Consider the following 109,378-nt stretch of genomic DNA (forward strand, 5'->3'; position numbering starts at 1 on the left):
GAAAAAAAAAATAATGAGAACTTTTTTTTTCCTCTTTATGGGATTTAGGCTACCTCACTCCGCACAAAATTCTATAACTTCTATAAATATAAGCTTGACCCAGCCTGTTCTTATAAATCCGATTGGATTGCATAGGATTATCTAAACAAACCCTAACTAGATTGAGTTAGAACATAATCTATGCTGTAAAATTGTTAATTAACTTTTTTTTTCTTCATATATATATATATTACTCAATCACATAAAAAAACATATATCATATCTATAATATCATAGACCTTTAACAAGGCCTGACTTCATACGCAAGAAGTAAATGGCCTATAGCTGGGACGAAATCTTTAAATCGGTTTAAAGACAAACCGGTTTGAAGGCAGGAAATATTTACAGAGTCAGAAAGGAGGAGCAGAAATATATGAGATTGTACATCGAAAGAATGAAGATGAAGAGGAGTTAAAAAGGAAGGATTATGGATGTTAAGAGACTATAACCGCAGACTCCATCCACACAGAAAGATCTTTTTTAAGCAATCTTAGCGTCAATGTAGCTAATAGAGGTGTGGCCAGGAAGCAGTCATTATCTCGAACAACTGATCTTCTTTAAACTGAAGAAGTCTCACAGCCTTGAGCAGTGAAACAAAAAACCGAAGAAGAAACAGGTTGATCTTAGGAGCTTTAGGAAAAGAGTAGAGCTAGCCTAGCAAGGGTTGAACTAGTCTTGAGGAAAACCTGCGGTGTTTTGTGGTGATCCCAGATACCATAAGATCCAGCAAGGTGAAGGGAAACATCACTTAACTGATTTCAAATGACGATGGAAAGCTGAAGAGCAAGGGAGGTTCATAGCAAATAAGGTACATTATACCAGCCCGAACCGAGTGGTATGGGGGTATTGTACCGTATCGGTTCGACGTCAGTATTCGGTATGAATGGCGTACCGATACTTAGTTAGTGTGGCACTAGTACGGGGTCCAGTATCGAAGCGGCGAGCCTTAATAACATTCATTTTTTCTTAGCTAGATGAAGAAAAGGATACCCTCTATCCACCCTTCAGCAATATCAATAATAAACTCTGTGCAACTAACAAACATGATACCATAGATAGCTAAAGGTCCCTTTGATTCTATGCCAAACCTTTGGAAAAGCGAGTAGATCCTTGTGGTGGCAAAGAATTGACTGCTCATCGAGGAGATCAAGAGCATTTGGTGCGACAATTGAGACTGACGCAATTTTCTGAAGAAAAATTTATTTCTATGCTAAAAGAGCTAGAGAGAATCTGTTTATCTTTGCCATAGGCTAGAGCATCGATCATTTCTTTTTGCTTTCCAACATGCTGATAATTTAACTCATCTATGATACATCCACCATCCTTGCCTCTTCCATAAGGCAGGATCTTTTTTGAGATAGCTCCGAAACCCTTTTGCCAATAGAGATTAATTGATGAGGCTTAGATTTTTTGCTACCTAACCTTCTCCTTCGTTCTCCATACAGAGTGTCTTCCAATTGACTTTGCTAGAAAAGCTATTTGAAAGTGTCGAACTTTTTCTAAGGAAAGTCCTTCTAAATTTGTTAATCTTCTTAATGACCCGGGTTGGAAGCTTGAAAACTAACATGAAATATTAAAGCAAAGTAATGAAGACCAACTTGAGCAAAATGAATCTGCCTCCAAAATGAAGGAATTTGCTCTTCCAAGTATCCATGTGGACAATTGAGCCATCTGGCCTAATCTCTCACTACATGAGATGGAACTCTTCTGATAGTTAATTGCGAGCCCTGAAATCAGTTCAAAACTGCAAAGTATGATCTTGGGAACAGTAATGTATTTCCTTCTTGGCACCGACCAACGCAATGGTATTGGTATCATCCTATAATCAAATCGATATCATATGCTATTTACAAGATATCAATAATATAAATTGTAAGCTTAATAGCTAATAATACTTAATAGTTTTTCATTGTTTTCTTTGCACAACAATTGTAAGTAATTTGTGAGTGTGCTTATTTTGTATGTGAGAAGGAAGAAAAACCACATAGCTCAAAGAAACTGCACAACAAAATGTCAGGATGAAGCCCACAATCCAACAAAAAAATGGGAGGTAGTTCCCAATTACAGTTTGTGATTTCAAATCTTCCACCTTGTATGATGAAGCCCAAGTCTAGGGCATCATTGTTTTCACTTATGGCCACATGGATGTCTTGGCATTTTTTGCTAAAGAAAATGAGTCCTGCCAACTTGTACAAGTTCCAGACATGCAAGAGAACACTCGGCAAGAAAGGTTGGATCCCTTCTTCCTACAATTAAGAATGGCAATATGCATACCTCGAGCCAAGGATAGCTCGCACCCAACCTAGAATATGGTCTATGGTCGGTCCATGACCCCTGGATGCTAAAGGTGTCCTTAGGGTGATCTTGTAGTTCCTACAAGATGGAGACGATGTCGGTCTATAGATTTTTTTTTCTTTTACCGTATTTCGCTCAAAGGGTCGAAGGGAGAGAATGTTAAACCCCAAAACTTAAGCTCAAGCCCAACCCACGACTCCAAATATATGTTCGAGAAGAATGTCCACTAGAAGGCAGTTACTAGGCTTTTTCCAGCCCATTAATAGCCCAGCTTATAAAAAAAAAGGTGTCAATTGGCCATCTATCTTGTCATCTTCTTGTAAATTGCGTGTACTAGTTTGCCACAGACTTTGTTGCTGGAAATTGGACCCGGGGGCTGCCGCGAAGCCAGGGAAGGAGGAGCTCCGCTGCTACAGGGGGCGGACGGCGGTGCGCCGGCCGGCTGCGTCCTCCACTGGACTGTGGGTGCCGGACCTCCAAGTGGAAAAGAGCAGCACGGACACAGTCGAGGAAGGAGGGGGTCCCGCTACAGGGATGGCGGATGGCTGCACGCTGGCTGCTGACGTCCTCTGGTGGGGGTGCGCCGGTCCTGCAGGAAAAACCGGTGGCCGGGCTTCCCGGCGCCGGCCCTCCAATGCTTAAGTTAGAGGGGGCCAGTATGTGGAGAGAGCGGGGAAGAGAGAGTGTATGCACAGAATATTTTAGTTAAGATGAAGCAAAGATGAAAGCTTTGATGTCATCAATTGTGTCTGTCCCCCCCCCCCTTTTTCCCCCAGGCTCCCCTTTTATAGTGGGGTTTTGCGTTACCTGGGAGGTGACAGGGGAGCTTGTCCCTTTTGTAATAATTGGGCGTGATTTGGCCCATTAATGGCGTAGTGGATGATAAAGCCGAATCGGACCGGAGTCAGGGAGCTGTCACGGTCGATCGGACTTGTTGGAGTGGTTGAACCGCCGGCCGTGGTGGGGCCTGTGGTTCGTGGATGGTGAGTGCATTAATTGCTGAATGAACCGGTGGTCAGGGAGAGCCATACGCCCTGACGGTTCATTGATCCGGAGATCGTCTTGAGCCGTGTTCATTTAATGACTGAGTGCATCGGAGACTTGAGGGAGTCTCATGCATTAATGGCGGGTCGTGCCGAATACCTGCGGAGATCTTATGCCTTGATGGCTAGAGATAATGGCAGGCGGCAAGTTGTAGTTGAGTTGTCAAATCCCCTAGAGGATTGAGTGCTTGTTAAGGCATCGGCTCGGCAGAAGTGCCGAGCCGAGCTGATCACCCGATGGGGCATCCTGTGGCGGGGTGAAGTATTCCTGCTCGGCGCCCTTTGAGCGAGCATCTTCTAACCGAGCGCCTTTACTTGGCGACATCTGATCGGCACCTTTTAGCCGAGCGCTTCTCTGGTCGGTATTGCCTGGTCGGCTCTTAATGGCCGAGCAGCTTTACTTGGCTATTACAATCGGGCGCCCCTTGGCGCCCTCTCTGGTCGGCGCTCTTTAGTCGTGCACCTCACTGGTCGGCACTCTTTGGCCGAGTGTCTTTCCGGTCGGCGTTCTTTGGCCGAGCGCCTCCGTAACAGTATGACTTGGGATTTTTCCCCTAACAGACTTCATTTTATAGTTAAATACAAACAGTCAAAACAAGACCTCAGTTACGTATATTTGGACCATCAAAGATCTACTAATAAGGTTTTCTTAAAATCTCGAACAACACATTGTGAAGGATGAGGTTCTTGTTTGAAACCATCTTCGAGCCTGCTAAACCTATCCGAAATACTCGTGCCTTTGAGGGATTACACCGCCTCCACTGGATACTTGAAATGTAGCGAACCAAGAGTGATTAAAGCATACATATACATTTGCTTCAGAATCAAGCCACCAATTAGTAAAAATAATTGGGTGTTTATGTTTACAGAACTAAGAGAGGACTGACTACCAATTTCTGCTAACTTCATTAGATTGATATTAATTTGAATCAGACAGAAGTATTTTTGATAAGAAGAAAAATATTCTAAGGCAACTACAAGACCTAGTGTGGCTAGTCAATGTACTATTTGGCTTTGCCACCACTTTTTAAAAAAAAAAGGAAAAAAAAATACAGTTGCTTTTGGATATGATGGAATTTTGATCATCAAAGTTAGTTATATCTAAGGGGAAAATCAGATATTTGATTTTCTCAGTAGAGATGCTATGCCACAAAAAGTATTCAAAAGTTAATTTTCTTGAGCAATGGTTGTATTTGTCATATCTTGTTTCATTGTTTTCAACAGGCCAAACAGGGAATGGCAAATGGCTGTGTGCAGGGTTTATTACGTCTTCCTCTTTGAGTGATGCATTACATGGAAATATTGCTGTGGTGCTTTGGACGTCATTCCTTCCATTGGAAGCAAGAATATAGGATATTGAGCCTTGACAGTGTAGTTTTGTCAAAATCACCGTTTATTTCGATGGGAAAGATTCTGTGAAACAGAAAATATTCTGCTTGTCCCACCAGAGTACGAACAGGAAATAGATATCAAAGTAGATTCGGATGCTTTTAGATAACAAACCAAGTCTAAGTTTAAGAAAAAAAATAAACCATATCAAAATGGAGGTTATTGCCTCTGATCTTCCCATAATTTAAACCAAAATTCAGGTTTTGGAGAAAAGAACATCATCTGATAGATAGCTGGCTGAGATCCCATCAATCATAACTACTTGGGATAGAATTAGAAGTATAATCTCTGATTTAGTCTTCGTGCTTTGGTTATGTACTATCTTTTTTTTAATTTAAAAATAATTACTTGAGAGTGGGAACTAGAGAATTTTACACCCACCTGCAAGTCTAACAAGAGAAGGTAGCTAGAAAAAACTTGCAGATGTTACGGATGATAACGGTGTAAAAAAAAAAAAAATCTGTCTTTTTTTCTGCTTAGAAAAAAAATCTGTCTTTAATCACAGCTGCATGCAATTGTCCTTGTCATTTCAAATTCATGCCAACCTCCTCCGCAGATTGCTCGTAATAAGAGAATCAGCTCTTGCATGAAAAAAAAGCGCAACTAATGCAGTCAAATTGATAGCATGGACAGCTCCTCTTAGCTTATTCTCCAGCTGATGATGTCAAAGCCATCCTTCTCTGTTTATGCTGTGGAAATGGTGGAAGTTGCTTCACTTGGCTTCTTCCAGGCTTTGGACAGATGCAGCCCCTCACCTACCAACCATTAGAAAAAGCACAGCATGTGAGAAGGACCTCCACAAGAAAGTGTATGTCTCAAGCATTAGGCGCCATTGTTAGGTGGGGTAATTAGGTTTGATTTTACGGGTGCAGTTCAGCTTTCTCATCACAAGCTTCTTTTTTTTTTCCTTTTTTTTTTTTTTTTTTTTTTTTTTTTTTTTTGGAGGCAAAGCCGCTTAGCCTTTATTAGAAAAATAGAGTTTACAGGAACTATTTATAAAATATTTACAAAAAAAATATAGAAAAATAATATTTTTTTAATAAAAAGTAGCGATATGTAAGTAGACCTATTAAACTATTCAACAAGCTGAACAATCTCAAAAGTGATTTAAAGGATTTCTATATCTTCAATGTGCAAGTATGTAAGTTCTGCATCCTGATGTGAGCCAACCTTTTTCTAAAAAAAAATTCAACATCTTTTTTCAAAGCTGTTAAACATTGTGTTACATCCGTGGGATATTATCTTGTACATCCTGCATTATTTTCTTGGTGATGTCTGACCCTCGTCCCAAAAGACTAACTTAATCATGTGATGTCTCCCTTGTGAATGCACAAATCGTTGTTGGGACTTTGAAAGTCCATTTTTCTGCCACTAAGGTGGTAGCTCAGTGAAACTAGGTCTTACTTCCAATCAAGCGGTTCCGAGTTCGAAACGTACGGACGTCGATTAAATTATGGAGATCGGATGCTCCCTGCTCGGACGCGGGGCCTGAGAGGGCTTATTGGTCCGCCGATAGCCTCGGTGGTGCTGGTTGTGACGTACTCACACGGAAGGTAACCATGTCGAAGCCCAGAGGGATAAGGAGCCGGACCTACGGGTGAGGAGGGTATGAGTAAAACCGGCCGGCGTGCTCAACACATGGTCCTTTCTATCCGCATCGAATATTCTTCTGACGGGGTAGGGGCCCAGTGGAGGCTGCTACGCGGGGGTGGGCTTGTTCCTTCCTCCCCCCTTTCCCTTTTCCTAAAAAAAAAAAAAAAAAAAAGGAGTTCATTTTTCTGATAGTCCAAAGATTTCTGAGACACCGAACATTGGATTCAGATTAAAGGAGTAATACTCTGCTCTAAAAGTACTTCATTCGTAGGGGTTTGTGCAAAGTGGCTGACAGGATGTATGCTATTGCTCTGATTAACTGAAAAATCTGTTTCATATTTGTATCTCTGGTCATATTTGATCTCTGCAAGCTTTAATCCCTCGATATGGATGATGATAGATTGAAAACATGACCACGGAATTCAGAGAAAACATAGGAATCCCATTTAGCGCGCCTTTCTTGCTCTCAGTTTTTAACTAGTTTTCCTGCTGCTCTCTAGTGTGCCATTAATAAATTACTGAACATGGATGGATTGCCCTGAAGGTTGAACAAAGAGTCCAGCCATGAACTGCTGAAGGCAAAGTTAAACTCTGTCCCTGAAATTGGCTAGCTCCAACTGCTTAAACTTGGGAAGAATCTAACGAGGGTGGCACAACAACCAATGCTTTATTTCCTAGAGCCAGTTTAGTTCTGTCGTACTGAGGGAGTGGCTGTCCCTACTGCAGTGAACCTAAGCCTTATGATAGCATCATCAGTCATCCTGTCAAAGGTGCACTGTGCCTAATATCATATACTGAAGAGAAAATCTTTTATTTGTATTGTAGTCAAGTCCTGGGAACTTCCTTACATTGCACGGAAGATGGACCCACACCTTCTCTGAAACTTTATCAGGTGTGCTTTGGCAGGGATAGTGAATATAAATCACATTTCGCATATTTGGTAGTTCTTTTATCCTCCATGATTGAAGGAAAGCTAATTAGCTAATTGATCCATGCATTTTGATTCAGAATTAGTTCAATTCGGCGGGGGCTGCACTTGAGAACCCGTTGTCGGTGTGTATGTAGTAGTCTCACATCGGTTGTGCGCTGGATATTAAAGCAGACCTAACCCATGACCTATGTAGATTAGGAGACACTGCACCACGGATTCATTGAAGCAAGCACAGACCGATTATAGTGCTTAAAGTAGGGAGGGAGTATGTGAGGACCCATACGGACGTATATTTAGTATTGCATAGGTTATTTACTAGGTAGATCTTGGATACTTATATATGATTAAGAAATCTAAATAATACCTTCTAACTAGCCATCTTGTTACAACACTACTATACTACTGTTTTTAGCTGAAACTATACATCATAGAAATACTATACATTCATCAACATTGGTTGTGATGCATGCTATGGTAATCTTTGTTATCTTAGACACCGATACGAGATGATGATTTTGGCGATATTATTGATAGGTGTTATAGATTCAGCTCCTGCGTGCCAATTTGATGTTGGTTGTATTCGGATGGTATTAGTCTGATGCTCGTCAGGGACCTGTGTCAAGTTGCTGTTTTAATTGGTGGCGGTTCTGTAATATAAAGTTCAGCATCTTTTAAAGGTATTTGAATGACGTTATAAGCTTGACATTTTTTTTTGATGAAAAAAAGAACTTATAAACTATCTTAAGCAACAACAAATGTAGATAGAAGAAGAACTCATAAAAGTACATATGCTAAATTAGCCAAAAAGTGGTATATCTCTGGTTACTATTGCATCAGTATCACCCATTTGCTAAACAAAAACCATCACTATAAATTAAGACCCCCCTTCAACTCACACAAATCAATTCCTACATGTTAGAAAGCAGAAAAGAAAACAAAGATAACACACAAAGTAACAATAAATAACATTCATCGGACCGGCGAGCTTAATTCCCCGCACGTCGACGGCCGTCGCCGTTGGCGCGACTTCAGGGCGCCACAATCACCAGCATCCTCAGGTGATCATGAAGGACGAGCAATTCGCATGCCGACCGAAGAGCTCTCGGAACAAATGGAAGTGATGCAGAGCTTGAAGAAAGACAGCCATGGCCTTAATATGGACTCTGGAAGAAACAATGGAAGAGGAGCTAAGATAAAAGCAAGAGTGGCCCAACACACTGATCTATATATATATATATAGAGAGAGAGAGAGAGGGAGAGAGAGAGGCAACGGAGTAAGCTGGAGACTGGCACAAATCCACTTTTGGCGTGTGATTTGTTAGTTTGCTTTGCACGCATACTGATACTGTAGATGGATTCATGCTCTTTTTATTCTCCGCATGCCATGCAAGGTCTCTCTTTGCGGTACAGCACCGGCACGTCTGCTGAAAAAAAGATGGAGAAGGATAGAGAGAGAAGGTGGTGGGCACCAGGAGACCTAAAAGGATGGGGCCAAAGGAAGGGTGGGTGGCCTTTAGAAAAAGACATGGCACCCCACAAAGTCGTGCCTCTTTTGTGGGCTATGCCTTTTTTTTTCTCCCAAAGGTCCCTTGGTTGCTTCTTTGCCACTGCACCTCTCAGGTGTAGGTCTCAGTGCATTGCATCCATGAGAGCATTTGTGTGCTATAGTTAAGGAGAAAATTTAGCCAGCACTTATGGGGATATGTGGCAATGACTAGAAACAGTATGATACTGCTACTTCACTTGACTGTGACCCATTCTCAAATGCCAATCTCTCTCACTCTCTTTTTTTCTTTTTTTCTTTTTTAATGAAGAGAATGACAAAGCCTCCCAACTTTTATTAAAAAAGAAGAGTTTTCAGAAATTATTTATAAAGAATTTGTAAAACAAATATATATAAAAAGCAATAATTTTTTTTATAAAAAATAGCGGTCTGTAAGTAGGGCTGATGTTGGAGGTATTATTTGTATAAAATTTTTGCTGGCCATTTGGTTTTGATTTTCATTCTTTTATGAAAGCTATATATATCTTTGCTGCCAGAACCTCTAATTGAGATGCTATAAACAAATTTCAGAAACAGAAATGCTTAGCCATACATGTTCTTCAGTTTAGTTCATTTTTCTTCTTGAATTTTTGCAAACCAAAACCAATCAATGGGATAAAAATAACATGATATATGAAATTGAGAAGCTGTAAATGTTATGTAAGCAGGCCAAAGGTCTATTAAAGAAGCCCACTGAGGACTAATACTTTAGTGCTGGGAGGGCCTGGAGATGGATGTTTGAACCATGATTGCTTGAGAATTCAACATCAACTGAATTCCTGGCATCTTATTTGCTTCTTCTTTTTTGAGGGCCCTAACCCCACCCATAACTCTAGACCTTGCAGTGTTTACAAGGGTTAAAGCGGCGGACGATGATCTATGGAACCGAACCCCTGCCTCTCGTCCAAGGAGGAAGGGGTTATACCATCCGAAGGGTCTTATTTTTGGTCCAAATTTCTTTTTTTCTTTAGGACATGTTTGGAAAATCCAACAGAACTAGGCTGGATTTCTTATAAGATCATAGATTACAACGTCTATTTAAGTAAGGCCTGTATCAATCTAATCCTTCTCCACCCCAAATCCACTAGAAAGGGCAAAAAAAAAAAAAAGACCTCCATAGATTTTTTTTTTCTTTATAATATATGGGATCCATAAACCAGCATGCATTTATATAAGGCTTGATAAGCTCTCAACTTTTTTTTTAATTGCAGAAAAGATAATTTTCTTAACTATTAACATCCAATAACTGAGAAACCTGCTGTGAAGCTCCATTACAATTATCTGCATTGGTTAAATTGCGTCCTTTGTTATTAAATAACTTATCTAAGTTGAATGAAGTTTTAAGAATTTTCAGATGAGGCATACCGGTCTACATTATTGAACATATTCAAGCCTTAATACAGAGGTGCAAAATCAACTATGGATGTTCTAAAATGACAATCTGCACCATTGATAATGATCCACAACATTTAGTGTACCTATAACCAGAACTCGTGATGGTTATTTAGTTGAAAACTTCGATGGCTCGATATGATTTTTTCATATGATTTACATGTTAAGTTTTAGCGAACATATATTTCGAGAGGTCATTATAATCAATAGACCGGATTCATGCCTCTTAACATATTTGTATTATTTACACCATCCATCCTGCATCCACTTGATGCATTGATAGATAACTTGCACTAATGATTGTTAACACGTAGATATTTTAGATGTTATAGAACAAGGTCGATGGCTTGGATCAATTTTTTGGAATGCTCATGGTTGATTTTGCAGGGTTGTCATAGACTTCTCAAACATCTACCTGAGAAACTCGAATAAAGATATATAAGAGTGAAAGTTTTAGGCTAAAATATGGAACTATACCTTCATTGATACTAGAGAACTACAGTATTATTCAAATGGATAGGATGCAGAACAGAAGAGCCAGAGATTTATTTTATAAAGGTGCAAAGCCATAGCATGTCTATCACCACATAACTATAGATAATGCTTAAGCTTCCTTGACAGCCACCAACTGATTGCACCTGATGCACTCTCCTCCTTGCAAGGCCATGTCCTAGGTCTTAGAGACTTCATATGTCTCCTTCTCTTCAAACCACTCCTTCTGCCTCGGCCGGCCGAACAGCCCAGGCTGGGACTTCTCCTCCTCCTCATGGACTTCCTTCTGCTTGAACACAGTCTGAAGATGGGGGAAGTAGGGCCCTTCAACCATGCTCGTCTTCCTCTCTATTTTCGTCACGTAGGCGCAGTAATCATCCTCTGAGGAAGACCTGCTCTCCTGGTATTGATGTGGGTGGCGGCGGCTCCTGAGAGACATTGTACAGACTTTGCAACCTCCTACTTGAAGCTAGTTTTAGAAGAGTTGAGGCCAGTTTGGTTTCTGAGCTCCCATCTCCCTCTTTTTATAGACCAAGCATATGGAATTTATTCCTTGAAGATAAGAAGTGCATCTTATTCTCTAACTTTTGTCTGTGTCAAGCAGCTCGGAGAATTCTTGCATATGGAGCGTCCATTTTCATCTTCATCCTCAATTAGAAGTATCTTTTTCATATTCGCCGGACCGCCAAGCTTTGAAGGAAAGCACCGACCGACGCCATGGTCGATGCCACGTATGTGATCTAGTGACCACTAGAAGAAAGTAGATCAGAGACTTGAATAATCACAGAAAACTTTCCCTGTACTAACTCAGACTGCCAACATATATTGACTATAATTCAAGATAGAGATTGGAAGCCAGCTCCATTAGTTTCATGAGCCATGCCAGGACTGAATCTGATAGAGGAACAGCTTGGTAGCTGGTGCACCTCGTAGAAAGAGAGGGTCTCTGTATTCTACAGAGTATGTTCCAATCTCTGTTCCATCTGCTGCAGTTTAACTGAAAAATTTTGCACCTTTCTGGAAAAGTTTGGATGGTCACTATACAAGGGTAACCTCTTTTATGAATGACAAGAAAGGTTTAGAATGGGGCTTCCCCCGGTGAATTGGCCTCTAGTGTTTCCTCAGAACCCAAAGATCTTAGTCTGGGGTTACAAGCTGGGATTATAAGATAGTAAAAGTCATTCATTTCAAGGCATCAGTACCAGAAATTTGGGCCCTTGAGTTAAGGAGGTTCTCCAATATATAGATGAAGATAAGCAAGCAAATGGTTGTAGATTTAATAATAAGTAAATCAATCTACTGCATCAGCGATTTCTTTTTCCTCCAGTTTGTGAATTTGGTACCAAGTCAAATCATTCCAGCCAGTGGAGAAGGATCATATCCTAGACCAGTTGATAAGCATATTGTCCAAGGCCAATAATCATAGTATTTCATGATCACGGACCTCTTTATATGCAAACATTTTTTTTTTAAACCATTGGAATAGCTCTGGAGAAAGAAAGTCTGTGATGTTGGTAATCGTCAACAAATGGTTGAATAAGGTAAAATATTTCCATAGAAAAAAAGAAGTTTAACATTTACATTGGTGCAACATATGAGCACTAAAGCTGAGTTACATTCACTTTACTAGTATAGTCCTATCCAAGTTCACATATGGAGTTCATTAGAGTGCATTTTATTTGTCAATCATTTCCTGGGTTACAAACCAGTCTGGTGCTACAGCATGTGCAAGAAGCCTCAGCAACTTGTGCTACAGTATCTATCATTATTTGCATTCATTGGTCACAAAGTGTGACCATGATACTCCTTCCACAATCCTCTCCATCCATGGGAACCATGGATATCATCCCCAAGAGGATGCACCAGACCAGCAAAACCATCAGTTCCTCTGCAATTTCTTGTTTCTATTGATTTGTTCTGCTTAAAGCACCCATTCCACCATATCCTCACCTCAAATTTATGAAACATCATATTAACCGTGTAAGCTTCGATCCTAGTTCCACCATAACTTCAACTCATTGCATTTTGGTCTTAAGAACTAGATGGATCTAGTGATGATGCATCCAAATATAATTTCTAGCAGAATTTTTTTAGATTGATATAGGCTAGCCATGTGATAAACAAGTTTCACCCATGTCCTGTTCATCTTGTCCATCTGCTCCGAAAGCTATGAGAGGATTAGAACATGGCAAGAAAGTCCTCCTCCCTCTCAAAATTTTGAGCTCCCTCTCCACAATTGCCCAGATTCATCCAACCATCAATATAAAAAGGATGATGCCCTGATACTGATGCCCTGATAATAGATAAAAAAGGAGAGGAGAGAATGTTTGCTTTGAGGGGGGCTGCAACTTCGCCCAGATTCATCCAACCATCAATATAAAAAGGATGATGCCCTATTACTGATGCCCTGATAATAGATCAAAAAAGGAGAGGAGAAAATGCATGCTTTGAGGGGGACTGCAACTTCCTAAGAGGCCTGAGTGGATGCCTGCACAAGTTGTCCGATGGATATTCCTTATATGGCTGATGCTTGCAAAATGTTAGCATTGGCTAGAAAGAAACTTCTCTAATTAGAGAAGTTTTAGGGTCATAAAATTGAGGAAAGAGGAGAACGAGATAAAGCAACTTTCAGACTGAATGGATAATCCCCTTTTTTGGGGATTGTGTGCAAGGAAGGGCCTCCTATCTCAATGTTTTTTCCTTTTGGGCATTTATCTCCTCATATGTAACTCTATATAAGCCTTATCCTGAGGATAAGTTGTTCGGCCATCCAAGCACCCCCAACCATCACTTCAAGGATGGGGAACCCCCTTCAAAAGATACTTTCTTCCTTATCCCCCAAAAGAAACTACGTACTAGTCAAGATGTAAATTTCTTGACCAAACTAAATAAGAAAATTAGACACATGGCACTATATTGTTGCAGTCAAACATATCTTAAGAATACAAGACCTACATATTCGTATCTTAAGGATATGAATACCACATCCATATTTCATAATTTTAAGAAACTTAAAAATATATCAAAAAGATATATAGGCATGTAATACCATTCCCAGTTCGACTCCAAGCAATAAGATGCATTCAGTTCAGCAATAGTATTAGACCTCACTTCTATTTGTGGAAGTACCTTAACCTTCTATTGGAATAAGTGCCGTGTCTTCTAGTTATATTTAATTAAGCTACTATGCATGCAGAAGCATGACTCATACTCCTATTACATCAAAATAAAATTAACAGGAAAAAGGATTAGTTTTCAAAAGGAGTTCATCTTTCTTGTGGCATATCCTAGGGTGTAGTTTGAACTTGCATGCATGACATCATCAATATACTTGCATATGAGAATATTATTCACAAACAAACTAATATCTCATACTGTTTTAACCAGTAAAAAGCTCAGAACAATTGCTTGAAAATGTTGTGGTACTTCAGTAACAAGGGCTCCCCTATATGTCCAACAAAAGTAACTATAAACGATGACAATAAATTAAAGGTTGTCAAAAGATATTTCTTTAATCAATACACCAGAACTATCAAAAAAAGCAGTTCGATAACCAATTGAGAGTAGTCAATGGAAGCATGTCAGTAAATTGAAGAAATAGTACATAATTAAATTAGTACAAAAAATTTCCAGCACGGAAAGCATTTCAAACATCACTTTATATGCATCCTCCAACTATCAGGGTGTGATTACATACCAATAAGGGAAGAAGAGACGTAAAACTTCCCATGGTGGCTATAGTCCCAGAACAGACTCCTTTGGCAAATGAATTTGCCTCTAGAAACATGACTAGAAACTAAGAATTTTCAAATATACTTTCACATGTAGATGAAAGAACTCGTCTCTTCCTGCCAACCTCCCTCAATAAGATTCTTCCAAGTCAGATGTTCATGTTGAGAACACGCGCAATATCACCATCATCAACTTTGAAGAAATCTTTCTTGTAATATTCAAGAACGGTTTTTGATGCTTATCACCCTGGTTCTCTTTTGCAGTTCCCAGGAAGAAGATATTTGTACTTGTCAATATTCTGAAGGAGATACCCAGGAAGATGAACTGCTGAATATGAATGGGGTATCGCCCCCAACTTCGCTATAATTTCCCTGAAAGTATACTCCTCCGGAAGCATATCAAAAAGGTCTGCTCCCCGGCATATCACATCCTGAATCCTTGATGGGTTCAAATAATAAGCAAATCTCACACGATCCACATGGCTGTAGGCCCTCATCTTAAACACAAATTCACTGATATAGCGGAAGCAAAAGCTGCAGTGCCACCCTGAATCGGTGAGTATGTCATCAGTCTGGCGGTAATGGGCATATCTCGTCTTCCCAACTCGAAACCTGTGCACCGAAGCCCTCCAGCACTTGTTATCCAGGAAGAACTCAAAGGAGTAGAGGTAGTTCCGTAGCCGGAGATGGAGCTTCTCAGGAATGTCATCACACCATCTCAGGAGGTCAATTGTGTGGCCACTTGGGATCTCATCAACATCAGACATGATCAACAAATCATCATCAGCAATGCCTGCTATCCGAATGAGCTGATCCAACGCAACTCTCTGATATGCCTCCTCCACAAAAGGGTTCTCCCCCTTCACAAATCTACCACCAACAGCACCATAAGTGAGCCGGGGCTCAGCAAACTTGAAATGTTCCCGATTCTTCGCAAACAAGAGGGGCTTCTTAATGCCTGTGAATGTGGAATTGGACTCGAGAAGAACAAATTCTGATACATAAGGGTACAACTCATTCCACCTAATGGTGAGCATGTCAAGCTCATTGCTGAATAACACAGCATCATAGACCCGGCGTGGGGTCTCACGGACCCTCCAGCCGTGGAGCTTGCAGAGGGTCTCCATGGAGACATTCTCATGGTAATAGTGGGGGATCTCATTGAATGGTTTCCGAGGAGACTCCCACAGGGGCCGAAGAAAGTAGGTGATCTTCTGGCCATGTACGTAGATAGTGTATATAACAGTGGGGAGCACCACGAAGAGTAGGATTAAAATCTTGAAGTCCAAGTCTCGCAGGGCACATCGGAGCCTCGATATCGCCCGTGCAGCCCTCGTCACCTGTCAGAGAAAAATCGACAAAAAAATCAGCAGATGAAAAAGCAATCCAATACAAATTCCCATCAAAAACAATTCAGATGAGCAGTTGATGTCTTCCATAAGTAACTAAACAAACATCCTATGGGAACAATAAATTAGGCTATAACTTCTGAATCAGTGCACCAAAATGAGACGAATTTCCATTGTTTGGAAGAGATTTTCTGCATACATTTTAAGAATGCAATTTAGAACCTGCTTGGTGTTGATTTTGTTTTCTGGCTTTGTTTTCAAAGACCCAAGAAGAAAAAGAAAAAGAAAAAAAAACTAGAGCGAACGACATGTATGATGAAACCCTTTTTGTTTGCTAAATTGTTTGTAGAATCTCTAGAGCTTTTGGAAATAAAAATTTGTTTTTTTTTCAAAAATACTGAATATAAAAGCAAGGAATAGCAGTTCTGTGTAAATGCTAAATATAATATCAATATCCACATGATATTTCACTAACTTGCAGAGAAACAAAAACAAAAAAAAAAAAGAAAACCAGATTAAAATCAATAACCGAGGATAAATTATTAACTAAATCACAAAAAATACAGCATTTCAGAGAATGATGCCATCTAGGTAAACTAAAAAATTTCACAATAAACAGGGAAACTAAAAAAAGGAAGTATTTTAGATATTTGTGAAAAAATGAAATAATTTTGGAACTAAAAATTGAATTGTAGTATTGATACTCAACAGAAGGAGGGGAAAAAAAAGGTTGCCTTGCCGCAAACATCGTTGCAGATATCATCCGTCTTCTTGTAATTATAGTCGCAGCCACCCTCGGACATCATCGGAACAGGTCGAATTTGTTGTCCCTCAGAAACAGAGGCCTTGACCTCTTGTCTGTCTTTTTTCAAGCGAGAAATGGGACAAATCGACACCGTGCGACGATTTCATCCACGGAGTCTCCACGGCGGCGGCGATTCTCCCGGCACGGAGGCACGAGAATCCAGATCGGATCGCCCACCGGAAGCCCAGAAGAAATCCCGATCGATCCGCGCCGCGGCGACTTCCAGATCCCCCTTTCCTTTTTTTCCCCTTTTTATCCCCCTTCGTCTCCCCTGTTTCACTGCAGCTTAATTGCTAATTATTATGTCCGCTGGGCTCACCTCATCCGCGGTATGACTATGAGTGATAGCAATTTATTGTTATTATTATTTATTATTATTATTATTATTATTTATAAATAGAGTCGGCATATTATACTACATGAAATACGGTATATCGAATAAAATCTAAAAACAAAATATCACGAAAAGTTCCAGACAACTCTCCTTATGGGTCTAAAGAATGCCGTTCAAATGGCCAGTCACATAAGTGACTATCTAATTTGCGGCCCCGTTAACTTCTTTAACTATATATCGGGTCTAGAAGGTCTCTTCATCCCTCCTTATTATCTAGATATCTCAAATCAGAGAGTAGTCCTCCCATCTTGCTCGGGCCCTCTTGAATCCAGCCTACTACTATGGCCGAGCCATCATTCAAAATAATAGGGCTGACCTGCAGAATTCGCGCGTATATGGAAGATCCACCTATGCAACTCCCAACTTAGCATAAGAAACTGAGATATCAGCTGTCTGAGAATCACTAGCTACTACCACCCTTAAATCTAGGCCTATGATTATGAATTCCGTGCCTTAATTGCTAATTATTATGTCCGTTTGGCTCACGTTATCCGATACGCGGTATGGGTGATGGCATTCTGATGAGAGTCCAAAGAGCACGATAAATCTGCGAGCGCGTCGGTCAAAAGCAGAGGGAAAGTCGGTGCCACGACAAGGTCTGACTCGGTCAGAGCCAGCCTTCACACGCGCAAAAGGAAGAACGGCGTTTTTTTACTTCTACTCCTGCTGCTATTTCCACGCGTACACAGAGATAGGAGCTATAAATTCTATAAAACAAATTGCAACCAAGTTTGAACTTAAGGAAATATATGTAATATGGTTTTAATTTGGCTAATTTGAACTTGAGCAGATTATAGTATGATTCTGAAGATCTATTGAGAGAATCCAAATTGTCTAGATTTAGTAATCCAACCCCAACCCACTTTTTAGCTCCTTTTTTTTTTCTTTAAAAAATCTAGTAACAATCCAATTCAAAGCTTTGATTGAGAATTAAGAACGAAGATTATTATACTATCTTGTCTCTTAAAAAAGGTGGTCTTGACCAAGCATATAAAGGACTAGTTGGACCATTGATCCCTATGAAAACACAGCTTGTTTCAATTGAAGTCAAATATATTATTTGTCCAAATTGAAACGAAAAGAGGATAAGAAGTTTGATAGTTTATTGAGAAAAAATCAGTTATGTTTTTATAAAAAAATATTTTTAAGCAAATATTATAGAAAAGAATTATTGTCAAAATCTATACTAATTTTTTGCTCGCATTACTTATTGAACACTTGTAAAAAGTACTATTTGCATCAAAATAAAAATATTTTGATGATTTATTGGACCTATTGTGTGCAGCAATACCGATTAAAAAAAATTAACACATGTTCACTACCTTAGTAACCTCTCCTATATTTTTTTCTTTTTCTTTTGTTTACAATAGGTTGCATAATGAGATGTCTCCATGTCATGATAATAGAGTATATAAGTTATTAAATAATCTAACAAATCACAAAAGGTTTTTTATGTCAATAATTGAATTTGCATCATCTTTATGATAATACTTATCAAATATGGGTTATGCATCTCTACCCTCACTTTTTTAAACTTCATCGATGTGCAAGATAAGATTTGGAAAGTGGACTACTTGTTTTTTTTTTATTTTTTTTATTTTTTGTTAAGATGGGTAGATCATATCTGACGAGTACGGTACACCCAATAAAATTTAAAAATAAAATATCCTAAAGTACCGGAAAGAACTCTCCATCACCAGCCCATAGGGTATTATTGGAGTGGCCGACTAGTTGTTTCTATTTTGTTTGTAAAATATTTTTGTAGTAGATATTTATTTACTTGCAAACAATGGAAATGAGAGTATATAAGATTAAGTGAAGAGTTTTACGTGATTATAACTATCCATCAAAAATCTTTTCTATCAAATAAATCAAATATATCATTTATGCAAACTATTAATCACGACCAATAGAGTTTTTTTTTTTTTTTAAGTATTCGTGAAGGCAAATTAGACGGCCTGCAACGATTCCGTGAAGCAACGGTGCTTTGCACTCAAGCACAAACAAGAGGGTTAACGGCCTCAGGCCGTGACACGTCCGCTGCTTCCATCTCTTTCCACCGTCCCGAAATAGGAAAATATCTCGCGGATTGGCCGTCCGCTGGTCCTCCGCTCTCATCCCGAGCCTCTCGAGATCCGACGCCATGGCCGCCGCCGTTCTCGTCGGCAACCTCGCGCTCCTCGTGGAGGCCAGCTCCCATCGGACCGCCATGGCAGACCGCGCCGCCAAGGCCTGGCACCCCGAGGCGGCGGCCTGCCGCGCGGCGAGGCGAGACCCGCCCCCCGGCCCCTTGCTCTCCGCCGCCATCCACGCCAAGAGCTTCCACGACCCCCCGGACATGGCCGGAGAGGTGGCGCGGTTGGCCCTTCGGCGGAGAAGCCCCAAGAACTCCACGGTGGCCGCATCCAGCTCAGCCTGGGGCGGCGGCGGCAACGGCAACGGCGGGGGTGGGGAAGAAGACGACTGGGAGGAGGAGCTCCGGAGCCGGCTGAAGGATTTGGAGGAGATGAAGGAGCTGGAGACGAGGGCCGAGGAATTGCAAAGGTCCGAAGCCGGGGAGGGGACCGGAGACGAGGAGACGGAGGAGGAGAAGAGAAAAAGGGTCCGCCGAGAGCTCGAAAAGGTTAGGTTTTTAAATTAAAAGCATTAGTTTTTTATATAATTTACGAAAACCCTAAGAAGAGGAAATCTTTCACTAGAACTGTTCTTATTTTATCTGCCAAATTACCATCAAAAAAAAAAAAAATCCGATTCTTGTTTATGATCATTAGTGGTATTTTATAGTCAGTTCATGCTATTATGTGTCTTGGAAAGAGTAGGTAGCAAAAGAACAGGCGGAGCGGAGGAAGACGGCCAAGCTGATGTTTGAGTTGGGGCAGAAGGCATATGGGAAAGGAATGTATGCTCGGGCAATCGAGTTCCTAGAAGCTTCCCTCACCATTATTCCGAGGCCCACACTCCTTGGTGGTGAGGTATTGATGAAAGTAAATGCATCTAATCAATTTGTTTAATACATCAAATTAACAGACTGGAGTAGATGATACATGAATAGTAAGTATAGTCTATAAATCATTGCAGTTTTAGGGTTGATGGATTATGCATTGGATCTTGGAAATTTTAGTCGATAGAAATGCAGAAACAGATTGGTCTGAAAGGCTGTATTTTGAAGTAATATTTAGTTTATGCCCATTCGTTTTGGTTATGCAAGTAAGGCTTGTGGGTAGATTTGTTAATGCACTGGTATTGTTTTGTTTAACTTTGCAGATACAGATTTGGCTGGCGATGGCATATGAGGCTAATAATCGCCACAGAGACTGCATTGCTTTGTACCAGCAATTGGAGAAGAAGCATCCTAGTGTCAGCATTAGAAAGCAGGCTGCCGAGCTCAGGTATATCTTGCAAGCACCCAAGCTCAAGATATCCAAGGATGAGATGGTCACGATACCATTGATTGGATCTAGCTACGACAGGTTGGTTCTCCTATGCAGCATTTCCTAAACATTCTGATTGTTATCTTGCCATGAGTTACAAACTCTAATCAACCTAACTATTCTGCTGACTCAGTTATTGTGATAGCTTATCTTCAATCCTGCCCATCAGACCAGTTGGTCTGTGACTTTGGAATGCAAGTTTATGTCATGACTCCACTAGCTAACTTCTGGAACAGGATTGGTCTGGCTATAGCTGGCTTGCGAGTTAATCAATTTTTTTGCACATATGTACTGAACTTTATGCACTATAGGGGGTTCAATTCTGACATTGCAGAATATTGACCTTATACATGTACTTGTATCGCAGATGCTATACAAGTACATGTAATTAATTATTGCATGACAAGAACCATTGCTATAGTAATTAAACAAAAGCATTTGAACTGCTTCAGTTTATGCCTGGTGGTTCTGTGATGTCAAGACAAATGTTCCTTGGACCAGATTATATCCTAGATGGGATGCATGAAAAACTTGTGCGGGCTTCTGATCTACCATCCATGCTGTTTTCTGAGTGTTTGCAGTAGATACACGCCTGTATTGGGCAAATTCTCCTCCTCAGCTAAGAGGAGTGTGACATTCTGTGTACGGAGCGTAGCATGAAACAGCAGGAAGGAATCCTGCATATGTTCTTCTGGGTTAATTATCTTTCACCCCTTCTATCATCAGCTTGCAACTCCTTTTGATGCAATCTAAGGTTAACAAGGATGAGCTGACTTGTTTGTGATGTCACAATGCTAGATATGCAGCTACATGGAGTGACAAATACAAGGACCAGGATCAGAGAAGAAAGACAGCAACAACAAACCAACTTCCATCATCAAGGGACTACTGGGGTGACTTCCTGACGTGGCGGCCACCGAATGGGTGGGAAACGAACCGCACCTTCTGGGTGATTGTAACTTTGTGGCTTGTTTTGATTACAACAGCCGTCCTTCTGCAAAGATGAATTTGTTAAGAGTCTTGGTGGGATCTCAAGGAAAGATACCATTCTTTTTATATGATCATGCATTAAGGGCGCCTACGTGTGAAGGTGTTGAATGCAGTGCTCTGGTGCATCTTTTGCAGTGGTAACATGAGAGCAAGATCACATGGACAGTCGTATTCTTTTCAGGAATGCAGGTTTAAGTGTTATATATATAGAATGCCTTGTAAATAATAATTGAACAAGTGAATCCGTGTAACTTCTTGACACAATATTATTTCTCTTGTTTTGCATTTCAGCTTTGTAGCTGCATAAAGTGACGCTTTTGTACTTCTGAAGGTCTCTTATAAGTTTTATCATTGCAATATCTTCAAAAAAGCTGTTTTGTTATGTACTGGTGATTTTAGTGGACGCTTGCAGTTAACTGGTTTCACCAGGATTCTCGAGTTGAACATCCATAACATGATCTGAATAATTATAACTATCTGCTGCTGATGCTGCTGCTATTGATGTTTTTCTCTCTTTTTCCTGGTTGAGAAGCGTGTTGATCATTATTGTTGTTAGTCCAGGGAAATTTATAACCAAACACAATTTGAAAAATTCCTAACGTACTCAAGTCTTTCTCTCTCTCAGAAACTTATAAAAGAAAAACAATACTGATTTGGATTGCTTGGGTATAATGTTACATTGTTCAGAACATTCTTTGGGTTGTTCTTTTTTTTATTATTATCAGTCTGCTACTTGTTACTGCCTGGGCTGGACTTAGGTTTCTGCATAATCTGAACCAAAGTATTGGAATAAAGTTTGTCTTTCAAAATATTTATTCCTCTTTAATCAAATATTAAACTGTCTCATCTCCTTGCACAGGTTTAACCTGATCATAGTGGAGTAAGAATCAAAAAGGTGCATTTTAACTTTTCAGGAATTTCAAAGCTACTGTTTATGTTGTTGCTTTATTTAGCTGCTAGAAAAATTGTCTTCCTAAATAGAGGAGCCATTACTTGGACTCGGTCTCACTTCGTTAAGCTTCCTTCCATCATAGTTCAGAAAGGAGGAAAAACAAAAAAGGAGTTGGATATTTTTTCAGATTTGCATAATTTTTTTTATGAACATATTCGTTCGAACTTATGCACAAACCAAGACGGGCCTGAAAATCTACTACTTGCACTTGGTGTATCTCGACAATTTGCTATGCTGTTATCTTTTATTTTCTATAATTACATTTCACTTGGTTCCAAGAACTACTGGAGTTCATATGGAGCTGTTGGCTATACTTGGAGATGCTAGAAAAATGGAGAAAACTTATCCCAAGGAATGAAATGAATGCATCATCAAGAGGCCAATCCCACTTACTTGCTAAACCAAAAGAATGATATATAGTTTATGCACATCTCTTGTGAGGTGAACCATGCATTAAAATAGATTGCTAATTGAGCTCAAGATTAGAATACTTGAAGAGTTAAAAACTCTCTTATCTATTGATATCTCAGGCTCCAATTCGCCATGTTGATTGTCTTAGCCATTCTACAATATTCTTGTTGGTCATTTCAGATCATGACCGAAGTGCTGCCTCGGTGATCAATATCCCTCTATTTATAGATGGAGTTTTAGATTCAGCTCTAGAAGTGGTGTTATCATGAGTTAGAGAATATCAAAACTCGGATGAAATTTTTTTGATGAGATCACCAAGGGAAATCATCTGAGAAGGGTGCTTTAGCTCGTCATATGCCCCATCAGATGAATCTCAAAGCGCGCGTGCGCATATATATATATATATATATATATATATATATATATATATATATCCATACTACTTCTAAAAGAAAAAAATATTTTGTAGTTTTTTCTCACCATATTCTGATAATACCGCTCTAAGTTACTAAATTGTCTTTTAATAACTTATTCTTATCAATTTATTCATATTAAATGTCTATCGTGAAATTACTGAACCTCTTGTTAAATAGAATTAGAGGCTATTGCTTCTCTAGCATGTCTTAGTAAAATAAAATATTTATCTTTCTAACTATTTATTTAGATTTAAATTTTATTAAGATATTTTTGGTATGCAGAGTTGTATTTGAAGTTAATTTTTTTTATTATAAAACTAATTTTCTTCTATTGTGAATTAATTCGATGTATATATATCTTTGCACTTTGACCATTATTTTTAAATATTTAATATTTCATATAAATCGCATGTATCATACTTGCTCTAGAGCCATTTACGGAGTACTTTATGGAAAGAATTATGTCCATCTATCACTCTCTTCGCATAAAAACCAAGTCCTCTGAAGTCTTGACCGCACCCAAACGCCAAAAAAAAAAAAAGGATTACCGTACCGTTAGACTATAAGGACGTCCGCATAGGAATTGTCTTGAATGGGAACGGTAGGAGGAAACCGGTGCCTCAGAGGGAGCCGGATGCACGTCTCTTTATAAAATGAGGCAGCCGTAGTTCGAAATTAGAGACGGGCCGAGAAAAACCCTAGCGCTCTCTCTCCAAGAAAAAGAATCCGCGCACAATCGAGAAGGAGGCCGGAAAGGAAACCCCTTTTCATTTCTTGGCTTTAAAGATGAATCCTTTCGACGTCCGCTACGCCGATCCGAGCTCCTACAGGGAGAGGCGAAGGTAATCATCCCCTTCTTCTCTCGTCTCGAAAACCATGAAAAATCAGATTGTTTCGCTTTTTTCTTGTTATTCTTCGTCTGATCGCTTTCCTTCTCTTGTTTTTGGTGATGGCAGCGATTTAATGCGGCCGCCGCAGCTGAATGGCGCGCTGGTGCCGTCGCCTGCTGTCTCTATGGCAGGCGTGGGCCTTGGCGTATCCTCTATGGCCGGCCGCGGCGGATCCGCGCCCTTCATGCCCCCTCCTGGCCCGGATTTTGCCGCCGGTAGAGGAGGCGGCATCGGCGCTTCCATGGGCGGTGGCAATTTCGCCACTGGTTTGACCCCGTCCCAATTTGCATCTGGTGGAGGCGGCGGCGACTTTGGAGGCCGTGGTGGTGGGGGAAGAGGATTCGATGCTGGGAGAGGAGGCCGGGGAGGAGCAGGAGGAGGTAGGCTTTCTGGGGGTTACCGTGGTGGCAGGTCTGGAAGGGGACGAGGGTTTGATTCGGCGAGGACAGGTGGAAGTGGAGATGGCGGTGGAAGGGGAGGTGGGAGAGGCCAAGATTTTGGTGGCCGTGGGGTTGGAAGGGGTAGGGGATTCGAAGGTGGGCGTGGGGGTGGTGGTGGGAGGGGATTCAATGGTGGTCGTGGGGGTGGTCGGCTTGGCGGCAGTGGTGGTAGAGACTTTGGGAAGCCAAGGGATGACCTTGACAAGCTTTCTCTTCCGAAACAGGATTTTCGTGACCTCAACCCTTTCGAGAAGAACTTCTATGTGGAGAGCCCTGCGGTGCAGGCCATGTCCGAGCAGGATGCCATGCTTTATCGGAAGAGCCGGGAGATAACTGTTGAAGGTCGTGATGTTCCCAAGCCCATTAGGTTCTTTCATGAGGCCAACTTCCCGGGTATGTGCTAGTTCTTTTAAATTTTTCACTTCTTGCACTGTCAAAATTTTATCTATGGCAGCCATTTGTAGATGTTTTGTGGTAAATGTGGTTTATATTTATCCCACTGTGGGCTATCCTTGTGTTAAGGTACCAAATATTGCCAGTGAAACAAATGATCACGAGAAGAGGTAAAATAATAGCCACGCGTTTCGAAAACCAACTGACAATGGACAGTTCTTTAGTGCTAGCTAATTCACTGCAGTTTTTTTTCTTGTTGTCTAATGACATTTGATATCACTGCGTTCAGTCCCTCCATATCCAAGTGCCATTGTATCTCTTGCTCTCGTCTGTTAATTATGTAAGGTATGACCTCTAGCTAAGTTGCCATTCATCCAGATATGTCTCCATGGAAAAAATATCTGATGCATTTGGCTTCCACCTTCCATGTTAACACTACTGCATCCTGCACCTTCCAAATGCAGATTAGCCTGTTGAGTCTACTCAGTAAAGTGATTGATTTAGGGAGTGAAGGAGTTCTTTTCCTTCAATCCTTTAATGTACTAAATTGCAAAAGTAGCTCAGTTCCTTTGTTTTTTGGAGGACAGAGCTTTCTCTGTCATAATTTCTCCCTTGCTCCCTAATATCTTTTTTCATGGATACATAAATGATTGTATCACCATCAAGGTAATTATGTCTCTACTATGATAATTATATTTTCACCATGGTAGTTGAACTGAGCCTCGGGTAGCAAGCTTTCAACTTGGTTTGTTATATTGCTGGGCCAACTCAAGTTCAACTTGGCTATAACTTTAAGTTTTAGATGATATGCTTGGGCTCTGTATTGTTGATCGATCAAACCCATGTTAAGCTAATATTGAGTTAGACTAGAGCTGTTCACGAATTTCCCATTCAAAAAACATGCTAATATGTCAGGAATTTCTTATCCAATTTAATCTTCATTATTAGAACTTTTCTGACAATAGTATCTTTTTCAGAAGATTCATCATAGCTTCCATATTTAAATACCAAGTTGTGCATGTTGGTGAGCTTGGTTAAGCTGAACATGATCAAGATAGACCCTATTTGCAAGCTTCAGCAGGTTGGGTCACTACAGAACTTCTAATTTTAAAAACATGTGTGAACTGCTTTGGTGCCATCAACCTGATGACCTTCACAGGTCTGTTCGGAAAAGGGGAAAGGGAGATAGCTTATATATAGTTGACACTTCCTTTCCAAGCTTCGTATTATAGCTTTTTCTCACTCCTACCACTCTAGATTGCTTTTTCTTCTTCTGGTTTTCCAGTTTTTCTTCTGATTTTATGGATTTTTTTCTTGCTTGAAATCCTGTGCTTGATGGTCTAAGAGAAGCAAATGGTTCTCTCTTGGTTTTAGCTTGTGTCTTGTGTTTTATGAATTTATCTCTTGGATTCTCGGGCTCTATTCAGGAGTATAGCATAATATGTACGAAAATGGTATTCAACTCGTTTGGTTTTACTAATGCACATATACAAGAGTTGTGGTTTCCACAATAGATATTATATGCTTGCATCTTTCAAATGCCAAGGCATTTTGGTCAAAACTATGTTTGGTTAAGTTCTTGTGGTGACCAGATGTCATTTCTTCCTTTAAAACACCGAGTCATAAAGGTAATGCATTGCTGACCTCAAAAATGGGGTAGTGCATTTGTTTTTTCCTTAAAAAGGGTGCTTGACTGTGCTTTTCCATATGCAGCATCCATAGTGGATGCAAGAAAAGCATTGTTACAATATATTGTATTTCATCAAGACAATGTTGTTTGTCATTTGTATATAATTCTCAGCAAGGTTATTTGGATAGCAAACCACTAAGTGTCTAGAACTTTAAAAGATTGAATTACTAAAGAAAGTGGAGTAGAGATATGTGATTGAGGAAGCAAATTTATTCGACTTGATGTGTCTGAAATGTATGAATCTAAAGCGACTTTGTGACTCGATTTACCATAAAGAATGATACAAATGATGGTGATGGCTAGTGTATCACTTTGATGAACTGACTCCTGCTTGCTTCGCGAAAGCTAACCGCCCTGGTGGAGTGAGAGATTAATCTGGACAAGAGATTGAATAAGCAAATTCTAAGTCCGACTACCCATTTTCCATGAGAGGAGACATAGAAAGGAGTAGGAGAATGAATGCCCAGCTCTTTTTGAACCTGAAGATCACATTCTTCTATTCTTTTAAGTTCCAAAAAGTAGGAAGCTTTTGCTATCTCATGTGCAGGTTATTTGATAACCTCACATACCATTTTTGCTGCGCTATATTACCAGAAATGAAGAAGTCATCATGACATTGCAGAATAACAAATATATTGCGCCTTCTGCCTTTTGAGCACTAGTTAGGTGAGTACCTTGATCAACAACATTTCTTTAAACATAAATAATTCGTTCAATTGTTTGTGGGGGAACTAAGCTACTTTTCAATTAATTATAATCTCTATGTTCTTCACTTTTTAATAGCGCCATGTAAGTACTTGATTCCTGCATTAATGCATAGTGGATACATTTTGAGGATATAATACTTTATGGCAGTCTTGGCTTCATAGCTCTGTATCTGAAAATCTAAATAGTTCAAATACAATTTAAATAAACTTAAGAGTTTCCTGTATGCATGTGCACCATCCTACGTAGAGTTATTTTTGTGAGGCACCTTTCCGTGTTCAAACAAATATTTTTTCCAAGTTTTTTTTTATAGTTTTCTCTTATCTCTAAAATGCCTCTAATATCACACTATTAGAGATTGAGAACTCTTAAATTTTAGCTAGGTTCAAAGAAATGGCATGTTCATACCATATGTTAAATAATATGCCAATCTTCTATCGCGATGATAGATTTTCCATGTATGTCAATGTATATTATTAAGATAGTCTTGATCAAGGTCCGCTATCTTGGTACCAAGTATTGTATTGATACATTATCGATTCGATACGGTACAGATCAGTATGATATAGTACACACCTTGTATCGAGACAACTCTTGAGTTTTTTTTTCATTTTTTTAATCACAATACTGCTTGAAACTAGGTGGTATGGGTCAGCATAGACTGCAGTTCATCTCGGTACATCTTGATATATCTCGGTACGGGTTGGTATGGAGTCTGTACCTACTTGAATAGTATTTTCATACTGGTTTCGATCTGGTATGAAACGGTTGCCGATTTGGGGCGGTATGGTAAAAACTGGTCTTGATAGGTCTTGGTCCATATAATGGTATATCAACTATGCAAGCTACTATATACAATTTGGGTTGCACATTGGTTGGGTCAACCAATGACCCGATCTGATTAGACTCGGTTTGTTTCGTATTTGAAGACTCGTGGGTTCTGTTAGGTTCAAAAATTGGAACCGATCTAAATTCTGGGACAAGTCTGAGTCCAGTATTTTTCAACTTGACCTGACTTTAACCGTTTTGTATGTCATCTGGGTCTAATGTTGTTAAGCAAAAAATTGGCCCAACTTGATCCAAACCTAATCCCCGCGTTTCAAAAACCTGAATCATATAAATCTCCTCGTTTACATATCTTTTCCAGTTCATTAAATGGACTCTTATTTAAGCTAATTCCCCATTTTTATCTCAACAACTACATCTCCTCTTATCTATTTTCACTTAGATTATGTGTGCACATTGATATTTCATTATTTGTTTTATAATACTTTCAATTATATCAATATATATATATATATATATATATATATATATATATATATATTAAGAATCAAGTTTTGAATTTAAGGATGATTAATTACTTGGATGGATTAAAATTTTTTGTATGAAAATTCAAGTTTATATAAGTTTGCTCTTTTTTGTTTTATTTAATTTTTTTTAAAGTAATTTTATCTTTAATTATAAATTATTATATTTTTGGCATAAAAGGATAGCTAGATGCTTAAGTCAAACAGCAAACTTGACCCGACTGGGTTGGGTACAGTTCGTACTTGATCTTGACCTGACCCGAATGATCCATTGGGTCTAAAATCCGTTCCATGGACCTGACCTAACTTGACTCAATCGGCTAATGGGTTTGGTTCAGATACAAAATCATGACATGATGTAGCCCTATATACTATATATAAAAACCATCTCAAAATTTGAACAGCATTGGAAAAAATTATGAAGCTATTAGGTTAAAATAGTTCCTTGCAGAAAAGGAAACTTTAGAGTCAATCACTCCCTCTCTCTCTCTCTATTTATATGTACATATATATATAGGTAGATAGATAAATATGTTAAATAATATGCTGATCCTCTATCAGCACAATAGATTTCCTATGAATGTTAATGTATATTTTAATGTAGTCTTGATTGGTCTTGGTCCAGTCCTAGAATATCAACCATTTTATAAATCAAAGTTCTAAATACTGATGTCAGGCTCATGGGAATGTTAGGGCATCAGTACGGTAGCGTTGTCGATTATACATATTGAAAATGACATATTCCAAAAAAATGAAAATCATTAGTATCGACTAGTATGGCCGGTATGTACCAATACACTTGCTTTGGCATCTTGATACTCGTACGAGTGTTGGTTTCGTGCTGAAATGGTATGTTATTGGTCGTACAGGCTCGTCTTGGCATTTTTTGAACTGATGATATAAATCATCTTGAAATTTGAACAGCATTGGAAAAATTTATGAAGCTATTTATTTTAGAATACTTCCTATTGGAAAAGGAATCTTCAGAGTTAATCTATATTTGTAGAGAGAGAGAGTTACATACATATGCACATGCATACATTTGTACGTGCATATGTATGTAAGTACATGCATATCAGCTCTGGGTAAGGTAATGACAACCTCATGTATATGCGTGTAAGCACATCATGTTTATTGGGCTAAACCTTTATCAGTACATGCATATGTGATGCCTTGGCTTTTTAATGACATTGAGGGAAAAAACTTTACAAGTTTGTTTATTCCCTTTCTTTTGTTCTTGTCTATAATTTCTTGGACTGCTATAGTCGATTGCGATGATTCTTAAAGTTGTTAGTTGAATGAGCTGCTCAATCTCAGATGAAGATTCTTTTTAAGCTAGTACACATGGTTAGTGGATGGTGAAAACAAGGTACGCCATCTTGGTACCAGGCCTCAAACCATTGCCACTCTGTCACTGTTTTGGTATGCCCGGTACAGGGGCCGGTTCGGCATACCGAGTGTCAGTAGATCCTTGTACCATATACCAGTACCAAACCAGTACAGTACGCTATGTCCCATACCATCCGGTTCGGTACAATATGGCATATCTTGGGTGTAAAAGTGTGTTATCAACATGCACATATTATGAATTTGTGTCAATTGAAATGTACAGATTGTATACTCTTACTAAGTTGTTGGTCATTCTTGTGATCAGTAGGAAAGCAAGTGATAGTTGAGTATATCTCATATGCCGGGGTTTCAACTTTTGTTTATTGCAATGTGTGTTTTTTATCTATCACATTTTTTGGAAAAAAAGGCTAATTGATCTGTTTTGCTTTGATAGACAATATTCTACAGGCGATAGCTAAATGTGGTTTCATTGAACCAACACCGATTCAAGCTCAGGGGTGGCCAATGGCTTTAAAAGGAAGAGATTTAATTGGCATTGCAGAGACTGGTTCTGGAAAGACATTAGCATATCTGCTGCCTGCATTGGTGCATGTTAGTGCACAGCCTCGATTGGGTTAGTTGTTTTGTTAAAGTTAAATGCTGGGAATACTTACTATTTCTGTATGATTTATTTATTCCGAATTTATGGGGTGACATACTGCGGATCATGGATGCTGCAGCTTATGGTGAAGGTCCAATTGTTTTGGTCCTAGCACCTACAAGAGAACTGGCTGTTCAGATTCAAGAGGAAGCCATGAAGTTTGAATCACATTCAAATGCCAGAAGCACATGCATCTATGGGGGAGCACCAAAAGGACCACAGATTCGTGATCTTAAAAGAGGTTCACCTCCGAATTTCACTTTTAAACATTAAATCTGCATGATTTATTGGACCTTCTCTCAGATATTGGAAGGATCTCAAGTTCATAGGTCATATGATATTAATTTAATTTTTGCGGTTCTTGTAGGAGTTGAAATTGTCATTGCAACACCTGGTCGGCTAATTGATATGTTGGAAGCTTGCCATACAAACCTACGTAGAGTAACATACCTTGTACTGGATGAGGCGGATCGCATGCTGGACATGGGATTTGAGCCTCAGATAAGAAAAATACTGTCCCAAGTATGATGTTTCTCTTTTCCCTCCAATTTGTTTTTGTTTCGAGGTTTAAATCTTTCTTTTAGTTGGATGATTACATTTTATTCATATCTATTGAAGATGCCAAATTATACTATAAGTTAATGATAGACCGACACATACTAGACAAGTAAAGATTTGTTAAATTTGCTCAGAATTTCACATGCTTCTCAGGTATATTTTAGTCCCAAAGAATTGTGTTACATGTTGACCCTGCAATATAAGAAGGCATACCTGATTTGTTGATTCCTCTGACACATTTGCTGAAGCAAATAAATTCAAAATATTATCCAAGAAAAAATAAAATTACAAATTAGTGTCCATGTTATATGTTCGTAGAGTTATCTAGTTGCCTGGTTTTTACCTTGCTTTCAATGCAGTTTTTCAGTTCTCCAGAGACTTTGCTGCTGTATTCTGGCCCTATGCTCCATAATTCTGGCAAACTTTTGTTGCTATATTGATGTCAATGTTAGTTATACTATTGCAGGATGCTTGTTTGTGGGATGCATGTTGTTCATTTTTGAGAAAGGTTTCAGAATGATATTTAATATTGAAAGCTGAAACTTCTATTGTTTTAACTAAGGTTCGCCATTTCAGTATTGGACTTTATAGCTGAAAATCTTAGTATGGTATTGGTACATCGGGTACGGGGTTGGTTTGGTGTACCGACACTTGTACCGCGTATCGGTTCGGTATCTGTATGGTATAGTATGCCTAGTACGCATCGGTACCTGCCGGTAGGATGTACTTTTAACAGTTATGCAAAGCATTTCAGAGGTTTTAATGGGCCTGCTCGATTATTATTTATGCTTCTTATTTCTATATTGACTGTTAATTCATATATGGAGCAAAAAGAATTGTATTTAAAATCTAAATGCATATTGGATTTGCTTTTGAATAGTTTGCTGTTGTGATTTATATTTTTGTTGATCATATGCTTCCTACACATTGCACAGAATGCATTTCATTATAGTGAATGATAACATCTCCTCTATTTTAACTTTTCAGAAGTTTACAAGCGCTTTGCATATTCTTTTGCTTCATTTTCAAACTTATATTGTCAAACTTTTCCGTAACTAATCTGATGTAAATGGTTCCTTTAATGCCAGATTCGGCCTGACAGGCAGACACTATATTGGAGTGCCACATGGCCAAGAGAAGTAGAATCTTTGGCAAGGCAATTTTTACATAATCCCTACAAGGTGTGTAATATAGTGACAGGAATACCTTGAATGATGTTTTAACCATAGCTGTTTTAGAGGTATGCTTCTGGGTGATGGAAATTGTTGTCATTATGATCATTAACTGGGTTTCAGATAATCATCGGATCAACTGATCTGAAAGCCAATCAATCGATAAACCAAATTGTAGAAGTCATGTCAGAGAATGAAAAATACCCCAGGTTTGGAATACCTTCTGTTTATAAGATTATATAATGCAATAAGATGTTTAATATTGACTTCTCTCCTCGTCCTTCTGTAGGCTGGTAAAACTCTTGGGTGAATTAATGGATGGGAGCCGGATCTTGATATTTCTTGAGACAAAGAAGGGATGTGATCAGGTGACTCGGCAGCTCAGGATGGATGGATGGCCTGCCCTATCTATTCATGGAGATAAAGCCCAAGCTGAAAGAGACTGGGTTCTGGCAGAGTTTAAAAGTGGCAAGAGTCCTATTATGACTGCCACTGATGTAGCTGCACGTGGTCTTGGTAGGACCACTTTGTCTTAAGGCCTCTTAAAAATCTCAATTGTTAACTTCAAGTTCTCAAGGATGACGAGTCGGCGGGCTGTTGGCCAGTTCTGATAACTGAACTGAACTTGTGGTTTGGTGTGTGACAAGGTGCGATCATGCCAAAGGTAGCAGCTTTGTTCTATCTGTTTACCTCATCTGAGTGTGAGCACCGGCAGTGTTACCAGGGCACTTCTTTTTCTGATCTTTTGCAGTGTTAGGAACGATTGGGTAGAGCAAGACTATATTGGCATGTCTTGTAATTCAATGAATTTTGATATCACCTATGCTTGGGGACACCTTGCCATTCATTTTTAGCAAGGTGTTGACACTTAAAGCTACCCAATTGTTTGACAAAGTAGGCTTTGTAGACTTAAAATATTCCCAAGCATGTGATGTTGCTTCCTGCTTGGAGTGCCATATTAGGAGAAAATTTACCTAGTTTACATTCATTCAAAATGAATGTTCTCCACTTTCACTCATTTTGCTATAGTTCGCATCGTGTTGACTCTAAATGCTACCCAGTTGCTTGACAACTTAGGCTTTGTAGGCTTAAAATATTCCCAACGACGTGATGTTGCTTCCTGGTTGGAGTGCCATGTTAGAAGAAAACTTACCTAGTTAACATTCATTGAAAATGAATGTACATATCCATTTCCACACATTTTGCTATAGTTCACTTCTCTAAAGTTAATGACCATTGCACATTGAAGAGGGCATAACATTACTGGATACGTAGGTGTTAAATAAGTGTTCTGTATAATATGCATTTAATCATCATATGAGGGGATAACTGATTTCCATAATACCATAGTATTTTCATGTGCATATTACTATTATTTTCACATACAGTTTTATTGAACGCTTGTATTTTCTCCATGATGAAGTGTTCATCTGTTTAGAGCTTACCTTGTCAAACAACAATGCATTCAAGTTCCTTAACACCTGTGCCTACTTTATTGGTATCACTGCCAACAGGTCTACCCGCTTGATTGAAAAGTGTTCTGTAACCTTTTCACTGGTAGGTCCTGTAGTTCACCTCTGCTTGGGTACCTCTTTGTTGCAGCCTATGTTAGATGGACATGAAGCATGGAACTGGATTTGCTTATATGGTGGAGAATTATTAAATTGCTGGAAAAGTTTCCCATATTTAGTTCGGATATGGTCATAAACAGAAAATGTGGTTTGATTTGTAAAGAGTGGGGTACAATTTATGCTAGGGTCGTTGCACTTTGGCTTTCATTGGCAAGTGCAAGTCTCCTACTTTACCACATTTTTTAAGTAACATGGTTGATGAAGTTATCACCACCATCCACAGTTTATAAAGTTGGTTCAGTTTGATGCAGCCCAGTCGACTCCATGAAGCATCACCTTACAGATGCTTATCTTAACAATTTTTGTGAAGGGCAGGGAGGACAGTTGTAAATATTTATGTTTAGTTTGACCTAGCGATAGTAAGGGATGCAGGCTGAGGGCAGTCTGATATACGACATTCTCCAGGAAAGAGTTTTTGGTGCTTCATTAATATTTGAATTGTTTCTGACCTCTTTTTTGTTGCATGTGTTGCAGATGTGAAAGATATAAAGTGTGTGATCAATTATGATTTCCCAACGAGCCTTGAGGATTATGTTCACAGGATTGGACGAACCGGTCGTGCAGGTGCCAAGGGCACTGCCTTAACCTTTTTCACTCATGCAAATGCAAGGTTTGCTAGGGATCTTATTAAGATCCTGCAGGAAGCTGGCAAGAGCGTAACTCCAGCATTGGCATCCATGGCTAGATCGGCTGGTGGAGGTATGTATGCTCTAGCAGCTGTCTTTGGTTTTACATGAGTTAACAATATATATTGGATAAGTTGCAATTAACTCGCTGCGGTTGCTTCATGTGTCTACTTTTTTAAAAGGTTCTGTAGGGAACTTCCGTTCAAGGGGCCGAGGCTATGGCAATCGTTCACTTATATCTGGGTCTAACACAGTTCCACTTGGAGGGAGAAGGGCTTGGTAAGTGCTTCTCAACAACTTGGAGGGAAATTGATAACTGCATCTTGACGAGGGACAGCTGAGATGATTGTTTGGAGGGATTAATGGTGCAAAGCACCAAAACAAACTGTAAGCTGAGATGATTGCTTTACGATCATTTCATGAAAGAATGGTTTTACTGCCCGAGAGTATGGTTCACCATTTACAAATGTTCTGATTTCCGAGTCCCAGAGGGAATCTCTCATGCCCAGGCGAGTCCGATTCATTCATGACCAGAGGGCCTGCTCTTGATTAGTAAATTTGTTGTTATATGTTTTCCCTTTCTTTTCCTTCAGGTTGTTATACCGCCTTCAAAAGCCTTCATACAACCAATTTAGGCAGCAATTATTGCTTAGATAGCTGCAGACTGTTTAAGCTTATGTTGTACTCTGGAAGATAATTTTTGTAAAACAAAATTGAGTAACGAGTTCTGGCAATAATTATATTATAGGAAAAGATTCGAAATGTTTCAGAGTCAGTTTATATTTTACTTTTGTAAAAGCTTTTGCCAGAATCATGCTGCCTTTTTTAAGTAGCAACCTTCTTATATCACAAGTTACGTAGGAATGAGTTGGCTAAGCTAGAAAATTATTTCGGAAGGATTGCTCAACATGTATGTGCTATATGAAATTTGTTCCACTGTGAATTTTTGACCCAGATCGGAGTCTGCATTGCTTCATTTGGGTAGGTCCTCCGTGGTCTTAAATTTGACTCAACCTCCCAGACTTGTAAGCACATTGGATCAGACGAAGGGCCTGTTTCGTTGCACCTAAGTGGTTGAATTGGGAAGTGGCCATTTCCGCAGAAGTTATTTTTTGTTGAAGGTTTCAGGTGTTTGGTTTGGTTGAGAAGTGAATGCTGGAGAACTGTGTTTCTGAGAATATTTGGTATTTGGTTGCTTGAAAGTGGTGAGGGCGGGAGATGGCTGAAATCAGCCAGTTTTGTTGGCTGGTTCTATTGGAAGCGCCGAGATTCAGTCAGCTCCGAAATGACTGCTAAGATTATTCCCTACCTTGTGATTATGTCACTATGGCGATAATTATTTCCTTGTGTGATCGTTTTAGAAAGTCGTGTAATCCTATCTCTATATAGCATTGACTTTATATATGAATACCAAATGAACATCTTCTAGATTAAAATTGATACGTTGTTATATTTAATGAATGGGAGTTTTTATATTTGTTCATACAAATAAAATAAGAAATTCACAAAAAATATAAAATATGAGCATGGAGAAATTTGAATGTTGCTATTATTGATGATATCGATCCACTTTCCACATGGACCTTCTACAACCTCTTTTTTTTTTTTTTGGTCAAAACAATAGGAGGGGGGAGAGATAAACCTCACCCGCGTAGCAGCCCCCACTGGGCCTTCCTTTCACCAGGAAATGTTCGATGCATGCCGCAAGTTTCCGCGTACCTTCTCCGACCTATGGGCTCCTCTCACTGAGATCAACACTTTCCCGCGCGTTTCGAACTAGGGCCACTCCGGTGGAATCAAAGCTCTGTTCTCATCGTGCTACCACCTCAGTGGCTAACCTTCTACAACCTTTGTTTTTTTATAAATACTCACAACTTGTTCCCTTGCCAATCTCATTCTCTTCTACAACAAACTTGTTACAGTAACATGTTGCATCCTCTCCCAAGTTGGAGAGCATATATTATCATGTATAATTTCTAATAACCGCTTGTGGAAAGAAATATTAATATACTTATGAAGCATACAGAGATAATAATCTTGTAAAGGATTTGAATATTATTGGTTTAGAATATGTGGTTTCATTCATGGCAGCGGCGGAAAAAAAAATATTATACTTTGAACATGATTAAAACATGACTTAAATGTAATGGAATATAACAAATAAAATCAAAACATGATTATGGAATCACAGATGTCAAATAACTTGTCACATAGAACCATCAAAAATAAACTCAAGAATATGTTAATCAAATGCCAATCAAGGTGGACTAGACAGGAACTTGCGAACCTGTGGAAATAACAAATAACATATACCCATATTAACTACAAAATAGGCTAACATTCTAACCTCTACACACCTGTATAGTGATAGGAACCTGTGCACGCATAACATAAAGTAACAGAAGTATCATAAGGAACTATGAATGATAACAAACCAAGTAATAGACAGTTGCATCAGCACAAACCAACCAACGGTCTATCCATTATATATGGACAAGGTAGAGAGCTATAGAACCAAATCGCTAAAAATAGAAAATTTATCTAGCCAGTGAGAGAGCTAATCTAATAAGAAATATAACTAATATATATAAATACTATAATCATTAACAATATTCATTATAACATTTGGATTATAATGTGCTTTATAAATTAGGTTATTCCATGCGGAGCGTAACGCATGGTTCTAGAGAGCTTCATTTATTGTTTCTAACTACTTCTAAAGCTATTTGTAAGTTCTCTTCTTTTTAAACTTCTGTTTAATAGGGAGCACATAAAAAAATGTACAAAAAATTATAATTATATGTCAAAAAAATTTCAAGAACTTCTCAACAACCCACAAAGATTCAAAAGTAGTTCAATAATAGGTTAGACTTTCTCCAATTTATGCACCCCCTTATAATGCTTGATGGTCGCATTAGATTTGTGTGACAATGATGATCAATATTTCAGCCATGCATAGAATGGCCCTTGTGGATCATGCAGATGAATCATGGTCGACAACCATGAAACATGCTTGAATTGTGTACTATATACCATACATTAGAATATTTCATAACAGACTTTGAAAAAAAATGGGCCTGTTCATGCATCATGACATACAAGAAAGATAGATCAAAACTTGAATTCCAATTATCAAAACATAACAGACTTTGAAAAAAAAAAAGGAGAAACCCCAAAAAATTTCTTCAAGGGTTTATGAACAAAGTGTAGGGAATCAACCATATAAGCATCAGATCATTCAATCAAACCCACAAAGTAATAATTCAAGTGTAATACCCTCAAAACCCTAATTTTTCAAATAACAAGGGAAAAAAATCCAATTTTTTAAGGGTTTTCTCATACCTTGGGGAAATTAGAGATGGGAGATAGCAGTATAGAGAAGGGTTTAGAATATCTTGACCTAATATTAAATTACTTTCAAGTCCTCGAATCACAAACTTTGTTTGAAGTTTGTGAAAGCCTACCCACATCATTTTACATATGAAGTTTGTCAAAGAATAGATATCTATAAATCACTAATTTAGCTTTAAATTACTAGCAATTATGGGCGGCAATAAGTTAGGTTAGGTTAGATTTGAGGTCATGTTCAGTTTAGAAAATCTCTAATTCATCTCTAGCCCATTTATAACATGGTTGGAAGAATAGACTCCTTCCTAACTTATTTATTTTATACACACACATACATAATCACCAACCAAATTAATACTTTAGTTGTCAATCACGTAATTTTAATAAATTACAAAATAGAGTCAAAAATAGGCGATCTAAGTTTGATGCATCCAAATAAAGTAAAAGAACAAGAAAAAAAATGGAGATTAAAATATATTAAATCAAATCCACACTACGTCCTCCAATTTTCTTTTTGTCAATATTTTTACATTATTTTCCCATTAATCCGCTCTAATTTTTCATTAAGTATGGCACAATGTGCGATCATAACCATCCTAAAGGTTTCGAGATAGATTTTAGTGTGGTGAACAACTAGGTTGGAAGGCTCAACCTATACCCACCCATTTATAATTGGCTTGGTTTTGGCTCTCTCTCACCTAATTCTTAGGTTAAAAACCCAAATCTAAACTCGTTTATTTAGCTACCAAGGTGGTAGCATAGTTGGAACAGGGCTTTGCTTCCACCGGCACGGTCCAGGTTCAAAACACGAGGGCATCGATTAAATGTTGGAGACCGTATGCCCTCCACCTGGACACGCTCGGTGGGAACCCTATCAGGTTTAGCCGGCATTGAGGTGGCGGTGAGTGACGTACTCACACATGGTGTTGCCCAGAGGTGCAGCCCAAAAGAAGAGGTGAATTGGGTCTCTTTAAAAAATAGTTAAAGTTAAAATGTGAAGAGAGTATGAGTTACTTTTATCTTAAAGATTCAGCAGCGGAAATAAGAATGCACAAATATGACAGTGAATAAAGTTATGAGAACTGTCATGAATATGCAGAAAAAAGGAAGAGAAGAAGCACAATCACAAACACCAAGATTTATAGTGGTTCGGTGCACTCCCAGCACCTACGTCCACTCCTCAAGCCTAGCTTGAGATTTCACTATAACCCAGCAGATTACAACCTAATTGTTTTCCGGGCTCACAATCAAAACCCAGTTGGTTTTTCCAGTCAACCAACCGAAAACCATTTGTTTTCCGGGATCACAAACAACCCAGTTGGTTTTCAGACAAACCAACCAAAAACTTTACACCGTTTGTTTTTCCGGGCTCACAAACAACCCAGTTGGTTTTCAGATAAACCAACCAGAAATTTTTTCCTTGCTGAATATTCCCTATTCAGCAACTTCCAATCGAGGCTTGGAAGTGCCTTTACAAGTTTCAAATCAATGAAACTGTTACAGCAACAATTAATCCAACTAAAAGAATGCTGTAACTGGAAAACTCAAAGCTTCAGAATATAATGAGTAAATTAATGAAAATAAAAGCTGAAGCCGATAAAGAAATTGGCCGTGGAAGGATGTTCCAATGTCCGAACAGCAGCTCTTCACAATGCAGTGAGAAGCTTCGACTGATTTCCTCACAGGAGAAAGTTTTTGATTCAGTGCCGGTGAGGATGATGAACTATTAAGCTTTTCTTCTCTTTTTCTCAGTGGGAAACCTTTTGTTTTCTTTAGAATCTTTTCCCTTTTCTTCTTGTTTCCATTCTGAGGTTCCCTCGTATTTATAGACAAATTCTTCGGCGGGATTTGAATTCCTTTCTTCCCGTTCTGATGAGAATCTTTTTCTATTATAGAAGAAGACAAAAGTTGTTCACAGCTTCTCGTTGTGGTCCCAGCAGTACAAGGGTCGACTCATGTATCTCAGGGGTCGACTAATGTTCTTTCTGGATCGGCACTTCAAATCGTGGAGAGAGCTTTTGCTGTGTCATCCTCAAAGGGTCGACTCTTCATCCTTAAGGGTCAGCTCATCTTCATCAGGAGTCACCTCTTTAAACACAAGGGTCGACTAATCTTCATCAGGAGTCGCTTCTTTAAACACAAGGGTTGGCTCACGCTTTAGTTTTTCGGCCGGCGCTAAGATTGAGCAGGAGTTGACTCTTCAAACGCAAGAGTCGACTCTTCAATTTCGTGGGTCGACTCATTTTGAACAAGGGTCGACTCTTCAAGCTTTTCTCAGGCAGTGAGGACTTTCTGTTTTCTTTGAACTATACAAGGGTCGACTCATGTTTTGCGGGGGTTGACTCTTTGACTGTGTTCCTTGAATAAAATTTATCAGAATCAACTTAAACTTGTTCTTTTTGCTTAGGGGTTAACTCAAGTTTTTCAAACAGAAAACTTTAGTCTTCCTCTCTGATCTCCATGGACTAGATTAAGATCATTTCCTTTTAGAACATGTCCAATGAGATATTTGCGAAGAACTTATGATTTTGCGGTGCTTCATTCTTTCTGATTTTTCTTGACTTATAAATCTTCACAAGTAGACCAATGTCATTAGTACACAACATGATCTCAAGTGTTTTGTAATCATCAAAATTCATCCTTTAGGGTTGGCACATAGGGTGACCCACGAATTGAGGAGGGTATGAGCAAATTTCTACATGCATCGAACATTCCTTGATGGAATGGGAGCCTAGTGGAGGCTGCTACGCGGATAAGGTTTCCTCTTTCCCCCTCCTCTTTGTTTTAGCAAAAATTAAAAAAAAAAACTCGTTTATTTCAGATGCGTTCGAGGGATTGCCGGGCTCCGAGCAACCACATAAATGGCAACCGCAAATTATCTCAATTACGAAACTCGCCTAATTTCCAAGAAAACGGCATGGGGCTCAAATAATTCTTCACCAAGAAGATTGGGGTGCAAGAAGGCGCCGATCCCCCAAATCCATTTCAACTTCCAGGATTACGATTTCCGGTAGGCGCCATGGTTCTGGCTGCCGCTCCTACCACCATAGGCCCCAGAATCCGCTGCCGCTTCTCCTTCTTCTCCCCTCGAAAGCCTCTTCCTTTACCCACCACCACCGTCAAGAAATTCCCCTCTTCCCCTCCTCCCCCATTCCTTCTTCTCTCCGGCCACCGAGCCCTCAAACTCTCTCCTCTCAAAGCGTCCTCTTCCTCCTTCAATGGCTTCGCTCACCCGCAGAATATTGGAACGAAAACCGGGAATTTCGATGCGGAGAGCAGCGAGACGGGGTTTCGTGAGAGGTTGGTGTCCGGTCTTGTGATTCTTCGCTCCTTCTTGCCCGGTGGAAGCTGGTGGAATCTTGAACTGGAAGAAGAAGAAGGAAGAGGTGGAGAGGAAGCAAAAAGTGATAGAAAGAAGGGTGTGTCGGTGATTGGTGCTCTTCGGCGAATGTGGATGCTGGTGGCCAACGATAGATGGGTTATCTTTTTGGCGTTCACTTGCCTAATGATTGCTGCGGTATGGTGTTTCTTTCACATCTATATCACCCTGTCTGATTGAACCGAAATCATATTTTGATTTCGTCATTGATAGATATATTGCTCTAGTTGGAGTTAAAATGTATCCGATTATGGGCTGCCTAAATAATCAGAATTTTAACATGAATACTGTATAAATTGGGGAAAATATAACATTAATAGACTCTTTGTATATGTGTTTGTTCGTCTTCTTGGATGCTAATATCAAACCTTTTGCCTGCTGGGTTTCATCTTACGTAAAAGATGCAAACAGCGTAAAGGAATTGATCGCTGCAACTCTGAGGCCACGAGGCGTCTCCATGCATGTAACCAACTTTATGAATTGCAATCAAAGAAATGCCTTTGTGAGCAAATCAAATAGGTGGTGGTGTTAGCGATTGCAATCTTCTTCTTTTGGATTGAGGCATGTGAAAGTAAACAGATAGAAAAATCACCGTGTGGTCTGTAATATAGTAAATCCACTTTTCCTGTTTTGGGGATTTTATCGGTAATATGGTGAGGAAGCTTTTGACAATCCTCATTTCAAACATTTCATAATGAAGAAATAAAAAAATTCTTATTATGAGTTATGGGATTTGAGCGATATTACAAGAGAAAATGTCATGATCGTTTGAACTCTTAGAATAAGTTTTGCTAGCCTTGTACCCACTCATTTAATGCATGCATGTCTACCTAACCTGGACAGGTAGACATCTTTGTATTAGTCATTATAAGTTGGTCGGTAGTTATTTCTTTGTCTACTTTTTTCAAGATTTTGTGTAATGTGCTTGCTTATAATAGCAAGAAAGATAGTGACGTGAGTACGTGACCATTGCCATTTGCCATTCTGTGTTCTAGTTTGAAAGTAATATTCTCTAATGCTTAACAGAAATGTCTTTTTTTCAACTCTTTGCAGCATTGTTTTGTTACTAACCTATGTTTAACTTTATGTTATTGCAGCTTTCAGAGATATCGATACCGCATTTCTTAGCAGCATCGATCTTTTCTGCACAAAGTGGCGAAAGCATGATATTCTATAGAAATGCAAGGCTGCTAGTGCTGTTGTGTTTTGCATCTGGAATATGCAGGTTAATATCTTGTATGAGTCTTATCCCTGTTTACCCTTTCAAATACTTTGTAATGGTTCATCCAGAAGTAAATTTCAGTTCAAAACATAAATGCTATCTATTGATTTCTGGCTATTATGGTTACGAAATGAACAATAAATTGTTGATGCAATAGCAGTAGCCCCTTTCTAAGATTTATTCACTCACATACCAATTAATATCATTCATGTTGCTTTTAAAGGACACAAACAGCAACACAATGTGTTTCCTTGAGCTGTACGCTATATTCTAGTGTAGATGACTTTCAATCCATTCTTCTTCTATGTGTAGTCTTGATGCATTGTAGTGTATGGCCATGATGCATGCTTATACGGTCAGGGCTGATTATTGTAATAGAAAGTAAAATATTAGCCACCATTTCAGTTCTCTAGAATGACAGAATAGCTATTTCACATCTTGAAATTTTTTGTAGCAATTCTCATTATATGCTGGCCATCTAATGCATTGTTTTATTCACGGTGCTTATGAGATCTGCTTTTCAAGTCAGTTCTCAGCTGCTAGTTTCAGCATCCATATTTTAGCTCCTAGTTCGGGCTGCATTCAGTTTTTTCTCTTCTTTGTGAAATTAACCAGAATTAGGTTGCACTCAATGTTGTGTGTTCTTTGTCAATGGCCATTTTCAACTTATTAAACATTTAAATTAGTTTAGGTTCATGGCTGGGATACTATTCACCCAACTGACATTTATGCTTCTTGTACTATTGGACCACATGGCCCCCATATGCAGCCAAAAAGAAAGTCATATTCTGATTTTTGTACAGCGTGATCTTAGAGTTGGAGAAGAGTCAAATAAGTGTTGTTATCCTAAGGATATCCAAGAGGTTGGATCTTCATTTACCAACCACAAAGAGGATTGGTTGGATGTTCCTAAAAGCTTAAAATTTGTTCACAGTAATGGATCAGGTTGGATTCCTCACAAATATGGTCATCACAATGTATAGTGGGTTCTATGAATGGTTTTACCATCCTTAATTCATCAAGGTGGAGGCCTTGCACTGACATGTGGATGTTTTGCACATTAGACCAATCAATATTGCAAATCCATCCCATGAAACTACTCTGGTAGATGTAGATTTTAGATGCTGCAAGTGGTCCCTTGACCTAAGTGCATGGTGATTTGTTATGTATTATGTTCAATCAAGGTTCACCGAGTCGGTATCGGAGGTTTTATCGGCCAACAACCAGTTCGGTATGGTATGGATCTGCACTATGCTGTTTTGGGGCATACCAAAAATGGGGAGGGGGAGAGGGAGAAAAGGAGAGAGAGGAAGAGAGAGAGAGAGGGAGAAAGGAGGAGAGCCGAGGGTTAAACCCTAATCCTAACTCTAGCACAGAGAGAGAGAGGGAGGGAGGAAGGGGGAGGATTAAGAAAAATTCTAACTCTAATCCTAGCAGAGCGAGAGAGAGAGAGGGAGAGAGGGAGAGGGAAGGGGGGGGGGGAGTGGGGACGCTTACTAGTGACAATCGAGCGCGAGGGAGGGGGTGGTGGTGGTGTGCTTCTCTCTTGCGAGCTGGGGGGGGATGATTGCAACCCGGGGGGTTGGGGAGGAGGAGGGATGGAGGTGGGGTGGGGTGTAGGGGCTTTTTAATCAAATGGTGGGCGCTCGGCCTGTTTATAGAGTCGATGGGGCGGACCATCCTAGTTTTTTGTTGGCTCGGTTTTGCCTCGAACTTGGCAATTCGGGACGGTACGACCAACCATGCGATTCAATATTTCTAGTGTCAAACCTACGTTCCAACGGGAGTATCATAGGGCACATCTAGGGAATTGATTGGGTCACCGAGTTTGACTATAGGAGGGGTTGAGGTTGTTCAACAAGAAATCCATTTAAAGGCACATATTTATTTCATGATGAAAAATATGCTCATAGATGTGAAACCTGAATTTGGTTGCTAGCCACTTGATTGAGTTGGTGTTGTTTTGTCCAAATTAATATTTACTATTTGTATACAATCAAGGTTTCCATGTAAAATGATGTATGCAACATTGGTATAATTTGATGTAGGGTCCTAATGGCTACGATCACAATAGTTATGGGTTGGCTTTTTTGATCTCCATAAAACCATTTGAAGATAGAGTAGGATGGAGGGATTGCACTGTAGTAAATGGCTATCATGAAAGAATGACCCCCCTAATTGCATCTTATCTTACCATAGACCTAAATATAAAAAATTGGATAATCTTTGCAATTTATTAATGGTTCACAACATCTAAAACTATGGCTAAAACTGTCCATTTAGCGATGCGTATGTATTAATCAAGGTTCGCCGTACCAGTACCAGACCCCGCATCGGTGCCACACTAGCATAGTGTCGGTATGGTATGGTATGGAGTTTTTTTGGCATACCGACCCTTGGTACGCCATCCGTATCGGTACTGGTACCGTCCGGTATGGTATGGTACGGCATACCATGGTATTAATATATATTGATGCATGAACGTATATATAGATGTATAGACAAATAAATTGTATATGTATATAAATTTATGTATTATATTATCTATGTATAATATATGCAAAGTACATTTTTTCCCCTTAAGGAATTTTCTTATAAGGTTTTTTCCCCTTCATAAATGGCACATGAATGTTTAGATGTAATATACATCACCAAAAGAAAATCAGATTGTATACAGAAAGGAAAAAAATAATGTTGTACAAGTAGCCACAAAAGTTGTTCATTTTACACCCAAACCTTCTCCTCTGGCAAGATGAATGATTGAGTATGAACATCGATTTGTACTGATCAAGCTTAGACAAAAAATAGAAAAATGTTGTTATTCTTAACATTTTTCGTTTATGAGTCTATCACAGCTTTCCTAGACTACACGAATCTTAAATTGGTTTTTCTTTTTTATAATTATCACCAAGGTACGCCGTTTCGATACCGGGCTCGGTATCGGTGCCACCCTGTTACTGTATTGGTACGCCCAGTATAGAGGGCAATTTGGCATTTCGAGTGTTGGTACGCCTCCTGTACCGCATACCGGTTCAGTATTGGTACGATACGGTATGCCTCATGCTGTCCGGTTTGGTACGGTATGGCATACTTTGGTCGCCACTGTTAATTTAATGAATTAGTATGAGAATTTGATTAAATAAATGAAGAAGTTGAACAAAGATGATTGAATGACTTTATGCTATGTCCATTAGCTAGGCAATATTAGGTCACCTGGACAATAGATTAGGTCCATCATCTAGGCTTGCTTGAGCCCCTTTCTTTTTATCGATCCCAACACAGCTTCTATAATTCTATCCACCATTTGTTAAAGTTGAGTAATGCATGATGACCATTCTTGTATGTGGACACAATATTGGAGCAAGGATTTAGTGCCTGTACGTGCTGGTTTGTATTTTAAAGTATGTAATGCACCGGTTGGATATGGGCACCTCAGAATGGTGTGCATTGCTTTATCATGTGCGTTTGTATTGGTCCTTATTGACACTGACTGACATAAACCAAGCAAAGCCATGTCCTTGAAACTGGCCCTTGGAAGGTAATCTGCATGGTATGATATGCTACAACTCGTGATTGATATGGAATCAAGTACGACAAGCAATGCTTAAATCCTTGTCTAGAAATTCTACATTAATACATGGTTATGTCTAGTTTCTGGGAGTAGTTTTTGGCCATAAAACTTGTCGCTTTATAAATTTTGTTGCTTCCTCTAGTTACTATGGATTTGCTTACATAGCACATCTTTGCTCTGATTATAGTCATTATGAAATCAAACAGCACCACTGAGTCATTCTGAATTTTTAATCAAATCCATTTCAGTTGGTTGTTGATATGACTCAGTCTTGCATCCAAGTGGCTTATGATTTGGTCCCGACATACTCTTAGATTATGTTTCTTGCACAACTTACGATCAGATTTCTCTGTCATAAAGTATAATGAGCTGATGTAGCACCATGAGTTCCCTAGCCCATGATGAAAACTTCATGTCAAGCGCTAGTCATTTTAGTTGTCCAAGTTATTCTTTGATAGCTGTGCATTTGAGGCCTTAGGGATTTGCATCATGTTACTAGAAATTATTACATTCTCTTAATTGTCCTTTGTCCTCTTATTTCTATATTCCTAGAACCTAGTAAATTTTCTTAATAGTTTCTCAGCATGTAGCCATTTCTGATAGTTCTAAAGTTATCAAACACTTCACCTTATAATGTCTTCAAATATCTAGAGTTTAATTGTATTTTTAATTTAAATTTAGTATTATCTTTTGAGATGTGACATCATGGTTGCACACCGTTATGCATCTTACTTTTTGGAATATCAACACAACAGAAAATATATAAGGAATCCTAATAGGATTGTTTGCATTAGCACCTCCAAATTTTAGAATAATGTCAAGAATCCATACAGAAATACTAGTTTGTTATATGTACATTGGTTCTTGGGGTACTTGCATGGTCTCAACTCTCAAATGAGAAGGCTTTGCATGTATCGACCTGTATCATTGCATTTCAGTTGAAATGCTAAAAACATAGTAATTTTTTTTGGCATAAATGATTTCTATACAAAAACATAATGTTTGTTTTCTTCCCTGTTTTTAATTCTATGACTGCTGATTATTTTTCATTATTTGAACTGGTTCTCAATGTCAGTTCGATTTTCATAAATAGTGTGTAAAATATTTTGACTTTTTAATTTGTTGACATGATGTGCAGTGGTTTACGAAGTTGCTGTTTTGGCATTGCTAACATGATATTGGTAAAAACCTGCCAATTCTCCTGATTCTTTTTACTTTCCTGAAATAGGTTTCCTTTGATTTCTTTGTTTATAATTAGTAGATTCTTCACAAGGAGAAGTGTATTATTAAATTGGATTTTGAAAATTCTGCAGGTTAGGAGAATGAGAGAAAAGCTCTATGATGCTCTCCTTCTTCAGGTCAAAATTATATTGAAAAAAATTTCAGATTAGTTGATTCAAGAAATATTTTCTGAGTTTTTCCTTGTACAAAATTTTCTCATCATGAATCCTTAATTTACTAGTACAATCATTTCAGGATATTTCCTTTTTCGACGAGGAAACGGTCGGTGATTTGACTAGTAGACTTGGGGCAGATTGTCAGCAAGTATCTCGTGTCTTTGGCACTGATCTTAATATGATAGCACGCAATGTAGTTCAGGTGTCATGTTGTATGGTTCATTTTTCATATTTTATAGTTGCTGGCAACTTTGCAATGTTATTTACTTTTCTTGAGTTCATTCCAGGGCACAGGTGCATTAATATATTTGTTTATTTTATCCTGGCCTCTTGCATTGTCTACACTGGTGATCTGCTCAGCCTTGGCAACAATAATGCTCATTCATGGCCAGTAAGAAATTGTTTCCCTCTAATTTAGTTAGGCTACATTTCTCTGAACATAATAGTCTACTCCTGTAGTTTCTGAAATTCATAATTTTGGGTCAGTAAAAAAGGCTCGAATCATATCTCTTTGTTTTATACTATTTTCAAGTTTCACCTATGAGTCTAGACTCTAGAAATGACTAACATGAGTTAATGCGTGGATTTTCTGGAGGTTTCATCAAAGATATTAGGCCAATTATTTTATAAATATTTTCTTGCACTGTTTTTTATTGAATATGCCATCTATTTCATAGGAAAAGATACAGTGCTTTCAAGTTTTAAATTTTTATGAACTGCATTATATTACTGTAACAGCTTCTTAAATGTTACTTCATCTCTGATTCTTGGAAAATCATATTCATTTATTGTTCCTTTAACAACTTTCCTATGTGGAGGTATGACTGCAAGGTGGTTAAACTATAACAATCAAGTGCATAAGTTCTAAAAGAGTTAAATTTAGGATCTTGATGTTAATGATTGGTGGTTTGGCATTCTTTCTGTTGGTCATGACCATGAATTCTTGATTTGAAAAATGATAAGCAGAACAAACACTAGTTTCGTGTCGATAAAACAGAAATGAAAGAGAGCAAGGAGATGTTGCATCCACCAGCATAAATTTTTGTTGAAAAGGAAAATTTCAGTAGTTTCTATTAAATTTACTTGATAACATTCAAGCATACATTGTAACATTTATTCAAGCATAATTAGATTTTAGTTTGATCATTTTATTAATGGATAGGTACCAGAAAAAAGCGGCAAAATTAAGCCAAGAGCTTACTGCATGCGCTAATGAAGTATGATCATTCTTCTTTGTTGTATTGTACTTCAAAATGCAATACATTTACTTATGCTAGATTTTCTCCAAATTTTCTTATTTTCACTATTTTTTGAATAAGGTTGCACAAGAGACATTTTCTTTGGTGAGGACAGTCCGAGCATATGGAATGGAGAAGCATGAATTTGGACGGTTCTCTCTCTCTCTCTCTCTCTCTCTCTCTCTCTCTCTCTGTCTGTCTCTCCCTCCTCCTCCCCTACCCTCTCACTCTTCCTCTCACCCTCTATCTCCTCCCTCTCTTTCTCTCTCTGAGCATATGTGTGAGCGCATGTACACACCCAGAGCTATCTCACTCTTTTTATGTTGTGATATTCTCACAGTTCTTATAGTTTGCAGTAACATTTGTGACAGATACATAAAATGGCTGGGGCTCCTGTCTAATGTATACTTGCGCCAAAGCATGGCTTTTGGGTTTTGGAGTTCAAGCTTCAACTTTCTCTATCATTCAACCCAGGTCTTGTTTCTTTGCTTTTAAAAAAACCTTTTTCTATTATTATCTTTACTGTGTGTGTAAGGAGACTGAACATGTTTTGGTGTTCTCATCTTTTAATATTTCTTTAGCAGATGCCAAGGCTTTGTATGCTCACTCAGACACACACATGTATGAACTGATTCATGAGGAGCAAGGTTGGATAAGTTGCAAGAATGCAATAGATTCCATTACTTGACTGCTGTGGCCCAATACATAGATTAGAATAGGATTTGACCCTCTTATAGGGAATTTTAGTGCTGTTCATGCATGGATACAAAACAGCATGACAACATCACCATCTCTATTATTATATTTATTGTGGAATGCCATTTTCAATTGTATTATAAATTGATATTGAAAGTCATTTCGTGCTTTCATCTTTTAATATACTATCATAAATGATGTCAATCTGTATTTTAAAATTATCTATTGCTTTGCCTTGTTGACTTAGATCTTGTTGTCTTGTAAATAGTGCAGTTATATATCAGAACCTTCCTTCTTGCTTCCTCAAGACTTCTGCACCTAGGGAGATCTTGGAAAGTAAATCCCTGATGTGCAGTTATATATCAGAACCTTCCTTCTTGCTTCCTCAAGACTTCTGCACCTAGGGAGATCTTGGAAAATAAATCCCTGATTTTGGGAACTAAATTTGCATAATCATTAAGTTAAATTTCCCTTCCCGCTAACTGTGCTTCAAAGTCTCATGGCAAAATGATGCTATTAGACATGAGGCGAGATTTCAAACTTTGGTTCTGAACACAATCAGATATTCTATTTTCATGTCTCACAAATGACAAGTGCCATACATGAGATGCATGATTCGTTTTAGGCGTATCTTATTTGTGCTGAGAATTTTCCTATTGGTGTTGCTTGCTACAGCTATGGGCATGAAATGTACATGATGAAAGAAGGCTTAACCACTGAAAATCTGAAGTGATTACACATACGTCTTCTGTCTGTTGGAAATCGGACTTCCATGTAGTCTTTAAGGAGGGAAAAAAAATGAAGTATACCAATAAAAATGGTAAAGTTTCCCATGGAACGTTTTTTATAAGCCCATGAAGTATACAAATAAAAAATGAAGTATACATATTCCTTATCTTTAATTGTTACACCTGGATACATCCAAAAATGGAAAAAAATAATATTGGCACCCATTTTGATACCTTTCACCATGAAGATTCTTAATTTTAATTATTCTCTTCGCCATGAATAAAAACTCTATGGACTCATTAATTTCCGATGGCTGGTGACACTCGAATCCAAGGTTTTAAATATTTTACCGAACATTGTGTCGTTTTTCCACCGGAATTGTACAGTATCAGTACAGCAGTAGTATTGGTGGCACATACTGAAATTAACAGTGTCAAAAAGAATGAAAAGTTAGAGGTACCAACCGGTATGGCTAGTATGTGCCAGTATAGATGGTTTTAGCATCCCGACACCTGTGCTGGTGTTGGTTTTCCATTGAAACAATATGGTACCAAATGTATCATCCCATTCCACTGGTTTTTGAATGCATGCTCCAATCACTTTACGAGGAGGGTATGGTTACTGTTTGCAATGAAAATACAGGTGCATAGGGTACCATGTATTGCTTCAATTTTGTATCAGAGATGGGTAATAGAGAAGTTGATCTTAGATATTAACTCTTAGAAACTCCTATGCAAAGCCCATGGAGTTGAATGCCTTTCCATACAAGGAATAGTCACATGATGTAAGTACTAATTAAAAATTTAAAACAACCATGATATAGAAGTGGTAGATACATCACCAAACATTTATGTTTATAACCTAGAATAGTTATGCATCTTTTAGAAGTTGATAGTTGATGTTTTACTTATAATGAAAATGCATGCTACAATATTATCTTCTTGATTATATGCAAAAACATGATTGATTGGTAACCGTGTATGCATGTTTTACAACTTTCCATGTTTCCTTGTTTGTAACAGTTTTTACATATATCTATTTGATTTTTCATTTCATCTGGCAAATAAATGGTTATAGGTTATTGCTGTGCTTATAGGAGGAATATCTATCATATCTGGTCGTATAACGGCAGAACAACTGACCAAGTTCATACTATACTCTGAGTGGTTGATTTATTCAACATGGTGGGTGGGAGACAACTGGTCTTCGCTAATGCAGTCCATTGGAGCAAGCGAAAAGGTCTTTCTATTAATGGATCTATTACCTAGCAACCAGTTCTTATCCCCAGGCAAGCACTTTTCAGCGCTATTCCATGTGGAAACCCTTCTGACCTGATTTAGCTGTACTGATATCTTTTTTAAAAGCTAATGGGATCCATCACTAGCAATGCTGTTTCCCATTCATGTCCATAATTGTTTTTCTTATTGTAGTTCTCAAGCTTGTCTTGGACCAATAATATAGGGCCCTTCTAATTTATAAACACAATTAAAACTGTCTTTTACCATCCATTTCTGTACTGTCTTTTCTCTAACACCTCGCAATGCAATGCTTGATTTGGTATTGTTTATTATTTTCTGTCCCGTATAAAAAAAGTAAGTGATTTGAATCCACTATGATATCATTTTCTCTTCTATGATTCGATCACTAATCCCATCTCACAATAATAGTGCTTGCTATAAATTTTCACTTCCTCATTAGTTGAAGCATGCATCATCGAGAAGGAAGGACATCTTGAATATCAGGTGGTTTACTGTTTAGTAGTTTTGATATCCCTGCCAATAGCTCAAATAAGGACTAATATCAGTTCACTTTATGGCCTCATGCGTTCTTCCATGTGGCATTATTTTCTTAGTCTTCTTTTACAACAATATCTTGAGAAAGAAACTTTCAGAAACTCAGGAATGAAGGACAGAATATTGTATTCTCAATGCAATATTTTTTCCATAATCAATTGGTAGACAGTCATTTTTATTTGTGTTCTGAATAATTGGACATAAAAAATGATTTTGTATTGCTTAGAAATTGTCATCCAAACTTTTTTCATGTTTCAAATGAAAATTTCAGTCGCCATGTATTCTTCTAAGTAATGTAAAACTAGGGTGCTTCTTAATCATGACAGGGCGGAGATTACAAAAGCTGGAAGGGCATGTAGACTTCGTCAATATATCATTTCGTTATCCTTCAAGGTTAATGGTCTGTTAACTATCCTTGTATATCACTGTGTGCTAGTTGTTCTCTTAAGCAATTTGATATGCATACATGATACATGTATGTGATTTTGTATGTTTCTTCATTTTCTCTCTCTTCTTCTATGAATGATTCTTCTTTCCTTTTATAAGCTATTACATGCTTGACCCAAAAAATCTGAATTTCATTAGAAAGACAGCGAATTTTTAGTTTAGAAAATATGTTTTGTCATGTTAGGCCTATGAAAGAAATCGTTGATGCATGCAGTTAAGTCAGGAAGTTCACTCAGCAAGAAGACCTGATGCAAGAAAATGAAAAAAAAAAAAAACCAGTAAATATTAGCCGCATATAAAAATAAAGATGAGGCTTAGTGGAACATGAAGGTTGCTCCTTTGTAATTTGGGTGTCATGGGTTTGAAACACTGAAATAGCCTCTCCGCAGATGGGGGTAAGGCTACGTACATCTGACTCTCCCTAGACCCTACAGTGATAGAAGCCTCGTGCACTGAGATGTCCTTTCTTTATTAGCGGTATAAGAAGATATCATTGAAAGTTTTGGAAAGGGCACTCATTCACTAAACCCCAAAATCTTATTGTACTAAACAATTCAAGTGTATACCAGGACATTTGAGGTTACATGCTTGGGGTCCTTTAATTTTCAGTTGATGCACTTCTATAATCAGAAAATAAGACTTTAATTGCCCAATGTTTTGGACAAATGATACATAATCCTGATTTAATCATCAAAATGTCAAAATATATCCATTCACTACCAGTTCATGGTACATTCAAAGAAGAAAGAACAGGATGCTTGTCAATATTTCTTGATATTATACTGTGAATGCTGCTGCTATTCAGATTGCTGATATGTTTCTCTGGTTTCTATGGTATTAAAAATTGCAAATTACATTTCAAAAAGAGAGCTGCATCAGAATATTTATTGAAACATAATATTATCAAAGTGTCCTCTAATGATAAGAAATATGAAGGTAATGGTGATATGAAAAGGTTTTCTCATCCTTTATTGACATGTCTACCCAACATTCAACATCTGTGAAGGTACAAGATAAAAAAAAAAAAACTAATAAATATTTACCTAAATGCTTTTAGAAGAATGTGTTTTCCATCTCAGTATAACAGATGATGATGGTTATGGAAGGGATGGAAGTGTACGGACTATCTCATGTTCATGACAGATTAGGGACGTTTCATTTAGTATGCATTCTCCAACTTGATCAGATTTAAAAAATTATTTTTATATCTTACTGGTTTTCAACTTCAGATTGTTCTTTCAACTTTGTCTAGGATCATCTTTGTATTTAAGTTTAGAAGTAGTACTTTAGTAATCTTCTTGAAAGTTAAATTATGATTTCCACCTGTTGTTTAACTTTGTCTAGGACCATGCTTGTATTTAAGTTTAGAAGTAGTGCTTTAGTGATCTTCTATGAAAGTTAAATTATGATTTCCACCTGTATTTGGAACATTATTAGTCACGGCCATCACTATGTATATGTTCAAGCATATAATTGGTGCTTCCAATGATTTGGAAAGATTTTTGATTTGTTTTGCTTGAATGCAAATTCTACATTTTCTCATTAACAATAAAGCAGAAAATGGTAGATTATGGTATACCATGGTTGGCAAAAGCTATTTAAAAGTTGTTTTGTTATTTTTCTATTGCACCTATCTCATTTCCATCCTAAAGGGTCATTATCTTGAGTAATTGCTTCAGATTTGTGAAGCTTTTTTTTTCTTTGAGAGGGCTTGCCTTAGTCACATCTAAATTCTATATGTGCTTATTCGTTGCATTTGATCTTTGCTAAGGTACCTGTTTTGCGGCAAGTAAGTCTGTCAGTTCACCCAAATGAAGTAGTTGCAATTGTAAGTAAGCAAAATGATTATTTGTACCATTTGTGATCATGCATTTTTCGTTATAGATATAGTTGTTTCCTTTTCTCTTCTCGGATTAGGCCGGTCTTAGTGGAAGTGGAAAAAGCACTCTTGTCAATCTTCTTCTTCGTCTTTATGAACCAACAGATGGTCAGGTAAGCTTCACTCTTGTAGATGATTTGTGGCTCTGTTTTTGTAAAATATCCACCTTCATAGGAAGGAGAGGTCTCCATTTTGATTTCACATTTTTCTTGTATTTACTACATATATGGGATACTTATTTGTTTGTATGCATCTGTGAATATGCTTGCCATGGTGTAGTTATGCTAATCTCTCATTTTCAGAAGTCATAAGTAGTGCCTATCTTTCTGCACGTGGCATCAAATGCAGTCATTTCAGTATACAACATCATTATGGCAGCCTTTCGAAAGAACTATGGAAGACTTTTTTGCTTGTAATTAAATCAGCAATAGGTGTAATGTAGAAAGCCGTTTTACTAAATTGATGCCTGATTTAGATTGGAAACAAAGACCACCAAATTACGAGTCAGTTCTTTCATAATTTGAACAATCAATCTTTCACAGTAGAGACGCATACAAACAGATTTACAAATAAGTGCATACATATACCAGCTTTGTATATGCCTCTAATTTAAGAGGGCAAAGATTTTGTCTTAAACTTAAATAGTATCACACAGCTGTACTTTTCCCAACATTTTTATTGCAGATTTTGTACTAGCTTTTGATTCCATTTTGCTAAGAGATGGAATTGGGTTATAATGCATGAATAATGACATCTATAACAACATTGTGATATGTAATTTAGCAGAAGTAGAAAGTGTTAGTCACGAGGCAAAAAGCTTTTAACTGTGTTAGATTTCCATAGCCTGATTCCAACAGCTTAATTTATTGCAGATTAATCATTCACATCATCACTTAAGTACTCCGGCAAAATGTTACAAGACATTGGAATATAAGAGAAACAAACTGATTTATAGAAAAGAATCAGGAGTGTAAAAGAAAACAGCAGAAGAGTCGTACTTCTGTATTTAATTTCAAAGGTGTCTAAATTCTAAACGATGCAGCCACCTATGCTCATATCTGTTAGGCCCAGGAACCATATATTCATATCTGTTGGTTTTTTTTTTATGTCTATTACAAGAGCAATTCGTATCAACTCTCTGGCAGTCAAGCACAATATGATTCTCCCTCACATAGATTATGTCAGCCAGTCAGACTTTCAAGCCCCCCAAGCACTGGCTACTGCAGTTTCTCTAATTTTTCAGAAACATACCCTCATTTTATATATTGTAGTTAGGCCCTCGGGATGCATATTTGACTTAGAAAAATCTACTAAAACTTGTAATGAACATATTATAGCTTCTAGACACTCAGCAATCTAATTGTAATTAAAAGGCTTGATATCAAATTATGAGAGTAATTATCTTTATGATTGGTGTTGACCGAAATCATAAACCTTCCATTGATATGTTTAATTTTTCTTGCCTGCATTTTTTCCTCCAATGTAAAGGGAACTTGCCATTGAGTTATCAGTTTCATATGCTTTGACGACCTTCATAATCTTCATAGTTTCATAAGCCTTGATGACCTTTCATAACGCAGTCACTGTCATAAATGACTGAGAGCTAACCTCTATGAACTTTAAGATGAAAGATGCTTCACTCTCAGTCCATGTCCTTGGCTTTTTGTTCCCTAGCTATTGGCTTAGGATTTGCTTGATGATTAATCAGTCTCTGCAAACTGATTGAATCTGACAGGTCCATCAAATATCTGATTTTTGGACTGACTGGGTTGGGTCCAGCAGTCAGGTCTGGTAATAAAAAAAATTGTAGAAAAGGTCTAATAATACTCAGACCCAGACCATTCCAATTAAAAAAGCACTTTTGATATTTAAACTTGGACCTACATGTACTTACAAATATATCTGATTATGTTGCATTCATCTTGAATCGTGGGGCAATCCATCCATTATCAGCCTTTGTTGTGCACCTGATGGAATTGATTGTTCACAAAAGTGAACTTGCAATTCTATTCTGAGTAATGCAGTCAATGTAAATGTTACTGAATCTGAAATGAATGTTATATATCTCTTTATCACAGATATTAGTTGATGGAGTACCTCTAGTAGAACTGGATATCAAATGGCTACGAGAGAGAATTGGTTTCGTGGGACAGGTTTCAACATACTCAGTTTTGGAGTCGATTTACAATATTTTTCTCTCAAAAGCAAATCTGAACTTTTAAGATTATTATAATATGCATTAGCAGGAACCACGCCTTTTTCGCATGGATGTGAGTTCAAACATAAAATATGGGTGCCCCAGGGAAGTCACTGATGAAGAAGTGGAATGGGCTGCGAAGCAGGCAAATGCTCACGAGTTTATTTTGTCTCTTCCGAATGGTTATGGTACCCTTGTTGATGATTCTCTTCTTAGTGGAGGCCAGAAGCAGCGGATTGCTATTGCCAGGGCTATTCTTAGAGAACCCAACATTTTGATTCTCGATGAAGCCACCAGTGCACTTGATGCAGAGAGTGAACACTATGTGAAGGTATTTTTCTCCTCTATCAAACACAGCTTGTCAATTTGATGTATATAAGCAATTGTCAACTCCAACTTAAAATGTTCTGTTATATGGCTTTGACTTGGTTCAGAGGGTTCTTCGTCTTGTTCAAAATGGATCCAATTTGAGAAGAACTGTTATCATCATAGCGCATAGGTACTTCTCAATGCTCTTGACCCTTTTAAGATACTTCAGTGTCATTCTCATATCGCGATGTTTGCAGGTTATCTACAATACAAGCTGCTGACAGAATAATCGTAATGGACAGGGGCAGAATTGTTGAGGTATGTGCACCGTGATTCAGCAAACCTTCATAATAATTGATGTTCCTTATAATAATTGATGTTCCTTTAACGCTGAAATATATTTGCAAAGCATCCTTCATTCTGTGATGAAATTCATTCAAGTAATGCTGATAAGTATGGTGACCAAATTTCACAATATACTCGACGAAACTTTATTGAGATTAAACATATTCCTCATGAAGCTAATCCACTAGCCAATCTTGTTGGTTGGGAGAGAGATCCCGTTTGTACAATTACTGGGGGCGTGGGGGGTGGCGGTGGTTGGGCTGGATTTCGAGAGAGAGAGAGAGGATAATTTACCACAATATCTTTGTTTTTTCTTTTTCTTTTTAGTTCAATGCAAAAAATGTTGAATCGGCCCATACCAAACTGGTATCGGCTCTGACCGGTCCAGTTCGGTATTAAAAATCGGTACTGGACCGTACCAGCCGGTACCGACCCGTACCAGCCCGAACTGGCCCATACCGGTTCCAAATTTTTTTTGGAAACTTTTGGATGCGTAAACCAAGCCGAACCAGTGGTATCGGTCCATACCGGTCCGAACCGGTACCGAATCGGTACTGGCGCACACCAATACATCGGTACGGTTGGTACGACGGATCTTGGTTCAACCCAATACATATAAGGATGGAGGACAAATATAAGCTAAGTGGAGAGCACCATGAAAGTACAGCTTCATGTTTTATAGGTTTGCCACCAACCATGTGATTCCAACATTGGTTTTGTGTTTATGCAGATGGGGGACCATATGGAGCTCATTCAAAAAGATGGCTTGTACGCACGATTAGCCAAACGGCAAACAGATGCATTTGCGTAGTTTTTGAATTGATGGATATTGGAAAATTGATTGCTATTTGTTCCCCAAATTTTATCAGTGGAACAATACAGCAATTTGGGATGAAGGCATCATCTGCAGAATTCGATCCTCAGAATGGCACCCATTCTTTTGTAGCTAATTATGATGGAATATGTGCTCACATTATTATGCAAAGGAAATGGTTCCCCCATTTTCTTTAGGAGGAGAGGCCAGGCTCCCCTTGTAACATTCATAAGAGACTATTTTATATAAATATTTAAATGGAAAAATATGACCCGGGTTTCTTTCATCTAATCGACTATAGAAGCTTATGCTGACGCTATCCAGGATCTCACAACGTTAAAGAATTTAAACTTGTACCTTTTTTTTTGGTTTTTATCATTACTGACCTATTTTTCTTCTTTCTTGTTTTTGTTTTCCTGAGAAAATTTCTGTGCATTTGCAAGAAATTACAAACGAGAGATTGCCCCACTGATCGGCAGAAGTCTTGGGGTAGCTAACCATATTCTTCAAGTGCTGTTTTTTTTTTGGTAGGTTGTAAGTTTAGCATGGCCGTGGGAGTTCCAACGATTGCCAATGGAAATGCACATCTGTTGCAGGTCGACATTCTGGAAGGGGACGAACACTTTTCAAATTTAACGTTAGCATGTCATGTCACCAATTTCTTAGAAAAACCAAAAAAATCTCGTAGCTTTCCTAAGAAGATTGTGGGGAGGAGCATATGTTCCCTGTGGTCTTAGAAGTTTTATCTGTTTGGGACCGTGCATGGCACTCAGTTGGAACTATCAATTGGCTTGTGAACTTAATAATAATAGGTGTGATACGAGACTTGGATTTCCTGAAGGTAATAATGAGGTTCGTTTATGCAATAATGCTCAATTACTCCACATACTCTCTACCCTCTCTCTCTTCTAGCTGGTCAAGTGCATCGCGCCTGCACGTTGCACGTTACGAACATAATGATTTGTTGATCTGGTACAAACAGCAATCATTGTTTAAATTCTTTAAAATAATTAGAATAGGAACATAACGATTTGTTAATTTGGTACTGATAGAGGGAAAAATGGATTATCCAGTCCACAACTAAAATGCCGCCCAGTTTCGGCCCAGTAGACGTCAACACCAACTAGTCGAATCCACACTTCGGCTCCGAGTCAACTCGACTTCGGGACTTTGCCGGAAGCTTTACCAACTTTAGATATTCGCCGACTCTTTCGACCAAGCTCGAGATGTCTTCAGACATTCGCCGACCCATCCCGACCAAACTCGGAGTGCTCCACCGAGTATACCTCGGAACCCGAGAAGCCGAGCTACTCTCAGCACCTCTGTCAAGCCGACCTCGCCAAACGCATGGTGCGACCTCTCAACGAGTTCGGCCTCGTCAACGACCGCACTCATGTGCGTGCCTACGTCCATCTGCGTGGTCATACTTTGCAACACTATCGTGTCACGTTTCCATATCCGGCCTTCAGCAGTCGGTACCTTGACCACTCTGGTTATATCCTGCCGTGACTGTCAACACCCTACCGTTCTCAAGAACAGGCGGTACTACACGCCACCAGCCAGCCTAAGCTGTGCGCCACCCGGCTCAGAGCCACGCCCCCTCATGATGAGGGCTGACAGTGCCCCTACCACTTGGGCCACTCCACCGAGACTATAAATAGCTCGGTCGGATAACTTCTAAGAAACTTTTTTTTGGGCTGGACCAAACCTACCCCACTCTAACTTGATCGTCAGAGGGCTCTCACGGAAAATCTTGGTGAGGCTTTGTGCAGGTCCGTGGCCGTCGCACAGGAGATGGCTCTTATGTTCTCCTTCCAATCACTGGCGGCTTTCTCGACTCTACCGGCGGGGTCACCCTTAGGCCAAATTTGAACCACAAGAGGTACAAACAACAACCGTTGTTTAAATTCTTTAAAACAATTAGAACGGCTATGGTTGATTTATAACTTTGATTTGTCGGCTAACCCTAAGATCCCTTATAGTTTGAATCTAAATCTCATTTCCGTAGAATCTAGGTTGACAGTGGCCTTACTTAAATAAACTGTATAATTATGATTTTTTAAAAAAATTCAGTCTAATTCCACCAATTTTTTCTAAACAGCCATACAGCTTTTCTCTGTCCCTATCCTTATGATAAAAATAAATTCACGGAAGTACTGAAATCCGCTACGGCTGCTTGTGGTGACTACACCGGACCAGGTGGGCGACCACCATATGTTTTGGGCGCGCCCTATTTCTTGCGCTCTGAGTCGCTCAGAGCAAATCTTGGTCGGTCATCACCCCTCACGCCCTGCTCTCTTCACTACTCCGTTACGCCTCCCCCGCTCGGCTCTTTCCCGCGATTTCTCTCTCCACTCTCTCTCTCTCTCGACTCTCTAGCTCTCGCTACTAGGGTTTTTGTCTTTCTTTTCTTTTCTTTTTACACCCCCGCATCCGCTTCTTGATCATTGCGATCGAGAGAGTGGGCGGAGAAAATGGGATTCCCGGCGGCGGCGGTGCGTGCCGCAGTGCTGGCGGCGGCGGCGGTAGCGTTGGCGTCGCTTCCACCGCTGGTGGCGCTGGATGTGTCGGGGCCCCACATAGCGGATTTGAACGTGCTGTTGCCTCCCCGCATGACTAAACCCGTCGAGTACCGCCTTCAAGGAAGCGATGGCTGCTTTTCTTGGTACACTTCTTTCATTGGTACTAGTTTTTTCCCCTCAGGTTTCTTGGATTTTAAAACCTCCAAGGCTGTCGCCATCGTCGCCGTCTTTTTTTCCCCCGCAGTTTTTTGGATTTTTTTTGGGATGAAATTTGGATTTCCTTAAATTTATCACGCTTCTTCTTTATGTTTTTTTTCTTGAAATAATTTGCGGCAGTGTGGAATATATTTACTTATTTTGTTTTTTAAACCTCGAATAGCCATAACCTGTAAGCCTTATTCGATCTACCTTTCCAGTTGCGCGTTCAAGGCCTAAATATGCAGTCGAAGAAATTTCTGAACTCCTTACTGAGTTCTTTCTAGGTTTTCTACCAAAACGTTTCGTTGGCTAGGGCCGCAGCTGGTTGTGCTTGAGGCATCACTACTCTGTGATGGCTTGCTCTTAAGCTGCTAATGTCGCTTCTTCTAGTTCTGCTACATATCTGTTTCACATTACGTTCATGCGCTTGGCCATGGCATTGCATTGCCCATTGGGAGGGGGGGTGGTGGTATTGCTCGCATTTGATGAGTATAGATTGCTAAGAACCATATTATAAAATTTACAAATCTGCTGCATGTTCATCAATCTCTGTACATTTTTAGAAAAAATTGTTACTAAGAAATTATCAACTTAGGTGACTCTTGGTCAACCATTATGATGAGATCTCGAATAGTACTTAGTTTTTCTTTCCTTTATTTTCAGATAAAACAAAAATTTGGTTGAATGGTCATTTACTAAATCCGTGTTCCTAAACCATTTTAATGGACTTTGCCTCACTATTCCGTAATGGTGTATTCTGAAACTTTCTTTTCTTCCGCAGATATCCTTGTATATAGTTCTAACCATGGTCGGCGGAATCGTCCTGAATTGCTCGGTTCGGAGCATCCTGAGCCGTACCGGCGGCGGATCAGGATGGTTCCGGCAACGAAACTTAGACTCCGTTGCTGGAGGGGGGAGAAGAAGAAAAAAGAGGAAGAGAGAGAGAAATTGGGGGAGAAAGGGAGAGGGAGAAAAAGGAGGAGAGAGGCCGGTCGGAGCTAGCCAATGGAAGCCGGAAAGCCTCCGCATAGAGGAGGTGGAGGCTGGGGAGCCATTGAGGCGGGGCTTCGCCTCTGGTCCCTAGTTTCGTTTAAAATAGGGGCTCAGAGGGGGCCTTTTTATTTTTTCAAATTTTAAGTTAAAGTCGGCAAACCCATTGCAAACTTTACTTAATTTTTTTATTTAATAGGTTTGCCGACTTTCACTTAAAATTCGCAGAAATAAAAGAGGCCCCTCTGGGCTCCTGTTTCGAACGAAACAGGGGAATGGAGGCGGAGCCTCGGCTCCTCGGCCTCCGCCTCCTCCGCGCGGAGGCTCCTCAGCCTATGCCGGCCAGCCTCTCTCCTCCTTCCTCTCTCTCCCTCTTCCGCTTTCTCTCTCTTTCTTTTCTTTTCTCCCATTCTTCCTCTCCCCTACATCTGATGTGTCGGTACAGGGCCGGCATGGTACGATGCAGAGCCGTACTGACCCATGCCGCCAGGCAACCAGTACAGAGCCCGGTACCAGCACAGCAGACGTTGGTTGTAACACTTATTTCATTTTCGATTCTATCCTACTCTTGCTTCTGCCTTGCTTATTGACTTGTCTATTTTTTTTCAGTATCAGTTGCAGTTTATGATAATAGAACACTAAAGAAAAAGAACCATGTTAAAATTTTATTAACCTCTATCTTACCAAAAAATGTGAAACTACTTCCTTCATCTCTGTATTTTTTCGAAAAATCATTGCTAAGAAGTAATCAGCTTAAAAGTACCACTTAGCCAACAATTACAAAGAGATCTCAAACAGTGGTTAGTTTCTCAAGCCCTTTCAAATTGAAATAGAAGCAAAAATGGTTATAAGGTTATTGCGCTCTAGGTTTAAATTCTAATCACCAAACATTAGGTCCTTCTCTTAAAAGTATGCAAAATTTGGACCCTTGCAATTTATCCTTTCAGCCGGCCTTTCATCTTTGGGCCTTTAGCTTGGTTTGGATCTTTAGCTTGGTTTGGATCTTCGCTGGCTAGGGTTGATTGCTTGGACCAGTTCAGGGCTAGAATTGCCTATTCTTGATTAGCCATGAATCATGAATCAGAGCAATATAAAAAATGGTGCAAAATTGTTATTGCCTATTCAATTATAACTATGAGAGAGAGAGAGAGAGAGAGAGAGAGAGAGAGAGAGAGAGAGAGAGAGAGTCTTGTCTTATGGTTGTTATAATCATAGATATAGAATGTTCTTGAATACTAGAAATATCTTTTGTATTCTTGAAATACATTGAGAGAATTTGCAAAATAATGAGAATCTAAGAATATTTCCAAAAGTTCTTGTGTTATATTATCCTTTAGTCCACATGGGTAGTGGGTTGAGTTCGCCTTGATGTCACTATCATCTTTGTCTTGTTCCAAAAATAAACTACTTGTCATTCTTCTGGACTCCTCACTTTGTTCTATCTTTTTTTTTTTCACTGTCATTTTTATCCTGTTCCAGAAGAAAAAGACTACTCTTCCTTGCTCTGCATTTCTCACTTTGCTCTATCTTTTTGTTGTTATTGCAGTGATATATGAGGGATTGTACCCATTTTAGGTGACACATGGGCACTCTTCTTTCATGCAATGGTCAGTGCATGCAGGCCTCGTCATGTTAGTAAAGGGTGTCAACTTCGAGCTGTGGAAATCGGGTGTTTTAAATGGCCAAACTCACAGTTCTAAGTAGAAAAAAGGGAGGGAATCTGCTGTTCACATTTCTTGTGTGAGTCCAGTCCATATCCTCTAAAGGCCTCAGAATATAATCCTTTACTGGGTTCTTTTCAGGTTCTTTTTAATGGTTTGTTTGTTCCTTATTCTCAACTAGATTCTTCTTTTTCTGCTCTTTGTATCGTTCACAGAAGAGAACATTTCTAGCAGGCCAGTTATGTCTGTGGCGTCAAAAAAATGACTGCCAACTTGCTTCCTTTTTCTTTCTAGTATCTCAAGGGATTCTTAGAGGCTAGTTACTTTTGATAAAGCTTAAACTCTTGGTTTATCAATTGAAACACTAGCTAGTTCTTCTTTCCAATTCTGGTTAGTTATTGGGTACTCCAAGGACAACAAGGCATTTGAAAAAGGAGCTCTACAATGATTGTAGGCTGGATGAATTTTGAATGCAGTATATGTCAAGCATACATTGCTTTGTTCCTTATAATCACAATTAACAAATTTTTGTATAAATCTTAAACATCTGGTCCATGCAAATTCTTTAAATGGTTTTCTTAAATTCTTAAACTTGGTTCAGGTTGTACAAGAAACTGATTTGATTCTCTAAAGTTATATTTCGATGGGAATTATCAAAATTGTAGATCTGTTCCTACATAACAGTGTTGCTTATAAGTTAACATCTTGTTATAACCAAGCCCTTGACTGAACATGAACTTGTGTGGTGGTTTTTAAATGACAAGATATGGTGATGGGTATGTTAAATGAATAAAGGTAGTATGTGCTTCGTCCAGTTCTTCAGCTCTTTAACAAGTGATGATGAATTCTTTCCTTCTTTGCAGGTCATGGGATCATCATGATATTTTATCTGTGCAGCCTGAGTATAATGTCAGTAGTAGGTGCTCAACAAGTGCTCGATTGATATCGATTGCCCCTTACAATGGTAGAAAGGAGACTGCAGTTTATGCTACTGATCTGCATAATGGAATCACAATTCGCTGTAAAGTTTTTATTGATAAAATATCCCGAATCAAAATATTCCATCATGCTATTAAAATCAACCTAGATGAACTTGCCCCCCTGCGTATTCGTGCCTTTGATGATGAAGGTATCAGATAAGTTATCTTGCATATCTTTTTTAGTAAATTCAGTCACATCTGTTAACAAACATTTCATGTCAGGAGGAGATTAAGGTGGAGAGCAAGAGAGAACTTACAAAACCTAACATACACTGTGAATTTAGAAGAGTATCCATAATCTTGACATGCACATGTGATTCACGTACTAGGAGTTTCATGAGGCTAGAGGCTAGGTCACAATAAAACTGCTATCTTGAGTTCTCATAAAAACTTTCCACCAACACTGGCATATGTGTATGCTTACCTGTATGATGATTTGCTTGAATATTACTGCTAAAGAAAATAAGTACACAGATCATACCGAAAAATTTATGGAGTTTAAAGAAAAGAGATTAAATAATTTGATGATGGATATAGGATGGCAAAAATGTGTTGAGGAGAATTGTTTTTTTTTTTTAAATAGCACTTGCTTTGTTGGTCACAGAGGCACCCTCTACAAAAGCATAGGTTGGAAGAAAATATTGAAAGGTCCAAGCTGCCCTTGTGTGGAAAATTCTTGGTTGAAATATCCGTTAAATGGAGGTCCTGATATCTCCCTGCTTTAAAAGTTTGGCTCGACCATTATGACAATTGTATGATTATGATCTGCAAAATAAAAACAGTAAATTTTTTATATGCATTCTTAGATTATAGTGGATGCTTTTATTCAGTTTGATAAATCAGAGTATAAATAAATCATAAATTTGTTCAAGTATTCCTGGATATCCAATGTGACTAATCAATTGCCCATTGCTGCAAAGGAATTTGTCAAAAAGAGGCAATGTAAGGCTGTGAGGGAATTGATTCCAAGAGTGGAGGGGATTATGCTTGGTCCTGGATGGTGACTGTGCTGGATATTGTTGAAATTAATTGTGGTGGATTTTGCCTGGAAGAAGGTTTTGACATTGCCACAGTATGAATTATTAGAGATCACTATAGAATACTGATAAGCTAAAAAATGCTACCAAGAGGGTGCTATTTTAACAAAGGTGGCAGAAATAAGAGATGCAGTCAAAGGGACTTTAAGAGAAGGATCCTCAAGGCTTGATTTTGGAATATGACAGTCGGTGATCAATCACTAACAGTCAATTCAGGAAGAAAAATTGTAGAGGGTTCCACTGGCTTGATTATTAGAGATTACTTTGTTTTTTGATAATATTAGAGATCACTTTGTTGGGCTGAAGCTGAAAAATTCTACTAAAAACATGCTATTTCAACAAAGGTGTGAAGCAAAGAAACTCTAAGAGAATGATTCTAAGACTTGCAGAATATAGCTATTATTAATTAATTGATGATTTTAATGTCAGTGAGAAACCACTTCGGCACAGCAGGAATATGGTAACCAACATAGAACTCTTATGTAAAGATGATTTTTTTTTCAAAAAAAAAACTTTTGTGCATTTCAGTGGAGAGGACAGCAAGCTAATAGATTGGTTGGGTATTTTTGGAACATGAGCTGTAGAGTAGAGAATTAAGGGGGAGAATCTTCAACAATTTTTTCTACTCCTTTACAAGGATTTTGTCCATTTCATACATTAGGAAAAAATATTAGAGCAGTATGGAAGGAATATAGACACTTTGATTTCCTCGTCCTTTGAAACCACACAAAAAATAAACTAAAATCCTAGAGCTAGACTGGTTATATTATGTTATATGGATCAAATGTAAAGGGGGAAGAAAGTTAAACAGTACAAGTGCACTCCTGTTCTTAAGTGTACAGGTAATTAGTATATTAGTGTATATTTATAATTAACCACAACTGTTTTTCTTTTTTTCCCCATTTAGGAAAATCATGCAATTTATGGATAAAATTTCAATAGTACATCGGATGTGATTTTTGTCCACAGTGTTCTTTTTGCATTGAAGAGGTTATTCTATCTATGCAAAAGAGGCCTATCATTTTATCTTGGCGCATTGCTAATTTATACTGGTAGGATTGTTAATTTTATCTCTCTTCATTTTCCTCTAATGTTATCTTATGAGCATCATGTTGCCAGGTTGTTGGCTTTTCTTGACTTGTGTCTTGTACTTGCAGAAAACGTGTTTTCATCACTGGTAGGATTACAGTTTCTGTGGAAACTTGTTCCCAAATCATCTGAAGATGATAACAGCCATTATCTTGTTCATGTTCCATTGAAGGAAACACCATTAAGTGACTGTGGTGGTTTCTGTGGTGATCTACATACACAAATAGAGCTTGAAGACAGAGTATGTCTGAGCTAATTATTATCATCAGATACTCAATTTTTTTTTTTTTAGTTTCTTGAATAATTGAGTTTTTGCATTTGCACTTCACTACAGGGCGTAGGTTCAGATTTGTATGTTGTCAAAGGAATTGGAATTGGCCATGAGGTTGTTAGTGCCCAGTTGCTTGAGCCAAAACTTGAGCATGTGATGGATATGATTGTTTTAACTGTTGCTGAAGCTATGTCACTAGATCCTCCATCACCTGTCTTTGTCACTGTTGGTGCTCTGATATACTACAGTCTGAGGGTGATTCGTCAGAATGCTGCTCAAGGTTTTTTGTCGCTATTTTTCAGTACAGTAAAGTTCATCAATGTATACTTGCAACATTAGAGAATGTGAACGTTTAGTTCATTTGCATCAAAAACCTTTTCTAGGTTAATAGTGCAGTTAGCTAACTAACTTTGTAGAAATGTCAGAGTACATGAGAGTAGGAATGTACCGAGGTATATATATCCAGACATGAACGTTAAAATCTTAATCATTATGCTACATGACAGTATATTGAACAATATACAATATGCCATTTTTTGACTGTGTTTTTCATTATGTAGTCCAACTGCAGTATGGAACCTTTATTAACTCCTATTCATGGGAATAGTGTTATACAAGGGATCTTTACATGCCCCATTTCATATCGATTTCTTTCAGGAAAAAAAGCTATTTTTTGATAAATCTAGCTTTACAGCAATGATCAAAGACTTGCTGAATTGGGATGGTACCAGACTGCCAGTGGTGTCGTTCTGTTCCAACATGAAATTTGCATGCTGGATGTCGATCCTTAACTGGATCAAGGCTTCTCTCCTGATTGCCCGAAACTGGTCGGGATGGGTTAGTACCAGGCTGCTTTAGCCAATACCGAGCACAACTGACTGTCATCAGGATTTTTTTTTTTTGTTGGGGTGGGGTGTCGCGGAGCTCCAAAGCCATGCTTTCTTTCTCGTTTTCTTTGGTCACGGGTTTGAACAAGAAAGAGAGGTCAAGAGAGATACAGGGGGAAAGAGAGTGAGAGGAAGGGAGAGGAGAAATGAAGGGAGGGAGCAGGTGCCCGCACTAGTACTGGCACCATACACCCATCTAAACATCTCAAGAACCACTTAAGCAGGAAGAAAAAAAATATTCACTAAAATTCATGTAAGATAAAAATTTTCATAAAATTAAAATAAAAACACTCAAAAAATGTCTTGATATGGTGTGTATCAGGATGTAGGACTGTTCTACAATACAACCAATTAAATCCGAAATGGGTCTCAAGTCTCTCAACACTGGTATCTCAAACCTTACTTCACAGTTATATTTGAAGTTCACAGAGGCCCAACAGTGAGGACCAATTGCATCCTATGATTAAGGATATATTGTGCTGAAATGAGAAACTAAAATTTCTCCCTTTCCACTTATTGATAGTGGGTGATGTTTATGGTAAAGCGATTGTTCTAAAACCTAATCCAAACTGGCTGCTACCTGAGGCGGAGACTTAGAGCTTTGCTTTCATACCCTTTCTTTTGCGAAGTGGAGATTAACTTACTGTAGTTGCACTACTAGTTAAGTACATGCTTGAAGGTAATGTTGTATAAGTATAGTATTGATTTTGTACATGTTGTATGGACATTTCTTAAGCAATAAGCACCCTATGAATTTGAATTTTGTAAATGATATTCTCTCCTTACTCTCCTTGCTGTTCTTACTATTTTGTGACCATGAAACTAAGATGAAGGCATGCAAATGAATACAGCTTGTTTCTGAAAATAAATTGATGGAACTTCTGACTATAAATGCTCTACCTATGCCGTGATCCTGCTCGTGTTACAGCTTTTTGATTCTCACTTTGATACTTTTTTTATGATGAATTGTTACTTTTATTGTCTTATATATAAACCAACATTGTAAAATTTGCAACTAATTCAAAAGCCAAACTTAGTTTTGGAGGTTCGGTTGGCTTATGCCTAAATGTATAAGTCTTGGTTGGCTAAATCCAATCAAAACCAATTGATAGGGTTATATTTATGCGAACATATGCTATTGATAGTTTCTTGTGGAATACCTCTTTTGTTTCTTGTGGAGTCTTGAAGAGCTTCTTGATGTGTTATTGATGACTCTTTGCTAAACCAACTATGTTAATTTTGTTCCTATTATAGGGGATCTATTTTATTCCGGATGAAATGGTAAACTTGATGCTGGATGTTTAAACATTTGGTACCTTGACGAATTCACCTTTTGCTTCTATATCAGCCTCTTTTGGATAAAAGTACATGATTGCCACATTACGGGACTTGGCCTTTTCTAAGAACCGATGGCAAATTAAGATCCTGGAACATGACCACAATGCTGTGTTAAAGCTCATTCTCTGTTCTTGTAGTTATGTTTAAATGTACATATGTGGATAGTGGACTGCATGTTTTAGTTCTCCTGACAGATTATGGTGCAATCTCTTTAGCAAATTTATTTGTCAAGATTTATTATGTGTTGATAGTGAGACATGATTTGTGTAGTATCATAGTTGATTACTAATGGCAATTTGTTCTGGCATATGTAAAATTCTTTGGTGAGTAGAAAGGGTTGGTTATAATTTGTAAGTAAATTGATCATATTACTTCCATGATGAGGTTTTAACATCTTATTTCTTATGAATCTTTTGCTTTCAGCTCAATTATTTTTTATTATTTTTCTAAATTGGTTGTTTTTTGCAGTGATTGAATTACCATCTCCGCATCATCGATGGTATGTCACAAACTCTTCAGTGGCTCGGGTGGACAGTATGATGGGGATTGCTCATGCCTTGAATCTTGGAATCACAAATATCATTGTTGAGGACTCTAGAGTCTCTGGTCATGTGCAGATATCATCTTTTCATGTTGTCACCCCAGATAAACTGTGTCTATACATGGTGCCTGTGACCAATACTTCTGATCCTCTTGTTGGGGCAGCACCCATTCCTTCCTCGGTTGTTTGGTATGTTTTTCCAGGCCAAGAATACATCATTGACATAAGAGTTTTTGCGGAGGGAGCTGATGGAAATCAGATACACATCACAGAGGTATGCTTTATGTTCTAATTCCAGGTTCAGCTCAATTTCATCAGTATCTCCATAGTGTATAACGTGAGCTTTAATCTTTGCAATAACTTGAGGTCAGGAATATGGACCTTCCTTTTTGTGTCTAAAAGATAAATTCGAACAAATTAGGAACTCAAAGGTTTTTACTGAGAAGTCATCATTTGGTGATAAAATGTAAATATTATAAGCATTATGACCTGTACAAGGTGACATCAATGGCTACATTTTGTCCACCTCAATATTCATATTGTTTTTCTAAGTTTTTTAGATTTCATAACTGGTTTATTAGCAATATAATTATTATAATTGAAAATTGCATAGCAATGTTCCTAAGTGTGTTAGATTGTAACCATTGAAATATGTTCTTTCCTTTATGTTTTGAAACAAAATGTGGATCTAGTTGGCTGTTTTTTTTCTGAAAACTGTATGTGGCGATGTGTTGTAGCACTTTTGGCTTGACATGGGAACGTGCAGATGCAGACCTCTTTTATTATTGAACTTCCCATGAAGAATCACAGCTTAATATTTTTTGACAGTGCAAAACGAAACGGGTAAGTGATAGTATAATCATGTGCACTTGCCCATAAACTCATATGGGATGTTCTCACTAGAGTAGCCAATTATACCAACATTTGACTGAATGGTTCAGGTCAATTTATTGGTCACTGGTGCTGCTTCAAGTTGATACAATGCCAATATGGGCTGGTCAGGGCCAATGCAGACTTGCAAAGATGGAAGAAGCTTTAAATTATAAACTTCCATAATGAGAGACTGCAAAATAGAAGAGACGACATCGTATGCTGTACCGTACCGAATTGGGCGGTATGAGGTGTACCGTACCATATCATCTCGGCATTGATATATAATATGGAGGCATACTGACACTTGGTACGCCGAACGGCCCTATACCTACCGTATCGACACAGTGATAGCGTGGCACCGGTATGAGGCTCTGTACCGAAACGGCATACCTTGAGACAAGAGATGTGAAGGGATCAGAAAGTAGGAAATTAAAAAAAAATAAGGGAAACAGAAAAGAGATTTTCACTTGCTATGTTAGATTATTACTATATATGTTAATAACTGGAAATAGAAAATTTTGTTTTGCTAAATTATTATTTTTTCTTTGTAGAGAAGAAAGCATGGTTATTTAAGCATCTCAACTGGAGCACAATCTTTTCATATATATGATAAATTTATAAACAGATTTCACTTAAACTATATATTTTAGCATACATGCACTTAACTGTTATAAGATTATCAATCCATAAAAATAGGCTTCTTTCATTCAGTCTCGGTCAATTTTGTACGTTCTAGTTTTTGTGCAATATATTTTTTTTGACCTTCTCTAAGCATTTATTGATGATGTTTGACATACTTGATTTGGATGTTTCTTTGCTAAGTTTGAAGAATTTGAAAATATTCGATGGTGCTTATTTGGTGAAATTTGGTACAATCTTGGGAACAATTTAGGCTCAGGATTAAAGTTTCAATAGGAAGCCATAGGATGCTGCTTGTCAAGTGTTTGTGGGGATCAAACTTAGGGGAAGTGGGGTTTTGGTAGTACATGTTTAGCTAGAAACTCATAGAAAGGGGTGGTAACCGGGACTTGGAGGAAATTGAGCTTTGTTGATTATATAGAGAAACTTGAAAGGATCAATTTTGCTTAAAGATTGACGTAAGCTTCCAAGTAGGGAGAGGACAAATATCGGTTAACTTATGATACAGGGAGTTGTCTGCTTTGATTTTTCTTGGAAATCAAATGGCCATGGTGATGGGAAATGGTGGCTCTTAATGTTTACTTCTGTCAAGTTTGATAAGGTGGGATGACATTTAGGAACTTTTAGATGGAAGGCTAAGGGATTTATCTCTATGAGATCTTTCTGCAGTTTCCTTTTTAGTGGTATTTTGAAGAAAGCTGGTACGGAATCCCAACTTTCCTTTATAATTCAAGCCTTCATGTGAATGTTTAACATGAAAATTCTTCGACTGGTAATCAGGGTAAGAAAGGTGTTAGTGTGGATTTATTTTTTTTTTCAAAGGAAGAAGGTTGAACTTATCATTTTTTGTGGTAATGCTTCCTTCAGATTTGATATCCTGTATATTTTTTGTGGGCTTTGCTTACAATTGCATTAACTTGAATCAACAATGCTCATCCACTTCTGATCCACTGCTCAGTGAGATGGCCTCTATTTATTAATTATCCTCTCTAAATATTGTTTTTTAAATTTTTTTCAAAGGAACACTTGAAGGTAATAACCTTGTTGACTGTATATTGTTGATAGGTAAAACCTGAAAGTATATATACTTTTCCGTGAATTTCAACTTTCATTCCATGATGAACATACATAGACTCAATTCATCCACTTCCCATTATTTCAACATTTTGTTGATGCCTAGGTTCTCCCATCATATCATTTACAGATTAGGCATAGACCTCATGTCCAAGTTAAATTATGATTTATTTTTGTGCTAGGTGAATTCTTTCCGTAACTATGAGCAAAGCAAGCCTTGCTGTGTTCTAGAATCACCATCAATTTAGTCCAAGTGAATCAACCGAACCAAATCAGGTTCATGAATTCTAGGTCTCAAAGTTGAACAGACAAATCAGAGGTGGTTCCATAGCAGAGCTCTTTACAAATGCCAAAACCTCCCTACTCAATGATGCATGTATCTTACTTTTGTTGGATCTTGTGAATTTGGCGAAGTCTTTGTTCCTGAACGACGGAAGTGGAAAGACAAACAGGTGCTGGATCATTAGGGCCATGGTTCGCCGTATTAGCTTGAACCGAGCAGTACGGGTCGTACTAGTTCGATACTGGTACCTAGTATGGGTGGCGTACTGATACTTGGTATGCCGAAATGATCCCGTACCATACGATAACAACATAGTGCTAATGTGACACTAGTACGGGGTTTGGTACCGAGACGGCAAACCTTGATTAGAGCTATAATGGTATTATACACTGAATTGAAATCATCTGGTTTCTGAAATTAAAGCCTAAAAACTACATTAATCCAACTCAGCACACCCTTGCTTCAGAGTTCTAGATAACAAAGATACCACTTGATTTTTGCTTCCGGAATCCTGTCTCCTTACTCTTTTCACATCATTTGATACTCTGCCTTATAACCACCCGCAAACAGATCTTAAACAACATCAGTTAATGAGAATACACAAACAACACCAACATTATAACTTCGAATCACTCTTTGGAGTTTGGACCACATTCTTAACAGGCTGCTTATTCTAGTGCTTCTTTTTATTAGCCATATCTTGCCCACCAGGTAACAAACCTTCTAAAACAAAATCCTTGGGAGCATGCTATTGTAAAATTTTGATGATGCCACCCTAGAAGTTTTTTTAATGTACCAAACTTATTCTATATCTAGGGCTGGCATTGTCTATGATGAATTTGCTGGCCATATGCACCTGCTGAAATATTATGATGCAGTGGTGTTTTCCCTTTTTTTTTATTTTTTGACTATTTGCTTAGCCACATCATTTTCCTGATTGCTTTTAACTTGTTATGTTTCAGAACAATGATCTTAAGTTGGAAAGTGATTCTCTTAGATACTGGGATTTATTCTCAGTGTCAAAAGATGTTGCTATTACACATGATTGGCAAAATTCTAGATTGCTCAAACCAGTTTCTCCTGGACGAGGATATCTGACTGCTTCTCTAACTTATGAGAAAGGAAATTCAGAAATGGCCGAGGTAATCTTTTCTTTGCTTGCTTGTAATTTTTTTCTCCCCTTAAGATGATGCCTATTTTATCTGAGTTCTGAAGACATTTGCCTTCTGGTGGTTGTAAGGGTGCTAAAGGTTGAGGTTGTAATGGCTTTATGGTATTGTCTACATTTGATAGCTTCCTGATCCGTAATCCCTTTATAGGTTCTTAAAGTTGTCCAAGAAGTTAATGTTTGCAATAAAGTCAAGTTGATTTTTGGTGAAGACAATGAGTACCCCCAAATTATTCACCTTCCTTGGGCGCCTGGGATCTATCAAGAAGCTCAACTAAAGGCAACTGGAGGTTAATACTCTTTTACATTATGCTATAATTGATCAATTCTATAATAGTTATTGATTTTCACCATCTTCTATAGGCTGTGACAAAACATTGCAAGATTATAAATGGTTTTCTTCTGACAAGGCAACTGTTTCAATATCTGCTTCTGGGGCTGTGAAGGCTAAAAGGCCTGGTCAAGTCATAATTAGGGTGGTTTCAGTTTTTGATTCAATGAATTGTGATGAGGTATATTCATCTTTCTATTAAATCTGTTGTCTATTAAAAGCATATATTACTTAAAATTTTTGACCTTTATACTCATTAAATGTATCTTGTCACTAACGGAAAACCAGAATTATTTCTCGATGAATTGGAACTTTGCTTGATCATGGAATTTTTCTGAAAATTCATACCTTAATAATATTTTGAATATTATCTGATTGTTGACATATGCAAAAAGATAATCATGCGTCTTATAGAGCTCCACTGTTATTCTCATAATGTCACTTTTTTGGAGATTATGTTTTGGAGTATTTTCTCATCGGAGCAGCATTTAGACACACTGCAATGTAATCTGTCATCACTAATTCTCAAGTTTGGAGTCTAAATATGCTGACATGTACCATAGGTTTGTTTCAAATATTATTTCTCATTTTTTGTAAAGCATGTAGCACTGGTTCTGGAAATGATGAAGAAAAAAACTATCCCAATAATTGTATTAAGGCCTGTTAGTCATAATGTACTCTGTGGCTATTGGCACTTAAGTCAACTAAATGATTTTTGTTCAAAAAAACATTGTAAACTATAGGTGCCTTTTAATCCTATGATCCCTGGACACAGCAATGTATGTTAAGGAACCCATGTTGACATGACTCAACATTAATACCATATGGGATCTTAGTTTGATGCCACAGCACACCCTTCCAGCACATGCTAATTTTCATCGTGCTTATTTTCATAATGTACCACAATTGTCTATAACGAAGCTAATATTTAATTCTCTTTCATTATTTATCCTCAATGGCTTCACATGCACATCTACTCTAAAGATGAAGATGACATAGAAAAAAGAAGGCAGTGGCTTTTGAGGTTTAGGAGAAGTTAAAAGATAGCGAGATACATAGGCATAAACACATGGTAGTATCTAAAGGATGAGGTATCGGCTCTGTTAGCTTTAATAACATTAATTGACACATGTTATAAACACTTAAGAGGAAAGGGGAATGAGATGGAAGTATTTTATATTCTCCTTAACCCATACTTGTCGCTAGCATTGAAGGAAAATCAGAAAAAAAAGAGAAGAGGAAGAGGTTGGATGGGACATGCAGGAGAAAGACAAACATAGAAGAATAAAGAATATTGTGAAGAAGAGCGGAGAACACAGAAAATTAAAAATTATGAAAAAGAAGAGAGAAAAGTCAAACTGAAAGCAAAATAGAAAAGAGAAAGCATTAAGATTTAAGAAAGTGCAAGAAATAGTAGAAGGAATAATAGAAAAAGAGAAATAGGTAAAAGACAAATTCAAGGAAAAAATAATAAGAAAACAGGAAGCAGATAATAGAAAAATCTAATAATTAAGTGGAAGAAGAATGAGGAGTGCAACAAGAGGCAAAAGAGGAACAAGAAATAGAATGCAAATGATAAGTTTGATATTTAGGATGTGAAAATCGTTTTAACTGATTTGAAAATTAAATCATCAACGAGGAAGCTTCACTGGCATTGATAGAGAGACAGAGAGTCTCATAACCCACTGTAGCTCAAGAAAATGTTTGATTCTGGATAATTACTAATTCTCCAGTGGTAACAGAAAAGTAAAACAAATGGTACTACTCCGTTTATTTGGCCTCATTAAGATAAGTTTCAGGATAAGTATGCTAAGTTTTTTTATTGACAATGTGCCATCAACAGCTATGGCGTTTGCAGACCACATGATTTCAGCTGATGGCATCATATCTAATCTATCTTATTATCAGCTCCATTTTTAGTACTTATACCAACATTCTCACTCTGATCACAGAAGTTAAGATTTTTAGTGTTACGATATCAGTAAAATCTTGTATGCTGGTCTCTTTACTGCTTTCTGGTATTGCTTGAAGGATTTTTGAGCATGTTTTTTGCTAATTGAGCTAATTTCAAATATACAACTCAAGATCTTTGTTTTTAGTACCTCTTGCAGTTGTGATAACTCATATGCTCTTTACCATAGTTTGTGGTCCCTTCCATACTTTGAGATGCTAACTAAATTACCCTTGATCTTGTCCTGAGCAATTTATCCCTTACCATGTGTTGTAAATCAACCCCCAAACAAACAACTCCCCCCCTCTCCAACCCCCCCCCCCCCCCCCCCCCCCCCCCTTCTCTCTCTTCCTCTCTCCCACCCCCGCACAATTAGCATTATTCCGTCCATATTATATATGGAAGAAATGAACTCCTTTTGCTTTTGTATGCTTTACTTTATTTTCTTCTGACATGCGTAGGTGGTCATTGAAGTTTCCGTTCCTTCTTCTATGGTTATGCTGCCAATCTTTCCTGTGGAGGTGGCTGTAGGAACAGAAATGCAAGCTGCTGTGACATTAAAAACATCAACTGGTGCTGAACAATTGTCAACTGCTTTGTAGTTCCGTTACTTTCATTTTTTATTCTGTCTGAACTATGTTTTCCTGTTTTTCTTAATAGATTTATCTTCTGTCTTGCAGGTGTCTACTTTCACAGATGTGATGCTTTTAGTTCTTTCGTGAGGTGGAAACTGTTTTCTGAAAGTGAATGTTTCAGAGTAATCGATAAAACATGGGAGGCACGGACCTCAGATATGCTGCCTCACAATGAGGGCTCTAAGGCACTATATGGTTACCCCTGTGCATGGACATATTTGTATGCTTCTGGTGCTGGTCGAGCTATGTTGCATGCAACGCTGTCCTCTGAATCATTGTCTTCTTTTCAGTTCTTGGATGGACCAATTATTCTAAAAGCTGCTTCACCTATAGCTGCATATTACCCACTTGTTGCTTATCAGGCAGAAAATGGGAATCGATTTGGTGGTTATTGGGTTGATTTGTCTAGAATATTTGGTGGGATCCAGGATTCAGATAGTACAAGTCTGGATAAGCTGTATCTTGTTCCTGGATCAGGAATGGATGTGCTGTTACTTGGAGGGCCTGAAAGATGGGACCATGGGGTTGATTTTGTAGAAACTGTAAATATTCTTGGTGAACCAAATTTGTCAGTAGTCGATGGTGTCATTGTGCAGCAGGCATCCTCCAGCGGTGGGAGACAATACAAAATTTTATGTCAAGCATTGGGGAATTATGTAAGTTCTAGAAAGGGGGAAATCCTATGATCTCTTTCCAGTTTGTTTTGAAGAGCAGTTCCAGTTCCAATTGTAATTATTTTTCACAATCTTTCATCAAACAAGATTTATAATTTTGACCTTTTCTTCCAGAAGATTTAATATTTGACCATTTACTTTTCCTGCACAGAAACTGCTCTTTTCACGTGGCAATTTAGTTGGTGCTGATCATCCTATGCCAGCTATCGTAAAAGTGGAATTGTCTGTAATTTGTAGCTTTCCTTCGTCCATCGTGCTACTTGCTAATGAACCTGGTATGATTTTCCATATCCTTATGGTATCTTACATGGGTCCCTTGATTATGGTTCTAAAATAGTAATGGTAATAAGCCTGGTATTGAACTGTGGATTGTCTTAAACATAAGCATCTTGTGATTTCTTTGTTACTGGAATTCAAAAATATATTGAAATTTCATTCTATCTATCTTTTTGAACTTCTGATTTTGTTAACCGCTGTCATCCCCAACAGTAAATACACTCGATACCATAGAGGCTGCAAGCAATGCGGATCGTGGTCCAGGGAGACTCCGAACTGCTCCTGTTATAGTCTCCAATGGATGTACCATACGGCTAGCAGCTATTGGTATACATAAGACTGGAAGAGCTTTTGCAAACTCATCGTCTCTTTGCTTGAGGTGGGAACTGAGTGGTTGTGAAGATCTGGCTCATTGGAGTGACACTAACAGTTTTGAGAGATCTGAGGCCACTTGGGAGAGGTTTCTGGTTTTACACAATGTATCAGGACTGGTTAGTTCTGATTATTTTCACTCTGATTTGTGTCAGTAGTATTCTAGTTTAGATCTACTTTATTGTGTTAAAGTTTATTGAATACTTTTTAAAACTGGATGTATTAGATGTTCTTTATTTTGCTTGCACAGATTAAAAGTGTTCACTTATTCTGGTTTGATTTATGATTATTAATATATGACATCTGTCTAAACTCTAAACTCTAAAGGTTGTCTCATCCTTTTCCTTTTCCTGAACTTACATGGTGTTTGTGTTGTAACTTGCATAGATTTGTTGCAGTTCCATCATATGCCTGAATTGCATCTGGACATAATGTGTTGGTTGCCTTAAATGTCAAATTTCTATATTGTTTTGGTTCTCTAACATGACATCAGAGCCATTATGTTCATTCTTTAACATTCACCATCTGATTGATGTTCTATGCATATGCATTCATGTGCCTGTGGGTGGTGTGTATTATGTCTATTAGAAACCTTGTTATTGGCATCAATTCTTTTTGCTGATTATGTAGTAAGATAGGTCAAAACAGTCCTTATTTCATCTCAATATTAACAGTGTTAGCATGATTTGGGACTCCATTAATGTAAAGATGGCCTTGAAAAAAGAAACGAAGCCCTCATGTCTCACTAAGAATATCAAGGGTATATTTACATTGGAAGGTAAAGTCTTAGATATGGGGCATTCTTTACCCTCAAGAAGGTGACCATGGTTTTTGACATCACCCAATATATATTTTTTGAACCATTATTCATCTCTATTCATCATGACGAAGGTCATCATTAATGGAAACAAGAAAAGGTTCAGCCCTTTTATTTGGGTGAATAAAAGCTGTGTTCCTTATCAACAAATAGTAAAACACTGCTAAGATTTTTGAACCTGGTGGAAGGAATTGCTTTAAATACAAATGGCCCTTCTAACCAACATAGCATAGCACTCAGCCCATTAAGTCAAAAACTGAGAGGCAAATCCATGTACACCCTATAAAAGATGTCTATGAGGTGTAGTGATTCTGAACATCAGGTTGGGATAAAAATATCATCCAGTTTCTATAGGTAGAAGGAGAAAGAATGAAACAAATAAAATTTTTCTTGGTCATTTGGTCCAAATGTCTGATAGGAGTCAAATGGTCAATACTACATCTTACTGTAGGCTCTTGCAAAAGCCTACTCTTGTTCATTTTATAATTCAATTAGCTTTGTTGAAGTATGGATCCTTCTATATTAAATTGTATACACATTGAGAGCATATAGTTCCAAGTTCCAAGCTTCATTCCAAGGTCCGCCATACCGGTGGCGGCCCGGACCGGTACGAAGCAGTTCCGGACTGGTCTGAACCGGTCCCGTACCGGTTCTCTAACAATAAACCACCGGTACCGGATTCCACGCTGATCCGGTATCGGTCCCAGGCCGGTACGGACCGGTACGGCAGACCATGCTTCATTCCTCTCTAAAGCATCATTTTGCTTTTCTATTGTTCTTTTCTGTTAAAGCTGTTTAGTGGCATCAAGCAGATAATAAGGATTAGACATGGAACATATAGTTGTTAGTTGTGCCCAATATACAGTGTCCTATCTTTAGCAAACAGGGATCATAAGGGTGAGCAGTATAACACCGATTATATAAATAAATCAACCACAAGTAAACATAAATGATGTTATATCAGGATAGAAATACTTACATAAAAGTTAGAGGAGGTCCTGAAAAAAGAAAGCCAGGATAATATTTCATGTGCTAAACATCAGTAGATTGTGTATTCATAACTGAAGCTGATAATGGAGGTTATGCTGCATTATATAGTCGAGATGGAGAGCAATAAAAGGAAGAAGTGGAGATGAATTAGAAGACACATGTAGTGAAAATCACATCGTTTTTAGAGAAAAAAACCAAGCATCAAAGATTTCATCACATGCTTGTGCTTGTTGAGGCCTGACAAGGTATGCATCGTGTTATCACTAGTTGGTAGTCTGTCATCATGTAATTGTACTTTGTAATATTTTCATGGTTCATGGACATTGACGCTGTGGGAAAAGGAAGAAGGGGCGATCTGATCAATGAGGTTGCACTTTGGAGATTAGCACACAAATAGAAGTAAACATGATTGAAGAAGTAAACATGATTGTGTACCAAAAAAAAAAGTAAACATGACTGAAGAACCCTTCACTTTGTGAAGGAAGTTCTCTCGAAAAAAATTATTAATATGTCAAAGGGCTTCTCCTTACTATGCATTGGATGTATATTTATAGAACATGATCCTCTGACCCTAATTCGGGCATTAAACCTGATACATGATCATACTCAAAATTGGACTTGACGATAAGGAAACATGCTAGAGTTATTCTACTACAGATATGGAAATGTGGTTAAAATTCAATATTGTCCTTAATGGAAACATGCTAGAGTTCTTTGCCCGCAAATCTGCTGGCTCCTACGATACTTGGCATGGTCTAGCTACTCATAGTACCCACTAGCTACACCTTGTGCTGCATTAGACATAGATCATGACCCACGGCCACAGGTGTTGCACCACCTAGTGCATAAAAATTTCATGAAAGAGGTAAAAACATTATGGAGGTGCACACCTACTAACTAATTGTTTGATTCATGTACATATGTTGGATGTTTAATCTGATCTTATCCTCATATATATATATATATAATTTATTTAATATATATCGAAAAATGAACCATATGCATAATAGTATTAAATTATTAATCATTCCTGAGTTAACCATGTTGACATGGCAGCAGAACAAATTTCTTTAACCTATGATTACTGATGGAATTGTTCCTAGCTGAACCATTTGGAGATTCTTTCTAATTCCATCTAGCTCCTTTGCTAGCAGAGTTATACTTTATTGGTTATTGTGGTACAATTTTTTTAGAATTCAACATTTGGATTTTATTTTATGTTAAACAGATGATTTAGTTGATTTTTTCCCAAATAACCTAAAGAAAAAGAAAAATGGGGTATAGATTAGGCCTATAGGTACTCAATAAATTTAAAACAAGTAAAGGGAAAGAGCTTCGGATTGTCCTGGGAAGTCCATGGTTGTTTAACATTGTGGGACATGAGTGGAGAAAAGAAAAAACAGTCTAGAAGCCTGTATTGCTATCAGTTTGCGTCTGTTGTGTGTACCAGACTGATATAGACCTGCACAACAGCACACGGTGATACTAGTTTGTACTGATGATAGAGCTATGTCAGCCTGGTATTTATCTGCTAACCTGCTGGCCTGTATTAATTGTTGATAAGGCACATTTGAACTGGTACATTAATCCTTGCAAAAGTGCGACATCCATTGAGAATTGCTGATGCAATACATTTTTTTGGGGGGCTTATTACTAGTTGATACATAATTTAGCAGACAAGGATTTATTAACAGCCTTTAATCTTGAGGGACTCAAAATTTTTATAAGAAAGTTCATCCTAACACTTAAGAATAAATACAGAGAAATGGGTTCTTTTGGACTGTAAGATTTGTAAAAGTGATTTACCAGATGATATTTCAAAGACTTTTCTTTAAAAGAAGAAGAATGCAGTTTGAACACCCCATACACAGTAAGTCACGTAAATTCATTTTCAGCTTGCGAACTTGACATTGCAACTAAATTGAAATATTTTGTTTTCAGCTGCAGACAAAACCATGGATCTTCCATATCTGTCATCATTGAAAATCATGAAGTAATGAAAGCAATCCAAGAAAGTGATGAGAGAGATGTTTGCTATATGCATGACAATATAATCATCAAGGGAGACACAATTTGAATGTGTAAAAGCTGATAGTTTTTACATTTCAAGGTTGTTATCTCACTTCTCAGAAGATTTTTTCCAATATAGGAAATCATGCCACATAAAATACTCAATGTCATTGTCGCAAGTGATCCTTTAATAGTCACATGGTTTCTCTCCTGCTAAAGGAACAGAACTAATAGGGGAATAAATAGTGTTAATTTGTCCAGGAGACATGATCTGGTACAACTTGCAATTTTCAAATTGTAGAGCATGAGTACGAATACAATTTCTTATCCAATGTATACATATTCTACTATTTGATACTATATGAATGTTGCCCATACATATTAGTTTATGCTGGAAATCTACTTGAATGAGTGAATGTTATAAAAGGAGTTTTAGTTAAAGAAGTAACTATGATATCTCATGATGTTGTCTAGGTTTTTTCCTTCTGAATGCTACATCGAGTATATTAGCATGGTTTACGGACTAACAATATTAGTTAGATACATTCATACATGGAATGCGGAACCGTCCCGAACCGTTTGGTTTGGAGTGTACTGAGCCGTGCTGGCGGTGGACTGGGACAGTTCCAGCATTTAAAATGGTAAACCGGAAGGTGGGGGGAGAGGGAGAAGGAGATAGAGGAAAAGAAAGAGATGAGGGGAGGAAGGGTGAGGGAGAGGGAGTGAGGGCCGCCAGAGGGGCCCCGAAGGGCCGGAGTAGGGCTATGCCCTTCGGACACCTGTTTCGTTCAAAACGGGGGTCCGTCGGGGCTCCTTTTTTATTTTGAAAATTTTAAGTGAAGTCGGCGATGGATTTTCCGAACGAAACAAGGATCCGAAGGGCGGAGCCCTTGCTCTCGCCCTTCGGGGCCTCTCCGATAGCCCTCTCCTTCTCCCTTCCTTCCCCACTTCCCCTCTCTTGTCCTCTCTCGCGTTATCCCTCTTCCGCTCCCTCGCCCTCTCTGTTGTGTCGTTATGGGCCCGGTACGGAACGGCATGGGGGCATACCGTACTGTGCTGCCGGCTGACCGGTACGGGCTCCGGTACTGGCACAACAGACCTTGTATTCGCAAAATACTAGTTATTTAATAACAATTGTCATTTCTTTTGTCCTTATGCATATATATGGAATTTTTGTTACGGCTTGTAATCTTTTTTTAAATCCACATCCTACATTAGCATGCATTTTTCTCACTTTCATATCATAATGAATTTATTTGGATGTTCAAACGCTAAATTTCACTAATATCTTGAATACTTTCCAGTGTACTGTTCGTGCTTCAGTAATTGATTTTCCTGAAACCATGGCCAGTCATCTTTATAAAAAAGCATTTTCATTGCTAGAAGGAGCAGAAGCTACTCTCACCGATGCCATCCATTTGCAGGTATACTGAAAATATATGCAATTTAATTTGGTAGATTCCCTTGGATTTCTATACTAATTTTTGGTTATTCTTTTGCTTCAATTTTCTGGGGCTTTTATTGGCGTTGCTTGGTGTATTACAGCTGGTTTCTTCCTTGCAAGTTATACCAGAGTTTGTCTTATTATTTTTTGATCCCGAAGCAAAGGTATTTAACTCTTTATTCTTTATCCTTGCATATCTTTCACTTCTTTAGAAATTAGAAATAAAGAAAAACACTTTTTGTGATCCACAACCTATGTGCACAGCTAAAAACTTGTCAAATGGAAACTAGGACTTAGTCTTTAAAACAGAATTCCATTTTTGTGATTTTTAGAAGTTTTCTTCACATGAGAATTCTTAGGTCTTTTTATCAAAGGCCTGTACCCCTGCATAGTTTGAGTGAGATGATCTTGGAATTAAATTCTTGGACTTTTTGAAACATATTAGCTTTTGAAATCCTTAAGCAATTCAAGTGACCCCCCTATCCCCTCCTTTTTTCCCCTTTTTGTGAAAAGTGGATTTGAGATCCAAATTTTTCTTATATGTAGAAAGCCTACAAGGAGGACAAAATACCTCTCCTCCATGAGAAGTATCTGTTCTGTATACCAGATCGATTAACAAGAAACAACATACACTGAAACAGCAGGCATTGAGGCCAACTAGCACAAACAACAAAGTAATCTTTTTTCCCAAACCACTCTACATTTAGAAAACCAACAACCCATTCTATGTCAAGCTTAAACAATTGAAACAACATGCATTGAGAGGAGCAAGCAGAGGCAACAAAACAAGCTTTCCTAACCATTGTAAATTTAGAAAACCAACAACCCATTTTTTTTGTAAAACTTAAATCTTTACATCACTTTAGCAAATTCTCTTTTTTATTATTTTGAGTTTAATAAAAAACATTATTACCAACGGATTAATCTAATTCGAAGTAAAATTATTCAGCCAAGTACTCTCAATTTAGAATTTATTCTGATAAAGAGGTCACATGTTTGAAACATAGAAACAACCTCTCACGGATATAAGGCGGTGTACATTTGACCCTTCCCAAACCCTGCAATGGCAGGAGCCTTGTGCACTAGTCGGCCTTTTTACTCTCAATTTAGATTTTTTTTTGAAATCAATTATAGAATTGCTCTAAATCCAGGTTCTCTTAGGATCATCCATGTTGACTTGTACATGAGCTAAATTTCATTTTATAATAGAATAAATTGTTTATCAGTATTTTTTCCTACTTTTTTGCAAACCTTTTTGAGATGTGTAGTGAAATTGGACTAAAGTTTATGGTATTTAAGTATAAACTAATGAATTTAGTAGTACTAGCATATTCTTGATATTTTTTTAAAAAAATTAGTAAGCTACTATTTTTGGTTCTATATTTACCTTATCTAATCATTCAAAGCAAGGTTCACCGAATTGGTACCAGGGGTAGTATCGGCCAACAGCTGGTTTGGAATGGTACTGGTTGTGTAGTGTACTGTTATGAGGCATACTAGGAGAGGGAGGGAGAAGGAGAGGGGGGAAAAGAGAGAAAGGGGCGAAGCTGCAAGGGTCGTCATCTTCAAAAGAGAGAAACTAAGAGAGGAGAAAGAGAGCAGGGGGTGGGGGGAATTGTCGGGGTCATCTAGACGAAAAAAAGAGGGCAAAGTTGCTGGGGTTGTCATCATTTTTGGGAGAGTGAAATTGAGAGGAAAGAGAGAGCGTGACGCCATCGGTGTAATTGTCTTCGGGAGAAAAGCTGAAAGATAGGAAAGAGAGGGGGCGAAGCGTGTAGTTGTGGTCATCATTGGAGGTGGTGTTGAAACCTTTACCCTAGTCAAATGTGAGAGGGAGGGAGAGAGTGATCAAGAGGTAAGGTGATTTAGGGTCGGGTTGATTTAGGCCAGTTCGAGGCCTATTTTGAACTGAATCTACGTCTCGATCTGGTTTCTGTCCGAAATGGGTTGGTATGCCCTGAACCCAGTGGTTTGGGTCAAGATTACCGACCTTGGATACAAGCAGCTAAAGATTTTGCATCTGACATTTTCAGCCGAATTGTTAGGCAACAAATTAATGAATTTAGTAGTATTAGTATTTTTTTGATAATTTTGAAATTAATAAGCTACCATTTCTTGGTCCCTCAGCTACCTTATCTCAACTACATTAAATATGAATCTATCAATTATCTTAGAATTACTAGAAAGTAATGACCGGTGAATAATATACTAAATTATCTTGAGACGATATTTCTATCGAAAAAAATTTATCACATAGTGTCCATATTAATTCTGTTGATCTTTTTATTGCTAACCCTTTGGACCACTTTTCAACTAGACTCGGTACCCTATTTTTTGATGTATCTGTAATCCTGTTTTCTGCATGTAGTGTAACATTAATTATATCCACAAAATTGAAGATTTTGCATACTTTCAAAAGTCAAATATTGGGCTTCTGAATGGTGGATGAGTTTACCATCTTTTACATCAAAAGAAAAAAGTGCTGGCCTTCTGAGCTATAATTTTAATTGGTCTGTTCTTGATGCTTCTGTACATATTAGTGTGGTCAGCTAAATGCATTCATCTGTTTCCATATATTCTTACACTAATTTAATTCTTTTGTAGGTAAATCTGTCAGTCACCGGGGGAACCTGTTTCCTAAATGCTGTAACAAATGATACGCAAGTTGCATTTATTATCCAACCTCCTGAAAGTACACAATGTTCACAATTAATTGTTGGTGCTAGAGGTTTGGGTTCTGCTCTAGTGACAGTTCGTGATGTTGGGCTTTCTGCTCCTGCTGCTGCTTCTGCCCTGGTAAGTTAAACTCTGGATTGGTGCATTCATGGGATTTCTGGTAAGCAAGTTGGTTCTTTTCCTTTTTAGCTAGATCATATTTGATAATATGCTGCATGGCATCTATGACATGTTATCTCCTGTTTGCTTCAACTTATGGAATTGCAACATTTTGGTTGTTGGGGCCTTTGTCCCTTTTCATTGTAATGCCAACGTAAGCTGTTAAATTCACCTTGCCAAGTTTTTTCTTATTGTTAATTGTACTGCCACTACCTGCAATTCTATACATGAACAAAGTTGTGATAGTCCTTTTTGCTATCTTGTTTGGCACCAATTTGATACTTGTTATCATTTACTCATGTGGAACACTTACTCTTATTTGCTTATGTATCACTGTTATCATGCCCCCTGAGGTGCGGCCATTGCAATTGATCCACATCCTTAAAATTTTTAACATCTTCACAACAAAGTGACAAACCATATGATCGAATAATGTATAACCAAAATATATTATTAACCATAGGCATTTAAATTAAAGTCCATTTATAAATATATATACCCATATACAATAATATACCTCCAATCAAGGTTGGCGGAACCGGTACCAAGCACCGTACCAGTTTCTGGCGGCACGAGTCGGACAGCACGCATATCATGGGAGAGAGGAAGAGAGAGAAGGGGGGCGAGAGAGAGAGAGAGAGAGAGAGGGAGAGGGAGGGAGGCCGGCGGAGGCTGCGGCCGATTTCTCTATTTCAAACGAAATAGGGGTCCGGCCGTGGCTTAAAAATTTTACGGTTTTTAAGAGAAGTCGGCAAGCGATTAAGTTAACAGTTATAAAATTGAGGCTCTCTAGGTTTATGATTTGGTATGTTTAAATTTTGTCGAGAAAGGTCACTTACAAACTGTGACATAATTAGGTTTTTTCTTTCTTTGCTATAGAGTTATGTCCTACATATTAAATGTCAAAAAGGCTGGTAAGTTGAATTTTCATATGGCTTTCTGGCAAGTTTTGGGTAGGTGGATGCTGGCTAAATTGATTTTACACCATCATGAAAATTTCTTGTATTCTACTGTAAATGGTCTATAATTTCTAAACCATGTTCTAGTTATTCATTATGCTTTTTTTGTGTTTATAATTGAAAGTTGTATCTTGAATGCACTAATTAGCAGGAATTATTTACCATACATTAGTCACATCCTCAGGAAATTCAACATTTTGCAGGTTAGAGTGGCAGATGTTGACTGGATTAAGATAATTCCTGAACAAGAACTAAGCCTAATGGTATATCAATTTTACTTTTGAAAATGCTTTCATTTTCAACAAGCATGCTTGCTGACTTTTACTCTGCTATTTGTAGGAGGGAACCACAGAAAGATTTGATATTGTAGCAGGGATGCATGATGGATGTATCTTCGACTCTTCTCAGGTATCTGTGATTCCAGACCCAGTATATAATTTAACAGAGTTTTTCCCCCTCCTCTTCCTGATTTTCATGTTTATGTTAATTTGTATACTCTTGGATTGTATGAATAAACCTTGCAAATTTTCATGTGTGTTTTGTTGTTAGGTGGTCAAGAAATGATTTAATTCACACTGAATCTGTTTTGTGTTCATTTCACATATATTAGAATTTTTGATGCTCAAAATGATTTGTGAAGTTGCACACAGATAATGGACAACCCAATTCCGCTGTACTTATGGAATGGGTCATTCTTTGGTGTGAATGCTGTTGAACAAATTATCTCATATAAAATTGCAGGCAAATATGGCCTTTTTGTGGAGAAGACCTTTATCCACACTTTATCCCATTTATATACTAAACCTTATTGATTATCCTTCATTCAATTATTTATTGGCATTTTTCATTGAAACTAAACCTTCATAGACTGCAATTCTTGCTCTCTTTTTTTTAAGCTAATATTCAATTTCTTTGTAGTATATGTACATGAAAATTAAGGTGCATCTCGAGGATGGCATACTAGAACTCGTCAGCGAGAACTATTCTCCAATAAATGGTGAATGGGTAGTCTTTGGGCCAAAATTTTCAGTTAGAGCTTTGAATATCGGTATTACAACTCTCTATGTAAGTTTGTGTTGTCAAGACCTTTTCTTACATTATCAATTAGCTCATATCGCATAGCTTTATATATATATATATATATATATATATATGGATTCCAGTTTCCTGATGAAGTGTGAAATTCTCAGGTCAGTGTTAGGCAGAAATCTGGATACGAACTATTAAGTCAACTTGTTAAAGTGGAAGTTTACAAACCGCTAAAATTACATCCGGAATATATATACCTTGTACCTGGTGCTGCTTATTTGGTAATTTCTTGTTCACTTCCCAAGTTAGTAATTTAGTATATGGATATGCATATAACATGTTTTCCATTATACTTTTTCTTATATGAATGCTAAAGACTAATTGCAAGATCTATACTAAATTGCTCTGTCTGATCTGCAAATGATATCATTCACTTTTATCATCATAATTGTATATTCATTGTATATCCATTTATTGGATTCAAAATGATTCTTTAAATTCTTATCTTCCTTATAGCTTACTGTGAAAGGTGGGCCAAAAATTGGAGCTTCTGTTGAGTATGCTAGCATGCATGAAGGAATCGCAGTAGTTCAAAAATCATCAGGAAAGCTTTCTGCAAATTCCATAGGAAATGCTGTAAGTACTAAGTATTCTTGCTCATCGTGGATGCCATGGGTATATTTTCTTCATTTCTAGCAATAATATTTTGTTTTGCCTGTCAATCAATAATGAATAAATAGCAGTGTAAATACCTTTTTTTCTTAATACTGTGTGATTAATGTGTGCTTCCCTATCTAAACCTGGAGTTCGTCGCTATATGTAATTGTACTGCTCCTGTTTTCTTTCAGTACTAATTGCATTGATTTGATGATCAGACTGTCCAGGCAGCTATCTATGGGAATGGAGGTATCTTGATTTGTGAAGCATATGGAAGAGTTGAAGTGGGGATCCCATCAGCAATGACTTTGAATCTGCAGAGCGACCGGCTCTGCATTGGTTGCAAGATGCCCGTCTTTCCAGCCATTCCTGAGGCAAGTTACATTGTTTTGAAAGCATGATTTATCTACAACTGCCTTGGCCATTTTTAACTAATGAATCTGTATACTAATCAGGGAGATTTATTTTCCTTCTATGAGGTCTGTAGAGATTACAAGTGGATAGTAGAGAATGAAAAGGTCAAGACATATCTTTCTTTTTATTTTTCTTTGCTACATTCAATTTCTGTCTGTTATATGTTATTGGCAGTAGACTGATGCCTTGTTTCATTTGTGTTAGGTGTTGAGTTTTGAATCAGCCACATCTTTGCATTCTGATGTGCACAAAGCTTCATTATCTTGCTTAGGAAATGACCATCCATGCTATTCAGATGAGAGGGATATTGGATTTATCAATGTCTTGATTGGCAGGTATTCATTACTTACCTGAATGTAATCTCTCTCTCTCTCACTCCCCCCTCTTCATAAGCAGTACTTTAATCACTTGAAGTAACCTATATGTTCTGCTTCCAGGCAAGCAATTTGAACACTTATTTATAGGAAAAATAATTAAACATCTTAATGTAAAAGTAAAAACTATCATACTGATTAATATTGCTCTCTGGTTATGTGCATGCTATGTTTTATATATTCATTTGTGCAACATAGATGGAAACGATAGTAAACTAGTCATGGTTATAACTGTAAAGAAACAGGGAAAATATTAGAGAGGTTTGTTATGTAAAACTTCGGGAGCTGATAGCTATATTTGGTTTTGCAACATGCTCTCAGCACCATCTACATTCATGTTAAGTGGGAACTCCTAATTTCTACCACATGTCCTTTATATATACTTCTTGTGCCTTCAAATTTTAACTGCTGGCCTGGTGTCTTATTCTTATATCATATGACAGATGTTGAAAATTCTAGCTCTTAGCATCATAGCATCAATTTCAGCCCTCAACAGCCTTGTATGCTATGGTTAATCGTCAATTTCCTTCATCCCAGCAAAATCCTGATTTGGTGTTTCCCTTTTGGGATCAGAAGAGGGAATCAGTGAATGAAGAAAAGAGGATCAAGCAGGAGAATAATACAGAGTAGTTAGAAAAGAACAGGGAGAAGAAGAGAGACTAAGAGAAAAGGAGAAGAAAAAGAAATCAGCCTGTTTAGAACCCTTCAATTCTAATAAATTGGCCAGGCAACTGCTCTTGGTTCCCAAATGATGACAATTCTGTAGGGATGGATGCTGGAAAGTGGTCATGTGGTCGTACCAATGCTAACTAGGTCCTGGACGCACGGTACAAGTGCCAAGTGTCTGAGTGTTCTAAGAGTAGGACAAGGAATCCCTCAGAAAAAAAAATGGACACGGGGGCATGTCTGTATTGTCTAGAATATGTACAAATGTATGTATGTAATGTATAATTTATTGGATCAATTGCTATGTCATTTAATAGACTTCATAAAACATTTGCTAAATGTTTAGGTATAAAACCCAAAAGTTGATATGACCATATGATGATTTCATAATTTTCTGATTTAAAGTGTCAAGGAATGTCATGAAGTGTTTAAGTTTCCGGACATGGCAAAAAAACTGAGATTCTGAAATGTCCTAATCAAGGATTTAAGACTTGGTACTAGCACCCATCCTAGTTTGGTCCCAGTTTGGTACAATATCGAGATGCCCCCATCCCAGGAGAAGGAGAAGGAGAAGGAAAGAGAAAGCTAACGAGGGAGGGAGGGAGAGAGAGCCGGCGGAGTTTGGCGGAGGCTGTTGCAGGCCACGGGAAGGGAGGCCGTGACCGCCGACCTTATTTTGAATGAAACAGGGCTCACGGCCTTAAAAAAATTCACTATATTTAAGTAAAGTTGGCGAGAGATTTGTTGACTGTACTTTAAAAATACGAAATTTTTTAAGGTTGCGGCCGGCCCCTATTTCGTTTGAAACATGGGCAGCAGCCGCGACCTCACTTTCTGTGGCCGAGGCCGGCCTCCTCCGGCCTCTGCCAACACTCCACTGGCGACCGCCACCCTCCTCCAACCCTCCCTCCCGCGCTCGATCTCTCTTTCTTTTCCTCTCTCCCGTGGTCCCTCTCTCGGTATAGGCTCGGCACGGCCCGTATCAAGTTGTTTGGCCGGAAAACCGGTATGGTGCCCGGTACCGGTTTCTCCGACCTTGTTCTATCCCAACACATGGGATGTATGAGCATCTAAATACTGTAATAGGATGACTCCAAGCCAATTTTTTATTTTTTTATTATTAAATTTTATTTTTGGTTTTAGTGATTTTTTTCTGAAATAAGCTTTTTAAGCCTTTAACATAGATAGGATGCAAGATGTCCCTTCTTGCAAGTATTTTTTTTAATTTTTTAAATTTAAAGATCTCCTCTCCTCTGGTTGTCTTGCTTATCCCAATTGTTTCTAGGCAACTCTGGTAACGAACTAACCAGTCTCAATCGGTACCAACCATGATGATCGAGACATTTGAATTCATGAGTAAACTAGTGTCTCGATGGCATCTTGAGTACTGCCATCTCAGTGGAGCAGTACAGTACCAGCACTTGCACTGGTATCATTAGGATGAGAATTCCTGGTCCTAGTAACACTAGTGCAGTACGGTAACATGGTCGATATATTCACACATGTATTCAGTTATGTAGCCACCAAGGGTGGCGTTGGGGGGGGGGGGGGGGTACTTGAACTTCTTAAGAGCTCATAATCTTAGGTAGAAAGGGTTATTAAGAGAGAAAAAACTCAATTGAGAGAGTCTTGCATGAGCAGGAGTGCTGGGTGCAAATTAAGGAGGCAGTGGATAGGGTTGTGGTAATTGATTGATTGGTACGCTCACAGGCACGTGCACGCACACACACACACACATACAGAGAGAATAATATGTGAAAAGAGTTGGCTGCTAGTGAAGGAAGAGCAAGGGTGGAATGTGCCCATGGTAGAGGGGAGAGTTGGAGAAATTGAGAGAGAAGTAGATACCTTTATTATCAAGGAAAAAAGAGAAGGTAAATGAGTGAACTTATATAATGGCATCCTCTTTTGAAATCTAAATTTCTATACAGTATCCTCCTTTTATAAAGCAAAGTTAGTTACTACTTCATGGATTTAAGACATTCTATTATATTAAAATTTTAAACTATAAATATTTAATTCTCTTTTTATATGTTTGTTCCTAAGATGCTAAGTAATCCATGCTAATACATTTGATTTTCATGTTTTTGATATGCAACAGTTGTAGCATTTCATTCATTAACCATTTTTATGTTTCCTTACATTATCCAGATATCACTCTAAAACTAACATTAGAGATTATAAGGAAGAAATCGCTAATCAGATTGGTGTCCGCATTTTCACTTCTAAAAGATGTGTTTCTTTTTCTAGTGGCGAGTCATGTATGATGGAAGCCCTCATATTCTCTTAAACATATAAATTATTTAGTTACAACAATTGTAGTTTTGTAATGCCAAGTATATTTGTTGTATTATCTTTTTTTACAAGATGTTGAGCATGTAATTTTTTATAATTTATCATATTTTTGTAAGATAATTTTTGTTATTTTTTTTAATACACATACATATATGCATGGTCACCCATAGTTATGACTTATGAGCATGCACTTATTCATGAACACATGCATCTTCACTATTTAACATCTTCTATGATCCAGATCTGCAGGCAAAGCAAGAGTTTCCATTTCAGTTTCTTGTGATTTTGTTTTAAATGGTTATCCTCAACCAGTATCTTACAATGCATCCGAGTCATTGACAGTGGTATCTGATCCTCCTCTGGCTCTTGGGATACCTATAACCTGGGTCCTCCCACCCTTCTATACCTCAGCAGATCTTTTGCCTAGATTTTCAGACACATATGGACAAGTAGACTTCCATAAGCGTAAAGCTACTACTACTTACTCTATGCTGAGGGCATGTGGAGGAAATGGCCTTTTAAGACAGGCGGGTATTACTATTGATGGAAGTAAAATTAGAACAAAAGAAAGTAATGATCTTGATTGTATCGAAGCAAATGACCGATCAACAGGAAGAACAGTGATTGCATCTTGTGTAAGGACTGCTGAGGTCAGTTGTGTATCCATCACTATTCACTACAAATGCCCAAAAATATATCGAACATTTACCACTATTCCCTCTAGCAAATTTGTGTTAAGTGAAATTTCTGCATCCGTTGCTAATTTTCTAGTGATTTACTTCTGTGGTTTGGTCTGACTCTTGAAGCAAGTTCTCTGATGTTAGACCAAGCTGTTTGTTGGGAGAGATGTTTTTGCTCTTATGTTGCTAGTTTTCATTTGCTGCTACATTCTAATTTTATATCAATGATAGAACCTATAGGTAAAAAGGTTTCGAGCAGTTATATACCGGCAAATTTTCCACTATATCTGCTACCAAATTCATAGTGAAATTTCTGCATCCTTTGCCAATTTTTTCTAGTGATTTGCTTCTGTGCTTGGTTCAAATCTTGAAGCAAGCTCTTTGATGTTAGACCAAGCTGTTTGTTGGGAGCCTGGGGCAAACGTTAAATTTTTGCTGTTACATTGCTAGTTCTCATTTGATATTACATCCTAATTCCATATACCAGCAACACATGATGCTTGTAGGAAACAGCTATGTCTAAAGTAGTAGTATGAAACTTCAACTATGGTTTTATATTATACATCAAGAAAACTACAATCACATTGAATTGCATATCAAGTGCTAATGTATTGCTGCGATGAGAATTAATTCTTTTGAAATGCCCGTTTCTCTTTACTCCAATATTTCATGGACCCGACATTAGATTTGGATGCATACAAAGTGTCTGTTTGGAAAGAGGGATTTAATGAGATGCAGGGAGACCTGAAATAAAATAGTCTAATGTAAATTTTGTATGTACTTTTATAATATTGTAAAACAGGAAATATTAAGTTAGTATTTAAGGTGTTTCATAATCCATATAATTGGCAATTTTTTCTTTTGTTGTTCGATGCTAATATAATAGTGATAGTTGATTCCTACTGGGTTGATGTGGTCGCATGATTTTGTATGTGCGATAATTATAACTTCTTTGATGTATGTGTTATATTCCACAAATTTTAACTTCCATCCTAAGTCAAACTCCAAGAACTACAAAAACCTACTTCTTCCACCATTAGAGTAAATTGGTTTAAGAGCCATGTTGAACTTGTTGTTGGATAAGCTTAATTCTCCGCTGGGCATTAGTGTGCTAAGAGTCTCATATGCATCTAAAGTGTCCATATTTGTGACTTGACGATATGTGTCGATATGGCTTTGACAAGATGGATGCGCCTGTCCATGTAATATTGCTTTAGTCACGAACAGGTTATTCGTTGGAATCGTCTTCAAAGGGCTTGCAAAAGAGATCTATATCTCCATGCGTTTTTCTTATAATAATTGAGTTTCTTTTTTCCTTTCACTTGAGATCTAAGCCAAGTACAGCAACCATCATGGCTACTGCAGGAGGAGGCGGCATCTTCCATTTGGTTTGGAAGTTTGTCATCTCTTTGAAGTTTATGTATCTTTTACTACAATTGTGTCTGGTATATATCAGCTTTTACAGAAATACTAATCTTGGGATAGTAATTTCCTGAAAAATGCACTATAAGCACTATGTTGGTCAGGATCTTGCTTATGATTTAATTCAGGGTTTAGAATCTTTAGATGTTAAATGGTCTATAACTCTATCATGGCTAAACTCGTGGATACCTTGTGTTATAGTCAATTACAGTGTCTTGAATGCTTGATTTTGCACAGGCATGTAACGCTTTTGCTCTAGTTTTTCTGGTTACAAATTTGTTTTTCCTTATTTGATGTCCGAAGAAAATGTTTGATTTAATATTTTTTAGGCATCATGGTTAGAAATTCCACTCCACTATAAAAGCCTCTTATACTAAGAGAAACTAGAATAGAACCGAAATATAATTTTTAGGTTTGCACTTTGCACTGTGTGAGGTGGCTGACTCTTTGACTAGAACTAGGAACAGTAGCTTATACAACTCAATCCTGATGATGTTTCAGTATATGTTTGTTCTTAGCCTTTTTTCTTCATTTGGCACCACAGTTGTACGATTGTTTTCTTCACAGTTGTGAAGAAAATCTTTCATGATTTTTAGTGACATAGTTGTTAATGTGATAATGATTGATCTACTTAAAGTTAGATTTATTGGAAAATATATTTGCGATAGCTCATCTGAGATTCTTTTATGTAAGGTAAGAAGCAAAAATTATTCTGCACAAGGAATTCATTACTGCACTAGACATGTTTCTTTCCCATTTGACTACCCCAGGTAGATCTGATTGGATCATGTGCATGGCAATTCTTTGTCAAACTGATATTTCATCTTTATTTATTTAATTTGTAAGTGTTCCTTTAGGGGGATCAAATTGATGGTTTGGTTTGCTCAGTGGTTTATTTATGAAGCCATTTTGTGAGTGTAAGACCTTATGATACTATCTTCATTGCTTAGGTGTCACAAGTAAGGGTAACTACACCAGAATCTTCTTTCCATGTGGCTTACCTTCCTGTTAATGCAGAAATGGAATTGATTGTTAGCTACTCTGATGATTTAGGTATTCTCTATCTCCAGAGTATTTGACATTTTGACAGTCCCTTGTCTATTCTTTCAAACTATGATTCTATGTTAATGGTATTTCTGTTTGTTTGTTCCATTTTTAGGATATCCATTCTCTGAAGCATTTGGTGTGGTTCCTTTGGATATTGAGACTAATAATCCTGATGTCATATCTGCTTTCATGCCAAAGGTTGATACTAGCATGCATGGCAGCAATGAACATGTTACTCTACAGGTCTGGATGTCTCTCTTCTCTACTCTCACATGTGATGATCTTTCTAGCAGACTGGATCTATATGTTTTTTTCTGAGCACTTGGCATAAGCAGGGGTTGAGAACATAGAGGTCTAAAAAATGCAGCTAGGGTGTAAATATTCTTTTTATTCACTTGCTACTTTTTTTCTTAATGTAATATTGGTTTCTCCTTCTCATGCAATAAAGGCAAAGAGGCCTGGTAAAGCTCTTGTGAGGATATCCATCGATCATAATCCAAGGAAAGCAGACTTCATGCTGGTAAGATTTCTTGGGTCTTTGACTGTTGACTACCATGGATTTTTGAAGCAATTCCATGCATAACGATATTTGAGTTAATTAAGCAATATATTGAACTTACCATGGCATAACTCATGAAGTTATAAGGCACTTACATGAGGTATTTGAAATATCGTGTTGAAGTCACCATGAATTGAAGGCAAAAATCACCAGTTTATGTGGTACTTTTTGTTGGTTCTGTAACTCTCGTGCAGATTAGTGAAGTAGCTATGAGATATTAGCTTTTGGTGCTCTTCTGCAATTGGTTGATATGCACATTTCATTCTAAAAAGCAGTATAACATTTTTTCAGTCCTTACATTGCCGTTTCATTGTTGATCAGGTATCAGTTGGTGCGCAATTGTGGCCTAGAAATCCAGTTCTACATGTTGGGCACTATCTTAATTTTTCCATACTTGGAGATGGTGAGCTTAAATGTATATTCTTTCTTTTTGTGGGGAGATGGAAGTATCTCAGATTGTCATCTTGAGTGCTCTTTTCATAGCAAGCAACATATTTGGATTTTCTGCTTAATTTGTAATTTTCATAAATTATGGTAGAGATCCCTATGAACACAGGTCACATGATAACACTCACTGAATCACTAGTCAACAGGAAATGTTTGAGAACCCTTTAATATATTTTCAGTGGACAAAATGCTTGGTTTGTTTTCTATGTAATATCTGCTCCATTTACATGTTTGTTAATCAACAATTCTGTTTTGTATTTCTATAATGCTACATGAGAAATGATAATCTCTTAATATACCATGGCAAAAATACTCAAGAAGTCAAAAATACCATGGCACTTGTTTGATATTCATAATCTCTTAATATGAAATGATGTAGTATAATATGCTGTTTATATTACTTTATCTATGAAGATTTCCAATGCAGAGGTTGTGTTTGTATTTGCTGTGGAATGTTGCTGTATGATATGCTCTTTATATTGCTCTAGTCCCAGGTAAATATTTTGAATCTCAAAATTGGCATGATCTTTTCATGAATGTTTTTGAAATACTTAAAATACTCAAGAAGTCAAAAATACCATGGCACTTGTTTGATATCCATAATCTCTTAATATGAAATGATGTAGTATAATATGCTGTTTATATTACTTTATCTATGAAGATTTCAAATGCAGAGGTTGTGTTTGTATTTGCTGTGGAATGTTGCTGTATGATATGCTCTTTATATTGCTCTAGTCCCAGGTAAATATTTTGAATCTCAAAATTGGCATGATCTTTTCATGAATAATATCACCACAAACTATCAACTGGGGTCTGTACCATGACATTGTATTTTTGTTAAACAGAAGAATGAGCTATGATATTGTTTCTTACTAATTTGTTTACCGCCAAGTAGGGGTGCAAATGGGTCGGGTCGGGTCGGGTCTTGAGTGACCCCGATTCGACCCGGTTTTTTGTTCAGGTCCTAATTTTGGACCCAGACCCGATCGGGTTGAAGATCAGGTCGGGTCCGGGTTGGGTCTGGGTCCGAGTCGGGTTCTGGTCAGATGTCACCACTTTCTTTATGCTTTTGGGAAAGAATTTGGGCAAATCTAATTTGGTCATATCATAATTATGAGGTGCTGGGTGACCCATGACTTGCTAGACTTGCAATTGACTACCAGTCAGAACAGATGACCCATGACTTACTAAGTCGGTCTGCAAGCCAAATTTCATATCACTATTTTTTATCTATATGACTGATTGCACGGAACTTGGTGTCTCCCTGCTCCCCTCTCAGGAGGACAAAAAAATTCTCAGACCTTCTTCCAAAATCCAATTCCATTGCAGAAAACTGGCACATGACCCATATTTAGTTCAGTGTTCCCTCACTTTCTCCCTTCAAAAGTTAAAAGAAACAAAAACCAAAAAACAGAAGGAAAAAAAAAGCCAGCTACCGAGACAAGAGAGGTATCAACAGTGTAATAGATCGAGAGAGAATCCTGACGGGCTGAGGTTCCTTTGGATTCTGTGAACCTATGCTTGTTGCTATCCTTCCACGCTTGAACCCTACTCCCCTTAGGGCTTTTCCTCCTTTTTCTTTTTTTTTTCGGTACAAAGCTTTTCCTCCTCATTGGCTGGCATTTCCCATCCCTTAGAGAATAATAAGGCCATGGGAGCAAGCTAACAAGCTCCTAAGAAACCCATCTCTCTTTCCTGTCTGCCTTGAAAGCCCGCCATAAATTCACTTAAAAACCACCAATAGTACCACAACCCACACACACAAAAAAAAAGACTCTTTTGCTTTCCCCTCTCTCTCTCTCTCTCTCTCTCTCTCTCTTCAGGTCCGTTCGGGTCGGGTCGGGTCCGATTCAGTAAACCCAGACCCGACCTAGAAAATGATTCGGATCCAATTTAGAACCCGACCCGGACCCGCGGGTCCTAAAATTCGGGTCAGGTCAGGTCTACGTAGATCGGGTCGGGTCGGGTCGGGTCACGGGTCGACCCGATCCATTTGCAGCCTTACTGCCAAGTGATCAAACCATCTAAATTAGGATTACATTAATGATCTTGTGGGCCTAATTAACATCAACAGACGTAGAAAGAATGAGGATGGATAAATAAGATGGTAACCACTAACTAGTGTGCTACTTGCAAAAGTCAGGGCATGCCTGCTAACAAATCTATATTCTTTTCAAATGTTTATGGATTAATTTTAAATGGATACTAGAAATTGCTGACTAGGTTTAGTCCAGATATTTCATTGCTATGGTTGTTTATGAAGGATTTCTGTGTTGTAGTTTTGATGAAAAAGTTGGGCATTTCTTGTAATAATGGGCAGCTGAAAGCCTGAAACATGTAAATGATTGCCTAAGTAGTTTTGAATTAAATGAACTTATGGTTAAAGGATATCTATTTTGAGGTCACATTTATCCATTATGTCGTGGAGGGTCCTGGAAGTATATTCTTGTCACATATATTGATCACTCGATTCACTCCCCAATGTTAATTGGAAGGATTGTAGCAAGGTCGGAGGAACCGATACCGGACACCGTACCGGTTCTTTGGCGGCTCGAGTCTGTATGCCGGGTTTGTACCGACGAGGGCACAATACCGTCGGAGAGAGGAAAAGAGAGAGAGGAGGAGAGAGACTGGTGGATGCTAGCAGAGGGCCGCGGGGGGTCGGCGGAGTTCGAAACAGGGGTCCGGCAGCGGCCTCGCCTCTTGTGGCCCTCCACCGGCATCCGCCAGCTCTCCCTCTCCCTCCCTCCCCCGCTTGCTCTCTTTTCTTCTTCGGCTTCGGCAACACGTCTCGTTTTCGTTGCCGGAACCGTACTAATGAGCTACCAGTATGGCTCGGAATGGGAGGAACCGCCCGGTTCGGGACGGTTCCGCCGACCTTGGATTGTAGGATTCAAATAGAAAAAGAATTAAGAAGTCCTTTTTTGACACAATATTTTGCAATCCAGTCTCTCCCACTTCGTTTATCCCTGAATGCCATCCCTTAATTGTTGGATTCGCTGAACCGACACCAGACTAGGAAGGGGTTTTATTACAGTGAACTTGGGGTGGGTGAGGGCTTTTATAACCGAAGTGACCAAACCCAACTGTTCTGACTAGGCATCGGTTCAGTTTGGTATGGGCCGAACTGTTTGGTTTAGGTCGGTTCGGTAAACCATTGTTGCTTGTCATGGTCAGTGGGGCTTTGCATTAGATTAAGTACTAATCTAAAGAAATCACTATGCACCAAAAACTTTCACAATGATATATAAGTAAATGAACATTTATATATTATTAGATTTAATAAGATAAGTGATATCCTAATCCAAGATCTCTTTTAGTGATTAGGTTCTTCCTAAACAAAATAATTGCATTAGACATATTCCTTGTGGACAACCTTTTTCTCAAACTCACTGACCTCTTAGACATGATTAGCCACCATACACCAACATTGAAAGAGAGGATAGTGGAGGATCTTGATGGTTTGATACTTATGCCATTTCCAGTATGCTCAGTACAGTTCAACTTTAAAGAACACATGCATCAGTGAAATAATTGCTACTAAACTACAAAAAAGAGGAACAATTTTAGCATCCAAGTGGCAAAACTTATTTCATCATGTCAATGGAGAAGATGCAACCACAAAATAAATGCAATCAAATGAATTAGTGCAACTAATCCCATCACACCTTCAATCCTTGATCATCACCAAGTAGTTTTGTTGATCATATCCAAAATATAAAAGATTGGTGGTTCCCAGTTGATAAGGCAAGTTCCAAACTCCTTGACAATGCTCATTGAAGAAACACCCATGTGTATAGAATCTAGTAGCAGAGAAACAAGGAGCTAAAACTAAAGCTGAAAGACAACCATTACAAGCATGAACAAACATCCACCGCCATACCACATGGAATTTACAAAATATTGGCATCTATTATCTCAACCAATCTAAACTGATAACGATATAAGCATTTTTATTAGTATTTTAGATATTTTTAGAATTCCTTGAATAGGTCTTTAGTTAATAAATTTTGAAGTGATGCTTCAAAATCATGATACGCCGTACCAGCCCAAATCAGACGTTGCGTACCGTACCGTACTAGTTCGGTCCGGCCCGAATTTTTTGGTATTTCTTAGTTAGTGTACTGTTACAAAAATTGAATAATACTGATTTTTTATTGAAAATAATTGATAATGTTGGTCATGATAAACTATAAGTTAATTTTAATAAAAGTATTTTGGTAGTGTAATAATGTTTTGACTATCTTTTTAATGGCCTATATCTTTCTTTTTTAATGACACTTCTGTGAACATTATCAAAATTATATGTCACTTAAGAGAATTCAAACATTTTTTTGAATACTTATAAGCAAGGTTCTTCGTCTCGGTACCGGATCCTGTACCGGTGCCACACTATGGCTATGTCGGTACAGTATTGTACGGGATCTTTTCGGTGTACCGAGTGTTGGTACGCTTTTCGTACCGGATACTGGTACCGAACCAATACAGTATTGGGGTGTATCGTCCAGTTCGGTCCGATACGGCGAACCTTGCTTACAAGTTTCAGATAGTTTATCTCACAATACTAAATACAACTTTCAAGTGTATTCACATGTCCTGTTAGAGTTAAAGCTATCTTTTCTATGTGCATGTGTTCTTTGTATGTGCTCGAATGCAGTTACCTTAGGGTTCGAACCCAAGCATCATAAGCAACACCAAGAAATTGCAGCTAAAAGTGTCTGCTAAAAGGTCATGTGCACTGCCAGACTTGCATGCTGTTGTTGGTAAAGGCTACCTTTAAATGGTGTGAATTCCAAAGCACCCCTTCTTGATGTGGGACTGACATCTGGTACACAAGAGGCCCATGACTTAAGGGGTTCTGGATGTGAGCATGCTTCATGCACATGCTGATGTAGATTTAACTTTTTCCAGAGATCATGAGGTTTGGAATTCCATACCTTGTCCAATGAGATCCACTCGTATGAGTATGGTCAAGCTTTCCGAGCACTTTGATGGTGTCAGATTTCTGGCTTGTTGGTTTGGTGGGCACCTCCATTTGTTCCCACCTGTGGTCCTTTTTCCCTACTGATTCCAAGATATGGCTCTGATGGATGCTTATGGCAGTCCATTTGAAAAGATTAGATTTCCCTTTTCTTGCTTGAAAGAGAGAAAAAAAAAGTGTTATTAAATGGTCAGGTTGCTTACAATTTATTCAAATGCAAATGTTTTCATACTCCTATGTATTGAGTATCTTAGAGATTCATACATCATGATTCCTATTTGTAGGAGAGTGGATCTGAAATTAGGATTTAGATCTCTAGTCCTTTAAATGAGGCTGAACTGCTAAAGAGTTGGGTTTACCTCCCCTGCCCAAAAAGGGAAAAAATATGAAATTAAAAAAGGTATTAGGTTAGAATTTTTCTTCTGCTTGATGGTAAAATCCGTAGCACTTAAATAATTCACCTGTTTTCTTTCTCTAATGATATTTTATATATATTTAGTAACCTGTCAGTCCTCTAATCAGATATTTGACACCTGTGTTTTGTAGGTTTGGATGGCCTTCAATCAGGTCAATGGTTAAGCAGTAATGAAAGTGTTCTATCAGTAAATAGAATCACTGGAGAAAGTCATGCTAGTGATGAAGGTACAGCTGAAGGTATTGACTTTCTGACCTTGGATTATAAATATATAATAATTCTTGTAAATATTCATTGTTACTTTATTCTGATCCTTTCCAATTATTCCTTTTTTTATGGGGAAGCAGTAATCTTTGAAGGTATGAATTTAAAATTGCAAACAACAGTTACTGTGCTGAAAGTCGAACAAATAATAGTCGGTGCTCCAACAGAGACCTTGACTAACATTCAGTTTCCATCCAAAGGTTACAAGTTCTTGGTGAAGTTTAGGTTTGTATAACCTCTCTCACACACACTTATGGTCAAAACTTATAACTATTTAGACAAATGCATATGAAGTGATTTTCAATGAGATTCAGCATTAGTTTTCACCAGAGTTCCATTTTTTCTTTGGTTGAATAATTTTAGTATGTTTCCTTTCATTTTCGAGTTGAATAATTCTATTTCTACTAATCGATTGATTTGTCTTTCACACTTCACTCTGGTCAACCAACATGGCCATCCACCTTTAAAAAAAAAAATCTGTCCCAACCAGATACCTTTGTCAACAAGACAAGTTTGTTGAAACAAGATTGCAAGAGCCATATTGTATGCCTTTTTTGGACTCCTAACACGAGATCTCCGTATGGTTTATGCTCACCAATCTCTGGTTATGAGACAACTAGAGAAAAGCCCCCTTAAGAAACCTTACTACTTGCGCTCATACACCATAATTTTGTATGTTGAAGTCGAAGTAGGAAACCATCTCCTCAACCCATTCAAACTTGTGATCATATGGAACGCCAAAGTGGGAATCCAAACTCATAACTTTGATGAAGTGCTACAATAACAATATTTGTCCTGCTTGGAATTCTCTTGCTCTTACTTTCAACACCCAAAGAGTCATCTTTTAAATCACTACCCTTCTTTCTTTTCCTTTTAATGACCAAATAGCATGATACAACGTTATGTTATGATCTGAATATCAAAACTTATTGAATATTGAATTCCAATATATACATATTTTGTGACGTGTGTAGCTCATCATCAATGGTGTGGATTTTCAATTATAAGTAATTCAAACACACTAGCACAATGCACCCACTTCATGCATGGCTAGGAGGCCACCAAAACATTTTACTTTGTCTGTTAGGCATTTTTAATGGTATAAATCATGATCAACACTCTAGATCTTTATATAGGCATTTTCCAGATGAGAGAATAATTACTTCAAGTGATTGTTTATGGAAGAAGTGGCATTTGTGAAGTAGACTTTGTATAGGAAAAGACCAGTATGGAACTGTAAATTGAAGAAAGTTTAGGGGATAAGCAAGTCATTAAACTTGCATAGTAGTGAAAACAATATCCGAATTATTCGGTGAACATGTAGATCACCAATTTGCATTATAAATACTAGGTTTGGCACATGCTCGCATACATGAGGAGATGGATGGTTGTGATCCCATCTGCGTAAATTTTCTTTTATCATTTACATAAATACACTTGGATTTTTGCATATATCCCCCATGCAAATATAGGTATTACTTATTTACCCCTCAAAAATCATTATTTGCATATATAGCCTCTATTCGTCATATATAGCCTCAATTCATCCTGTTTTTGAAACAATACACATTCCATTAATTTTTTGGCTGATGGTGTTAATAAGTATCCATTTTAAAGGTAAAGTGACTCTATTACTCTTTGGCATTAACTCCCATGAAAAAAATTAAACAAAAGTACCTCTTTACAGTACAGATTATGCAAAAAGAAGAAAAGGCTTGTTAGCATGAAGGAGACATGGATATGAGTTTGAGATTTATAGACTTTTTTGGATTTTTCCCAAGATGACCTCACAAGTTGTTCGGGAAATAGAAAATGAGAACAAGGAAAGCTAGACCCCCATGGTTGAGACTTGAGAGTCTTCCTTCTATGTTAGCCAGTGTTCTCCCTTGTTAGGATTTATGCCCGTTCCCATAAGTTTATGATTCTTTATAAAGTTCCATGCAGGGCTTTAGCATTATTATGGTCGGACTTATGAAGTACTAGGACAGGTGGAAGCCAACCAATTCCCAGAGTGGGATTGAACCATGTATCAAGGGATGAGACTTTACCAACTCAGCCAATTGGCACCTTCAGAATAGTAGATATGGTTCTATTGAAATAAAATTAAGATTTATCAAGGTTCCTCCAAGTTGTAGAAGTTTCAAAGTAGGTCTTTTTTTGCACCTTAAGTGCATCGAATTTTCCTTATTTTCTTGTATCTCATTCTCTAACATCATGATATGAAATTTTATATTGGGTGTGGTGGGATTGCAATTGCTTTCTGAATCATAGCTTTTTATATCATTTTTATAGGAACCAATCATATATCATTTTTTTCTACAAGATTTGTCGTACCAGACCGGATCGAGCAGTACGAGGCGTACCGTACCATACTGTTTTGGTACCAATATATGGTATGGGGGGCGTACCAATATTTGGTACGTTGAACCGGCCCCATGCCATACTGTACCGACCATGGTCTGCTGAACCGGCCTAAACTGGTCGGTTCAGCGTGTACCGTACCGGTACCATCCCCAACCGGTATGAAATCGGGCCAGTTCACATCGGTACAAGCCGGTACCAGTGCGAATTGGGCTCAAGCGCAGCTTCCTCGCGCGGGGCCGCCCCCGCGCGTGGTTCCTCACACAGGGAACGGCACCCCCGAGCTGGGAACGGCAGTGTGCCCATGCAGGCGCTCAAGGCAGCTCGCCCGCACGGGGAGCGCGCGCGTCTGCTGCGCCCCCGCACTCGCCCTCGTGCGTCCGTGCGCGTTTAGCGAAAAAGGTACCGGTTTAAGCCGGTACGAACCAGAACCGTACTACTATCGGTGCCTGCCGGTACATCGGTATAGTCGGTACGGCGGACCTTGATACTGACATAGTGATAGACGGGGCTCGGTACTAAGACGGCTTACCTTTCTCTACTTATATTTTATAAAGTAAGCTTGTAATATGTCATATGTCTGTCATTCCAGATAAGCTCTTGAAGCATGACTTATCTATTGCTGCTAGGGATGCTTGCACAATATTATTTTGCTATGGTGAACTAATTCTTTTCTCCTTATTTTGATTGTGGAAGTGATTCCCTGGACTACAAGTTTGAAGCTCCTAGAAACCAACTTGAAGTCCCATATAACTGTAAGGTTGACCCACCTTATGTTGGGTATGTTTCTTGTGGCTGGTTCTTTCATACCAACAATTTGTATTAGTTTCAAATTTTCCATGTATCTTATCGGTCTTGTCTTTCTCACTTCTGTACGATAGATATGCAAAGCCATGGAGTGATCATGTTACTGGTAATTCATATTGCCTCTTTTTCCCGTACTCACCAAAAAGTTTGCTGAGTTTAACCTCCAACTCAAATGTGAGATTGGAAGAGACTACTAGCAGTGGAGGATTTATATATATTTCCATTATTGCATCATTGAGAGAAGCCCCATACATTATGGGATCTGCACATGCACTGTTTGTTGGAGGATTCTCAATTGCAGAAGTAGGGAAGGTTGTAAGATATAACTTTGAAGCCAAATTATTTTTGAAATTCTGTGAGAAAGCAGATTAGAGATAATTTATTCCTTTTTTTGCAATATAAATTTCCTGGTGATCAATGCAGGTCAATTTGACACCTGACTCCAATAAAAGCCTGATAACAGTTATGGGGAATACAGGTGTCTGTTTTTTTTCTTTTTAATAATAGAAAATTATAAGTTCATTAATTATTATGCTTTCAAAATGACTCTAATTATTGTTTGTGTTAGTAGATGTGAAGGTATACTGGAACGCCAAAGATTTGTTGTTGGTAAGCCCCCTTAGTATAGTTGGATTTGGTTTTGGAGGCCGTGCTGAGTATGAGGTGAGGTTTCACTCATATAACGCGATTATTTAAATTAACTGCATAAATTGTGTAATTAATACATATTTCTTATGCTTTGTGATTCAGGTCAAAGTCCTTAAAAACCAAAGATTTACGGATAAAATCACCATTGTACTTCCTTCCACTGGTATGGTATTCTTGCCCTTGTATATATATTCCGTAAGTATAAGGGATCGGCATTTCCAATGAAACATATTGAAGTAAAAAAAAAAAGAAAAAGGAAGTGGAATGTCCATGAAAACAGTCCAGAATTATGTCGTCTCTACATAATATTAGTTATCTTTGATGCATGAGTTTCTTTTGACTGCACTAGCTTTAATTGAATTAGATTTTTTGAAAAATGGCTTTAATTGAATTATAACTAAGCTACATTTGCAAATCCATTCTAGTAGAAGCGTCCCACTGGATCTAGGGTGGAAATGATGCATATCGCTTTGATTCCTCCCAATGCATTTCCGTTCCTATGTAATAATATGGGGAAGAGTATTCGAGACTGTCTCCTGAATGCAATTAACAGCAAAAGACCTACTAATTTTTTGGATTCATGAAACAAGAAATTTACAGCAGTTTCTCAAGACAAATGCTGCCGCTTACAATTCATTTGTATCACTTTTGCTCAGAAAATTCATCTTTATGCTTCATTACAGATCAGACAGCAGAAATTGATGTTAGTTACGAGCCTGGAGAAAGATCAGGAGTAAGAGAGATCACCTGGCCTGCAATTCTAGTCTGTGCTGTTATCTTGATGCTCACAGTTATCATCTTCATGAGGTTGCTCGATAAACCAGCCAGATCCGCACCGCTCAGGCAGGGGGCCGCCGCTGCATCATCGGTTGCTGTGGGCCCGGCCACACCTGAGCGTACCTCAGCTGGTAATGTTCGGTCCTCTCCTCATACGCCCCAGCGTTTCATGGAGTATGTGAGGAGGACAGTCGACGAAACTCCATACTACAAGCGAGAAGGGAGGAGGAGATTTGACCCGCAGTATACCTACTGAGACGTCTTAACCTTCAGCTGATATATGGAATTTGATGTGTAGAATAATCTTGGTGGAAGTGGATGTCAATGATCTGTAACGTAAATGTTGTTTAAACGTGATTGTAGAAATTCAAGATTTTGGTCGAAGGGAGTTTTTGAATTGTATTTCCCATTCGGCTAAAGGTTTTCCTTTACAGATCCTATCTTTTCTTGCTGAAAGAGTGCGGTCCCAAGAGATCTAATTGTTTTGGTGAACAAATAAGGATACAGCATAATATGGTCCCTTGCCTCCAATTCAGATGGGTTCAAGATATACCGAGCTGCCTCTCATTAAGTTGCCCACGGGGGCATCGAACAATAATCCAAGTAGGTTCATGTTATTTCTTGGTTAAATTGGATTATCGTATTTTTTGACGATTCTAACACGGCTCATCAGGCGTGTTTATGGCAATGATATAGGTGATCCTGTAGGTTCCAAGGTTCAGTTTTCTTTCCCAGGCAGGTTGCATCCTCTATTTAAGGAGCCATGGACTGCATGCGGTTGGTTGGACCCAAGCCTGGTTCGCCCCATTTGTTCCCATAGTGGATGGGATTCTCGAAGGTTAGGAACATGGGATCCTCCCCAAAACAAATCAACTTCCTCGTGCTCTATTTGAAAGTCTAAGAAAGCACGAACTGTTTCTCTAGAAGCCTCGGATTCCAAAGTTGGATGATGGCTACCAAAGGAGCCATGCTGCGACCGACGAGCCTTTAGGCAGAGATAACCATGGATAAACTAAAAACTGAGCTGGCCTTTGGCATCACCTCTGAATCCACGAATCTCTGAGATTTTTATGCCCCTTCTAGGTTTAAAAGAGTTCTTGCTATAAAATCTGAGCAACTATCGGTTGGGCTAAGATATCATACAATAGCTATGTTACCGAACAATTTCTGAATACTGAAATCAACACAAATGCTGAAATGTAATATGAAAGAGATGCGGGTGGAACATGGAGAAATAATTAGCATGACATCAATATGCAGCTTTCTTTTCTCTCATTTAAATGGCCCTCAGAATATAAAGGAATTTTATTTTATCTAAGAAGTCAGGAAATGCATGTATTCCATTTTACTCACGCATGCAGAAGGGTTCGTTAACCCATGCGCTATGTGCGATGTTTGCAATCCATAAAGTACGTACATTTGATGGAGATGCAGCCTCCAAACTACCATTCACATAGAGATTGAGGCAACTCTGGAGAATAAGTCCCTTTCATCCTTCTTTAAAAAAGAATTATCTTACATGTTGCTACCTAAGTACGTGGCTCAAGCCTTAAAGAATTCAAGATTCACCTTTCGATCTTTTTCTTTCCGTTTTGCTGGGAACAAGATTCACTGCATGCTAATAAACTAGAAGCAAAGGGACTGGTCACGCGCTCCGTCAAATCCCCCTCCAAAACTAATTCTAACCGGACAAGCATCTCCTAGTTTTAAAATTCAAATCAGAGGGCATCAGTTCGGAACACCAAACCCGAACGACAAAAGACAGCATCAAAGAGTGAATTTATTAGTGCAACAGAGAATGTTCCAGGCTGCAAGCTAAGCTAGTCTACTCACAATTTATTTTAATAGAGGAATAAATAATTTGTTCAGCAATACAGAAATCAGTACGTCCAAGAGATTACACCTAACGCACTAGTTAAAAATAAACATTCACCAAAAACAAAAGGACTTGAGAGATGAACCTCTGTTCGTCACGAGTAAACCCAATTCGCATAATGAACAGAATATAACAAATCCAGAGAAAGCTAGTACCTGACAGGTAAGAACATAATAGCAGCATAGAATGCGTCATGTTACAAAAGAGACTCGTACAATCACATAGCCTGATACATACTAGAACTTAGCTGACTTTCAAATCATACGTGCCCATCTACCTCTAGATATTGCAATGCCATGTAAAGCTTACTATAATTTTTTTTTTAAAAAAAAGTGAGAAAAACATAATGAAATTTCAGAGGCAATGCATGCCCATGATTAAACAGTAATTATGGGGGACTGTGTATCACATAAATGTGTTGATGCACCAAACAGCAGCTCATGCACCAATAATAACAAAGGTGTCATACAGCTAAAAACAATCAAATAAAATTCCAGATATATGGATCTATGGTTCTGCAAGTATGATGAAAATAACATCAGCTTAGACAAATCTTTGGTCATCTACAGAAAAAGAAAAAGAAAAGGAGGAGGAAAGAAAGGAAGAAAAGAATAAAGATAAATGCATGGTCAAATAATGTCGGTCAACTTCATAATGCATGCAATCAATGTACTTGTCAAGTGAAAAAAGAAGAACAAAGGAAAGTACTCCTCTGGAAAGACAGTTTGGAGCTGTCTCCTGGTAATACTTTACTGTCACTGAAATCTCCCCAAAGCTACTGCCTTCAGAAAAATCAGTTGGTGATCCATGATGATCATAAGTATTTGTTGTGCGGGATGTACATCACAT

At 38.1% G+C, this 109,378-nt stretch overlaps 5 protein-coding genes across 20 annotated transcripts; 4 read left to right on the top strand and 1 right to left on the bottom strand.

Moving 5' to 3' along the window:
* Positions 1-10,676: 10,676 nt before the first annotated feature.
* On the bottom strand, positions 10,677-16,933 carry LOC103719823 (uncharacterized). 3 transcript variants are annotated; one of them, XM_008809239.4, is made up of 2 exons: positions 16,532-16,928; positions 10,677-15,788 (listed from the first exon to the last, which is right to left on the bottom strand). In XM_008809239.4, the coding sequence occupies exons 1-2, from the start codon at positions 16,601-16,603 to the stop codon at positions 14,691-14,693; spliced, it is 1,170 nt and encodes a 389-aa protein (XP_008807461.2). In that variant the 5' UTR covers positions 16,604-16,928; the 3' UTR covers positions 10,677-14,690. The 3 variants fall into 3 exon arrangements, with proteins under 3 accessions (XP_008807461.2, XP_088570253.1, XP_038987351.2); XM_088714127.1 differs by having other exon boundaries at positions 14,344-15,788; positions 16,507-16,933; XM_039131423.2 differs by having other exon boundaries at positions 14,344-15,788; positions 16,537-16,875.
* A 2,081-nt stretch (positions 16,934-19,014) lies between these two features.
* On the top strand, positions 19,015-21,707 carry LOC103719821 (Tetratricopeptide repeat (TPR)-like superfamily protein). Of its 5 annotated transcripts, none has more exons than XR_015974784.2 (4): positions 19,015-19,619; positions 19,816-19,980; positions 20,261-21,122; positions 21,226-21,707. XR_015974784.2 is itself a non-coding variant. In XM_008809234.5 (4 exons), exons 1-4 carry the CDS (start codon positions 19,140-19,142, stop codon positions 21,431-21,433), a joined length of 1,059 nt encoding a protein of 352 aa, XP_008807456.3. In that variant the 5' UTR covers positions 19,023-19,139; the 3' UTR covers positions 21,434-21,707. The 5 variants fall into 5 exon arrangements, 3 of the variants coding, with proteins under 3 accessions (XP_008807456.3, XP_088570781.1, XP_008807457.3); XR_015974785.2 differs by having other exon boundaries at positions 19,019-19,619; positions 19,816-19,968; XM_008809234.5 differs by having other exon boundaries at positions 19,023-19,619; positions 20,261-20,466.
* A 2,111-nt stretch (positions 21,708-23,818) lies between these two features.
* Positions 23,819-35,363, top strand: LOC103719819 (DEAD-box ATP-dependent RNA helicase 20-like). 2 transcript variants are annotated; one of them, XR_005513849.3, is made up of 10 exons: positions 23,819-24,038; positions 24,153-24,919; positions 30,408-30,587; positions 30,694-30,855; positions 30,982-31,136; positions 32,261-32,353; positions 32,468-32,553; positions 32,634-33,008; positions 34,450-34,674; positions 34,784-35,363. XR_005513849.3 is itself a non-coding variant. In XM_008809233.4 (10 exons), exons 1-10 carry the CDS (start codon positions 23,983-23,985, stop codon positions 34,882-34,884), a joined length of 2,052 nt encoding a protein of 683 aa, XP_008807455.4. In that variant the 5' UTR covers positions 23,819-23,982; the 3' UTR covers positions 34,885-35,363. The 2 variants fall into 2 exon arrangements, 1 of the variants encoding a protein (XP_008807455.4); XM_008809233.4 differs by having other exon boundaries at positions 32,634-32,860.
* A 5,271-nt stretch (positions 35,364-40,634) lies between these two features.
* On the top strand, positions 40,635-58,251 carry ABCB26 (transporter associated with antigen processing protein 1). 3 transcript variants are annotated; one of them, XM_088714076.1, is made up of 19 exons: positions 40,635-40,706; positions 40,771-41,466; positions 42,426-42,553; positions 47,260-47,302; positions 47,435-47,479; positions 47,598-47,720; positions 47,806-47,909; positions 48,681-48,735; positions 48,838-48,908; positions 49,128-49,230; positions 51,259-51,469; positions 52,301-52,374; positions 54,193-54,249; positions 54,339-54,413; positions 56,379-56,453; positions 56,547-56,828; positions 56,932-56,996; positions 57,064-57,124; positions 57,882-58,251. In XM_088714076.1, the coding sequence occupies exons 2-19, from the start codon at positions 40,969-40,971 to the stop codon at positions 57,960-57,962; spliced, it is 2,151 nt and encodes a 716-aa protein (XP_088570202.1). In that variant the 5' UTR covers positions 40,635-40,706; positions 40,771-40,968; the 3' UTR covers positions 57,963-58,251. The 3 variants fall into 3 exon arrangements, with proteins under 3 accessions (XP_088570202.1, XP_008807453.2, XP_088570203.1); XM_008809231.5 differs by lacking the exon at positions 40,635-40,706 and having other exon boundaries at positions 40,731-41,466; XM_088714077.1 differs by lacking the exon at positions 40,635-40,706 and having other exon boundaries at positions 40,760-41,466; positions 42,426-42,564.
* Positions 58,252-60,133: 1,882 nt separating this feature from the next.
* On the top strand, positions 60,134-107,123 carry EMB3012 (embryo defective 3012). Of its 7 annotated transcripts, XM_088714336.1 has the most exons (37): positions 60,134-60,630; positions 63,222-63,415; positions 64,200-64,465; positions 66,511-66,683; positions 66,777-66,993; positions 69,407-69,753; positions 73,311-73,490; positions 73,668-73,806; positions 73,880-74,028; positions 76,260-76,371; positions 76,479-77,089; positions 77,259-77,382; positions 77,597-77,874; positions 82,877-82,996; positions 83,118-83,180; positions 85,621-85,812; positions 87,014-87,073; positions 87,150-87,218; positions 87,729-87,875; positions 88,001-88,120; positions 88,356-88,475; positions 88,715-88,874; positions 88,956-89,014; positions 89,115-89,245; positions 92,487-92,895; positions 95,298-95,400; positions 95,507-95,637; positions 95,843-95,914; positions 96,275-96,356; positions 101,928-102,035; positions 102,144-102,285; positions 105,118-105,201; positions 105,303-105,540; positions 105,652-105,706; positions 105,797-105,891; positions 105,979-106,039; positions 106,560-107,123. In XM_088714336.1, the coding sequence occupies exons 2-37, from the start codon at positions 63,354-63,356 to the stop codon at positions 106,907-106,909; spliced, it is 5,829 nt and encodes a 1,942-aa protein (XP_088570462.1). In that variant the 5' UTR covers positions 60,134-60,630; positions 63,222-63,353; the 3' UTR covers positions 106,910-107,123. The 7 variants fall into 7 exon arrangements, 5 of the variants coding, with proteins under 5 accessions (XP_088570462.1, XP_008807451.3, XP_088570460.1 ...); XM_008809229.5 differs by lacking the exon at positions 63,222-63,415 and having other exon boundaries at positions 60,175-60,630; positions 88,715-88,870; positions 88,952-89,014; positions 105,800-105,891; XM_088714334.1 differs by lacking the exon at positions 63,222-63,415 and having other exon boundaries at positions 60,212-60,630; positions 88,715-88,870; positions 88,952-89,014.
* Positions 107,124-109,378: the final 2,255 nt, after the last annotated feature.

This window comes from Phoenix dactylifera, chromosome 18, assembly GCF_051530095.1.
Source record: "Phoenix dactylifera cultivar Ajwa chromosome 18, Ajwa_hap1_PhDact_Kaust_v1.1, whole genome shotgun sequence".
Lineage (NCBI taxonomy): Eukaryota > Viridiplantae > Streptophyta > Magnoliopsida > Arecales > Arecaceae > Phoenix > Phoenix dactylifera.

Coding starts and splice junctions, on each gene's coding strand:
- LOC103719819 (XM_008809233.4), top strand. CDS start 23,983: ATGAATCCTTTCGACGTCCGCTACGCCGATCCGAGCTCCTACAGGGAG. Junction 31,137..32,260: donor TAAGAAAAATACTGTCCCAA/GTATGATGTTTC, acceptor CTTTAATGCCAG/ATTCGGCCTGACAGGCAGAC. Junction 32,861..34,449: donor TGTAGCTGCACGTGGTCTTG/GTAGGACCACTT, acceptor CATGTGTTGCAG/ATGTGAAAGATATAAAGTGT.
- ABCB26 (XM_088714076.1), top strand. CDS start 40,969: ATGGTTCTGGCTGCCGCTCCTACCACCATAGGCCCCAGAATCCGCTGC. Junction 47,480..47,597: donor ATGATGCTCTCCTTCTTCAG/GTCAAAATTATA, acceptor CAATCATTTCAG/GATATTTCCTTTTTCGACGA. Junction 48,736..48,837: donor TTACTGCATGCGCTAATGAA/GTATGATCATTC, acceptor TTTTTGAATAAG/GTTGCACAAGAGACATTTTC.
- LOC103719823 (XM_008809239.4), bottom strand. CDS start 16,603: ATGATGTCCGAGGGTGGCTGCGACTATAATTACAAGAAGACGGATGAT. Junction 15,789..16,531: donor GCAACGATGTTTGCGGCAAG/GCAACCTTTTTT, acceptor TTTCTCTGACAG/GTGACGAGGGCTGCACGGGC.
- EMB3012 (XM_088714334.1), top strand. CDS start 60,440: ATGGGATTCCCGGCGGCGGCGGTGCGTGCCGCAGTGCTGGCGGCGGCG. Junction 85,813..87,013: donor CTGCTGCTGCTTCTGCCCTG/GTAAGTTAAACT, acceptor AACATTTTGCAG/GTTAGAGTGGCAGATGTTGA. Junction 87,074..87,149: donor AACAAGAACTAAGCCTAATG/GTATATCAATTT, acceptor TGCTATTTGTAG/GAGGGAACCACAGAAAGATT.
- LOC103719821 (XM_008809234.5), top strand. CDS start 19,140: ATGGCCGCCGCCGTTCTCGTCGGCAACCTCGCGCTCCTCGTGGAGGCC. Junction 19,620..19,815: donor TCCGCCGAGAGCTCGAAAAG/GTTAGGTTTTTA, acceptor TGGAAAGAGTAG/GTAGCAAAAGAACAGGCGGA. Junction 20,467..21,225: donor ATTGGATCTAGCTACGACAG/GTTGGTTCTCCT, acceptor TCACAATGCTAG/ATATGCAGCTACATGGAGTG.